Genomic DNA, 144,179 nt, shown 5'->3' with positions numbered 1-144,179 from the left:
TAGGCAACGATGGTGTAAGTGGATTGCCGATTTATTTTTCACTGCCAAATCATCAGTGATCATCAATGGAGAAATGAGAAATACATTCAAACTCAGAAAGGGGCTAAGGCAAGGTGACCCACTCTCACCCCATCTGTTCCTTCTGGTAGTCGACACCTTAGAGCGAGCACTTAGGATAGCAACTTAGAAGAAAATCTTCACTGGAATAGGACCTCAAAACACCATCAATCAGTTTTAGAGCCTGCAGTTCACTGATGACATGTTAATCTTCTGCAGTGTAGGCATTCTTCACATCAAAACTCTGAAATTCCTTTTATATTCATTTGAGCTGATGACGGATCTCAAGATCAAGTTTGAGAAATCTCAAGTGATTGGGCTGCAACTTAATGATCAGCAAATGGGCCAAGTTGCTGGCATACTGAGCAGTAAAATGGCTACTTTCCCCATCATCTATCTGGGACTATCACTGCACTACAAGAGACAACAAAGAAGTGATGGGAACCCATTGGTAGAAAAAGTTCAGAAAAAGTTAGCAGGATGGAAAGAAAAACTACTATCTATTGTGGGAAGATTGGCCCTTGTAAACTCAGTGCTCACTGCAATACCTCTCTACTGGATGCAAACATTCCTTCTGCCTCAATTTGTTATTAAGAAAATAGATAAAATCCGGAGATCATTTCTTTGGAGAGGAGAAGAAACATGCACTTCTGGCCACTATAAGATGAAGTGGTCAAGTATTTGCAGATCGAGAAAATTTGGAGGTTTGGGAATACTCAACCTTCGCACCTTCAACACTAGTATACTTTGTAAATGGTGGTGGAAAATTTACTTAGAATCAGAAAGGCTGTGGTGCAAATTGGCACGAACAATCCATTTCAAACACACACCCCCCTACAACTCAAGCAAACAAGCAAAGCAATTTCACCATTTTGGTGAGGCTTACTTGTAGTACATCAGCTTTTCCAGCAACTATCCAAGTTTCAGGTTGGTAATGTTGAGAAATACGTTCCAAAGCCAATCGTCAACTTGTTGATGATTGTACTCATTTTTGTAATTGTATATAAATTTTTATTAATAAAAATTATTTGACTTTTTCATTATAAATTATTCATCTTTGAACTTCTGTGTTCTAATGAAGTCCTTAGGACTATAATTTATCGATAAAAGAAGATTTAAAAATATTCGCGATCAAATAATATGCTATTAAAAGGACGATAGCAATATCAAGTATAGATCGTTGTATACCATATGAGTTAGTTTTTCTCTTAATCAAAGAGTGTGGAGATACTGTTATGGCATGCAGATGAACTGTAGAAGTACATTCGCATCGAACGTGACTATTTACTGAAAACTCTACTGTCAAGAGTAGCTCATGAAGGGTATGGGTATAAGTATCCCTCAGATCTGAGACCATCATGGTGATTTGTAAGCAACTCACTATACTTTAGTATCAGACTATCTGAGTTTCTAACTCAGTGACGGAAGGACACTGGATGCAGTCAAGTACTCATCAAGTCAGTGTGTGAGTCAAGATAGAATTGATCTCTCTAAATTCGTAAGAGATATGCATCAATATATTTCAATTCAATAAAATTTTGATCCGAGTAATCCATATGATGGATTTGAAAGATTGAATATAGTGTGGTCGACTAAATTAGAGTTGACAATTAAATCCTAGGTTACCTTCAGTATTTGGGTCAAAGGGATGACTTATACAATAACCATATGCAGGTAGGTTCTAGAATATTACTTTGTAATACTTCGACCAATTCGAACGTTGGGTCACCATTGCTAGATGGTTACATCGATTGGTATAGAAAGTTATTTCTATACTACCGACTTAGGTTCGAACCTATGAGGTCACACGCATTAGAAGATTTGATTAAATTTGATGGCCAAAGAGTCCAATTGGACTGTGACTCTGGAGGAGAGTTTCACTGAAACTGGGACTCTATTATTTATGAAAAATTAATTAGTATTTAGATTATTAATTGACTAAATTTGATTGAGTAAAGATCTTTGAATTAAGTCTAATTGAATTAGATTCAGATCAACTCAGATTGGGTTTGATATGATCAAGCAGATTACAAGAAAAATTTGATCCTGCTTCGATTAGGATTTGAACTCAGCTAATTCTCAATTGGGTTAAAAATTTATTGAGATAATTAGCTTTTTAATTAGATTAGATCCATTTCTATTATTAGGTTCAATCCAAATTTAATTTAGATTAGAATCAGATTAGAAATGAAGAGTCCCAGTCGAGTAGAATTTTATCCTTATCTCTTGTGCCACACCTGAACCCATGCCAATTTCTCGATGCCAAATTGAATTTGGCTTGATCCATTTGGCATCAAAGAGTGGATCCAATAAGGGTGGGCAGCAATAGTTGATAAGTCATAAATTTATCTCTTGCCTAATTCGATTACGATCTGAATTAGAGATAAGATGAAAACAAGGAAAAAGATTTTTCATATAAGGAAGGTTGTTGGCACTATATTTCTTTTTTCTTTATTTTTCTTGGAGAATTCATAGACATGTGAGACACTAGTATCCTTCTTCACACCAAGGAGCTTTTTCTAAAATTTTTTAGGATGCCAAAAGTGTTTTGGCATGGAGATTATGGCACCCTCCCTTGGATGGAAACCCTAATTCTAAGTTTATAAAAGGATGGCTCCTCTCTTTGGCATCACATATCCTTTTCCCTTACTTGTGTTTTTGTTTCTAGAGCCTCTCCTCCTCTTCCTCTCTTCCTCCTCTAGATACCTCATTGCTTTGGAGTGTCCAAGATGTTTGAGAAGAAGGAAAAGATCAACCGTCGAAGTTGCTTGCAGGCTAGCACCTCCAAGATCCTGATCTGCGCCAGTCTTCGCATGGATTTTCTATAGAGGCTAGATGACTTTGTGTGTCTACGAGCGATCTGAGGAACATCCTCTCAAGCATTGGATCAGAAGAAATCAAGATCTAATCGTTTGATAAATATTTCTAACCTGTCTTGATCATATTGTTAGATCTAATAGTTAGATCTAGGATTTCAGCATCGATGAGATCGATGTGATTTTTTGCTTTTAGATCTGAAATATATATTTTTGATATCATAGATCATGACATGGTAGTTTAGATTAGATCTTATGCATATGATTAAGATTAAATTATTTAACCTTTCTTTTTATTGTACAAAAATTTTAAAATTGCATGCATAGCACTACCGTATATTTTCTTCAATTGATATCAAAGCATGGTTATTTTGATATGATTAATTATCCTTAAATCTAATTTTATAATATTAGATCTAATTATTTATGATTTATATTAAATCTAAATAAATTTATTTTTAAATTTGATTATTATCATGTTAGATTAGATGTTCTGAGTAGTAAAGTACTCGGATTGGGTAATTACTAGCCATCTGATCATAGGAGCAAGTAGGGTTACATGACTCTCTCTTTCCATTCAATGGATGCTCTTCATGGCGTGTAAGGGTACCACTATGAGCTCCCATGAAGAAGAAAGTGAAAGAAAAAAAAAATTATTTCTTGTAAAATCCTAGATCTTGAAACCTAGGTATTATTGTATGTGATGCAAATTACGAAAAAATTAATTACATCTAATCTTGATTAATCAAAATTATTTTAAAATCATAAAAAATTTTAGATTTGATCTAAAAAAAATTTATGATTTAATGTAAAAAATTTACATGAAGATTGTTTCAAAACCCTAATCATATTGATGCAAAAATTTAATTAAGAATTAAATGTTAAATTGGTTAGATCTAGAATTATGATTTGAGATCTAATGACATTACATAAAATATGGAGTATGGGTTAGCTCAAATCAGATCTTTTTTTTTAATTAGATTAGACTTAAAGTTAGAATCAAAAAATTAATTGACCATGTAGAGAAATTGATTAATTCTAACCAAATATGGAATTAGATTAATCAAATTTTTCTAATACAATAGTTGTAGATGGTCAAGTCCATATCTTTGATTAGACCAAATGGATCTTGATTGTGGCTCAGTGGTTGAACTCGAATCATTAGGTTGATCCAATCGAAACTAATTAACCAATTGATGTCTAAGATAAGTTTGATATTTCGATCAGTGATTTTTAATTAAAGTGGCTTATCTGACTATTTTGATGGTATCTAAGACAAGCTTGGTAGACCCTTCTGCCGATCTCACTTACTGACTAATTTGGTTAATTATGTTTTGATTAGATCGCTAAGTAATTCGAATTAGCCCATGCCATTAAGATTGATCAGTGTGACTGATCTAGATGCAGTTCAATCAGCATGATCCTAATCCGATTCATGACTTAATGAAGTCAGTGAGAAGATTGTAATCTACTGATTGATCTCCTCTTCTCTCTTCTCAAAATTGATTAAATCTTCTAAATATTAGGTCCGTAAAATGAGCTGGTTATGGTGATAACTAGATCATTGCCTCTCATTAAATGAATGATAAGGGTTCATTATTTATGATTGATATTGCAGGCGCCATCCATCTGGTGTTCTCTCTGAATGATAAAATTATCATTCATCATATGATGACTCTGTTGTACTATCTGATGAATGATTGAATTGATCGAGCTATCCTCAGGTATATCATTCTTTGGCTAGAATAACTGAGTAGATTCATGTTAATGGTTTGACTTAATCGAAACTTTCAATGGAGGCCCATCACCTACTGAAATAAAATCTGAGACTAAATTAATTACTAGAAGTTATTTGGAGAAATAATTGATTAGAACCTATCCATAGGTACATATGGATTGACCGAGCTATCCTCAAGCTTATATGCAGTCTATGTGGATTCTAGTACCGCTAAAAAATTAAGGTAATTTTCGAATTGGAGGTAGAGCTATCAATTCGTATAAAATAGTGGGAGGACCTCTAGACGAAAGTCTATGTCTTTAGGATTAATAAATTCATATACTGATTAGATTTTGATTTTTTTTTGTGTGCAGATATGGCCTCAAACTTATCACTTCGATCACTGTTGGACAGTGAGAAATTGATCGGATCAAATTTCGATAACTGATATCGAAAGCTCCAGATTGTCCTAGAGCATGAACAAATCCTATATGTGATTACGGATCTGGCACCTGAGGAGCCTGCTCCCAACATCTGAAGTGCGGTCCGAGACACTTATTTGAAGTGGCTCAATGATCACACCACGGTTCGTTGCATTATACGGACCTCCATGAACAATGAGTTCAGTCAAAAATTCGAAGAGGCTCAGTTAGAGAAAATGCTTCAAGTATTGAGAGAATCCTTTGGCACTCCCGATGATGTTAGTGGCACAAGACTAGTTGCATAATTTTCAACATTCGAATGAGAGAGGATGCATCTGTCACTGATCATGTATTGTACATGATCGAGCAGATCGAAAAACTGAGCAAACTTGGCTTTTCTTTGCACGAACAGCTGGAAAAGGATACGATCCTGAACTCCTATCCAAATCCTACCTACCATTTTTCAGTCATTTTAGAATGACGAAGCCTGAAGTCAACTACCACGATCTGTTGGGATTGTTACAGATTTTTAAGAAGCATCACCAGCTCCATAAGGAGATGGTGAATATAGACGATGAATATGGTGCGGTCCATGAGTATGCTGCTATAGCAAGTAAAATTCGGACGACTTGAGCATAGCCACTAGTGAGAAAGTTTCATTATAGTCAATTCCTTGCCTTTGACTGAAATCCTTCGCCACTAACCTAGCTTTGTAGGTTTCTACTTGGCCATCTACTCTGATCTTCCTTTTGAACACCCACTTACACCCTATATTGGGGTCACACCCTCAGGTGCATCAACCAAGGTTTATACTTGGTTAGTATTCATCAAGTCCATCTCAGATTTCATAGCTTCCAGCTATCTATCTGAGTTCCTACTCATGACAGCTTTCGAATAGGTCAGTGGATCAACATTCTGAATGATGTTGATAAAATTATTATTCTCAATGACAAAATTATATCTCAGAGATACTTGACGTACTCTATCTAACCTTCGGAAGGAGGTGAGTATAGTGGATGTACCTCATCCTTGGATACTTTTGATTGAGGATCTTCTTATGGTCCAACCACTGGTATTTCTGGATCGATTTGTAGATCATGAACTTTCATAAGTTCAATATTTCTCTCACTGCCTCCTTCTTGGATAAATTCATATTTCAAGAAAGTAGCGTGCCTACTAACAAATACCTTTTGTTTAGTAGGATGGTACAAATAATATTCATTAATTTTCTTAAGATACTCTACAAATCTACACTTGTCTGATCTAGCACTAAGCTTATGTCCAAAAAATATTTTTGACATAAGTAGGACAGCCCTAAGTCTTAAGATATTTAAGATTAGACTTCCTTCCATTCCATATCTCATATGGAGTGCTTGCAACAGACTTTGAAGGCATTCTGTTTAATATATATGTGGCAATCTCTAAAACATTATCCCTAAAAAGATATTGGGAGATCGATGAAGCATATCATAAACCGCACCATATCCATTAAAGTGCGATTCCTCCTTTCTGCTACACTATTAAACTGAGATGTATAAGGAAGGGTCCATTCAGAGAGAATACCTTTACTTTTAAGATGATCAAAAAATTTAACGGATAAGTATTCTCCTCCTCGATTAGATCAAAGAAGCTTGATACTTTTTTCAGTTTATTTTTCGATCATACCTTAGTACTCCTTAAACTTATCAAAGGTTTCAAATTTATATTTCATAAGATACACATATCTAAACCTTAATAAATCATCTGTAAAGATAGGAGTATCTTCTTCTGGCCTGAGTTGTTATCGGTCCATATATATCTATATGTACTAGAACTAACAACTCACTTGTCCTCTTTTCATATCCAGAAAATGGAGTCTTGGTCATGTTACCTACGAGACAAGATTTATAAGTTTCTAATGATTCATAATTATTTAGATCAAAAAATTCTTCTTTGTATAACTTATTTATTCTTGACTCACTAATATGACCAAAACGACAATGTCAGAGATATGTGACATTCACATTTTCTCTCTTTCTTTTAATATGAAAAATATTTTTATTGAGTGCAAAAATTAAAAGATTGTTATTAATATAACCACTGTCATAAAATTTATTAGAAAAAATGGAGCATCCATTTTCTATTAGCCTTATTTCGTAACCATGTTTTAACAATAAAGGTATAGAAATAATATTTCTAATGACCTTTGACATATAATAACAGTTTTTTAATTCTAAAATTTTATTCGAAGGCAAATCAAGCATATAGATTTTTATAGTCTTTGCACTAATAGACTCTCCACTTGCGCCATAAAGCTCGAGGTTATCTCTTTTCAGATATTTGATATTCTGTAGTTGCTGTAATGAATTATAAAAATACGATCCACAGGTGGTATCCAATAACCAAATATCAGAGTCTGAATCACTCAATAAAAAATAGGTCTGTATCATATACACACTTTTTGGTGCTACACTTGCACCCTGCTTCAATTTTGCAAAATAATTCTTGCAATTATACTCCTAATGTCTAAATTTGCCACAAATAATATCCAAATGGACATCATTACCTTCTCATTATTACTGACCAAATTAGGGCCAAAAATATCCAGAATATCGGAGTTCTTTTCTGATATAAACTTAATTTGTAAGTTTCTCAACCAATCCACGTAGTTGTATTGGTCAACATAGTTTTATTTATGGTATCATGGGGTGAAAATAAAGAAGTCATAATGTAGACTTAAATCTACATAAAATAATAGTATAAGCAGACCACTCATGTTTGACATGCATAACTAGATAAGGACTTTTAAAACTAGTTATGTCTCTCACTATTTTATCAGATACCATAGCCCTCTCCTATAGTAAACGAGATATATTTTATATTTATCTTAGTGGGATTGAGACCCTAATTTCTCATAACAATCTTGTGTTAACACAACAAATCCTTATGAGTTGATAGATAGGAAACTCTTTCCAATTACATCTCATGCAATTCTCAATATTTTATCTTAGCCTCTAAAATATTATTAGCCTTGCATTCACACAACAAGCTATAATATTTTAGTTAAGTAAGATCCTTCATTTCAATACAATCAAAATCAAATAAAACTGTCCTTGTGTTAGTACAACAAAGCAGCATATCCAAAATTATCGTAAGCATCTTTCATGCACCAGGATTATGTTATATCAATCCTTATGACAAGCTTTATGGTAACACAACAAACTAGCCATAGTTCATGATGTAACATTAACCTAGCATGAAGGAAGGTCTTTAGTAGTGTTTAAAAATACTAAGCTACCTTCATTCAAGATTCGAACTCATCCAATTGACCAGGAAAGTATTAAGATTGGTGGGGATCCCCCCATTACTTTTCTTAAACACCAATAAAATTAGTCAGACCAGTAATAGAATCAATTAAATAACCACCACACTTGAAACACTCTTTAAACACCAATTGATTAATCGATTCAAAAAAATAGATCAGCTTTTGGTTCACAACACTATGACTTAATATAATTTTTATGAGGACTTTTATGATCTCAAACACATTCTAATACAATCTATCACAAGAATGCACTATAATAGTTGTATCTTAATAATCATAACAACTAATTATGGCATCTTATCATATCTCTAAGATATGGAAGCAGAATCATACAATATGATTATAACTAAACATCTCAAGCATATCATATATGCATGAAGTTCTAATAACATGCATGAATATAAAATACTCTTTTCATAGTTCTTCTTCTTGGAACATCACAGTGGCACCCCGACACGCCATAAGAGTACCCTATTGAATAGGAAGAGAGGGTCTCTGAACCCTACTTGCTCTTATGATCGGACGGCCTGGTGATGAACTTCAATTAGAGTACTAAGTGAAGGAAAAATCGCCTTTTTCCTGTGTAGGATCTTCTAGATTTCATCAAATCTGGGATGGAATAAATTAAAAATTTTTATCCTACGCTATTTCAGATCTAATGTCTATTAGATCTAATTTTATTATCTGATATTTAAAATCTAAAATTAAATCTAATAGTATGAGAAATATAGACATAACTTAAGGGTAATCTAATTACCCTGTAGATGATCGCAGCACTGCCTAAGGTTCTGATGTAGCCACGCAAGCGCCTGACCTCTACCAGTATCCACTCAGGTAGAATCTGGAACATCTTCTCATTGCGATTCTACGTTTCAAAAATTAGATCAATATCTGATTTGAAAGTACTTCAGAACTCCTTCTGAAGTTGGAGCAGCAACCTGTCGAAGATGTCCTGCAGCCTTCTGTTTCAGGCATCACCACGCCTTGTACCTTTGCCAGATGAACGTCCAACTTCTTGGACATGAAGAGGGGAGAAAGGAGAGCAGGGAGGATATAGAGAAGAGGGGAGGGGGTGGCAGCTAATAGGTTTTTTGCATAAAACAAGTTCTTTTTTAGAAACCCTAGGTGCAGTAGGGTTTATATAGATCCTGTATGCAGCGCAGTGCCACATCATTCGACCAATCAAAAAAATTTAATAAATTTTAAAAAAATTTTGATTGGTGGAGTGATGTTATCTGATCACATTAGATAAGAATCTCCATGCTCTCTCCAATGTTGGCACCAACATTGGATAAGCACAAATAAGGTGGCGCCAAAGGGTCCAAGTTTATCAGGACTCTTTGGTTCTTATCCATTTGGGGTGCCCACTTAAATCCAATTGAGCTCACACCATAATCTGATTATGGCACCCAATTTGAAGTGGTTTGGACATGTGGACACTCCATAAAAATCCTCCAATGAATCCTCTTCAGTTTAAGACCCATATGTCAACTTTTGACAGATGTCCTAAAATGAAATTGTCAGGTGCTAGAAATTAGCAGGTGTTGTCTTAAATTCATCTCATGAATTAAGACAATCCTTTTCTGAGCTGGACAAGCCTCAATTAGACTGAGAAAAATCTTCCCAAGGTTCTCTGAATGAGCCAAATCATATTTGGCTCAGTAGAGACAGAAAAGATTACACGAGGAGAAAGTTAGGCTCAATCGAGTGCTAGCACGATTTTCTTGAACCTAATTGGATCTTATCCAAATCAATTGGGGTAGCCCAATTGATAACATCCAAACCCTAACCCTTGTTTGTGTGATCCAGTTAGGTTCAATTCTGTATGGTAATGAGACATGTCGTGATCTCATCATCGACGGACCAGAACTCTTCTGATTCAGACAGTTAGAATGATCGATCATCAAAATTATTCTAATTGTTTCCAAAATCCACCAGTGACACCTAACAGTATATGATGGCAACCCATCAGAACTGAAGATGAACCTCTTGGTGTAGCTACCTGTGTGATTGAATTCCTCTATCATGAGTCCCGACTGAATTAGGGTTAAGGTGAACTCGTCAAACCCAACATCAATCATATGAATCAATCGATCGATCCGAGTCCGATGTGAAATCCAATGAAAAATTTTTTTCCATTATTTCACTCTGCCATGGCCATGGGCTTAAGGGCTCGATCTTTCGATCATCATAGGACTACTCCTCTCATCTACCGAGGTTGATAGATCCCATCTTGGTGCGATCTGGTTCCTACAATGGATATGCTACAGCCAACATACACCTCAGGGTTTCGAATGGCTAGGAGACCGAGTTATGGTGTAGTCAAACTATAACATACTCAAGGTGAACCATCGATGCACCTCAGGTCAAAGAACTAGACACACAACTGCAGCATCGAGCTAATCATCGATGAGAAGGTAGACTTCCTTATGACTGCTCGAGGTGGTCACGCTCAGTACTCTCGTTCTCAACGAATATCTGTACTCTCGCTCTAGTGTCTCCACACCGTAGACTCAAGACTCATCTACCCTAAGAAAGTGATCATACACCAACCTTCCAGATTGATCATCATCCTTGTGATGATCCTATGGTCAGGAGCAGTTTATGAGTTAGTTATGTAAATTCATGCCTTAAATTTTCAACTCTTGAAAATATGAATTTACATTCCCACTAACTCAAAGGATGTATCACAGACACAATGTACACAATGTGATAGAAGAATAATCTTTTATTCATTTATAGTCAAAATTATAAATTTGTCCTTAGTTCTATATAGGAATGTGTCAGTCGATCTGGTATTTAGGACACACATCTAACAAACTCCCACTTGACCTAATGCCAATTGGCTACATATCTAAGTCCCATCTTCTCAAGGTGAGCTTCGATCTTCTGTTGGCCCAATGGCTTAGTCAGCGGGTCTGTCACATTATCTGTGGAGTCGACTCTCTTGACCTTGACATAACCTTTTTCGAGGTCATCACGAATCAGATGGAATCGCCGCTCGATGTGCTTGAACTTTTGGTGAGACCTTGGCTCCTTAGCTAGGGCTATGGAGCCATTATTGTCACAGTAAAGAGGTATGGCATCCGATGACATCACTCCAAGCTCTGCGGTAAATTTTTTGTACCAGAATACCTCCTTCACAGTTTTTGATGTGGCAATATACTCTGCCTCCATGGTGGAATCTGCAATTACCGTTTGCTTGGAACTCTTTCAGCTGACTGCACCACCATTGCAAATGAACAGACTCCCAGATGTCGACTTTCGATCATCTATATTAGACATAAAGTCTGAGTCTGTAAATCCTTAAATCTGGAGTTCTCCATTCCCAAAGACCAGAAACATATCCTTAGTCCTTCTCAAGTACTTAAGGATATATTTCACAGAAGTTCAGTGCTCTTCGTCTGGATTCGACTGATATCTGCTTGTGACACTCACAACATGGACTATATCAGGTCGTGTACATAGCATGGCATACATGAGGCTCCCTATTACCGAAGCATAAGGGATCTTGCTCATGCGTTCAATCTCCTCAGGTGTGCTAGGGCACATCTTCTTGGAGAGATAAATGCCATGTCTAAAAGGCAATAAACCTCTTTTGGAGTTATCCATGCTAAACCTTTTTAGCACCTCCTCTATGTATATCTTCTGTGAAAATCCCAGCATCCTATTTGGTCTATCTCTATAGACCTTAATACCCAGTATAAAGGATGCCTCTCCTAGATTTTTCATAGAGAACTCCTTAGACAACCATACTTTGATTGAGGTCAACATGGGAATGTCATTCTCAATTAGGAGGATGTCATCCACGTACAATACGAGGAAGATAACTACGCTCCCACTGACCTTTTTGAACACACATGGTTCCTCCTCGTTCTTGATGAAACCAAACATTTTGATCACATCATTGAAACGAGTATTCCAACTCCGAGATGCTTGCTTAAGTCCATAAATGGACCTTTGTAGTTTGCAGACCTTGTAATCATCATCACTGGATGTGAAACCAAGCGGCTGTTCCATATAAATATCTTTCTCAAGATATCCATTTAAGAACGTTATTTTCACATCCATCTGTCATATTTCATAATCGAAATAGGCTGCAATAGCAAGCAATATGCGGATGGATTTTAGCATGACTACGGACGAGAAGGTATCCTGATAGTCAATGCCTTCGCGCTGACTATAACCTTTCGCTACAAGCCTAGCCTTGAATGTCTCCACATTCTCATCTGCACCTATCTTTCTCTTGAAGATCCATTTACACCCAATAGGTACAATACCTTTAGATGGATCTACCAAGGTCCAGACTTGGTTTGAGTGCATCGAGTCAATTTCTGATCTCATTGCCTCTAACCATTTTTCGGAGTCAATATCTGATATCGCCTCGTCATAGGTCTTGGGATCATCACCATGAACCCCATTTCCTGTGAGGAATATTTTTCTACATCCTCTTGTATGGTATCTAAGTACCTTTCAGGAGGACGAGAAACCCTAGTCAATCTATGAGGTGGAAGAGGTTGTGTTAGGATTGATTCTGATTGATTAGGTTCCTCAGGTTCTTTAGCTCGTTGCTCTTGGGAGACATTCTCCTTGAGCTTAATTATTATTCCGATGCCACCATCTTGAATAAACTATTTTTCAAGAAAAATAGTTTTTCGACTCACAATCACATTGTGATCTTTCAGAATATAAAAATAATATCCTAATGACTCTTTAGGATATCCTAGGAATCGAGCTCTAAAAGACCTGAACTCTAACTTGTCCGTCTGCTGTCTCTTGACATGAGCCGGACAACCCCAAATTCTGAGATGATTCAGACTTGGCTTCTTACCATGCCATATCTCATATGGTGTGGTAAGAACGATTTTAGAGGAAATCCTATTCAATACATAAATTGCTGTCATGAGACAATGTCCCCAAAAAAATTTTGGGAGATCTGTGAAGCTCATCATGAAACGAACCATATCTAATAAGGTCCGATTTCTCCATTCTGAAACCCCGTTGAGTTGAGGCATTCCAGGTGGAGTCCATTGAGAGACTATACCATTGTCCTTAAGATAGTCTAAAAATCCTTGATTAAGGTATTCACCTCCTCGATCGGATCGAAGAACCTTAATGGGCTTTCCTATTTATTTTTCTACCTCATATCTGAATTCTTTGAACCTTTCAAAGGCTTCAGACTTGTGTTTCATTAGAAACACATATCCGTACCTAGACATATCATCGGTAAAAGTAATGAAGTAGACAAAGTTGCCTCTAGCCAGCACATCAAATGGGCCGCACACATCTGTATGCACTAGGGCAAGTAGGTCTGTGGCTCTTTCCCCATGTCCCACAAAAGGGAGCTTGGTCATTTTGCCTTGAAAGCATGATTCACAAACTGGATATAACTCAAAAGTCAACGGACTCAGTAGCTCGAATTTCTCCAATTTGTTAACCTTATCTTCTGCTATATGACCTAGCCTTAGGTGCCACAGATACTTATCATTTAGACTATCTCTAGGCCTTTTAATTCCTATGGCATTCACATTTTGCTCAATATTAAAAATAGATACATCAACATGTAACTGATAGAGACTATTAATAACAAAATCATTTGCAACTTTATTATTTTCATAAAATATGTTACAATGATCTTTATGAAAGCTAATCACATAGCCTTCTTATGCTAAACATGAAACAGAAATCAAATTTCTGCTTACTGTAGGCACATAATAACAGTCTCTTAAAACTAAATCTAATCCTAACGATAATCGCAGAGGGTAGGTTCCTATGGCCACAGCGGCAACTCTTGCTCCATTTTCGATACGTAGGATCATCTCCCCATCCCTCAGCCTCCTGTTCTCCTCAAGACCCTGCATAGAAGTGCACAAATGAGCACTAGAACCAGAGTCAAGCACCCAACTGGATGCAGAAGAAATCGTAAGATTAGATTTGATAATGAGCATACCTCCAGAAGGACCATCCTTCTTGTTCTTCAGGGTGGCCAAGTACTGAGGACAGTTCCGCTTCCAATGGCCTTCTGACTGACAGTGGAAACACTTTCCCTTTTCAGAAGCCTTCTTCTTCGGTTCTGTCTTCTTGTTCTTGCCATCCACCTTCTGCTTCTTCACGGACTTCTTTTTCTTTCCAAAAGATTTTCTTTTGGAAGAAGTTCGCTCCACAGTAAGAACTGAGCCTTTTGAACCTTTCATTGAAAGTTTAACCGTAACCAGCATATTCATTAACTCGGCCAAGGTACATTGCATCTTATGCATATAGAAGTTCATGATGAACTGACCATATGCATCGGACAAGGACTGAAGGATCACATCAATCTGAAAATCCTTGTCTAAGATGATATCGAGCTTCTCAAGCTCCTCAAGATCCTTGATCATTGACAAACAATGATCTTGGACTGACTGCCCATCACGCATTTTGGCCTTAAAAAGTCTTTGACTGACTTGATACTTGGCCGCGTGACTCTGTTCACCAAACAACTCTTGTAGGTGAGCCAACATTTAGTGGGTAGTCAAAATATTTTCATATTGGCGCTGCAAATCATTAGACATTGCACCCAACATGTAGTACCTGGCTTTGTTATCATCATCCGTCCATCTTTCCAGAGATGCTCTCTGTTCAGCAGTCGGACGTGCTGGCATGGCAAGTGGATCCTGGTCCAAGATATGAGTCAATTTTTTAAAATTCAGAATAATTCTGTAGTTCCTCAATCAGTCCTTAAAATTTGGTCCAGTCAGTCTATGAGTGTCTAGAATTTTGGTCAGGGGGTTTGAGGCAGACATATTTTCTGTAGAGAGTCAAAAGTTTCTAGTTAGATTTTATAATCAGACTCAATCAATTTGTTTAAGATTTTTATTTTTAAACAAATTAGGCTCCCACTATTTTCTCAGATCCCTACACTCCCTTGGTAGAGATACTCGCAGGATCTAGAGGACTCAAGCCGATGTTGAACAAAAACTGCTCCTTCAGAAGGTTGGGAAGGGAAGGAGCCGAATAACCAAGAAGCCTCCGGGTGGCCTGAAGGTCGTCCTCCCCCAGGCTAGGAGCCCTGCGGACAGAGTCCCTTAGGGAGCCCCAAGGGGGTAATCCCAGCCTCAAGGTTGGGCAATGGACGAAGAGGTACTTCCTCTTCCAATTATGGATTGAAGAGGGAGCACCTTTCAGCAACCCCTTCTTGCCAAACTGAGGAGAGAAATACCACCAGTCCTTCGCTGAGGGGTGGCGTTTGAAGGTGTAAAAATGCCTAAACAAAGAAAGAGATGGCTGAACTTCGACTACGTGGCAAAGGGAGAGGAACCCTATCAAAGACCTAAAGAAATTTGGTGCTACTGAAGCTAAAGAAATGTCTAAAAAGCAAAAAAGGGCGACGACGAAGGACGGAAGCAGAAGCCGGAGTCCAGCACGGAAGGCCTCCTGATACAGACAGAAACGGTCAGGTGGAGGGGTGCTAGCCCGGTCGGTGGGACCAGGAAGCTTCAGATCGTACTCCGGAGGAACTCCATACTGAACCCTTATCAGTAAAAGTTCCTCTGGAGTCAGAGAATAAGGAATGGCATCCGGTGCAAAAACCAAGCGGGGCCCAGCCCTAGATGTGGGTTCGTCTACAGTGTGGGGGTCCTGGGGGGTTGAGGCGGATGAGCTTCTGGAACCACTAGAGGGGAGGTGCCGGAAGACATTTCAAACAAAAGCCCTTAAAATCCTGGAGAAATCGGGCGGGACAAGAGGCGAAAGGTTTGTGGGGGACCAAACCAAAGGAATGCGGCAGAAGAAAAATGGAGGAGAAAGGGCACCTAAATGGCAAGAAGAGAAACGAAAGTTTCGGGACTAACCTAGATCGCTCCGAAGGATGCAGAGGGGCGAGGACAGGGATGACTCGAAGAACGCCTAGAGCCAAAGTGGACACCAAAGAGGGTCAGAGCTCTCGGAGAGAAGGCAGACACCGACAGAACTCTCAGGCGGAATGAGACTCCTGGAGGCAGAAAGACGGGTTTAAATAGACCCTGGGATCCGACGCCATAATGATCGCGGATCTCCCCAGGCCGACCCCCGCTCGCCACGTGTCCCACTCGCCACCGCAGGCGGCTAAAAGCGGCTGACAGCTGACAGAGCTATTACTACACCGTACCTAGGCCAACACTCCAGCGAAAATTCTGAAAGGTCCCTTTGGATCGCCCCGATTCGAAAAGACTCCAGCACACGCGCATTAAATGCCAGAATATCTTAGGGTGATCGTGCACAGGATTCAAGGGGACAACTTCGGCTGTAAAATTTCTCTGTACTTCCTTCATTCTAAACTCAAACTCGAAAGTAGGGGGACTGGTGTTAGGTATAAAATACCCACCAGCTGAAGTTCGTGATAGGAGTGACCCTCTGGGGATTCTACCGACTTCCGACCTCCGACGACATCTTGCTGAACCTCTCTGGCGGTCGAGCCTCCGCAACACTCCCAAGTTCTGCCGATAGATAAACCTCCACCAGCGTCGATCAGATTCCACCGAAATTTCCACGGTGATCGACCACCTTCTAGACTTCATCCGGACTCCTACGGGAGCCGGACTTCGCCCCCGACGTCAATTGCAGGAAGACTTCATCCGGACTCCTACGGGAGCCAGACTCCATCCCCGACTCCGGCTGCAGGAGGACTTCGTCCGGACTCCTACGGGAGCCGGACTTCACCCCCGACTTCAATTGCAGGTAGACTTCGTCTGGACTCCTACGGGAGCCGGACTTCGCCCCCGACTTCAATTGCAGGTGGACTTCGTCCGAACTCCTACGGGAGCCGAACTTCGCCCCCGACTTCAATTGCAGGTAGACTTCGTCCGGACTCCTACAGGAGCCGGACTTCGCCCCCGACTTCAATTGCAGGTAGACTTCGTCCGGACTCCTACAGGAGCCGGACTTTGCCCCCGACTTTAATTGCAGGTAGACTTCGTCCGGACTCCTATGGGAGTCAGACTTCGCCCCCGACTTCAATTGCAGGTAGACTTCGCCCGGACTCCTACGGGAGCCGAACTTCACCCCCGACGTCAATTGCAGGCAGACTTCGCCCGGACTCCTATGAGAGTCGGACTCCATCCTCGATTTCGACTGCAGGAAGACTTCGTCTGGACTCCTACGGGAGCCGGACGCCGAGCTCCTACTGCAAGCGATCCACTCCAAGTTTTCGCTGCAAACGATCTACTTCAAATTTCTACTATGAGCGGTCCGTGCCGAATTTCCACTGTAAGCCTTCGCTCAAGCTTCCATTATGGACGAATTCCTTTCGGATTTCTGTTGCAGACAGGCCTTGGCCGGGACTCCTCGACAAATGATCCCCATCCGGGCTTCTACGGAGATCGGACTCCAACTGAGATCTGGACCCCCTAGCAGGCCGCAGTAACGGCCACGACTCTGCTCCACTTCCTGCAACAGATTTCGCGCGGCTCCATCACTCCCTGGCTGGCCGCAGTAACGGCCACGACTCTGCTCCACTTCCTGCGATGGATTCCGCGCGGCTCCATCACTCCCTGGCTGGTCGCAATAATGGCCATGATTTTGCTCCACTTTCTGCGACGGATATCGCGCGGTTCCTCCACCCTCTGGCAAGTCGCGACAACGGACGCCGCTCCACTCTCCGCAACAGACTCCACGTGGCATGTCCCGGTGATGGCCACGATTCCACTCCACTACTTTTCGCAACAAACTCCTCCTGACCCTGGGCAGCCCACTGCCAGATGGTTACAAACATCGCTATCAGTCTGTTGCCCCCTCCGCCTATAAAAGAGGGACCCCATATACGTTATTCTCTAAGCTCTAATTTCTATCCCAAAAATTTTGCTAAAATTTTCGTTCGAGCACTCCATTCTTATTGAGGCAGAGAACTGACTTGAGCGTCGGAGGGTCTTGTCGGAGCAACCCCAACTCCGGTTTAGACTTCTTTTGCAGGTCCCGGCAGCGACCGTGACTCCCTCGACTCCAGCTTCTCCGATGCAGGTGAATTTTTGCACCAACAGGTCCGAACCTAAATCGGTAATACAGAAATAAATTCTTGTACCAATCGAAGTGACCATCTAGCAATGATACCCGACGGTCGGATAGGTCGGATGTGTAGAACAACATCCTTAGAACCCATGCGGATATAGTTTCCATATAATTCATCTCCTTGATCAAAATGATCATAGGACACCTCATAGTTCAATTGTCAACTCTGATCAGGTTGTCCACATTGTATTTCAAAATATCAAATCCATCTGATGGATTACTCTGATCAAGATTTTGCTAAATTAAAATACAGCGACTCATTCTTCTCCAACTCTTGGAGCGGTCAATCCTATCTCGATCACACTCTGACTTTTCAAGTACTTGACTGTGCCCAGAAGCCTTCCGTCACTAAATTAGAAATTTAGTTAGTCCAGTACCAAAGCACAGTGAGTTACTTGCAAGTCACTGAGGCGATCTCAAATCTAAGGGACACTTATACCTATATCCCATCAGAGATATTCTCGATCGTAAAATACTCTGGAGTTGGTCACGTTCAATGATGATGTACCCTTACATCTCACCTATATGCCATACCAGTGTCTCCACACTCCTTGGTTAAGAGGACAACCAACCCATATGGTCTACAGCGATCTATGCTCGATAGAAGCTGTCGTCCTTATTAACAGCCTATCATTTGATCGTGAACAATTTTAAGGACTAATCGATAAATTCTCTCTTTATCGAACTTAAATAGTCCTAAGGACTTCATCATAACAATGGAGTTCGTTAGAAGATGAAAACTTATGATGAAAATGTCAAAAATATATTTTATTTATTAACAAATCAATTACAATACTTGGTTGCTCAACCGTCAACAGCTTGACGATTAAATTTTGGGACATATTTTTCAACATCTATATATATTATAATATATCTAAGATCATTAAGTATTTTTAAATTTTTCAATATTACGTACCTATATCTAACCTTAGAACCCTAATCCTTAATCCCTCGTTTCCTTATCTCCGATACAGGAAAGGAGGTGGCTACATCTAGGGTTAGCACCACCTCCTCGTCTCCCAACTGTCCACTAACACCATATGCCATGATGTCAGCATTCTCGACATCATCTGTACTATCATCAATTGTGACCTTGCCAAGCAGAAGCTCTTCATCACCATCATGATATAAGATAATGACATCAATCAGACCATCATGATATCTTACTCTCATCTCTCGCTAGGGTTGCATCATTTGCTCCGCCTCTTATCATTACCATGTCATCAAGTCTCTCTCATCACTATTGCATTACCTGCTCTTACTTTCATCGCCACTAGATTGTCCCCTTCCCCTCTTACTATCACTTGCATTGCCTCTATTGCTACTAACTTTCAAATTAAAGTTGAAGCTGGTAACTCTGAGATGAACTGAGGTCGTCACTACTATGAACGCTCTCCAAGAGAAAGCCGAACCTATAATAAGAAGTTCTTCACCAAAGGTATTTTCGATGGAGATTCTTCGAAGCTCAAGTTAATCAAGAACTAATGAATAATAGAAACGAGAGAGTAAGAGAGGCTTGAGAGCTTGCCAGGGGTACCCTACTTCCCCTTATAGAGGGAGGCCGGTGGCTGATTCTTTGATGAACAACAATCAATTCCTGGAGATTGTGCTCCATCTGCCATATGTAGCCTGGGTAAGCTATCGTCGGATGATTTTAGGCATCTTAGCTGCATCATTGTGATTTGATATTGATTCTATGTATAACCATTGTTGAAAATCTTGATTTGATGAGATCATGGCTTCATCTCGTCTATAGTCGAGGTCAAATATCCTGAAATTATCCCGCCACGCTACAATGCTTGGTCTAACGTCCAAAGCTCTTAGACCCAGGTGCAGAAAGCAAGCTCAAAGCTTGGGCCGAATCAAGTTCAAACTTGACTAATTTGGATTATGGGATCGATCCTGGTAAAATCCTATCCGTCCCGCTTCCAACGATGGTAAGAAGCAACACAAACAGACGCTCCGTGCTCGCTGACCACTCATCCGCATGTCCGTCACATCGTGTTATTGGCTGTCCACCCTACGGTCGGTCACTCGCATCTGTCGGTCACCGACGCTGCCGTGAGAACTACCACCTCGCCTCCCTCGGCGGCCCCTCATTAATTACTAAAATAATTATTATGATTGATCCCACTTCATTACTTTCACCTCTTTGTATTTAATTATGGATCCTGTTCTTTTCTTCTTTTTCAGAGAGAGAGAGAAAACAGAAGAGTGGCAGAATAATGTGAAATAATCATGTATCGCCGTGATTGACCTAAATAATCTGAGCCGTCCAGTTCATCTCTCGCTGCAGGTCGGTATTCTAAATCCAGCTCAGTGGCGCGTCTCCATCACCGGTCTCCAATCACGTCCAAGGCTTTTGAGTTAACACCTAATCCCACTGTAAGGGTACACCTAACACTCTCTCCTTTTTTTTAAAAAAAAAAATCTATTTAAAAATGTAGAATAGATCGCGCCTGTAAGGATTGAAACGGTAGAGACATGTGGGAACGGGATTTTTTTTATTATTTTTTATTTTTTATTTCTAAAAATATCCCGTTCCCATCTTATTTTCCAAACTACCATCCATGCTGAAATCGCCGGTTTAACTTACCATTTCACAGCCACATTGGCGTCGATATGATTTTTTTTTTTTTTTTTTTTTTTTTTGACGAACGGAGGGGAGGAGAGCATGGCGAAGGGTCAAAGGCGGTGCCACAGGCACGATGAACGGAGCCATGAGAGTAGGGAAGCACAAAACAGTGGTGGGCGACAGTGGCACTGCACGAGAGGGGAAGGGGAGGCACTAAAAGACGACGGTGGTGCTGCACCGAGGGGAGAGGGGAGGGGCGGCGATGGCGCCATGCGGGTCGGCCGAGGGGGTGAAAGGAAAAGAAAGAAAAAACAAAGAAATATATATATATATATATATATATATATATATATATATATATATATATATATATATATATATATATATATTATAAATATTTTTGAAAAAAATTTAAAAATTATTTTAAATAATATTTTTAAAAAATTATTTTTTAAAATTAATAATCTATTATTAATTGAAATCGCCATTGGACGTGCGATTTCACTGAAATCACTAGTTGGGCTTGCGATTTCAGTGAAATCGCTAATTAGCTGACGAATTCAATAATAATATTTTTAAAATAAAATATTATTCTTAAAAATAATTTTAAAAAAATTATTTAAAAAATATTTTTAAAAAATATATTTTAAAAAAAAAATTATTAAAATTAATAATTTATTATTATTTTAAAAATCTATTTTAAACTCTTGTGGCTACGTGGTGAACACCCACAACCCCCCTCCAATGCCACCCATGGCTCCTCCACACCCATCCATACATTTTTCAAAATTATTTTATTTAAAATAAATTTTATTATTATTTTAAAAATAATAATTTTTTCAAAATAATTTATTATTTTTTAAAAAAATAATAAATAATAATAAATAAATTATTATTTTTAAATAATAATTTTTAAAATAATAATAAAATATTTTATTACTGCATCAAGGTACAATGGCAATCACGATTTCAAGTCAACTTTCTGATCTGTGTTGCAGTTCCAGCAGACTCAAACTCATCATGAACTGAGATGCCTGATATATTTTTTTAATTATTTTTTAAAAAAATCAGCCACCCACATCGTCGCCCTCACCCACCCTCCAGTCTCTCGCACCCCACCCCCTGTGACCCTTTGTACTGCCTCCTAGCCATCCGCACTGCCATCCTCATCTATCCACACCACCAGTCCAAGTAGTGATTTCACTAAAATTGCCAGCTCATAACGAGTCTGAATCTACTGCAACACAAATCAAAAAGTTGATTGAGAACTGTGGTTGCCATTGTAACTTGGCACAGTAATAAAATATTTTATTTTTTTTTATTTTTTATTTTTTATTTTTATTTTTAAATATTTTTTAAAATTATTTTTAAGTATTTTTCAAAACTATTTTTTAGCATTTTTATTTTTCAAAAAAATAAAAATATAAAATATAAATTAATTAATTAATTAATTATTTTAAAAAATATTTAAAAATAAATTTTTAGTTGTAATAAAAAATAGATTTTTAAAATATTTATCGAGTAGAAAAAAGAAAGTCGTCCTATAACAGGACGACTATACGAGTCACCCTATGATAGAGCGACTCTACTTGAGAGTAGATTTTTTTTCTAAATGACGGAAAGAAGGAATGGGGGCCGGGCATGAAATCGCAAGCCCAAGTGATGATTTTTCTAAAATCGCTGACCCAAGTAGCGATTTTCAAGAATTTAAAATAATATTTTATTATTATTTTAAAAAACTATGTTTTTCTTTCTTCTCTTTTATTTCAAAATAGATTTTTAAAATAATAATAAATTATTAATTTTAAAAAATAATTTTTAATTTTTTAAATTATTTATATTTTTTTTTTCTTCGTTTCTCTCTTACCTTCCTCCCACCCCTCTGACTGACCTTCTTCTACCGACAGCCGATCCGCATGGCACCACCGTCGCCCCTTCGTGCCTCCCCACCTGCGATCATACTGCCTACCGCTGCCCTATACTCTCATCCCCCTATGGCCCTCTATCCGTTGTGCCTCTGGCACCACCCCTGATCACATTCTCTTTTCGACACTGTCCTCAGGCTGCGCTCTCTTCTCCTCCATTTGCTTACCGACTGGACTCTCTTCTGCTCTGTTTGCTCCAAAAAAAAAAATTTACGTTGGTGCCAATGTAGCTGTGAATTTCAACGTGGACGGTAATTTTAAAAATAAAATAAGAAAAGAGGTACTTTTGAAAATAAAAATAATAAAATAATTAAAAAAATTTGTGGAATGTCTGGGAAAGCCATCCAACGACGGGAGTGACTTTTACCTTCAAGTAATGATATGCAGATTTTGAGAAGTGAGAGTAAATTTTCGTTACAACGATGATGTTACATCATCATTGTAATAAATCAATTAACGGTCAAAAATAAATAAAATATAGGAGAGATAGTATGAGATATTATCTATAAAAATTAATGGAATATATGATAACGGATAAAATATAAAAATTTTTATTGATTTGTCGTAGATTTGGCCTAGTATTGCGATAAATATTTTTTTCGGAAAGTAGAGACTTTCAGACATACGATGACAGTGGTTAGTTTGCCGTGAACGGCCGCCAGCTGTCGAACAAATGCAGGGGATGCGGCCCTCCTGCTTTAGTCAAAGGTTCATACTTTTACTGATATTTGTTTTGATTTTTCTTTTGAAAATTCTATTTTTCCCGTGGGGCTGGCAACGAAGAAGAGGTGGATAAGACGGCGTCATCTCCTGATGGGTAGATAGATTACCCCTGGCCCTGGCGGGGAGCTCAACTGGTTGGGAGAGAGAAAAACGAGGAGGGCGAACGTGGGATGATCGGATCGGAGCGCGATCACGTGGCTCGACCGCGTTGCGTCCCGGCCGACGCTACTGGAACGTGCATGCACGTTGTATCCCAGCCCCAGGTCTTTCGCGATGGATTCCTTCCATATGCCCCGCGCCTCATCTCCACCGTCCATCATTTTCTCTTCGTGTCGGATTTGATCTGGGCCATTGATTCGGGTGGACCCCGCGGGCGCACATGGAGGATGCGGTGTGGTCGCCCTCCGCTCGAGCACGACCACCCTCTCCGGCGCAAGGGATGATAATTTTGTAGCTGGCTTTATTCCCTTGACCGCAATTCTGGCCCCACCGTGTTAAACAAAGACTACATATGCAAGCGGATGGGAGGAGAGAGAGAGAGAGGGTAACAACTTCCCATCAGCCATCTACCCGAGAAGGAGAACATGAGGCCATCAATCAATGGCCGACCAACAAGCGAAAATGAGGTTACAACCACATGGTGCTGATGAGCGACGGGCATAATTAATTTCAAACAAATTTGGCTTCTGGGTGGACTTAATAGGAACACTTACAACTCCATAATTAAGGAGATCCACGTAAAAAAGATGTTTTTGTCGGATTATGGATCATATAAAAGATGGTCATCGCACATCCATTGTGACTTTATTTCTCATCCATCCAGAACGTGGAGCAATCAAATATGAAATCACTAAGATATTATTGGTCATCCATCCGGCAATTCCATTATATATATATATATATATATATATATATATATATATATATATATATATATATATGCACCCTGTCGGTGCTCCATCGCGTTCCTACATGTTAGCGGTATATTCAATAGCTGGACTCTCTTCTTCCAGCACACTGTGATGGCAAAAGAAAGTCGGGAGCTTTTGGGATTACGCAGGCCAATCTTTCTCGCACTTTATCCTCCGTGGCTTATTCATGATGGGAGGTGCAGAAACTAGGCCTTGTCTGACCTCATTCCAGGATATTTACAAATATTTTCCTTGGACAGAGGAGGAGAGAGAGAGAGAGAAGAAAAGGGAGTAAAATGGAAGGGACTGGCACAAGAAAGATCCATCATTTCGACAGGCACAGACAACCATCGGTTGCGTGGTCGCTTTGCCTTCTAGTTTTTCTTTCCTTTTTTTTCCCTCACCCGTTCCAATTCATTCCCCATTTTATATTTTTATACTGTATCTCTCAAAGTTTCCGGATTTAATTCATAATAGAAGCGCGGGGGATGGGGTCCCAGAAAAGGGGAAGACGTTTGGTATTGTGCAATGGGCGTGGAAAGGATTTAGAAACTACCCAATGTAACTAGTCATGGAAGCGGCCACACAATGCTGGAAATCTTAGCACATGCGACTGCCTCATTAATGCTTTGTCCTTCTGTCTCTCGTAAATGCATCACAATTCACACATGATGATTCAACGGCGAAATATACGATAGATCTAGGTCAAGATCATAGATCTATTTGAGGTTTTGCCCTCTAACAATAATATTTGATTTAATAAATAATTATTGATCTGCATGCATTATGGATTGCATTAACATATAGCTTGTTTGGCTTGTAGGAAGAGAATTAATATTTTTCTGGAAAAGCTGATTCTTTGAATATGATATCAGAAAAAAATTATTTGACAGGTTAACAATGAAAAAATGACATATTCTAGAATGTCTTATATTTATTGAGACTTAAGCATCTATATTTTTGAAAAAATCATATAAAATACTTATTATATCATTAATAAAAAAAATATCTTATTCTATTCTATCCATAACTTTGAGAGCATTTTTAGAAAAATAAGATTTCAATTCCCTTCTCATAAGAAAAGCAAAAATCAATGTCTCACATAAATTTTTCTTCCTTATAAATTATGGAATATTTGTTCTCATGAAAATATCATTTTTTAATTTTTTTCTTTGAAAACTTCAATCGAAGAAGAGGATTTTCTTGTTAACCATATTTTACCTCCCTTGCTCGTATCAACTAAACGAGTCATGGAGCATGTGTTAACATACTTCCTTTATCATATAGCTCGTTTAGAAGCTAGAATATGATGATCTATACCCCATTTGGGTTTGGCACCTTTCTAGTTCGAAGCCAGATGGTTAGTTTAGATTTAATTTTATTTTCTGACGTCATATAGTTTAAAAGCAAGGTCGACTCAAAGTTCTTGAATGACTGTTACCATGGTCCAATTTTCAGTAATATGTCATGTAACCGATCATCTGTATCTGAGGCAAATTTGAACCTCAAACAGGAGCTTCGTACATACTTGATTTGGATTACTCTGGTTGATGCGATACCGTTGTTTTTCCTTTATATATAAAAAGGTGTGGTGCAAGCTGTTTTGGGCACTTTCTCCAAGTACCTGTTTCCTCATCCAATTAAATTTGAGTGGTGTTAAGAAACTACCATATTCTCAACAAAAACAGGTAAGTTCATTACCAGCATTTTTTTTTTTCCAGTCAACTACTCTCCACCATTTTGTTCTTGTGAAATAATCCTGGGTCTCAGAATAGACTTCCTTATGGGTTGCTCAAATACAAAGACCATTTCATTGTCCATATTTTTTTTTTCTTTTCTTTTTATAAGAATACCGAGATTTAGTGCCGCCACAAAGGCACATGCCACTTCGAATATTGTAAAGTTAGTAGTTTGGGTGAACATGATGGCAAATTAAGCATTAATTTTGTGGAGTAGGATAGATAATCAATAAATGTGAGGAAAAATAACCTTGGGTTTAAATAAACAATTTTTAACAAATTAAAATTCTTTTATTGGAGTTATTCCCCTTTATTCCACCAAAAGAAAAAAATATACAATTCTTTGAATTCGTTTTTCTAAACTTTTTCTTGAGCTTCTCTGCATTCTCCCAAAATCTTTAAAGCAAATATCAGTTTCTACCTTTTCACTAATTATATCTGCTACTCAATTGGTTACACTATACATCTATTAAAAATCTCACACATTGATTTTACTTTAAATAATAACAGCTCAACAACTATCTCATAACTATTTAAAAAATTTAATTATTTTAATGTATATTTGTAGACCATTTGCATGGCCTAAAATTTATAGAGCAGCATTGTCAAAGATCTTTGCACCCACTCATCCATGTATTTATTATTTTCTGATATAATATCATATATTTTTATTTTATTTTCCTTTTCTTATTGTAATAAAAATAATTATTTATTTAATTTTTGAATATAAAATATCAATTATGCAATCATTGGTCAATTTGCAATGCCGCTGAGTTGAATCTCCGATCAATATTGTGAGATCTTTGGAGAGATATAATTAAGATGACATGCTATGTGTGTCAATAAAAATCCTGTAGTGCATGAGTGCAGCATGCTGTATAGTCCTTAAATGACTGCCATCAGAAAATGAATTGTCATCATGTAATATGCGTGTGTATGATGTAGTATGTGTTCATGGATAATCTTATTTGATAGCCGTCCATTTTCTAATGTTGCTCATTAAAAACTGCACAGTATTCAATGGTATGGCCGGTGTACTGGGGATTCATGCTCTATATGTTTAGGAGACAATAGTTTAGCAAAAGGTTACAAAGAATGTAAAGGAGTCTTGACTGGCTCGTGAGTTCAAATCGGACACGAAGGACCTGTTCCACCCAGCGTTGGCGTGAAGATTGTCACGCCACAGGTGACAGGGTGATGGGGAAGCCAATGCGCCGTTTCACCCTTCACTTGTTGAGATTTGGAACAATGGGGTGCCCAAACCAATTCTCCATGACACATGCGGCGAGAGGCGACACGGGCAGTTTACGGGTCGGTGCTGAGACATGGCGGGCGGGGGGCGATTTGGGCCAAATAAAAAGAGATAAAAATCAAATCAAAATCCGGGGAAAGCGGTGGAGTCCGCGGTTTGTGTGGGTCCTACAACCCATAGCCTTCCTTTTTTGAGAGAGACTTCAACGTCACGACAGTGTGGATTCGCGAGGACAGCTGGCAATGAGAGAAGCTGGCTCACCAACCGTGGCAGCGGTAATAGCTGGGAATCTGAGAGGAGAGGAGGAGCAGTGATAATAATAGTAGGAGTGGTGGTGGGAACCATATTCAACTTCACCTCCCTCACGTCGTCTCCTCAACCTCTCTTTTTTAAAGGCCTTTTCGCATTTTGCTCCCCCGCCCCCTCCTCCTTTTCTCCCCAACCCATTTCTCCCTTCACCGACTCTTATCCCCACCCTCTCTTTTTATTTACTTTCTCCCTCCCTCTCTAACTCACTCGAGGGGTGAGGTCTGCTAGCTTCAGTTTCTCTGCCAATGGTTTGCCGCCTCCAGTTGGGGCTTTTTTTTCTCACTTGTCTGGGTGCCGTTACTGCTGCTGCTTATCAATTATGAACCATCCTGCATCACTGCCAAGGAACTGAGAGAGTGAGAAAGCAGCCTTCCATCTTCTAGGCTTTCCCGTTTGCGTCGCTCCTTTGTATCCGCTTCTTCCGCTCGGCGAGGTGAGAGGCCTCCCTGTTCCTCCTCTACCTCACTCCTTGGTGGTGGTATTGGGTTTTCTATTTTACTCGCGATAATCGAAGTTGTCTCCGGTCTCCCGTCCCGCATTGAATTGACGCTGCTACTCTCCAATCGAGGTCGCGGGCTTCCAGAACCAAAAGGTACCGGCATTGCCTCTTCGTTTCTTCCCCATCTCGACAAAACCGCCCACAATTCTTTTGAATTCTTGCCTGGAAATCTTAGATCTTTTTGGCAAGACAGAGTTCTTGCTTTTAAATCAAACACGCTCTCCAAAATCGTACAATTGGAAAACCTTTTCCAAAATCTCTCTGCCAATTTTTGTTCATTTTGATTTTTCTTCTTTTTCTTTTCAACACGAAAGAAAGGAAGAAATGGGAACTCGTGTACCAGCCGATGGTTTTATGGACCGCTCAGCACTGTCTGGCAGGGCAGCAGGCCGGCCGAGTAGGGGAGAGACATCCTCCTCCGTACCCTATCGCCGGCCCTAGACGACAGCCGTCCACGTCGCTGCGCTCACCGCTCACAAGACGGTGATCACCGCAAGCCAGACGCTGCCTTCTCCGCTTAATCTCTCCTCAAATAAGTGGAGAAGGGAATAAAGCGAAGCTAGGGGAAAACTTTGTTTTACATCCCAAAAAAAAAAAAAAAAATCTCGGCGTGGAAGCAATTAGGGACGCAGTAGACCCAAGCTTTTATCAATGCATGAAAGCGAAAACTGATCGCCACCGCCGTAATTACGACCGCAGTGGGCGGGTAATTGATGGCTTGTTCGAGCCAAAAGTAATCATCCACGTGCCCCCAGTGAGAGGTTAATTTATATTTAAGCCGAGCATATCTCCAGCTGTAAAAACCGAGAATTAGACAAAAATAAAATCCTTCGCCGCTGCGGCTCCGCGGTTTGCCGTGCAAGACCTGATTCGTGCGTGCATAAATGCATCAAGCATGTCGAAATGGCAAGAAATATACGGATACGATTTTCGATCCTATGTATATGTTTATGACGCACACAATGGATTTCTTGATCGATCTGTTCTTCTTCTGGATTTTCAAGGTTGGTGCGTGGAATGGCGATGGCGGCGAAGAAGTATGTGGACGATGCGACCATGGCGCAGCCAGTGGACGTGATGTGCGGCGATCTCTTCGATCACATCGACGACTTGCTGGACTTCCCCAACGAAGACGACGTTCCAGGGATGGACGACTACCAATGTGGGCCCGCCCCTCCAGCCCCCGCTCCGGGTTTCACCCCGCTGCTCCCTTCCCTTCAGGCCGATGGCTTGTTGGGCGGCGGCGGCCGAGGAGGAGGAGGAGACTCCACCGATGGCTCTGGCGACGGTGCCGGCGGCGCTGCTTCCGCCTTCCACCGGGAGGAGGGAAAACTCGTTCCGGTACGTTACATGGATCGTTTTTTTTTTTTCCTCCCTTTTCGCTTGGTTACTAGTTTTTTATGTCATCGTCGTCATCGTGGTACAAAATTTAAAATTGTAAAAGAAATACGGATATAGGACTTGATTAAGATTAACAGGCAGACCCATGGGACCCGACGGTCGCACCCATCGACATTTCATCCACCATCTACTGTGCAGGCGCGGGGGCTCGCGGGTCTGATATGACCACCTCGCTCAAAACAAAGATACGTTCAAAAATATATATATATATGTTAAATCTCAGTTTGATGCAAGCATCCAAAACGACGTCTCTCGGGATCTCACCTGCGTGTTTATGTGGTTCGGGTGCTCGATCGAGGTGAGTGCCAGAGGAAGGAGAAATTATTAGGTGGACCTAATAATTTCACCAGAGGAAGTGGGTTTGTTGGACGTCTATGCTTTCGTGATCCGGAAGTGACCTCACAACAGCACCTTCCGGAGAAAGGTGGGTCCTATCTCCTAATGCAGAAGCAGAGCTCTTTCGTACTGGGACCCGCACGTCGCCAGGCATGCCCATGTGTTTGTGGCCTCTTCACGCCCACCGACGCCCCAACTCGACTCGTTGTATGATGCTCTTCGTTGAGTGGAGCGGTCAGCAATTTTTGTGGTGGATGATAGGGAACTGGATCGCTCCGTCTCATAATGAAATCCATGCATCCATAAATTTGAATTTTAAAATTTTCATTTATTCTATCATATCATAATATTTTCATAAAAAACTGTTTTTTTTCTTTATTCCTCTAATTCTTATCATAACCATCACAAATGATAATATGCTCTTTTCCACTTTTGTTTAGATCTGGATCTTTAATGAGCTGATCTCTCTTCCCAAAAAAAAAATAAGCTGATCTCAACACACAAAATCTGTCTCATCACATAGGGATTGCCGTTCCCAAAGTACTCGCCTTTATTCTTACCCAAAAAAAAAAATACTCGCCTTTATATTCATATGTTAAATATTTAAATATACTTATTTAATATATGTATATGCACACTTAAGGTTAGTGTTCTTCTTACAGTTTCGAGAACGGTCACCTTGGCTTACACGTTAAAGACAAACCAAAAAAAATCATATTTCAAAGAAAAATTAGGAACGGACAAGAACCAGCTGTCATTGAGTAGGATGCTGATGTACGTTGCTTATGGAACCGGGTTGTATCTTTCGCGCGAAAGAACGATCGACCTGCCTTCTCCATTGGATCCCTCACCGAACGCATCTCGCATCCGTCGGCACATATCTCAAAGAGCGGTTCTTCCGCACGAAAGATGCGCCCCCCGTCCCGTTGCTTGTAGAGCGGCGATAATCGTCGTCCATGAGTTTTTAGTAGACGACAAACCTTTTCCTCTTTTGTCCACCCTGTTGGGCTTGTTGCTGTCTTTCCCTGGTTACAATCATCTCTTTGTTGAAATGCAGTGGGACGACCTTGACATCGCCGAGGCCGAGCTGGGGTGGCTATCCAATTTCTTCGATGACAACGATTCCTTCACCGCCGACTTCCCCAAATGTGGCACCACCATCGGCGCCAACTACAGCAATAGTAACAGCGGCAAGAGCGAGGAGGACTCCCTCTTCCGCACCTCCAGCCCTGTATCCGTGCTCGAGCCTAACAGCCTCAGCATCGGCGGCAGTGGCGGAGGTGCCTCCTCCTCTTCCTCCTCCTGCTCCGGCACCGGTGGAGGAAACAGCGGCGCAAGGGCCCAGGATGCTCTTCCCATAAGCCATCCGGAGCCCATTCTGGTGGTCCCGGCCCGTGCTCGCAGCAAACGCCCCCGACCTGCCACATTCTCCCGCCCTCACGTCACCATTCCCTTCCTCCCCCCCTCCTCCGACAGCATACCTGTCGCCTCCTCCTCTTCCCAATCCGAGAGCTTCGGCGAGTCCAATCCCGGACCGGCTACGATGACACAAAAGAAGAACAAGACGAAGAAGAGCTCTGCTGGCACTGCTGCTGGAGGAGACGAGGCACCCCCGGTGAGGAAGTGCATGCATTGCGAGATCCAGAAGACCCCCCAATGGAGGGCGGGGCCGATGGGGCCCAAGACCCTCTGCAATGCCTGCGGGGTCCGCTACAAGTCGGGAAGGCTCTTCCCTGAGTATCGCCCTGCCGCCAGCCCCACCTTCGTCCCCGACCTCCACTCCAATTCTCACAAGAAGGTGGTCGAGATGCGGATCAAAGCCAGCCAGGCTTCCAAGGACAGCTGCGATCTCCTTGCTTACATCCGGAGGAGGGAGTGATGATGAACCACATGGCTGTGGTTTTCTTTCTTTTCCTTTTAGTTTCAGAGTTATCTCGATTCATCGTCTTCTTCTTGTTGTTCTTTTTTTTCTTTTCCCCTTTGATTTCTTTTAATATTCTTCTTATTTTTGTACAGAGAAGGGAGGGGAGGGAGGGAGAAATAGAGGAGTGATAGGCGACCCACTAGCTGAGACATGAAACAGAGGGAAGAGATAATTAGATTGAGCTGTAGTAATTAGAAGCAGGGAGGGAAAAAAATGAGAGTCTTAGAACGGGGCTATCGAAGTGGAGGGATCTAGTTTGATAATGCAGCTTGGTGTGTTGTATTCTTTTTGCAGTCGATTGATTATCTAGAAACACTATAAATTGTTTGATTCTGCATCCATTTAATTATTATTATTATTATTATTTAATTTTTGTTTTCTCATTCATCTTCAATGCTGCCATATGCCCTTGATCTAAATTATAAACTTTCACCAGCAATCATATGGCTGTCTTTTTTTTGAAAGGTGGTCCTGGCATCATCGTCGTCCATCACTGCACGCATGATGGGAGTTCATAAATCGATCGGTTGCTATGAAAGTTTTTATGGATGGAGTTGCTGCGCAATGTCATGGTGAGCAAATAGCATGATGTTGCTTTTCTTCGGGCCTATGGGCAAAGTCTTCGTCCCAGCTTTTAATATCTTGCTATTGTGATGGGGAAAGCAACGAACACTCAATGATCAGATTATCTGATAAAGCTCTAAGAAAAAAAGCTTGATGCACCATAATAGATTAATGTCTTATTTTGTGTTGCTATTTGAATCGGTCAAATTCGAAGACAGACATCTGGATACCTCGTGCAGCGATGTTGGTGCTGGAGTCACCTGCAAACTAAGTTTTAAATCGGAAGTTGTAGTTCCGACAAGAATCTTCCGATGCTCAAGTCAGAAAAGCAAAAAACAAAAAAGCAGCAACGGATTCTTTGAGAGGGATTTGATTGGATTTATCTGGGTCCTCGAGGTTCTGATTGTTTATACAGAAAGATGTCGGACAGTTGGATTGTTAGCTGTAAAATTGCACGATCTCAAGATTGTTGGATCGTTAGACATGCCAAATTGGGTGAGATAACTTGGCCCTTAATCGCTTCCGTGTGATCAGGGGAGATGGTTACGTCAAATCCTATCTATTCGGGATAGACAGCTGTCGTGCATATTGAAAAAATAAGTCGGCTGAACAGCTCATACACAGGTCAGACATTGGGGGCGTCTCAGCTCAATATGGAGATAAATTCTTCAGCTCATACGACGGTCAGCGATCGTGTTGATGATCCAAGAACTTGAAATGTCTTGTGATATAGTGTTGATTCGAGATGCTCACAATAATCACCGTAACACTACCCCCTACTCCTAAGTCTAAAGATCAAGCGAAAGGAGTACTCCAAATATGTCTCAAATCTAATGCCATGCGCTTCTGTCTTTACGCCTACCTTCTGCATTTAAGACATCAGCCTAATACGACTGACGCGGACGGGCATAACTAATGGGATCACTCAGACAATGATCCCTTTAAGGTTTTAATTACTTTGTGGTGGCTTTTCATTTTCTTCCTCCTTTAAATTTATGCTTTGAAGGCACAGAAAGCCACAGATCTTTTTTGTGCTGATTATTCATCATGATTTTTCGGAGCAAGATGGATTCACAGCGCGTGAAGAGAGTAAATTTTAGCTCACAGGAGGCAGATTGTAATTTTGATTGCTGAAACGAGATCCACGATCGGAGAAGAACATGTCGCTCCTACCGTTGAACCCACGGCCCTACCATTAGAAGCTGTGGCGCAGGATTTTTCAAGAGAAGTTTCAGTCGATAGGGCACTGACGGGGATGGCAATGGAAATGAGCATCGAGGGACGCTCTGAAAAAGATCCGATTGAGATAGCACAGATAGAAGAGGCGGTTAACAATCCGGAGAAGGATCTGACGACGATGATGGAGACTGGGGGATCTCTAGAGATGACGACTCTTGTTGGGCAATTTCTTACATCCACTACTCATGCGGGACTCTCAGATTCGACCCCTCGTGCTTCATCCATAGAAGAGAGCCTCCAATCTATGATAGAATACTTGAGGAACCTCCTATCGCCAGCCAATATGTTGTTTCTCAATGAACAAAGAGGGGAAAAGCGATCTGCCAATGTCTATGATGCTGGAAGGTAGTCTATCCGAATCCGAGTTGCCACCAAATATCCGGATCTTGACTTGAATTTCTTAGATGAAATCTAGGATCCTACCACGGTGGATCTTTCAACGACCGGCACCTCAGATCCAGGTCCCGCCTTGTAATTTCTGTATTTTTTTTCATATTTTAAGATCATTGTAAGAAAATTTTGAAAGGAATAAAATGAGTAGAATTCTTTTTATCATACATTTGCTACGTGAACTTACTCATACCAATCTGAAGTAATTTAAGTGAATGATAACCTCATTCTGCTTCCTTAAATGTGAACGATTATGAGGAATGATGGTCGATGACTCACCTGATAAGGCCACACCTGAGAGAGCACGGGGTTTATGAAGATGTGCCATGTGGGCACATTTTGTTTTGCGAAGCATCGCAGGAATTTATTCTCACTTCAGAGAAGGCGCATCATTAACTGCTTGGCCATTAACTCTTGAGAAGTATCGATTGGCGGTTGATGCAGCTGCTAGTGCTTATAAATAGGAAACCAAAGCAAAGGGATCACTACCTCTTCTTCTGTAGCAAGAAGTCTCCTTCTTCATCTGCTACCATGTCGTTACCTTCGAATCTGCCACCCTTGGAGTTAATTAAATAACAAGTGAGAGAATGAAATGCCTTTGCAAGGGATGCCCGCCGGAGGTATTTAGCCCGTGAAAGGAAGAGAGTTAGATGGACCAGTGCATCCTCTTCTCATGGGACCCCCCCTTCTTTGCCTCCTGCGACCAGGCTCCCCCATCAGCTTGAGCATATCCCACCTGCAATTCGAAAGCACTGCATCGTAGAGTTTTGAGATTCTGTGGCATTCAGGAGAAAAATGCTTGATGTCACCGTCGTGCCTTCATCCAGGGCTTCGATGATTATAAGATCCATTTACTGAGGATAATATCGTATCTAGAACTTCACAGCATATAGATTGACGGTACCGATGAAAAAGTAGAGACCTCAATGGATGAAGATTGAATCAGCTCACCCGAATGGTGAGGAGGTGAAGTTCTCAATAGACAAAGATCGAACCAGCTCATCTGACCGATCCGATGCTCCGTCGATTGCAGCGGGACATCCCTCCTCATCTCCTTCTCCTATTTTTCTCTTCATCTTCTGCTATCATCCTTTTCTTCTTCTACTATCCTCCTCTTCTTCTTCTGCTATCCTCTTCTTCCTCTTTCCTTGTTTCTTCTCTTGTTTTCAAGATGGTGCCTGGAGCAACCATCCTCTAAAGTATTTGAAACACCAATTTTTTCTTTGTAAAGTGCTTGAAGCATTGACTTTTTCTTTGTAAAGATTTTAATGAATAAAAAAAAAAATTATTCTGTAAGTCGTTGCTTCATTTTTAACTTTAAATTTGCATCTGTGGACTTTGTGAATTTTGCTCGGCTCATAGAGAACAGCACAAATAGATGCTCAGATTAGCATGACGAAATGCTCAGTGCTCAGCTTAGTACGAGTAAAATTCTAGGTAGCTCAGCTTCAGGATAGATATATTTAGGACAACTTCGATTGAAGTGAATATATTTAGAGTAGTTTAGAGCAACTTGAATATAATCCGATCGTCCATAGATCTAAGGCATCATAATAATTACCTCAACACTATCTCCTACTCTTGAGTCTGAGATAATGCCTCAGACAGAAGGAGTACTATTGAGGTAATATCTCTGACTATACGTTGTTCGTCTTTTTATTCTTCTTTTGAAGAGACAGTGTGTGCCGACGGTGATCTTGTGCTTATAGCATCTAGGACTCTTCAATTAGATTTCGAGAGTCTGATTAATTATCCCTCACGAGTGACGTTGTATGCCTGCGATGATCTTGTGCCTACAGCATCTAGTACTTATTATCTTTGCACGAGAAGCAGTGTTCACCAGTGGTGAGCTTGTGCCTACGACATCTTGCACTCTTGACGGTATTCTGAGGATCTGATTAGTTATCCCTCTGGAGGTTCTCTCAAGGATCTTCCTCCGCTTCTCATACGACTCGGACTCTATAGGGGTCTGGTAAGTTAGTCCCGTCTCGGAGTCGCTAAGGTCTTCTCAAGGATCTGGTAAGTTAGCTCTCACGAGTGACGTTGTGTGCCTACGGCGATCTCATGTCCACAGCATCTAATACTTCTCATCTTCTTACGACAGACAGTATGTGCCAATGGCAAGCTTGTGCCTACGGCATCTTGCTCTTTCGATGGCATCCTGAGGGTTTGATTAGTTATCCCTCCAGAGTTTTCTCAAGGATCTTTCTCCACTTCTTGCACAACTTGGGCTCTACATGAGTCTGATAAGTTAGCCCCACCTCGGAGTCGCTGAGATCTTCTTAAGGGTCTGATAAGTTAGCCCTCACGAGTGACATTGTGTACCTACGGTGATCTTGTACCCACGGTATCTAGTACTTTTTATCTTCATGCGAGAGGTAGTATGTGCCAGTGGCGAGCTTGTGCCTATGGCATCTTGCACTCTCGACGGTATCCTGAGGGTCTGATTAATTATCCCTCCGGAGATTTTCTCAGGGGTCTCCCTCCGCTTCTCGCATGACTCAAGCTCTGCAGGAGTCGGTAAGTTAGCCCCACCTCGAGTCGTCGAGGTTTTCTCGAGGGTCTTGTAAGTAAGCCCTTTGGAGGTTTTCTCAAGGATCATCCTCCACTTCTTGTGCGATTCGGACTCTGCAGGGGTTTGATAAGTTAGCCCCACCTCAGAGTCATCGAGGTCTTCTCGAGGGTCTGGTAAGTTAGCCCTCACGAATGACGTTATATGCCTTCGACGATCTTATGCCTACAACATCTAGTACTTCTCATCTTCTTGTGAGAGGCAGTGTGTGCCAGCGGTGAGCTTATGCCTACGGCATCTTGCACTCTCGACGGCATTATGACGGTCTGATTAGTTATACCTCTGAAGGTTCTCTCAATGGTCTCCCTCTGCTTCTCGTGTGATTCGGGTTCTGCAAGGGTCTGGTAAGTTAGCCTCACCTCGGAGTCACCAAAAACTTCTTAAAGATCTGGTAAGTTAGCCCTCCGAAGATTCTCTCAAGGGTCTCCCTCCACTTCTCACATAACTCGGGCTCTGTAGGGGTCTGGTAAGTTAGCTTCACCTCGGAGTCGCCAAGGTCTTCTCGAGTGTCTGGTAAGTTAGCCCTCCGGAGGTTTCCTCAAGGGTCTCCCTCCATTTCTCGCACGACTCGGGCTCTACAAGGGTCTGATAAGTAAGCCCCACCTCGAAGTCGCCAAGATCTTTTCGAGGATCTGGTAAGTTAGCCCTCCAAAGGTTTTCTCAAGGATCTCCCTCCGCTTCTCGCATGACTCGAGCTCTGTAGGAGTTTGATAAGTTAGCCCCATCTCGAAGTCATCGAGGTCTTTTTGAGGATTTGGTAAGTCCCTCGTGTTAATTAACCATAGTTACAGTTTGGGATCTTAAGTAGATGGAGGCAATTTTTGGAGGACTCGAACACCCATCATAAGTTGATGGCCCTGTAAATTTTATTTTCATGAAAAATATTGTTACATCATTAATAATATACACTGAGGATTATCGAGTTTCATGGCTTGGAGATTGGAGTCTCGTCGAACTGCTTTAGCCTATAGGCTCCTGGGTGTACCACTTTATCCATCTGATAAGGACCTTCAGTTGGACGATAGCCCTCCTTCTAGTACCTGCTCGGTAGGTTGTGAGACTTCAGATTGCTGCAACACCAGATCATCAGTTTTGAACTCTTTTGGCTTAATCGAGATAAAACTCTGCTTCTTTTACTTTATCGATCGACAGATTGGGTCTACTCTTGGGTAATGAGATATCACCTCAGAATCGATGCCGGGCACGTCTGTAGCAGACCAAACGAAAAGATCCATATTTTTCTGTAAAAGATTAATTAGTCGGTATTGGTTACCTCATCTAGTCACGAGCCGATTTCACCATCCGGCTCGGATTCTCCTTCATCAGCGGGACATCTATAAGGTCCTCCCTAGCATCCAAGCCTATGGGAGCTCGAGTTGGATCTCTGTCAGGGTCGGTTGATTCTCTGCTTCTTAGCTTGGCGGCAAAGCGTTCACCAGTCATGGCTTGGTTGCCTTGGATCTATCCCACTTCGTGCTTGATCAAAAACTTCATCACTAGATGGTAGCTTGAGACATTGTTGCTCCTTGAATTGATTTTGATGATTACAAAGCATTTGAGGGGGTTACTAATGATTTTGACTTGAAAAAAGATTTATTGTTTTCAGGGACAAAATCATAATTTTATCAAATCCTAATTCGAAAGCCTCAAGAGCAAGAACAGAAGATTTGTGATCTATTAAAGAAAATTTTATAATTTTTGGATGTATATTTTGAAAAAAAATAATGTTTATAAAATTGAGTCGACCCCATGAGTCGACTCATGTCAAATGGGGCTGAATGGCATGCTGTTTTTTGGCTGGCACACCCAATTGAGTCAGCCCCATGAGTCGATCTCTGTGCATAAGTCGATCCTATGAGTCGATCTCTGTTGCTGTGCATGCTAAAATTACAGAACAATCATTTTCTGTTCTGTGCCATAGTAGTCGATCCCATGAGTCGACCCCTGCGATGGAAAAATTCTATAACGACTAGTTTTTCAGTTCGTTTTGATGCATTTAATGTTCATTTAATGATCTCCAGCGGCTCTAAAACTATCCAGATCACTCTCCACCATCATTTGAAGCTATAAAAGGTACTTAAAGAAGGGAATAAAGAAGGTTTTTCAAGCATTCATTTCAGCCCTAAGCAAAGAGCCTTCTTGAAGTTAAAGAAGCTTTCATTTCAAGTTTACCAACCCCTCAAGAGCTCATTCAAGTCTTCAACAACCTTTAGGAGAATCAGAAAAGCTTCTTCATTGTTATGTAAAGTGTATTTAAAGCTTTATTTGCTCATTAAAGGAGCTACATTTGTATTTATGTGTGATTAACTGTTATACTCTATTTTTGAGTTGATCTGTTCCAAAACGTGAAAAGATTGATCCGAACCTTAAATCGAATTGTATTGGATTGGTTTGTATCCGAAAAATAAGTATTCTAGCTTGGGATAGCTAGAGTCGGAGGTACCGACATTATATTCTTATTGAATATGGTTTAGTAGATTTGAATTTTCAAGTAGGAGCTTGGAGAGTGGATATAGGTGCAAAGTTGGCACCGAACCACTATAAATCTTGATTATTTGTGATGTACTTACTTGTTCTCTATCTTATTTTCTTTTCCTTCTTGCACTCTTGCATCTAATATCTTCACTTTGCTTAAATCACTCACTTCAACTAACTTGCCTTTTATTACTTAATCCTTGTGGTTCTAGATTAATTTTAAATTTTTAAAAATTCAATTCACCCCTTCTTAGGTTGCATAACTGGACAACAAGTGGTATTAGAGTCCGGTGCTCGAGCCCTACTTTGATTTAACCATCAAAAAGCTAAAGACCTATGGCAACTCAAGTTGGTGCTTCATTAGCCGAGGGGTAGTCCACAAACTGACCTCCACATTTTAATGGGTCAATTTATACCTATTGAAAAGTTCGGATGAAAATCTTTATTCAAGCACTTGACTATGATATGTGGAGTATCATAGTAAATGGACCACACACACTCACTAAAATAATTGATAGTGTGGAATCAACTAAATTCGAAAAAAAATGAGATGAGATTGACAAGAAAATGACTCAACTTAATGCAAAAGTCATGAATATTTTATATTATGCTCTAGATGCTAATAAATTCAATCATATTTCAACATGCATGTCAGCTAAAAAAATATGGGATAAACTAGAAGTAACTCATGAAGAAACTAATCAAGTGAAGGAATCAAAAATTAACATCCTTGTGCATAAATATGAACTCTTTAAAATGGAGCATGATGAATCAATAACTAAAATGTTTACTCATTTTACTGATATTATTAATGATCTAAAAAGTCTTGATAAGTCTTATTCTAACAGTGATCTCGTGAGAAAGATTCTTAGGTCTTTATCAAGGACTTGGGAGGCCAAAGTGACCACAATTTAAGAAGCCAAAGATCTGAATATCTTATCCTTGGAGGAGTTTCTAGGATCGCTAATGACACACGAGCTAAGCATGAAATAACATCAAGAAGAAGATGTCAAAAAGAAGTGGACAATCACTCTCAAATCTACTGCTCAACTTGATGAGAAATTCGATGATATGGAAAATGAAAAGCAGGATGAAGAAATGACCCTCATTAGTAGAAATTTTAAGAAGTTTTTGAAGAAAAAAAATAAGAAATGAGGAAGAGGCCACCTACAAAAGGGAAACATAGCAAAGAGAAGGATAATGAGCAACCACTTATTTGTTATGAATGTAAGAAATTGGAACACTTTATGTCTGAATGTCCACAACTTAAGAAGGATCCCAAGAAGTACAAAAAAAAGGCTATGATGGCTACATGGAGTGAAAGTGATGAGTCAAGCTCCGAAGAAGAAGATTCAAATGAACAAGCCAACTTATGCCTTATGGCACATGAAAATGAGGTAAACACTGAAACTCCTAATGACTTTACCTTTGAAGAACTTCATGAAGCGTTTTATGATTTAATTGATGAACTAAAGAAGTTAGGGGTAAAGAATAAAGAATTGAAATCAAAGAATCAATCTTTACTAAAAGAAAATGAGATTATTTCAAATGAAAAATCAATATTATCTCAAAAAAATTTGAACATAAAAAATGAGATTGCCAAGTTAAAATCAATAGTTGAAAAGTTTACTTTAAGTTCAAATAAACTTCAAATGATACTTGACAATCAAAAGGCCATTTATGATAAAGTCGGTCTTGAATATAACCCTTTAAAGAAACAAAAACTTTTGAAAAATATCTTTGTAAACTCATCATGCAATAAGTTTTTAAATATTACTTACTTTAAATGTGGTAAAGTAGGACACAAATCCTATATATATTTTTCTAACAAATCTGAAAATTCTAATGTAAAAAAAATATGGGTTCCAAAAGGAACCATTGTGACTAACCAAAGAGGATCCAAGAAAATCTGGATACCTAAAGTCAAAACTTGATTTTTGTATGTAGGTGTGTCTTGCATCCCAAGGAACAAATCGCAAATAGTATCTTGATAGCGGATGCTCAAGATATATGACTGGTGACCAATTCATCACACTTGATGCTAAAGATGGAGGGATGGTCACTTTTGAAGACAATGGTAAAGGAAAGATCATCGGTATAGGTAACATTGGTATCACTCCCTCCAAGTATATTGAAAATATTTTATTAGTAGATGGTTTAAAACATAATCTATTAAGCATCTGTCAATTTTGTGATAAAGGATACAAAATCATTTTTGAATCTTCATGTGCATAGTAACTAGTCCTATTGATAGAGGTATTAAATTTGTTGGGCATAGACATGATAATGTCTATGTAGTAGATTTGAATGATCTTTTCAAAATAAATATGCAATACCTAGTAGCCTTGAATACCAAGATTAATGAGACTAGTTGGCTTTGGCATCGTAGGCTTGCACATATTAGCATGCATTCACTTTCAAAATTTATTAAAAAAAAATTGATTACCAACTTACCCAAATTGAATTTTGAAAAGGATAGAATTTGTGATGCATGCCAACTGGGTAAACAAACAAGAGTCTCATTCAAATTTAAAAATATTGTTTCAACTTCTAGGTCATTAGAACTATTGCACATGAATTTATTTGGACCCACTAGAACTACTAGTCTAGGTGAAAAATGATATGACTTTATGATTATTAATGATTTCTCTCATTTTACATGAATTTTTTTTTTGCACATAAGGATGAAACTTTTCTTGTGTTCTCAAAATTTTATTGAAAAATCACTAATGAAAAAGGTTTTTCAATTCAAAATATTCAAAGTGATCATGAAATCGAATTTAAAAATCAAAATTTTAAAAAATTTTATGATGAAAAAGGTATTGACCATAACTTTTCAGCACCTAGGACACCCCAACAAAATAGGATAGTAGAAAAAAAAATAGAATCCTTGAAGAAATAGCCTGTACCATGCTATGTGAAAGCAACCTCCCAAGATATTTTTGGACGGAAGCAATTAACACGGCATATTACATATTAAACCGTGCTTTAATTAGATCAATTTTAAAGAAAACTTCCTATGAGCTTTAGAAAGGAAGAAAACCAAACATTGCATATTTTTATATTTTTGGTTGCCGATGTTTTGTTTTGAACAATGGTGAAGAAAGACTAGAAAAATTTGATGCAAAATCTGATGAAGCTATTTTTCTTGGTTACTCCTCTTCTAGCAAAGTTTTTAGAATTTTCAACAAAAGAACTTTAGTAGTAGAGGAGTCAATACATGTTGTTTTTGATGAAACTAACGATCTTCCTTCAAAAAAGAATGAAGGTATTGATGATGCAGATCCTCTTATAGAAGGGATGAAGGAGATCACCCTAAAAGACTCAATAATTCAAAATAAAAAAGAACATGAAAACAAACAAGAGGATGAAGGTGAAGAACAACAAGAACAACCTTAAAGCTCAAATGATCTACTTAAAGAATGGAGGTATGATCACAATCACCCCAAAGAATTGATTATTGATGATCCTACACATGGAGTAAGAACTCGTTCCTCTCTTAGAAATGCATACAATCATTTTATATTTGTTTCTCATTTTGAACTTAAAACTATAGATGAAGCTGAAAAAGATTATAATTGGATAAATACAATGCAAGAAGAACTTAATCAATTCGAAAAAATAATGTATGGATTTTAGTATCAAGACCTAAAAATTATCCAGTAATTGGCACAAAATGGGTATATAGAAATAAACTGGACGAACATGAAAATATAATTAGAAATAAAGCAAGATTAGTTGCAAAGAGTTATAATCAAGAAGAGAAAATTGATTTTGATGAGACCTTTGCACCTGTTGCTAGATTAGAAGCAATTCGACTTTTACTTGTATATGCTTGTTTTATGAATTTTAAGTTATTCCAAATGGATGTCAAAAGTACTTTTCTAAATGGATATATTGCTGAAGAAGTTTATGTAGAACAACCTTTCGATTTTGAAAATCATACTTTTTCTAATCATATTTTTAAATTAAACAAAGCATTATATGGTTTGAAACAAGCACCTAGGGCTTGGTATGAAAGGCTAAGTAAATTTCTGCTTAATAATATTTTTCAAGAAGAAATATAGACACAACCCTTTTCATTAAAAGAAATCAAGATGATATCTTAGTTATACAAATATATGTTGATGACATTATTTTTGGATCTACTAATGAAACTCTTTGTCAAGATTTTGCTAAGCTCATGCAGGGGGAGTTCGAGATGAGCATGATGGGAGAACTTACATTCTTCTTCGGACTTCAAATCAAACAAACAAAGGAAGAAATCTCTATCACTCAAAGTAAATATACAAGAGAACTACTCAAAAGATTTGGAATGGAGGGTTTCAAAGCAATTGGTACACCCATGACCCCATCATGTAAGCTTGACAAGGATGAAGGAGGTAAAAATATAGACTTAAAATTTTATAGAAGCATAATTGGTTCTCTATTATATTTAACTGCTAGTAGACCAGATATTATGTTTAGTGTATGTCTTTGTGCTCACTTTCAATCAAATCCAAAAGAATCACACTTGAATGCAGTTAAAAGAATCCTTAGATATTTAAATAGTACACAAACTCTAGGACTATGGTATTCTAAGAACTCATCAATTGACTTAATAGGATATTCAGATGTCGATTTTGCTGGATGTAGATTAGATAGAAAAAGTACTAGTGGGACTTGCCAATTTCTTGAAGTTAACTTAATCTCTTGGTTTAGCAAGAAGCAAATTTCGGTGGCACTGTCCACAGCTGAGGCCAAATATATTACAGTCGAAAGTTATTGTGCTCAAATCTTGTGGATTAAGCAACAACTTGAGGACTTTGGTATCAAACTCAATAAAACTCCCATAAGATGTGATAACACTAGTGCTATCAATCTAACTAAAAATTCAATTCAGCACTCTAGATCAAAATATATTGAAATTAGACATCATTTCATAAGAGAACATGTTCAAAATAAAATATAATTCTTGACTATGTATGTACTGAGAAATAATTGGCTGATATTTTTACCAAGGTCTTAAATGAAGATAGATTTTGTGAAATTAGAAGAGAACTAGAAATCTTTGATCCATCAACTTAAGTATCTCTCTAATTTCAAATTCTTAATGCTAAACATTCATTGAACTAAATTTGTTGAGCTCAATTCTCATCTCTTCTTTTTTCTTAAAAGCTCAAAACTATACTTCATATGATCAATCTCTAGGTAGACACTTTTCTCTCAAAGTTTCAGATTTTTTTAAATTTTTCATCATTCTTATAAATTTTTCTGTGCCATGAGTCGACCCCCAGGGTCGACCCTAGGGTAAACTTATAATTCTGTCAAAATCTTTCGGACGCTCTCTTTTTATTGAAAATTTTTTTTTGAGCTGACTCAGTCCTTCTTCTTCTTCCTCCCACCGAACCAAAAGCTCTCCCTCTCTTCTCCCTTAAACCGAAGATTTCTCTCAAATCTCTCTTCCCACCGACTTTCACCCTTCAAATCGCCCATTTAGGATCCAACTTCCTCTTCTCTTTCTTTCTCATTTGGGCGATTCGAGCTTGCCCTAGATTCTACCTCTCTTCTCCAAATCGATGCTTCATCTCTCCAAAATTTTGATTTTTCCACTAGAATCCTTTCCTCTCTACCTCATTTAGTCTTTTAAACTCCTTACAAGTCCTTCTTGTCCAAATGGCTTCCAAAATGAAGCTCCCACAGAGAAGAAAATCTATTCACGGGTTGGAAGAGACTGAGCGTAGAAAAAGAATAGTAGTCAAGCCATCTCCTACTCCAATCCCAGCTCCAGATCCTACTTCAGCTTCTACACAGTTTTCAATCAGTCCAAGCAAGGTACCTCTCTCTGATCGAAAAGTGAAACCCGAGAAGAATATAGATTTTAAATTTTTTAAAAAAGAAAGGTTCTCTATTGGATCAAAGATTAAAAATCAAGGATGAGAGTTTTACTGTTTATTAAAAAAAATACTTATGTTGATTTGATCAGAAAATTTTACTTAAATTTGAGTTATTGCAATGGAACAGTAAAGTCTACAGTGAAAGGTATTGATATTATTCTTGATCCAGTGTATTTGGGATAAATCCTGCGCTTGCCTTGTGAAGGCTATACTAATATGGAGCTCCCAATCAAAAAAGAAGAAATTAATGTTATCTTAGGGAGAACTTTTACTAGAAGTTTGAATAAATTATAAGCAAAAATTTTTTCTGTTGAGATGAGGCTGTTACATCACATGGTAACCAAACTGTTTGTCCCTAAGAGTGGCAGACATGACCTCTTATCTAGTAGAAATATTTGCATCATATATCATGTGATCACCCAAACTCCCTTGAACCTTCCCGCTTTGATGTTTGAGGCCATGAGAGAGACCCTGAACAGGTCTAAGGCTCACTTGCCTTATGGTATGGTACTCACCCTGATCTTTAGGAGGTTCGGAGTCAGTTTTGAGGGAGAGATAGTTACTAGGTTATCTCATTCTGACACCATCAACTGCCACACACTGCACCGTATAGGTTTTTCAAAGACTGATGGCAGTTGGTCAAAGGGTATCGAGGAAAGAGTAGAGGAGCCAGCTGAGGAGAGAGCAGTGGAGGAGAGACTGTCTTCACCTCTTCGTGATCACAGAGCATCTCCAGATATTCAGTTCGTGTTTGATCACGAGGCTGGTCCCCCAAAGTTAGTGAGGAGGCATGCTTCAATTCCACAGTCAAGAGCAGGGTACATCCTTCAGAGTTCAGACTTGCAGATGATCAGATTGAGCTGATGTCCCAACGTGTTGCCTCTATTTTATCTTAGCAATTTACCATTCAGTCTTTGCTCAGAGGTCGACATCTCAGGATGACTCAAACCAGACTTTGATCCCTTATAACTCTACTATTTTTTAGATGCTCACAGCTCAGTCCGTACGACTTGAGAAGCTTGAGGGATGTGTTCTGAGACTGACGGATAGAGTTTTAGACTTGCAGGGATAAGTTTTAGTCTTAACCCATCTCCAGCCGCAAGAGAACATCATGGAGGTCTTAGACCTATCTGCAGAGGTGGCTAGACTTCGAGGAGTTTTAGAGAGTGGATTTGACTTTTTGAGGAGAGAGATCAGGGACTCCAGTGAGACTGCCTCTACTCAGTTTAGTATCCTGATGCAGTCTGTGTTGAGAGCCTTGGATCTTTTGGACACCATCAGACTTTCTCTTCTAGCACAGTCCGTAGCTTCCCAGGCTCTAGGATCCTCTCGCCCCTCTACTCATGCCGGTACTTCTACCCATGGCCGAGGCAACATGGTCGAGGTCGTGCCCGTGGATTTGATCCTACATCTCCTCATCATATCTCTGACTCTTCAGATTCTGATCCCTCTAGCCATGATATCTATTAGATCTAGAATAGTTAATCTTTTTTTTATTTTTGTCTGGGATCTATCTTATGACCTTTGTATTTTGTTGGCTGATTGACTCTTGGATAGCTGTTATCCATGATTTTTGTATGATCTATGTATTTTGACTTATGTATTCAGTCACATTTTGATATATATATATATTTTTTTATGCTTTGAATTTCAATGAATGTCTTTGGATTAATGTTTATGAATGGGATCAATTAAAATATTTTAATTATAAGATATGAAAAATGATCCATATATGTGTGATGAAATATCATGAATAGCAATATCTTCTAAATGAGCAAATTGACATATCTTTTATAATTGCTATAGTGAGGGGGAGTAGAGAAATAAATAATGAAAGAGGGAGAGTAAAGAAATAAAATATGGTATCAAAAAGGGAGAGTAGAGAAAATATATCCTTTATGTTATCCTTTTTTTTCTCTCTTCAAAATCTCTTAAGATCTTAATTGATGCTGTCAAAAAGAGATAGTAGAGAATCAAAAATCGAGATTGAGCAATAAGCAATAGAGAAATAGAATCGAGAGCAATAAGCAAAATTATCAAAGCAAATGAGCAAAATTATCAAAGCAAATGTATCAAAGAACCAAAATTATCAGTAATTTTTCAAGCAAATGATCTAATAAGCAAATTTCAAATTGATCTTCAAACTACTCATGATGTATTTCATTCAAATAACTAGCTATGATATTTAAGTGATGTATCTTCATAAATTTGAAATTCATATTCAATGCTTTATATATGTTATACTCTATTTTTGCTCAAGTATTTTGTCATCATAAAAAAGAGGGAGATTGTTGCTCCTTGAATTGATTTTGATGATTACAAAATATTTGAGGGGGTTACTAATGATTTTGGCTTGAAGAAAGATTTATTATTTTTTAGAGGCAAAATCGTAATTTTATCAAGTCCTAATTCAAAAGTCTCAAGAGCAAAAACAAAAGATTTATGATCTATTGGAAGAAATTTCATAATTTTTGGATGTATATTTTGAAAGAAAATAATGTTTATAAAATTGAGTCGACCTCATGAGTCGACTCATGTCAAATGGGCTTGAATGGCATGCTGTTTTTTGGCTGGCACACCCAATTGAGTCGACTCCTGTGCATGAGTCGACCCTATGAGTCAACCTCTGTTACTGTGCACGTCAAAATTACAGAACAATCATTTTCTATTCTGTGCCACAGTAATCGACCTCATGAGTCGACTCATGTATATGAGTCGACCTCTGCGATGAAAAAACTCCATAACGGTTAGTTTTTCAGTTCGTTTTGATGCATTTAATGCTCATTTAATGATCTCCAACGGCTCTAAAACTATCCAGATCACTCTCTACCATCATTTGAAGCTATAAAAAGCACTTAAAGGAGGAATAAAGAAGATTTTTCAAGTATTCATTTTAGTCCTAAGTAAAGAGCCTTCTTGAAGTTAAAGAAGCTTTTATTTTAAGTTCACCAACCCCTCAAGAGCTCATTCAAATCTTCAACAACCTTGAGGAAAATCAGAAAAGCTTCTTCATTATTGTGTAAAGTATATTTAAAACTTTATTTGCTCATTAAAGGAGCTACATTTGTATTTTCATGTGATTAACTATTATACTCTATTTTTGAGTTGATCTTTAGTTTTGGAAGGATTCCAAAATGTGGAAAGATTGATCCGAACCTTGAATCGGATTGAATTGAGTTGGTTTGTATCCGAAAAATAAATATTCTAGCTTGGGATAGCTAGAGTCAGATGTATCGATATTGTATTCTTGTTGAATACGGTTTAGTAGATTTAAATTCTCAAGTAGGAGCTTGGGGAGTGGATGTAGGTGCAAGGTTGGCACCGAACCACTATAAATCTTGATTATTTGTGATGTGCTTACTTGTTCTCTATCTTATTTTCTTTTTCTTCTTGTACTCTTGCATCTAATATATTCACTTTGCTTAAATCACTCACTTCAACTAACTTGCCTTTTATTACTTAATCCTTGTGGTTCTAGATTAATTTTAAATTTTTAAAAATCTAATTCACCCCCCCTCTTGGGTTGCATAGTTGGGCAACAGACGTCAGCTTTCAAAGTCCACAGGCTAGGATGATCGAAGATGGCATTGTAAGTCAAGGGATTTTTCTGACCCAGACAACCCCCCAATAATCATGTAGATTTTTTCTCGGATGGATCGCTCTTCTTTCACCACTCACCCTCCGACCTGCTGCAGCACCTGTTGTGCTGATGCTTGCTGCGGTTGAGGTAGAGAGAGAGGCTGCTGAACTCTCAGAGCTCGACGTTGAGGGGCCGCTCTTCGAATAAAATATTTTAGCCACCCCTGCTTGACAAGCCTCTCGATCTCATCATGAAGCTAGTGACAGTCTTCAGTATCGTGACCATGGTCACAATGGTAAAAGCAGTATTTATTTGGATCTCAGTGGCGTTTCAGCTTTGTTTTCATCAACCAAGGCTCAGATAACTCAGGCCCTACTTATAACAACACCTCTCTTCGAGGAACATTCAGGGACATGTATTATTGTACTACCCAGGAAGTGATGGTTACTGAACCCTTCTCGGAGGACTACGGGATCGATGATTTCGACCCCCATAATTCCACCTCGGGAGCAGAGATTGGGAGCACTGACATTTTTTCTCCCCTCATTTTGGATAGCGCTCTTTACTGGGTCCCATCGTGGCTGAACTGGCAGGAGTATTATCGATAAAGGTCTCTTCCATGCGGGCATACTTCTCCGTACGGACAAGCATATCTAGAAGATCCCGAGGATAAGTCTTAACTAATGACTTTTTTAAGTCATTCTTCAGTAGATCACTCATCATTACGGTAATTACGTCGACTGATCCAAATTTTGGATCTCCAGGGTCACCATGTTGAATTTGTTCATAAAAAAATGGATTGACTCACCCTTCTTTTACTTGATGGTATAGAGGTAGTCGGACAGCTTCTGCTGTTGCTGGCTGCTGATAAAATAATTGATGAAAGATCAAAATAAGTCCTCAAAGGAATGGATAGATGCCAGCCTCAAACTCGAGTACCACTGCCGAACGGCCTCCTTAAGAGTTGGAGAGAATGCTCGACAGAAGATTACATTTGATGCTCCCTAAAGAAACATGGCTGTCTTGAAGGTCTCCACATGATCGATGGGGTCAGTGGTCCCATAGTAGATCTCCAGTTGAGGCAGTTTGAAGTGCAGGGAGAGTAGTTCCTGCACAATCCTCGAGGTGAAAGGTGGCTAGCTGTTATATCCTTCGTAGGATAGCATCGAGGAGCAATTATTGTTAAGGGTTTTTTCTATTTTCTGACCCAACTGCTAGCCGAGCTCCTGAAATCATCTTTCAAAATCAACTTCACGGATAGTACCAACCTTGGAGTGCAGAGGAGATCGACGATTGGGGGTTGAGTCATGGCCCAACTCTGAGCTTGGAGATCACCATCTGGCTGGCTGCTGGGCCCTAAGACAACTTTGATGAGTCAACCTCCTCTTCGGACTTCGAAAAAGTGCCTGCGGCTCTGGTTGAGGTGATAGCTGTGGAGCCGCATTCAAAGTAGGATTCTGCGAAGGCACCACTACAGAAGGCACAGATGGCACCATCAAGAAAATTGCATGATGCATCGCTGTTAGAGGTGCAGGGATAGTCTAGAGAGGCTGTGGCACCGCCTGAAAGGGTGCGAAAAATGTCTAGACTACTTGGATTGCGATCCTCAGATATTGAACTTGCTGGAAAAGCAGACCGAATTGGTCGATCGTGACTGGCGCCAGCTGGGCCAGTTGAATCAGTGGAGGGATGATCGATTGAATAGATGGAGGAATTTTTTATGCTAGCAATTGAATTTGATTGTCGGCTTGGCTAGCCTTCTGTCGAAAAGTGACGGCATTGAAAAGTTGAAAAAATATCCATCTTGGAGCCATGAATGTGAATGTAGGCCCTTCCTCTATCTATTGCTGCTTAAATCAATCAAGATCGAAAGATGGATACCTCGTACGATGATGCTGATGCTGGAGTCACCTGCAAAATAAGTTTCAAACCAGAGGTTGTGACTCCGGCGAGGACCCTTCGATGCTCCAGTCAGAAAAATAGAGAACAAAAAAGCAGCAACGGATTCTCTGAGAGAAATTTGATTGGACTTATCTGATTCCTCGGGGCTCTAGTTGTTTATATAGAAGGATGTTGGATAGCTGGATTGTTAGCTATAAGATTGCATGATCCTGATATTGTCGGACCATTAAACATGCCAAACTGGATAAGAATTATTCAGCCCTTAATCGCTCTCGCAAGATCAGGAGAGATGGTTATGCCAAATTCTATCTATTCAGAATAAACAGGTACTGTACATATTGAAGAGATAAGTTGGCTAAGCAGCTCATACATAGGTCAGACCTCAGAGTTGCCTCAGCTCAGCATAGAGATGGACTCCTAAGCTCATACGGTAGTCAACGATCATGTTGATAATCTGAGAACTTGAAATGTCTTGTGATATAGCGTTGATCCGAGACGCTCACGATAATCACCATAACATTCGTAAACAATGATTATTTTACCACCATGGAGATAAGTATTGATGGAAGTGAGCTATCATAGGGTTCGGAAGGAGCTAAACCTCCGAGCCTTGGAAGCATAAAACACTGGCATGTGCCATGTACTGCCACACCTTTTATATGTGGTGCCACCTATTGACATGTTTAACCTACCTAAATGAAAGATGTTCTTGATAGATGATATGAGAGAGGGAGTTGTTCTCCTAATATTCTATTCTCCTTATTCATAGCCCATGTTTGGTTGGAAATGATTACATTTGATCTAGGTCCCATATTCATACCAGTGCATTTGATTGGACTATTTTATATTGTGAAATTATATTTACTTGAAGTCAAATAGCTTTTATAAAACTTCTTCTCTATACAAATAAAATGTCATGTTATTGATCGTAATTCTTATATATTACACTTAGCGGTGCAAGTGGGTCAAGTTGGATCAGATCATGAGTAATCCTGATCTGATTTAATTTCTTGTTCAAGTTCTAACATTGGATCTAGATCCAACCCAATAGAAGATTTGGTTAGGTTCGATCGTATAAGCCTTCCCCCTATGGCAGCTCCCTCTACCTCTGCTTATTTCTCACCAGCAATATCCCTCCTTTTCTCTTCTCTCCTTTCTCCTCATCCACTCCTCCTCCTCCTCCTCTATGAGCCCTCCTCCTCCACGGTAATTCCCTCTACCTCCATTTATTTATTTTTTGCTGACAACTCCTCCCCCCTCCTTTTCCTCACCCACTTCTCCTTTTTCTTCTCTTTCTCCAAGCCTACTTCTCATCCTTCTCTTCCTCCAAGCCTACCTATGAGCCCTCCTCCATAGTGGCTCCCTCCATTTCCACCCCTTCTTGACCAGCAACATCTTCTCCTCCTCTTCTTTCTTACCTATTTCTCCTTCTCATCCTCCCCCTCATCCAAATCTGCCCATGAGCCCTCCCACTCCTTATCGGCCCATTCCTTATCAATGACCTCATCTTCCCTTTCTCTTCATCTCCTTCTCTCCTCATCATCGTCCCCCTCCAAGCATGCCCATGAGTCCTCTCCCTCCATCTTCGTCCCTTCCTTGCTAGAGATCCTTTCTCCCCCCTCCTCCCCTTTCTTCTTATCCACTTCTTTTTCTCATCGTCTTCTTCTTCGAAGCCAACCCATGAGCCCTCCTCCTCCATGGCGGCTCCATCCACCTCTGCCTCTCCTTGTAAGTGACTAGTCCTTCCTCCTCACCGCTCCTCCTCCAATCCCACCCATGAATTCTTCAATGCCGCCCTCCCTCTCTACACTGACCTCCACGATCTTGCCCTCCCCCTCCACAACTCTTTCCACCTTGATCTCTTTCTCATCGACAATCCCTCCTATATGAGTAAGGGCATTTTTATTCATTGAAATAAAAAACTAACACTGTTTGTTGATAAGTGAATGGTAAGACTGTTTTGAAACATCTCAAAAATTTAAAGGGCTAGTTTGACATTTTTAAAAGTCAAAAGGAGATAAGTGATATTGGGCTAAAATTAAAGAGATATTTTCATAATTTATCCTAAGTTTATATATATATTCCTCTACTTCTTCAGTATAAACAAGTGTTATAAATTGATAAAAATAATATATTTTTAGCAAAAGGTGTTTTAGCAAAAATGTTATATAAATATCTTTTTAAATGTTAAAATATCATGTAAATATCATCCATCCTTCCTTTGTTCCTTCTATACTAAAGAGAGGAGAAAATTATTTTCATTCATCCTTTTATATTTTATCAAGCATACGAGAAGATGAATGAAAAATCTATTATCCTCTCCCTCATCTATTCTTGCTCCCCTATTTATCTTTTTTTTATTCCATTCTTCGTACCAAACATAGAACAAAGAAAAATTGAGAAGCAGAGCAATTGATTTTTCTGATACATGTATTTCTCGCTTTACGAATTGAGCTACTTTGCCAGGTCCTGAAGCTGATAGATCCAATTAGGTTCAAATAAACCTAGATGATTTACGTGTAATAACAGGATCATGCCTTGGAATCATTCTCAATAATTGTTTCTCACACCCTTCTCTTTTTAATGATAGCATGGCACCAACAACAAACAAGCAGATGAGATTCCTTCTCCAATGAAGATTGAACTTGTGAAACCAGGTCCGTCTGGGCTGTTTTTGTTCTGAAGTCAACAAACCCACTGTCGACTTCAACTGTCAAAAAAAATTTGGGATCAGAACATGAGAAATCTCGTCCCCAGTCTGACCCCGATAACCAAAGGACAACACCACCAAATGACAACTGGTGCAAGACCTCCGAGCCAGTGCGAACGATCGATGGCCATCGAAGGCCGGTGCAACCGATGAAGGGCCAACATTGAGCGGGCCATATCTTTCCCACAGACTTCTCTATCTAAAACCTCTCAACCCCTACACATGGCTTCACCAAGCTCTTCCTTCCTCCTGTTCTCTGGCAACCGACAAACCCCTTAGCCAAGCCCAACCACCCAAAGACCCTCCCTCCTCTCTCTAAATCCCATCCTTCCTCTATTTTAATCTGAATTTATGCCTTTTTAGCCACCGTCAAAGCCATTGTTGTCGATCGAGTTCCACCATCCCCGATGATCGTCGGTGAGCTTCCTTCACTTCTCTTCTATTTTTTTTGGATCCAAGCCATATCTTTCCAAATTATTTAAGACCCTTTTAAACCCCTAATTTTCTGCCCCTTTAGCCTTGCTCTTAAGCCACCACTGTTAACACCGCCACTACTATCGAACCTCAATCATGCTCGCCATGCCGCCACCATCCTAGCCCAGCCAGCAACCACACCCTTCTCCTTCTTCTTTTTCCTTCCCTCTCTTTCTCTTCCTTCCCTTCTTTCCTCTCTATTTTTTCATTTCCTACATTATTTAATTATTAAATTAATTTATATATAGCCATTTTTCTATGTTTATCTCCCTTATTTGATCTTTGCTCCAGATATTATGATCGCTGATAAATCAAACTCGTTCACTGATCTAGCTCAGAGTGATTTTCTCTCTATATTTTTTGTCTTTATTGATTCACCCAGATTAAGCCTAATCACTTTAATTAGATTAACTTTTTTTTAATTAATTATTAGATCTGACTTAGAGATTTTAAATTGATCAGGAGGAATCACTGATCTGGATAACGAGGGGACTTGATCACAACCAAATCTGTCACATATAGGTAACCATAATTTTTCACCTAAAAGACCTACATTTGATAGATACTTTTAGATCCTAGGATTGGTCGAGACCCCTAGATGTTATATAGGATTCGATGGTATAAATTAATATATTTTCTACTTAAAAGTCTAATAGGATATTTAATTATTTTAGATTTTGATTGATATTCTTGGTTGGTGAAGTTTCACAAAAATCTAAGATAGGAATTGTAAGTTATCTTTACCCCTGATTATTTTATTATTTTAATGCTATAAATCTTTGTTGAAACAAAGTATAGTATATGTTCTACATGAAAAGGCTTTCGATCTATTAGATTGAATTTGTTTGATATATGAATTATATTTTTCATGTTACTTGTCGATTCTATTACTCTCTAGTCCAACTATAATCATATGGATTCAAGATCTGATCTTCTTCTAGGCCTCCAGTCGATAATCATTGGCACATACTAGTTGATAATGTATTATTGCTAGGTGCTAATTTTCTTTCGGACCTAGTCAGATGGGACTGATCACTGGCACATACTATTGAGAGTATGTAAGTCCATATGATATTAGAGCTAGTTTTTCTTTTGGACCTCCAGTAGATGATTAATGGCCCATAACCGATAGACTGTATGTTATAGTCATGATCTAGTCTCTTTCGGGACTAGCCATGGACTAATCGTAGCCATAGCTAGAGAGATTAGGAGAGTGAGAGTGGAAGGTCGATCCTTGAATATTTAAAAAATTTATTTTGAGTAACTACATATTTTAATTCTATATTGATTGATATGGCATGCTTCTATATTCATTAAATTTTTTTATGAAAAAAAATCAGACCACTTAAAATTTTATTTTTATATAAAATACTTAATAAGAGATTTGATAACTTATTGAGCTCGTAAAGCTCACTCCTTTATTCTTTTTTTCATATCCAGAAGAATATATGGGGCTTGAAAAGTAGTGAGGACCGTAGGGCCCTAGTTGCATTTTATTTATTTTATTTCTAAAATAAATGTTACTTTATTCTCATTAAACCTTATAAACCATTTTTATTGAATAAATGAAATAGAAGTTTGCTTTCATACCACTACCTGAGATTGATATGAATATATATGAATATGGAGATAGGCCTTGCATGTCTTATGAACTTAAATCCTAAGGATGTACGATCATTTGTCGTGCCCCTAGCTTGGGCCTTTGGGGTCAGGGTGTGACAGATTAAGTGGTATCAAAACTTAGGTTAAAAGATCCTATATTTTAAGTAGTTAATGAGAGTGGGGTAGAATTAGGATTATCATTGAATGATTCTAATCATTAATAATGAAATACTTAATGATTATATTAGAGAACTAATTTCTTCTTGTGATATAGGTCAAAATAGTTCAAATCAGATCTAGGAGATTGTCTGACACTGTGGAGGAATCCCGTATAGTCAATACATGTCGGACCTATCAGAACGGTTACATCTTCCAAACCCCTAGGGGTTCACGAACTCATGGTGCCTCATGGACAACTGGCACTTCCCAAGTGGAGCATACCCCTCGAGCTACTAATAATACATCACGAGGTGCTGATGCCTTTCAAGCTGTCAGTGCCTTTAAGATAATTTGTAGTCCATCACTAAAGCAGGGTGAAAGCCGAACAGCAAACCCTCCTCGCCAAAGGGATGTTCCCGATGCCACCATTGTTAATTAGAAGGCTGCTAATCCTTCAGAAACTGAAGGACAATTGGACTTGTTCAAAATATGGAGTAGTAGGGGAACAAAGATGGCCAATCCTTAAGATCAGAATGAAGGATAGGAGAATTTAAAAGGTTGGCACTACCTACTTTTGAAGGCTCCCCTGATCCCACCGAGACACTAAAGTGGCTCAAAGAAATGAAAAAGGCTTTTACCAGCATGGAATGCAAAGACGAAGAAAAGGTCTGCTTTGCTGCTTATCAGTTGCAAAGAGAAGCATTCGAATAGTGGGAAGCTATCAAATGACAGCAAGAGAATAATAGGCTTATCATTTGAGACATTTTCCATCAAGAGTTTATGGATATGTATTTTCATAAGTGTCATAGATTTGAGAAGGAAAATGAATTTACAAAGCTAATTTAAGGAAACATAATAGTGGCTTAGTATGAAGCCAAATTTGCTAAGCTCTGTCATTTTACTCTAGCCTTGGTTGCCATTGACATCATTAAAGCTAGAAGGTTTGAGAATGGACTAAGGCCCAGGATCCATGCTAGGGTGAGACCAATGCAATTGGTCTCCCATTGGGATGTGGTCAACATAGCTAAAATTAAAGAATAGGAGGTCAACCACATGTAGTAGGAGAGGGAGCAATAGCAAAAAAAGGGATCCAGACATGGTGGGTCTCAAGATGGTCGATTCTCTAGCAATCAGTCCAAGCGGCATGAAACCCCTGAGAAGGGTAATGGACCCCAACAAAAGAATGGACCTCAATGCAATAGGTGCAGAAGGTTTCACTCATAACAGGATTGCCACTGGTTATTCATAGCTTATTTCAATTCTGGTTAGCAGGGCCACAAGGTTTCAAATTGCCCTTATCACTAGAACTCCAGATAATAGCGGCTGTCCCAAAATGCACCCAAACCACTGTTTGCTCAGACTACTCCAAGTGCACCAACTTCTTATCAGAGACATCTCTCAGAGCTAAGACAAAGAGGACATCCAAGACAAAAGATCTAGGCCCATGTTTATGCTATGACACAGCAAGATGCAAAAGCATCAAACACTATAGTGATAAGTAAGCCAAAAATTCTTTCAAGTTAGATAGATTTAAAGACACAACCATTTTATATAGTTGATAGAACTTTAGTTTATGATAGGTAATATCAAAGTAGCATCTATAAATGCTTATGTTTTGATGGATCCCGAGGCTATCCACTCTTTTATTTCATCTAGATTTGTTAGAAAGGCTAATATTGTGCTTATGCCTTGTTGGGTATAAAATACCCACACCCGAAACCCTCGGCGGGATCGACAGCAGCACAGCTCCGCCCGGACTCCTATGGGAGCCGGGCTCCACCGCCGACAGCAGAACAGTTCTGCCCGGACTCCTACGGGAGCCGGGCTCCACCTCCGGCAGTAGCACAGCTCCGCCCGGACTCCTACGGGAGCCGGGCTCCACCGCCGACAGCAGAACAGTTCCGCCCGGACTCCTACGGGAGCTGGGCTCCGCCTCCGGCAGCAGCACAGCTCCGCCCGGACTCCTACGGGAGCCGGGCTCCACCGCCGACAGCAGAACAGCTCCGCCCGGACTCCTACGGGAGCCGGGCTCCGCCTCCGGCAGCAGCACAGCTCCGCCCGGACTCCTACAGGAGCCGGGCTCCACCGCCGACAGCAGAACAGCTCCACCCGGACTCCTACGGGAGCCGGGCTCCACCTCCGGCAGCAGCACAGCTCCGCCCGGACCCCTACGGGAGCCGGGCTCCACCGCCGACAGCAGAACAGCTCCGCTCGGACTCCTACGGGAGCTGGGCTCCGCCTCCGGCAGCAGCACAGCTCCGCCCGGACTCCTATGGGAGCCAGACTCCGCCTCCGACATCAACTGCTGCGCAGCTCCGCCCGGACTCCTACGGGAGCCGGGCTCCGCCTCCGACATCAACTGCTGCACAGCTCCGCCCGGACTCCTACGGGAGCCGGGCTCCGCTCTCAGTATCAACTGCTGGTAAGCTCCATTCGGACTCCTATGGGAGCCGGGCTCCGCCGACACCAACCACAGCACAGCTCCGACCGGACTCCTACGGGAGCCGGATTCCGCCGTCGAGGAAGACTTCACCCGGATCCTACGGGAGCCGGGTTCCGCCGTCGAGGAAGACTTCACCCGGACTCCTACGGGAGCCAGGTTCCGCCGCCGAGGAAGACTTCACTCGGACTCCTACGGGAGCCGGGTTCCGCCGCCAAGGAAGACTTCATCCGGACTCCTACGGGAGCCGGGTTCCACCGCCAAGAAGACTTCACCCGGACTCCCACGGTAGCCGGGTTCCGCCGCCAAGGAAGACTTCACCCGGACTCCCACGGTAGCCGGGTTCCGCCGCCAAGGAAGACTTCACCCGGCCTCCTACGGGAGCCGGGCTCCATCCGCCACTTCTGCAGCAAGGGTTAATAATGGTGGCGAAACTCGGCCGCGTAACAAGATCGGATGAAAGGAAAGAGCCCCCCCCCACGACGACATCTATGTCAAACAAGCCAAACGACCAGAAAGGTTCAACCGACGACAATATCAGTGCTACACGTGGACAAGGTAACACAAAATGCTCTTTTTTCATTTCTGATATACGTATTACAGGGCCGGGACGGCTAGAGAAAGAAGGACAAAACGACAGAAAAAAAAAAAAAGAAGAAAAAAGGGGGTGACTACAAAAGAGCTCTAAGGAGGCCCCGCTCCCTCCGACCTAGGGTTATCACCTCCATCCTTCAACCAGGACTGCCTCAGGTTCTCCACTGCTTCTTCTAGTTCTTCCTTCTTCCGCAGCGTATCCTGGAGCGCCTGACGAAGTTGCCGGCTCTCAGCCTCCGCTTCTCGATGCCGCTTCTGCAGAACTTCGGACTCCACCTCTGCGTCCGCGACGGCCTTCCGCTCAAGCGCCAGTTGGATTTTTACTTGTTGAAGCTCGGCTGTCTTCTCCCCAAGGGAGACAGAAATCCCTCGACAGTGCCTCTCAGGGCTTGGAGCTCTTCGGTATCTTGGGCGGTAGTAAGCTGCGTCCTAGTAACCAGCTGCCTCTGGAGATGAACAACCTCGTCCGCCGCCTGCCGGAATCTCCCTTTGTACTCTTTCACTTGCCGGCGCCAGCTGGCCCGCTGCACGTCGTGGCTCATCTCAGCGTCTTGAAGCTGCTTCAGGAGGTCGGAGACCTTCTGCAACCACTTCTGTTCATCATCAACCCGTGCAGGAGCCGGGATGAGTTTCCTTCCAGCTGGCCGATCTTCCTCTTCGCAGCTGATAGCTCCACCTTAAGGACGCTGATCCTGGCTTCTTGAGCCCAAGTTCGGTCGCTGGCGCTCTTCTTACATTCCTCGAGCTCCTTTGTGAAGTTCGCCTTCCTCCGGCTGTAATCCATGATTGCCTTCACTTGGAGACTCCTGAAGTGGGCGGCCTCAGCGGCGGCTTCGGAATGGCATTTTCTCGACTTGCGGAGCTTGCCCTCCGACTTCTTCAACTTCTTCATCAGGTGGAGGACCTCCTTTTTCAACCGCTGGATAGTTGACTTCAGCGGGACCCCCAGGGGCAAGGGAAGTGCTTCAGCAGGGCACTGCCATCGGGAGGTGCAAACATTAAAGACTGGCTCATTTCAAGAAGAAAGGCAGAAAGGAGGAGGAGGGGGAAGGAGAGGCCATCCACAACAAGAAATTCGACTTTATTGATTGAATAATTTTGAAGATAAACAGAAAGAAATATGGCGACAAAATAAGGGCACAAGATCGGAGGTCTCAGACCTCAGGAGCAGGAGGTGGAGAGCTCGACGCGAGGGGTGCGACTGCGGTAGCGGCGGACGAAGGGCCGGCCTCGTCTTCAGACTCCTCAAGAAAGCCGAGATCGAGGTCGGGGTATCTGCTGCCACCTTCTCTTGGCAGAGCTCGAACCCCTTAGTGAACGCCTCCTGGCCGAACTGGACGTTCAGTTCCCTCATCTCCGCGGAGACCTTGAACTCCTCCACCGCAAGGGCCCTGGCCTCCGAGACCAGAACCGGAGTTTGCTCGGCCAAATGGGCGACCTCGGCCTCCGCCTTCCTCGCCGACTCCTCCAAGATTCGTCTCTCCTCCTCCCGGGCTTGTCTCTCCTCTTCCCGGGCTTGCCTCTCTCTCTCCAGGGCCTCCTGGAGGGCGGCTACTTCGGCCGTCTTCGGTTGGAGGCGAGCAACCTCGGCCTGGTAGTGCTCCTCCGCCTGAAGGAGGTCCCTTCTCATGCGGCTCGTCGCCTCGACATAGGCGAAGAGCTGGTGCCCAATTTGCAAGGATGGATAGAGAATTACAACAAAGGCCGAGTGACCATGCAAATAAACATCCGCTTACCTCAAGGAAGGACCCCAAAGAGTCCCAAGCCCGCTGCTCGGAATCGGCGCGGTCGATCCTCTCCACAACATCGGACAGGATGCAGCCATCGAGCAGCCGCCTGATCAGGTCCTTGTCGTTAAAGGGGTTCTCCGATCCCCCCTCAGAGCAGACGGACTCGTCTGCAGCAGCTCGGTGGCTGCTCGCCCTGCGAGCCATCGATTTCCTCCTCCTCCCCGGCGGGTGCCTCCGTGGGGCAAACCCCCGGAGCGGGAGCCCCAGTCGGTGGGCTCCTCGAGGAAGCCCGGGGGACCGCTGGCTCGGCATCTGAAGGAATGTCGATGGCCGGGGTCGCCTGGACGGGCGCAGCCAAGCTCGTCTCCTCCGCCCTGGCCCTCTTCGCCGATCCGGAGGCCATCGCGCCCTTCCTCTTCTGAGCTCTCATGCCCTTGGCGAGCATCCGCATGGCTTCGACGTCCATTGCTAAAAAAAAAAAAAAAAAGAAGAGAAGAGAGAAAAAGAAAAAAAAAAGAAAGAAGAAGCGACACCGATCAGTCCAGAGTAAAAAAAAAAAAAAAAAAGAAAAAGAAAAGAAGAAAGAAAGAAAAGAAGAGAGAAGAGAAAAGAAGAGAGAAAGAAAGAGGAAGAAAAGAGCGGGAAGGAAAAAATAAAGAGAAGAAGAAGAAGGCAAGAAAAGAAAAGATAAATACTTGCTGGATCCTGAGGGCTCAGGCCGATGTTGAAAAGAAGCTGCTCCCTCAGAAGATTAGGAAGGGAAGGAGCGGGATAACTTAGAAGCTTCTGGGCGGCCTGGAGGTCGTCCTCTCCCAGGCTGGGAGCCCGACGGACGGAATCCCTCAGAGACCCCCAAGGGGGCAGGCCCAGTTCCAGGGTCGGGCAGTAGACGAAGAGAAATTTCCCCTTTCAATTGTGAATCGAGGAAGGGACGCCCTTCAGCAACCCCTTCTTACCAAACTGGGGGGAGAAGTACCACCAGTCCTTCGCCGAAGGATGGCGTTTGAAAGTATAAAAATGCCTGAACAAAGAGAGGGACGGCTGGACCTCGGCTATGTGGCAGAGAGAGAGAAACTCTATCAAGAACCTAAAGGAATTCGGGCCACGGAGGCGAGGAAAATGTCCAAAAAGCGGAAGAAGGCAGCAACAAAGACAGGAAGCGGAAGCCGGAGTCCGGCACGGAATGCCTCCTGATACAAACAGAAGCGACCGGGTGGGGGAGCGCTGGCCCGGTCAGAGGGGCCAGGTAGCTCCAGGACGTACTCCGGAGGAACCCCATACCGAACCCTTATCAGAAGGAGTTCATCCGGAGTCGACGAGCATGGAATTGCGCCCGGTGCGAAAACCGGGCGAGACCCAGCCCCGGACGCGGGCTCGTCGCAGAGACAGGGACCTGGGGGTTTGAAGCAGAGGAACTCTCGGAACTGTCGGGAGCAGAAGAGTCAGAGGACATTTTGAGCAGTTTCGGAGGGAGAGCCTAAGGACCCTAAAAAGACAGACCGAAAGGGGAACGAGACGCCGAAGGCTAACTCGGAGGGAGGCACAAAAGTAATGAAGAGAGGAGAAGCCCCTAGGCGGAGAGAAGAAGGTTGGCACTAACCTATGTTGCTCTGAGGGACCTGGGGACGAGAAACGGGAGGCGCCTACGGCTCGAGAAGACGTTCACTAGAGCAAGGCTCTCGAAGAGAAGACAGACACCAGCGAAAACTCAGAAATGGAGTAGGACGCCTGAAGGGGGGAGGACGGGTTTAAATAGACCCTGGGATCTGGCGCCATAATGATCGCGAATCTCCCTGGCCAGTCCACATCCGACACGTGTCCCACTCCCCCTGGCAGACGGCTAAAAGGGCTGGCGGTTGGCAGGATCATAATTATGCCGTACCTAGGCCAATGTACCTGCGGGATTTTCGAAGCGTCCCATCGTACCGCTCCAATTCGAAAAGACTCCGGCACGCGCTCATTTAATGCCAAAATATCTGGAGGCGGCAGTGCGCAGGATTCGAAGGGATGGGTCCGGCTGTGTCTCTCTCTCTCTCTGTACTTTCTTCATTTGAAATTCAAACTCGAAAGTAGGGGACTGGTGTTGGGTATAAAATACCCACAGTCGAAACCCTCGGCGGGATCGACAGCAGCACAGCTCCGCCCGAACTCCTACGGGAGCCGGGCTCCACCGCCGACAGCAGAACAGTTCTGCCCGGACTCCTACGGGAGCCGGGCTCCGCCTCCGACAGCAGCACAGCTTCGCCCGGACTCCTACGGGAGCCGGGCTCCACCGCCGACAGCAGAACAGTTCCGCCCGGACTCCTACGGGAGTCGGGCTCCACCTCCGGCAGCAGCACAGCTCCGCCCGGACTCCTACGGGAGCCGGGCTCCACCACCGACAGCAGAACAGCTCCACCCGGACTCCTACGGGAGCCGGGCTCCACCTCCGGCAGCAGCACAGCTCCGCTCGGACTCCACCGCCGACAGCAGAACAGCTCCGCCCGGACTCCTACGGGAGCCGGGCTCCGCCTCCGGCAGCAGCACAGCTCCGCCGGACCCCTACGGGAGCCGGGCTCCACCGCCGACAGCAGAACAGCTCCGCCCGGACTCCTACGGGAGCCGGGCTCCGCCTCCGGCAGCAGCACAGCTCCGCCCGGACTCCTACGGGAGCCGGACTCCGCCTCCGACATCAACTGCTGCGCAGCTCCGCCCGGACTCCTATGGGAGCCGGGCTCCGCCTCCGACATCAACTGCTGCACAGCTCCGCCCAGACTCCTACGGGAGCTGGGCTCCGCTCTCAGTATCAACTGCTGGTAAGCTCCATTCGGACTCCTATGGGAGCCGGGCTCCGCCGACACCAACCACAGCACAGCTCCGACCGGGCTCCTACGGGAGCCGGGCTTCGTCCTCAGCACCAACCGCTGGTAAGCCCCGTCCGGACTCCTACGAGAGCCGGACTTCGCCTTTAATTTTAATTACAGGAGGACTTCGCCCGTACTCTTAAGGGAGCCGGGCTTCATCCTCGACGCCAACGACTGCAGCCACAAGCAGACTCCGCCCGGACTCCTATGGGAGCCGGGCTCCGTCCTCAACAACGGCTGCTGAGGACTCCGCCGGACTCCTACGGGAGCCGGGCTCCGCCCGCAACTTCAGCTCCGAGAGGGTTCCGCCCGGACTCCCCCGAAAGTCGGGCTCCACCCACGACCCCAACCGCCAGGAGGACCTCTCCCGGACCTCTACAGAAACCGGGCTCCGGCCGCTGTCGAGCTTCAATCAACAGATCCGTGCCCCCTGGCAGGCCACCAAAACGGCCACGACCCTGCTCCACTTCCTGTGGCAGACTCCGCGCAGTTCCATCATTCCCTGACAGGCCGCAGTAACCATCGCCATCCTGCTCCACTTCCTGTGGCAGATTCCGCACAGCTCCACTACCCCCTGGCAGGCCACAATAACGGCCACGAACCTGCTCCACCTCCTGCGATGGATTCCATGCGATTCTCCCATCCGCTGGCGAGTCACGACAACGGACGCTGCTCCACCCCTCGTAACAGATTCCACGTGGCGAGCCACGGTGATGGCCACGCGTCTACTCTACTATCCTTTGCAATCAATTCCCCTGACCATGGGCGGCCCACTACCAGACGGTTACAAACGTCGCCATCAATCCGTTGCCTCCTCCGCCTATAAAAGGGGGACCCAGATACGTTATTCTTTAAGCTCATTTTCTTATCCCAAACTCTGCTAAATTCTCCGTTCGAGCACTCCATTCTTGTTGAGGCAGAGAACTGACTTGAGCATCGGAGGGTCTTGCCGGAGCAACCCCACCTCCGTTTAGACTTCCCTTGCAGGTCCCGGCGGCGACCGCGGCTTCTCCGACTCCAGCTTCTCCAGCGCAAGTAGATTTTTGCACCAACATGCCTATAAACTATGAGTTGTGTGTTTCTACCCCAAATGGGAATGTCATTATGGTTGGCTTGGTGTGCCCATCTTGCACTTGGTACATTGGAGATCATGATCTGGTATCTGATCTAATGGTTCTAGAAATGAAAAACTTTGATATCATCCTAAAGATAAAATTAGCTTGCCTCATATGATACCATGGTAGACTGCTTCGTAAAGCGGGTGGTCTTTTAGATTCCAAGACAAAAACCATTTAGCTTCTCTGAAAGTGGAAAGAATGTCTCTATCAAAATCATATCATCCATACAAGCTTATAAAATATTAAGGAAAGGTTGTATACAGTACTTAGCCAGTATTCTAAATACTCATCAGGAAGAGTTGAAGTTAGAAAATATTCTAATAGTAAAGAAGTTTCCTGATATATTTTCAAAGAAATTGTCAGGACTGCCCTAAATAGAAAGATAGAGTTCTCTATTGATCTGGTACTAGATGCTGATCCTATCTCTAAAGCTCCCTATCGAATGGCCCCAACTAAATTGAAAGAGCTTAAAGAGCAACTCCAAGAACTACTCAATAAGAAATTTATTAGGCCCAGTGTATCTTCATAGGGTGTTTCATTACTATTTGTCAACAAGAAGAATGGAAATCTAAGCTTATGTTTGACTATAGAGAACTGAATAAGCTAACAATTAGGAAAAATATCCTCTCTGAAAGATTGATGATCTTTTTTATTAGCTTTAAGGTATCCATATATTTTTCAAAATTGATTTATAGTTTGGATATCATCAATTAAAAATTAAGACTAATGATATACCTAAAATAGCCTTCCAGACCAGATATGGGCATTACGAATTTTTTGTCATGCCTTTTAGGTTAACAAATACTCCCACCATCTTTATGGATATGATGGATAGAATATTCAAATCTTATTTGGATCGATGTGTAGTGGTATTCATAGATGATATTCTAGTATATTTCAAGAGTCAGGAGGATCATAAAAGACATCTGAGAATAGTATTGAAAATACTAAGGGAGCAGAGATTATATGCAAAGCTGAAGAAATGTCAATTCTGATTTTAGAGCATCTCCCTCCTCGAGTATATAATCTCTAAAGAAGGCATCTCTGAGGACTCAGCAAAGGTTGAAATAATTATAGGCTGACCGAATAATGTTTGAGGTCCGTAGCTTCCTCAGACTAGCTGAATATTATAGGAGAGTTATGGAAGGGATCTCTTGCATAGCAATATCTCTGACTCAGTTGACCCATAAAGAAACCAAATTTGTTTGGATAGAGAAATATGAGAAGAGCTTTCTGAAATTGAAAAGATGTTTATTGTTAGCTCCCATCCTCACCCTACCATCTGAAAGTGAAGATTTTACTATTTATAGTGATGTCTCTAAAAAGAGTTTAGGATGTGTTCTTATCCAAAATGAAAAAGTGGTAGCATATGTCTTCATACAGCTCAAACCATATGACAAGAATTACCCTACCCATGATTTGGAGCTAGCTATAGTAGTTTTTGCTTTGAAGATTTGAAAATATTATTTATATCGAGTATCATATGAAATTTTTATAGATTATAAGAGTCTCAAGTATATATTTATACAGAAGGAACTGAATTTGAGGTAGAAAAAATGGTTAGAATTGGTCAAGGATTATGATTTGACCATAAATTACCATCCTAGAAAAGTAAATATGATGGCAAATGCTTTAAGCAAAAAGTCCATAGGTGGTATAGCAGCTATGATCACTTCTTAGGAGTATATTCTTCAGGATCTAGAGAAGCTAGATATCGATGTATAGTAGCACAAATCCAAAGCCCTGCTCATTGCCCTTAGTGTACAACCTATCTTGATTGATAGGATCAAAGCATCTGAGATAAGTGATTTGGAGTTAAAAGAGATCAAGAAGAAAAACAATCTGGTATGGTATCTGAATTTAGGATTCATAAAGATGGATCCTTGAGGTTTGACAATCGATTATGTGTTCCAAATGATGCTAAATTGAAGAAAGAAATTATATTGGAAGCTCACCACTCTACCTACACCATACACCCTAAGAGTACAAAAATGTACAGGGATCTTAAAAAAAATTTGGTGGAATGGTATAAAAAGAAAAGTAGCTCAGTATATAGCACTGTGTTTGACCTGCCAATGGGTGAAAGTTGAGCATCAGAAGCCGGTAGGACCACTGCAACCCCTAACTATTCTGGTGTGAAAAACGGAGCATATAACAATGGATTTTGTTTCGGAGCTACCAAAAACTCTTCAAGGATATGATGCTATCAAAGTGATTGTTGATTGATTGACCAAATCAACTCATTCTTGCCTATTAAAGTCAGATTTTCTTTAGAAAAGCTAACCAAGTTATATATAGATGAAATTATGAGGCTTTATGATACTCTAGTATCTATTATATCTGACACAGACATGAGATTTATCTCTCAATTTTGAAGGAGTTTGCATTAAGCCATGAAGGCTAAGTTAGAGTTTAGTGTATCCTTTCACCCTCAGATAGATGGACAATTGGAAAGAACTATTCAAAACTTGAAAAATATGTTGAGGGCATGTGTACTAAATTTGAAGAGATCTTGGGATAAACATTTACTACTAGTAGATTTTGCATATAATAATAGTTAGCAGACTAGTATTCAAATGGCTCTCTTTGATGCTCTATATGGAAAAAGTTGCAGGACCCCTGTATGTTGAGATGATGTCCGTGAAAGGAGGCTATAGGGTCCAAACATTGTTCAATAGATAATTCATGAGATCCAGCTTATTAAAAAATGGCTTCATTTGACTCAAAGTCGATAGAAGAGCTATGCTAATAATAGGCAAAGAGATTTGAAATTTCAAGTGGGAGATCATGTGTTCCTTAAGGCATCTTTTACTAAGGACATGATGAGATTTGGGGTATGTGGTAAGTTAAGGCCTAAACATGTGAGTCTCTTTGAGATCTTGGAGATAATCAGAATAGTAACTCATCATCTTGCCTTACCACCTTCTCTTGCCAGAATCTATAATGTTTTTGATGTGTCTGTATTGAGGAAATATATAGTTCTTGCCATGTAGTGGAGTTTGGACCACTTCAGCCCAGGGAAGATTTATCTTATGTAAAGCAGTCAATAAGAATTACGGATAAAAAGGATCAAATATTGAGATGATACATCATTCCTTATGTCATAGTGTAGTGAAACAACCATACAAAATAAAAAACAACCTAGGAACTTGAGGAAAAAATACGAGCCAAATATCCTTAGCTGTTTCGCGATATAGGTATGTCAATTTTTAAGACGAAATTTTTTTATAGCAGGGGAGAATGTGAAACCTAAGCCTGTTTGAGCCTTTTTTTTCTGAAGTCGACAAACCCACTACCGACTTTAACCATAATTTTCAAAAAAAATTGAGATCGGAATAGAAAAAATCTCAATCCCCTACCTGACCCTTGTTACCAAAGGATAAGGCCACCAAATGACGGCCGGTGCAAAACCCTCGGGCCAATGCGAATGGTCGACGGCCATTGGAGATCGATGCAACTAACGAATAGTTAATGTTAAGCCGGTCTTATCTCGTCCATGGCCATCTCTATTTAAAACCTCTCCACCCTTGTTCTTGGCGTCACTGAGCTCTTGCTCTCTTTCTCCTCTTCTTTGGAAACCGACGAACCCCTTAGTTGAGCCCAGCCACCCAAAGACCCTCCCTCCTCTCTCTAAATCCCATCCTTTCTCTTTTTAATCCAAATTTGTGCCTTTTGAGCCACTATCAAAGCCATTCTTATCGACTGAGTTCCACCATCCCTGACGATTGCCAGTGAGTGCCCTTTACTCCTCTTCTATTTTTTTTGAATCCAAACCTTGTATTTCTAAACTATTTAAGATCCTTTTAAATCCCATTTCTCTGCCCCTTTGGCCTTCCGTCTATCACTACTGTCAGACTTCAGCTATGCTCGTCATGCCACCACCATCCTAGCCCAACTAGTGACCCCACCCTTCTCCCTTTTTTTTCCTTCTCTCTTTCTCTTCCTTCTCTTCTTTCCCATCTATTTTCCCATTTCCTATATTATTTAATTATTAAATTAATTTCTATAAAGCCATGTTTCTATGTTTATCTCCCTTCTTTGATCTTTGCTCCAGGTATTATGATCACTGATAGATCAAACCTCTACACTGATCTAGTCAACAATGATTTTCTCTCTCTATTGATTCACTCAGACTAAGCCTAATCAGTTTAATTAGTTCAATTTTTTTTTAGTTGATGATTACATCTGACTTAGGGATTTTAAATTGATTGAGAGGAATCACTAATTTGGATAATGAGAAGACTTGATCATAACCAAATCCGTTACATATAGATAACTATGATTTTTCACCTAAAAGACCTATATTTGATAGATATTTTTAGATCCTAGGGTTGGTCGAGACCCTGTATGTTATATAGGATTCGATGGTGTAAATTAGCATATTTTCTGCTTAAAGCCTTATACGATATTTAATTATTTTAGATTTTGATTGATATTCCTAGTTGGTGAAGTTTTATGGAAATTTAGGGCAAGAATTGTAAGTTATGTCTACCGCTGGTTGTTTAGTTGTTTTAATGCTATGAATCTTTAGTTAGATTAAGTATAGTATATGTTCCATGTGAAAATGTTTTCGACCTGTCAGATTAAATTTACTTAATATCTGAATTATATTTTGCGTATTACTTATCGATTCCATTGCTCTCTAGTATGGTTATGATCACATGGATTCATGATCTACTCTTCTTTCGAATCTCCAATGGGACAATCACTGGCACACACCGACTGATGGAGTTTATAGTTAGGAGCTAGTTTCCTTTCAGGCTTAGTCAGATGAGACTGATCACTGGTACATATTATTGAGAGTATATAACTCCCTGTGATGGTAGAGCTAGTTTCTTTTCGGATCTCTAGTGAGGCGGTTACTGGCATATGACCAATGGATGGCATGTTACAGTCAAGATCTAATCTTTTTTGAGGCTAGCCACGAGCCGATCTTGGCTATAGCCAGAGAGACCAAGAGAGTGAAAGGTCGACCTTTAATTATTTGAAAAATTTACTTCGAGTAATTACATATTTTAATTCTATATTGATTGATATGGCATACTTTTATATTCATTGAAATTTTTTTATGAAAAAAAATCATACAACTTGAAAATTTATTTTTTGTATAAAATACTTAATTAGAGATTCTGGTAACTTATTGAGCCTGTAAAACTTACTCTTATATTCTATTTTTTTCAGATCCTGAAAAATATATGTGGCTTGGAGAGCAATGAGAAGTGTAAGACCCTAATTGCATTTTGTTTATTTTATTTCTGAAATAAATGTTACTTTATTCTCATGAAACCTTGTAAACCATCTTTGTTGAATAAATAAAATAAAAGTTTGCTTTTATACCACTACCTAAGATTGATATGCATACATATCAACATGAAGGCAAGCCTTGCATATCCTATGGGCTTAAACCCTGAGGTTGCATTTGGTGCATCGCCAAGCAATCTTAGAAGATCATGTAGATTGCCTCCAGATAGATTACCACCATTAACTTGTCAATAATATTGATTACTGTGTTTGGTACACACAGATAATATTGCAATAAAATTACTAAAAATTTTAATTGACATGTTTGGTATGACAATCAGATTCTCGATAATATGAAATCAATTTTTCAAAATATCTCCAATAATTTTGTCCTAATACTCTTCTTTTTTCCTAGTGAGAAGTGATGTGGATGTGGTGGTAGCATGGAGAAGTGGTGGGTTGAGGGTGTAGGGAACAGTGGACACTAGTGGGGTGGAGAGGGGGCAGGCGCATGTGGAGCCGAGGGGTGGTGGAAACGGACATAGAGGAGTCATAGGGGGGTGGTGGGGGACAACGACGGAGGAGCTACGAACAAGCAAAAAGAGATGGAGGAGCCGTGGGCCGAGGGTGCATGCGGAGGAGGTGGGGGGGAAGAGGGAGGGTTGAGCAATGAATTTTATATGATTTTTTTGAGGAATAATTTTATTCAGAATTTTTATTGCAACATTGCCAAAGAAATGGTAATCTGACTAGCTACCCTCTTTAAGGCAATCCAAATTACCTTCTATGAAGCAATCTGAATTACCATCTAAAAAACATACCAAATGCAGTAATTCAGATTATCATATTAAATTACCAATAATATAAATAAATTATCAGTTACTAAACGTAACCTAAAAATGTGTGGCTGTCTGTCATGCCCCCGCCCAAGGCCTTTGAGGTCAAAGCATGATAAAACCCAAAAAAGAAAATAGAGCACCACTGCATAATTTAAATTTATAAGAAGTTTCGGTACTCATTTTGTACGATTATAATATGGACTTGATATCTATTGCTTATTCCTTCGTTAGAGGAGCAAACTTATTGTTCATCTTTGTTCCTGTTTAGTCTCTTTCCTATTTAGCTGCTATTTTATTTTCACCTATATCGGATGACGGTTCGAAAACTGATGGAAGCTTATGAAACCTGCATTTCGATTTTCCGAAAATCCCACGCAAATCAGCGAACCGTCTCTTGAAGGAAGTGCTCCTGCAAAATTTTGAAAGGTGGCAGATGCAAAATGCGGTCCTTAAAAGATCAGAGTCAGAATTATAGCCACACAAATGTTCCTTTTGTTGTTCTAGCAAAGTTGTGCTCTTGCCTCAAAAATGTAGGGATAAGATAAATCTTGTTTTCAATCGATCGCATTATCCGAGACTACCAGGGCTGGACCAGTCTGCTTTCTTTTTCTTTTTTTCTTTTTTTTTTTTTTTGAAAAAAAGATCGCTTTTGTGCCCAGCTTCTTAGACAAATAACTAACCTGGATACCCAAACACTCAAGGATACCATTTTGACCCCCTTTTTAGCAGTAGCCATATATGGGAAAATTCCCTTGATGTATCATACCTCCATCCAAACACAACCCAATCATGGCCGCAATAATTTTAACACAAATGTCAAACTGCGTAAAAATTGCAAGGGCTAAAGATAACCTTTTATCATAATTCCACATCAATTAATTAAAAAAAATGCCATATGAATTTATTAGCCTAGGCTAGTCCTCTTCTCAACAGCCTAAGCATTTGAAGTATAAGTCCATGACAAATGACATCAGAGCCTGTTATGTGCCACAACATTTTATAATTCATGTTGATCTCTCATTAAATGATATCAGGATCGAAAAGGACACGGCAAGGTCAAGACCCAAACTGTGGGCAACACTCCGAGCAGGAATCAACCGTAACAAGAATGTTAGGAGATTGGATGGAACAGATTGTCACAATCCATATTAACTTATAAAAGAGGCGCCAGTCCTCATAAGATTCTAAACTTTTGAACCGAGTCCGTGACACTTACCACCCCGGAATCCTGCACTAAATCCCTGGTTTAACATGACTGCTGTGCATGGCCATAACAGCCCTCATTAGCGCACTGGCTGATGTTGGCTGGCGTCAACTGTTTCATGAGTTCAGCACACGCCCACTTTATCTCCCAATTACCCTAGGAGTCCGACCTGCAAATCATTTTGCATCTCTGGCAGGCCAATGTGAGCCTGCTATCATTTGCTGCTTGGCAATTGCTTGTTTGACGATCGGCATGGTACTACTCAGGAGATGGCCTACTGACTGTGCCAATAGATTAAAGATAATCCAATCCACTCAGAAGGTAGTATATTTACAATAACAGTGCTGCACTTTCTGTGTAGTGCTGGGACTTAAGAAGATGATTTGTATTGTTTCCCATTTGGAATTTTGCTAAAATGCCATTTGGAAATTTGACAAAATGAAAGAATTGGTGGATAATCTGCAGCAAAAGAATAGGTCAAACGTGCATCCCAGGCATTTAAAAGCCCACACCGGGAAACTATGGCAAGCAACTCACCTTATTCTACCATTGTGATATTGAGACTGCCCTAGAGGCATCAAGATGGTTCAATCGACAGGTTCCAAGAAGGAATTCTGGAAGCTCTTCTTCTGTATTTCCCTGGATGGAGTTCAGCTCTATTAAACAGGTTTTGATTTGTATTCAGCATACAAATTGAGCACAATCATGTCATTTAAGTGAAAGCTAACCCTGCAAATAAAGTATCACCTGTCGGCTTACCTGTATTAGAAAAGCCATTTCTATCACCAGATTATTCAGGTAACCAAGGACAAGGCTGACAACACCCCTAGCAACAGTTGATGATCCAATATCTATGCCAAGCTGAAAATTCAAAGTTATAACAGTCAAGAGGTATATATCAGTTAAATTTTTGTTGTTAATGATATATGAAAAGGTCAGCAAACATATCGTGCAAGGGGGTAAATAATTCTTATTGCTAATGATGCATGAAAAGGTCCATCAAACAAATCATGCATGAGGGTCATCATCCAGAACATCTGACTCATCAGGTGGATCATCCTTATTTTGTTAACAAGATATGCTTTCTTGTCCAACATGGGTGCAGGAAATACTATTTGAAGTACAAATTTATCTTTTCATATGGGAAGTAGGGATTAGAATAATATTGTAATAATTGGGTAAATTAGAATAAATATAGTTTAATATAAAAAGTCATGTATCTGAAATTGAGGTCCACAAACTTAGAAGAGTTAAAAAATGACAGCAAGAAATGGAAGTAAAGAGAAACTGCAAGGATTGTGGAAAGTGAAGAAAGTGAAAAGGCGCAGGAATAGCCCACTGCTACTGCTGCTTTATTTTTTCCAACCCACAAAGTGCCTCAGAAAGAAAGAATGCACCGAAAGAAGAGGGCTGCTGTTAGATATCAAAACACAAACAGGTGGTCTTGAGCTGGCAAGCTATATGCGCACAATGTAGCAATATGGAAGCTGCCATTACTTGGTGCAATGGTAAATGCTGGGCTGACAGGTGCAATGGCATGGATTCGAGTCCCGTGGAAGCCATCTTGTGCAAAAAAGTGCCAAAGGCTAGGTCTATGCGTAGTTTGCCCCTCGAAAGACCCTGGATTGCCGGGACTATAACCAGGTAATGATCTTTTTTGTAGCAGCATGGGGATTTCCTGAGCTTGTATGAGTTCAAAATAACCAAATTCCATTCTGAAAATTGCTGCTCTATTCCAGGTTTGCAGCCAATATTTGTACTTATCAGGCCTCATCGATATCATTTTAGAAAAGAAAGCTTTAACCTACTATCAAACGCAACCATGTCCCATCATACAGACCACAAGTATGTAACCCTAATTGTGCATTTATCTCATGCAGAATTGCCAGAGCTATTATTTTAACCACATTTCTATCATTCCAACAGCAAAGACAAGCCAGATGTGGACAAATTCCATTCACTTTCTTCAATGAATAGATGTTATTGTCAAGAATATCTGGTTTACCTCCAAATAGTTTCCACCATGAAAATAATTTATTTCTAATGCTTGACCCACCAAGCATGCTTTCTTGCCCACACTTTGCTTCACTATCCATGATCCCTACAAGAGTACCAAATAAGAAACACCAAACGCAAGAAAAGTACAGTAAAAGTAATGTGTATATTGAGACCTGTGCAAGCGACTGGTCTAGCAATTAATGAAAATGCATGCAACATGTGCTTACCTTAGAAATATATGGGATGAGCTTAAACCTTGAATTCCTATAAGCATCATCTTCTCTGATAAAGCTTTCTAGTAGAGGAACATCTTCCACTGGGGTATCCATCATATAATATAAAGCAAGACTATATGTGGTTGAACCTGGTACCTAATTCCAGAATAGGGATAAGAAACTGTGAATTGATGTTTATTAGAGAAACTAGGTGTATCTCTGAGTTATAGCAATGATTGATTGGATACTCATTCACCTGTATGTTCACAATGAAGAAGAACTCCCTGCCACCTTGTGCAGCATATTTCTGTAACATAAGAAATTCCTCTTGTTATAAAAATAAGAGGAAGCAACAATTTTCTTTCAGGGTATCTGTAGTTGCTTCATACATATACCTGAACAATGCCTCCAGCACGACCACCAAGATCATCTTCACGCTTACTGGATTTTAGCCAATCGGCAGCTACCATTTGCATCAAAGTACCATTGGCTTTAATCTGTGCAAAGAAGGAATCACATAACCAAAAAAGACAAAAAGGAAGGGCTTTTGCATAAGAAAGATTAAACAAGTTCATGCAAACACATGCAGACACACGTATATGCATACATAGTAATTGTAAAGAAGAATTTACATCAGCTAATAGTAATTAGCTTTTACAGTCATCAGAGAGGGACAAGAGCTGTCCTCAGTTATAAGATAACAACAACTAAATCCATTAAATCCCTATACTGCTGCACTTCAATTTTCATCGAGAACATACATAAAGTCATAGACATACAAACAATTGAATGCGTGTTCATAAGTCCAAATATACTATCACAGTGCGCGTTGATGCATGGATGCCCACTTTCTGATGGAGATCATAGAGCCTTCAAGACTTGCCAAAGGCGCTGGCAAGGAATCACAAGCCTCTGGATGGGAGACAGGTAGCTTCTGGTTGTCATTTAAGTCTTTACTTATCATGGTTAGCATCTTGTGTGGGCATTTGTGAGGGTCTACACTTGTTTTAAATTTTATAGGGGCTTTTATGTAAAAAATTTTGTAAGGAGGGGATTTCTAGCAATGTTGCCACTTAAATCTATATATAGTGGCTACCTCCTAGAGTTTGTTTTAATGATGATATGTATGCTAAAATAAAAGTTATGTTTCTTTCTCTTTTTCTTCCCAAGTTTCAATGTAGCCAGGGTGTGAGACTTCTGCCAAAAGAGGCCAGTAGCTATTTTTCCCCCCTCTTCTTTTTGTTGTCATCTACTTCTGCTAAAGCAACACAGGTAGCTGCTCCCCTTCCACTGTTCATCCACCAGCCATCTTTTCAAGGCTATAAGCAGCCTGTCAGAGCCTAGTTATAGATTAGATCAAGTCTGCTGTTACAGCAAATCCTGTTCTGCTACTGCAGCAACCACTAACAAACCTCCATCATGACTGTTTTTTGAACCCTGCAAACTCTGATCCCTACAGGCTTGAACAGCCCCTGCTGCTCAGATCCCTAGAGTTGCAGAAACAAATCTGCTATTACCCATCTTAGTTTATTTTCTTCATTGAATCTAGACCTGCAAACTGTTAGCAAGACCCATTTTTACGATGCCCTACAAAAGCTGGCTGTTCAGCTGGGATTCAAAACCTAAACCCACCTCCCGTCATCATTCCATCAAGCCTATTGGTGCTCCTACAGCTTGAAGGACATTAAGGCTGATCATTGAGAATTTTGCATAAGCTTTTTGGACCTGCTGGATTGGTGTGCAGATGCAAAAATTGCAGCCAAAGAATCTTGAGGGAATTGAATGCACCCGGGCATGGTAATCATCTTGAACCCTTGAAAACTGGTTGAATGATGTATAGCTTGTAGCTTGATTTGCAAGAGATGGGATCTGATTTGATCTCAGCAGATTGCCATATCATTGTTCCTTAATTTTGCATTACTCTAGGATTAGCTTAGTAGATTACTATTTTCAACTTTATTCTTATTTTTGTTTTGTTTAAGTTGCTTCCATCTCATATTAAATTAAGCTGGTTGTCTAGGTTCAGCTTTTTTTTTTTAGTTCAGCATTCAAATTTAATTCCATTGATTGCTTGTCCACATTGTCCTTATATTAGTAAGCATATAGAGTTCCATCTAAGGCTGTCCTGCATCACTTTCATTGGCACAAGCAAGAGATTACAAAGATATCTAACTGTTGCTGAACCCAATTACACAGTAATGGAATATGTGGCTGATAAGCTGAAATATGGACAAAAAGACCTTCATGGACTTCCTGCATAAGAAGATACTTATCATGGTAATATTAGAACAAAGCTCAATATATAGACAAACTTTCAAAGAAACCTATCCCATGGTTGACATGGATTATGATTGGTAAGCATGACAACTTCTGGAAATCCAAACAGGATGACATGGGTGTAGTAACATCCACAACTGTATTAAGTGAAGTCAACATCCTCAATTAAGAAAGGGGTTAACACCAATATTATAATCACCTGGGACATCAGTTACCTGGCTTAAATGAATAATTTCGCAGGAAACTTAAAATAATCCTTTCCGACAACAATAAGCTTGCATTTGGATGGTTTATCTATAACACCGTCTTTCCTTAACAACATATATTGATATGAACACTCAGTAATGGGACTCAGATGCCATAGCAAACTGAAATTTGCATGTATGGTCATTCTTGTCACTTATTGTCATTATTTCCTAAAGGATGGCAGAAAATTGCATGCACAAAGCACCCAGAAAATAAATCTCTATTACCACTCACAAAAGTGGGTTTTTGGGGGATGTTTTAAGGGTTTTGCCGGTGGGAAAAAAAAAAAGTAACAACATTTCACCAGAGATAAAGCTGCCAATGCCCTTCGAGTGTCATTTTTATTAGCAACAACAACCTACTTACACCTAACTTCTTGGTATTTATGGTACTACAGCTACAGCCTCATTACTTTCACAAAACAATAACAAGGATATTCCCTTCTTCTAAGATAGGACGTTGACTAAGGTAGCGGTATATAAATTAGAAAATAATACCTTTTGACGGTCTTGTAAGTAAGTTTTGCTACGAATCAAAAATGTTGAAGGATCTGCAGAAGCCCAACTACAAGCAATAGTAAAGCTCGAGTCCTTTTGAAGTGTGGCTCCATAGCAACATGGCATTGAATCTTCCATTGAGGCTTCCTGTAGATCCACGTAACCTTTCTTCTGAACTGCATAAAACAGTAGCAACACACAATCAGACAAATATGGCGGCATCCAAGAATGCTATCATTGGGACTGAATACATTTTGCACCATTTTATTTTTTTTTAAAAAAAATCAAAAAGAAACTTTCTCATACCAACCTGCAAGATCATGCAATCTTCTCACGAATACTGCAGCGGTTGACAGCTTAGGCTGTCGCTGGTCCTGCCCAATCAATGCAACAAAGAGATAGGAAAGTGGCCTAAATTCGACTTTCAATGAAGGAAAACTATATGTATGAGTACCATTTAACGCTAGCACAAGCATATGCTTGAAAGAGAGTTTAATGAAAACTTAATCATCTGCTTGTTTCACTGTAAGTCTTAATCTTTTTAAAGCTACTCTTGGAAACATTGTACTGTTGACAGGAGAAATGAAATGAACAGCAGAGTAAGTTGGATACCGATACGGTATCATAACAATCTTTTATGCCAGCCTGTTTACACAGACAACAAAAGCCAGGAACCATCTAATTCAAGGTATAAACCAATTTACCCAAATGCAACATATGACTGGGAGAGTTGGATGCAATCTATTCATCGATTGATACGGATGGGCGTATAAAGACATCCTATGTACAATCTCACCATTTACAACATTTGACTTTTGCAACCGAAGTAGATTGCTGATTCCATGAAAACTTTGGAAAAGATATATTTCCAAACAGAAGAGCTGAAGAGAAGTGAAACGATAGTTAATAGAGGACAAAGTGAAAGCTTGAACCTCTGTTTTAGTGAGATGACTATGGTAATAACAATAGTCTACCAACTGCAGTCCTTCTGCCCCTTGGGTATCTTTTTTAAGTATGTAACACTTTTGTTAATATATATTCTAAGCCACCAGGCCTTTCTTCCCATTTCCTTTCATCCATGTGTTTGTCTTGCTAGCTTCTACATCTCCTCTGGATCATATATGAAGCTAATTAAGTCCATTTAGTAATTAATTGATTTTGACATTCACTTCCTTTGCTCTTTATTCCACCGAGTTTGAAAGTTTTGAGGCTGAATTTCTTTTTGAAGGGTCTTTTGGTTCTACTACTTACACTACATTAATTGGATCCCTTAGACATGTTCAATCTTAAATCAATAAGAAGATCCTTACTTTTAAAAGGTTAAATTCTACCAAGTTTTTTGTTTTCAATACTCATCATTGTAACCATAAGATTTGGACTACCAAATTAACCATTTTCTTTCAATAAAAATTTATCAGGTCATCCTTTAACAACTATATCAGAAGCAGGAAGCTCTCCTCCTCAACATTCCAAAGTATGTGACTGTAATACCCTGGACCCAACTGGCTTGAACCCAAACCCGAGCCAACTCAAACCCTCTTCCTCTTGAGCAAACCACCACCATCCGCCTCCCACTAAGCTCTCTTCTTCACCCGAGCATCACCACCACCATCTGCCTCCCACTCTACCACCATCTTCCAGCCATTCCACCACCCTCCTCCCTTTCTATCTCTCCCACTCTCTTCTCTCTCTCTCTATCTGTCTCTCTCTCTCTCTCTTCCTCACCCCATCTCCTCTTCTCTTTCCCCTCCAAATCTGCCCCCCTCTTTCCCCTTTATCCCATTTTCTACCATTTCTCACCTATTTGGCAAGACCTCTATCCTCTTTCTCGCCCTCTCTATTGTAGTTTTTATTTCCCTCAATCCAACCCTAATGTATGCTTCCTTGTGTCGATAGAGGTGATAGACCTATTGAACGAGAGATCGAACTCCAGGCCCAAGGCATGATTAAGGAAAACCCTAACCCAATTGCCATTAGTTTGATCATGCCCTCAGCTACCTCTGACAAGTTTTTGGTGACACAACCCATACATCTGAAATCCTCATGTTCCAGGAATTCCAAAAAGACCCATATTGTAATCTTTGGGTATATATTTTGATAATTTTGAACGATGCTATAGGAAAAACCTAGGCCTAAAGTCGATGGTGTCTGTCAGACTTGCTTGATTTGACAAAGGTAAATATAATTTATTTCTAAAATATTTTAATTAAGTTTCACGATTTTTGAAATTTTACCTTGTAAATTATCAATTTTGTATCTTGCATGAAATCTTGGGGTTTATTTTTACTGAATTATGTGGGTTATCACAAGGTGCTTATGGCTATTCTAGGGCTCTACTTTGATGTCTAGGTTGTTAGTGATTTCTAGTGTTAGAGAGGATTTGTGGTTGAGCGGAGAGACTCTTTGTTGGACTAAATGTGTTTTGCAAGCAACCTTCTACCCAACTAGAGTTGCAACTCCATATTTTGTAAAACATGTTTATGCTAATCATTATAAAAAATATTTGAAATAGAATCATTGTTGAATGTTTGTGGCTCTTTATCCTCTAAAAAGTTCTACCATGTTTTCTCATAAAATACCCATGTTAGATAATTGGTAATGTGTTTCATGAATTCCAGAACTATTGGTATATCCTTTTTTTTTTTTTTTGAGAATTAGTTGCATTAGTTTTCATTGAAATATATTTATGTCAATTATTTTGCAAAAATACCATAAGGATTGTGGATTATAAATTAAGAAACAACTTCTTCGGATAAATGCACGTAATTCTACGTAATACTAGAGTTTCGGAACATGCCGATCTGTATCACACCAGGCCTATATGAAGTCGATACAAAGAACTAGTTGGCATAGGACATGTGCCACAGCTAGCAAATATCCATGCCGATGTTCTCTTCTTAGCACATATCATGTTCAATAAAATAGGGTAGTATAATAGCTAGCTATTAGCATGGAAACTGAAAATCAAATTTCAATTTTTGGCTCTTGATGTTGTGCTATGTGAATGTAATTTGGATCAAGCAAGCAAAGATTCGTGACATTGGAACTCTTGGGCTTCTTTGAAAAGTAATTTTTTTTCTAAATAATAGATTGCTGAGTGTTCTAAGAAAACACTTGAAATGTTAAGTGTCTTTTCTTGGAACATTTGAAACCATGTACTTTTGGATGTGGTTGTAATTCCTCTTAAAACCATGCAGGTTGCGTGAAGTTCTAGATTTGGTAAATCCCTTAGCCATGTTTGTGAATTGAAAAATGAAATGAAACTAAATTTGCAAATATTTGAAATTTTATATTTACTTTGGTATCTCAGCCTACCTATTTTTTGGATCTTACCAATGCAGGTCATATACATAAGCACTTTGATTGTTCTGGAACTTGCATCATTTTGGACCTACTCTGCGGCTAAATGGGTTCACTAAGCTTAATTTGCAAGGGTTACATGTGATATACCAGACCTACTATGAAGAACCATACGGACGCATGTTTAGTTCCACATCGGCTATGCACTGATTAAATTTTGGGTACTTATATAGGACTAAGGAATCTAAATAATACCTTTCGATAGTCTTTTTGGATAAGATCCTAGATTATTACAAATAGTATCAAAATAGACCCGGCTAATGACCTATGTGGACCAGGAGATACTGCAGTACGAATCCATTGGGGCTGACCATAAGCTAATTGTGGTGCTTGTAATTAGATTTGAATGGATTTGGATGGATTTGGATCCTTAGTTTGACGAGGATGCCAAGACCTAAATAGAAAAAGTATGTAAGGATCCATACAGGCATATTTAATCCTTCATCGACTATGCACCAAGTAAATCTTGGATGCTAATATAGGACCAAGGAATCCAAATAATACCTTACAGCTACTCATTTTAGGTGAGATTCTGGGTTGTTACACCTACACTGCAGGGGTTAAATACAATTCATTGGACCTATTCTACAGGGTTAAATTTAGTACTTTGCATCCTATCACAGGGATAATGTGGCCTTAGCCATGTTGACTGATGAGTTGAAATTGTTGTTGAATGACTTATAAATTGTTCACTAGAATTATATGTGAAATTATTATAAACTGCTCATTGGAATCATATGTGGAATATTGATTTTAGAATTATATAAAATACTAATTGTAAAAAATTATATCATTGCCAACAGAATTATTTTGTTTTCCACACCCATAATTTGTTGAAAGCTTTCTTTTGTTGTACTTGATCCCTCCGATCATGGTTTTTTGTTACTAGATTTAACCTCACCATCTCTCTCTTTTTTGAGCCCAAGGCTTAGGAGGTGGTAGTTAGAGCTTGGGATGTGAACTTAAAGAAAGGCCCTGTACCTAATGTGGACCCTGTTGGTGCACCTAACCAACCTCTACCCACATGGCAATACCAAAAAAGATTTGCATTGAACCAATCTACATGTAAAATGTCATCCAGGTCAGGTCGGGTGAATACTAACCTAACATCAATATTTAGCGGACCGGCTTACATCTACATTCAGTTGGCATCAGATTTTTACCGACCTCCCACAAGCCATAATAAAATTTCTGAAGCTTATTATTCTCTACAAGAGTCGGCCCACAATCTCTTTACAACTGGCCAATCTATTATAACCAATGGCTAACAAACTAAGGTAGTTATTCAAAACCGCCTAACAAACAAAATCCTCCAAATCAAGTGGTTATCAATAGTCTAACAAACTCCTCTACATAAAGAGGTGAAGGAGACTCTCCAGAGGTAAGTCAGAATTAGACTTTGAGAGCGGAGACTCTGCCAAAACTCCACTTCTCTAATTCCTCCACTGAAAGAAATTTGAGCTTTTCCATTCTTTTTATCCCACTCAAGTCTTCTTGCTCTCTACTTCTTCTTTCTTTCACTATTTGTTCTCGATCTCTAACTAACTTAATCATCGAAGGATCCTAAATCGGAGGATCACCTCTTCGGTTCGTGGACTTCTTTGCGAGTTACCGGCGAAACTCATCATATTCGATCCATCACCAAACTCCAACTCAGTACTGAACCGACCTATTCAATTCAGCTCAGAGCGTCGCAGCAACAAACCCAACTTTGTTGTTCTAGATTTTGATTGTAGAAACCTTCTATTATATGCATCATATCATAAGACTCATCAAACCTTGGAGTATTTTGTGGATTTGTTAATTGTGGTTGTTTTAGATGGCATATGGCCATATCGAGTTTTTAGAGATAGAATTAGTTTATGACTATTGTTTGACAGATTGCCACCTTGCATGCTTGTGGGACCAAGCCCTACATGTGCGGCAGGTTGCCACATCGTTTGGCTCATGCTGCCAGGTCGGGGGATGGATTATGTGCCTATGGAATTTTGACCGGGAGAAAGACTTATCCCTCTGAAAATTACTGAACATATTCTGAAGCTAATGGCAGAAAAGTTACCTGAGGTTGCATGCCTGCATCTGAAGGCCACATGGCCTCTGTTTGTTCATATTCTGATTCATCCAAAACATCAAAAAATTCATCAGCTGCATCGTTCAATTGGAGGAATGAACCACCTGTTTTTGCAGGTTTGGCAGAAGAATTTTCTGATCCTTCTATAAATTCCTCACTCTTACTATTTTCACCAGGCAATTGCACTTCCGGTTCCATGTCACCTGATGAAAAATCAGTGTGTGAATAGTTCCCCAGTTTTACTCGAAACAATTCTCTTAGCGCTGCAAAAAGTCAAGTTGAAGTGCATACATCAGCTGTATGGTCAAGAAATTGTTTGTCAAATGATAGAACAAGCAATGAAAAAACAGGAGGTCATATTCTCAAGGGTATGTGTTACCTGCAACCCTTCCCAGCATCCGGATTGTTATGTATATTGCAGAAGAGGCAAATAAATAAGATTTCCAGAATTTCCAATCAATGGCAAGCATGTGCTTAACAACTGAAACATTTCCTTGGTTTGCAGGAGATATTACATATCCTCCACCTACAACAAACAGTGCATGAATTGAATTATTATGCAGTTATCTTACATCTGTGAGATGAGTTAGCAAGCATACTGCAGCATGATCTAGGCAATTCCATTCCGAATACTAAGCATACATTACTTTTAAGGCAGGCACGAATATAGCCTCTCTCAGGTCGACAATTTTGATGGAACACAGAGTGGTACAGTATTACTGCAATGAGTGAGTACATTAGCTCATGATAAAGCCAAATAACCCAACAGAAAGGACAAAATTTACAGGCATTACCATACGTTCCATCATCTTCCCTTCTCCAATAACGCCTCAACAATAAATCTCTCCGTTTCATTCCCCTACAAGCAAAATTTAATGCCATTAAGATCTAGTAAGAAGTTAGACAAATTAACAGACATGTTTTATTGAAGATGTTAGTAAATTAAAAAGCTTTATAAGTCTGGAGTCTGACCAAGGCAACCAATCACTATGCAATTTCTTGTGAATAATATCAGTATGACCATCCAGATGTTCAATCACACTGCCATGAGCAAAACAGAAGTCCCATCTGCAAGAAAGTTTATCTTAACCAATAACCAAAGCGACCAGGGTACTCCTTTTTTCTTCCTTTTTTTTTTTTGAGTAGAAGGATACTCCAATTTAATAGTAAGAGCAACATATCTTACTAAATTCTACATGTACATTATGATTGAGATAGTATAGGCATGTACAATGAAGATTTAGGAGGCCACAGTAAGGTGGGGCATGCTAATCTGTGATAAAGGGAAAAAGGGGGTAAGACCTAAGATAACATAGAAGGAAGTTGTGCAATAGAATATAGAAAAACTTTAGAACACTGAATAGGAACCATTGGAGAATAAGGATCCATAAAGCCAATCCCAAGAGGTCAGGGCATTGCTGGATGGTTATGGTCAAAGTTTTCGTTTGATAGTTGCTACTATAAAATTCATTTCTTGTATTATTTCACTGTCATCCTATTTCTACTGAGATGTCTTTTAGATGTATTTCTGATGATAAAAATTGATGTCACGGAATTCCATTTAGAAGTTTAGATTGTGGCAATGAAGCATTGATAGATGGGTCCCTTTTTTTTAATGTACGAAGCACATGTAAATCTAAATGCCATGTGGCTTTTAAACAAGATGACATCAGTTGAAAGCTTTAAACAAAACACCAGAAATAGTCTTACTCTGATCTCGATGGGCCAAGAGACATAACTGTCCGGAAAATGGCCTCAGGAGTTGCATCAACCACACCTACTGCCATTATAGCTGGATGGTCATCCCAGCACTGAGGAAAGGAGCATATTCAATATAGCAATTCAGAAAAATGATGAACTGACTGTCTATTGATCAAATTTATGGATACCTTCCGATGTAAATCACCATCCTTTGCTTCTTTAAATAGCCGTAAGCCTACATGAAGTGGAACAATTAATTGTGGAAGGCTAGGTGGAGTAAAATATGAGAAACAAGAAATAATTACCATTTTTGCAGCCAAATATCGTCCATGGAGAAGGTGCGATAACATCAGATGTCATTGGATCTGTGTGTAAGGATGAAAAAACAGTCCAATCTAGCAAAAGATAACATGTAAATGTTTCATTCGACCGGCAACATCACTCAGAATGATGAGAATTATCAGGATATCAAATAACCAAATAGAGGGCTAAAATGTCGATGTCTTGTATTTGACATTTTTGCAAAGATGGATATACATTATTAACAACAAGAAATAGGAATTTAAAACAGAAGGATTAAGATACTACTATTTCTATATGAACAATCATGTGCAAAACTTTGAAAAAAAAAAATAAAAGCAGAAACCACTCTGAATAGAATGCAAAATACATCATGCTTACCTACAGAGTGCATACGACTCGTTCTCTTGCTCTGGCTCAACCTATCGAATCAATACACAGAAAAATGAGAAGCACAACAAGTCATATGCTGTAGCAGAATTTTTTTAAAATATTGATATAAAGGATCAAATACAGTAACAACCAACTTGTGATCAACACCAATGAACTATGTCTTCAGAAGTCATAATGCTCCTCAAGTAGTAGCACAACATTGATAAAAATACTGCAGATAGGTGGTGATGCCAAGCTAAGATCATGTTCTTTGCAAATTGAGAATCTCATCTTGGCTGAGATATTTGTTCTTATTGGTACTAGGCACTCACCAATACAATATTATTAAACTATGGGCCCTTATTAACCAGACAGTTGTAAACCAACAAATTGCGAGATATTAGTTATTATGATATCAAATACTGGCTGACGTATCTTATTTTTCTTGCTGCAGCAGGTTGGAAGAGCAGCAGCAGCAAGGCAGAGGGACAATGGTGGCAGGGCGGGTGGACAGGGAGGAAGGGTTGTTACAGCAGATCGGGAGGAAGAGAAGGAGGTGATAGGTTATTTCATTCATTATTTCCAGAATCTTAGTATCTACGCTGAGATTTTCTAAACAATTAGGCTAGACATATTAAATATTTTCCAACTTCACATCTTTACCAACATCAAATAATATCTTGGTTCATTTTAGTACCAATCGCTCATTGATATAGCTGAGATATTGGCATTTAAAAATCTTGCTGAAAATCTACCCATGCCAAAATCAGGAGATGGTGTGGAAGTGGATGTGGGTGCAGGTGCAGGAAAGTGGATATTTTAGAGATACTTTTAGTAAAGAAGTGCTTAGGAAGTGGGTGCGGGTTTTTGATTCTAAGAAGACTCTGAACCCAGTGCATTACCCTCCATAATGGTAAGTTAATTGAGGCCATATTGCTATTACCCTTAGCATAAGTTACAGCCTAAGAGAATTATATAAAAGCATTGTTTTCTATCATAACCTACAAATAATTGTATAACCATGTTAAGAACAAAAAAGAGGGAGTATGTATAGAAGAGAGGGAGCATATACAGAAATGCTCCATCATGAACATGAGAAAATTGCATAGACAAACAAGATAGACATGCATTTCACAAATACATCAAAAAGCTGTGATGGTTCTTGGGACAATTATATGTGTCCTGAAGAAGTTTCAGTTTCTGAACTTTTTAATCTATGGATAAATCATCGAATAAAATACAATTTTGATTAAAACAAATCCAACATTTCACCAGGCCGCCATTTCCAACATATTTAATTAATTTTTGGTTTATTGCATTTACGGATAAGTGATTAACATACAAGTCAATTTGGATTAAACTGAAATCAAGATTGGGCATTTCCATATGTGGCTGCATGCATGTGTATTCCTACTTGCGTGTATGCATAGTGTATGTGCACACATCTGTGGGTTTGCGCATAAGTGCATGCACTTGTGCATCATTCAAGCAGTTCTACAGCATATTTAGTAATATTATCTAATTTATTGTTGTAACTGTGAGAAGCAGATGAAATGATTGCCCTGCAAAGCTTATTCATAGTTATCTTTAAGGTTTACTTCAATCAGAATAGCCATCTAAACCTAAATAATTCTAGATATGATCTTATAGATTTTTTTTGTTTGTAATGTGAGATAACGATCTAATAGAATTTAGATAAGTACATGTGCAGAATATCTTAACTCATCAAAGTCTCCTCTTAGATCTTAAAGGCTTTATGTGACCTATGGCTCCTACAAGAACTATAATTATGCACACTGATACAGACCACTTAATAATATACATAAGTATATTACTGTTTCCAAATTATAATACATGAAACCATCTCAAAGAAAATGCTGCCTATCTTGTGTTTGTAAGGAATAACAGAAACAAAATTAATGAATGACTGGTGAATAAGTCCTTGTAATAGAAAGGCAGGCTTATGCTTTACCTTAAAGATGGCCATCTTCTTCTGGAACAAGCCACCACATTCTCTCTTTTGATCGGGCACTCCTGTAATTGAGAAGACAATGATAATTAAATGGTTCAAATAAAACAAATGAACTTCAATGAGAGCAAGAAAACCTTTAACGCTGCTTCCATTAAGGACCGTATCCACCTAGCTGCTTCCTCTGGACTTCTAGCTCCCAACTGCAGAGTCAAAGTGTGATACTTGACCATCATATGTTACTGATATAGGGTGAGAATGAAGAAAACAGGAACAATTGCTGGAGTGGTCATTGTGACATTAAGATTGTATGTTCTGTGCACCTTGAGTTGGTCATTGTGGTTAGAAGCATTGTATAGCGTAAAAATAAATAAAACCTGCAGGATGGCACCAAAATTGAAAATTTAGTGGCACAAATAATAGTAGAAGTTAATGTCTACTAATAAATATTTCGTTATATAGTCAGGGTATTCTTACATTCCTGTGGATGCTCTCTCTCCCATTATCGGTGACGCGTATGCAGGAATCAATTAGCGCACTTCGTATAGGATCCTGACAAAAACAATGTATACATGGAAATTTTGAAGTCAGTAATTCAATTTCACCCAGATAATAGATTAGTCAGTTTCAGGCATGCAAAAAAAGCGAAGAAATCCTATTCAACGGTCGCATTAAATGCCTGTATAAAGAGGACAATAAGAAGTCACATAACCATAATATGCTCTTTCCTTGTAAAAGTAATAATGGAGGTGAGCTCCGCCCGTAAAGGAAAATCCGTGTTGTTGTAATTAAAATCACAAATCGAATCGGATATATATGAACTCATTCTTATGCGGTATCCTGATAATATATATATATATATATATATAGAAAACTTCTTGAAAGTGCCTTCCTTCCTCTCCGATCAATCAAAGAAATCATGAAGTTAATGGTTCTGCAGTGTTTAAATCAACACCATGAGTTCATTAATCCCTTATTCAACTGCCGAAGGACAAACATGAAAGAAGAAATACCATCACACAAGAATAAGGTAAGTAGATAAAAGATCGTCCAAATCTGGGGAAGTCGCCCCTTGGAACCATGTCATTTCAACTAGAATTCAGATAAAATCAAAAGTAACATGCAGATTGCGGAAAATCCATATAAGCACGTCACTTCGATCATTAAGACATGAAGGCTACTGGAAAAGAAAAAGGAGGAAAAAGGCGAACATCTTCTTGATCGCGTCAGCCCCAAACCAAGAACCCTCAATTCCCGATCGAGAGAAATCCGGAATACCTGACTCTCCTTTTTTTTTTTTTTTCCTCTTGGAACACAGAAAAACTAGCACGCCCTTGAGAACCCACCAAGAAAGATAATAAAAGAAACAGAATCAGGAGAATCGCAGGGGCAAGGAGACCTCTCTTGTCGATGTCGGGATGGTCTTGTAGCAATGGAGGGAGTTGTCTTGGAGAACGAAGTAGCGGCGTCTGGAGGACTGCAGCCCGAGGCGATTGGACCGGATGAGGTAAAGCCACCCTTCCATCCTTCCCCCTTCTACCTCCGACTGCGACTGCGAGGAACCGCCCATCTTCCTCCAAAGCCTCCTCCTCTTCCCCTCTCTCTCTCTGTCTATCTATCTCTATACCACTCCGGGAAGGGAGAAGGCGTTTCTTTCGCTCTCTCTTTCTGTAAACAAACATAGACACTAGCGTTGTTGTTATTCATTGTAGCTAGCCGGCGCTTCCAACCGGGGAAGGGTTTTCTTCATGAAGGAACGAACGGCCAAAACGGAGAGGAGCCAGCTGATGTGATGGAATGATCGACCTCAAAATAAATTATTATTATCATTCAAGGATCCACCTTCCTCCGCACGATTTCACGTGGTGGCTTAGCGAGTTGTGCAGGTGGATGATGGAATTTGGAGTGCTTTACGAGCTGTGCGGTGGGTAATCCAATGGTCGATGGGCGTGAAGGAAGGTGAATCCTTCTTTCGCCCAAAGGACACGATCACTAACCTATCATTAACTATTAATTAAGAAATGTATACGCGAAGAGCTCGGGTCAAATCTGTCGAGCAAAAAGTCAAGCGGGGCGGACAGCAGAGATGTATGGGACGGACTTCCAACTTTATCGTATTTTCAATAGTTCTCGTCTTAAAAATAAATATTAAATATTAAATATTTTTTATTAACAAAATTATTAATTATATAATTAAAAATTTAATTTTTTTTTATTCATGTTCCTTATCGATACATACTACAACATCATATGCCGCATATCAAAAAAATTAACTATCTAACAATCCAATATATATTTTTATATATATTGATATATAATTTTTAAAATATAATATTTATCGATATATAATATACGATCATATAATATATATTTAATAAATTAATTATTTATTAATTTAATATATATATTCAAAATATTAATATATAGTTTCTAAAACATCATATTCATCAATATACTATATGATCATATTATATATACTAATTAATTTTTAAATATATATTATAAGTCTTTTTAATACATATCTAACGGTGATCAAATATATACATTAAGATAAATCGATACATAGTTTCATAAATATAATTTTTATCGAAACGTAAACTCATCTATATACACTTTCACCTACTTATATAATGGGTACCAATTAATATGATGGTTTCAAATTTATATATCAATTTATTTAAAAATATACATCAGCTTACTTAATGATTAATTATATATTATGTACTTGTGAATATTATATTCTGAAAATAACATATTAATTTACCTAAATGTGTACGTTGACTTGCTAGATAATTAATTTGCTTAGTATATATTATCTAGTCATGTAGTATTTACACTAATAAAAAATATATTTTAAAAATGAGGAGAAAAAAATATCATATATTTTTTATAAAAATAATTTATTAAATTAATCTAGAATAAAAGTATCTATGAAAATCTATAAATAAAATATTAGAAAAGTCAGTAGAGTAGGTTCTATGCTTTGGACTTCTTTTTTTAGATGTTATGCTTTTTTTAATCACGACATTGACGGCTCTATTAGTAAGAAGATTTTTTTATTTTTAGATTTTTTTTAAGATGGATATTAGAGAAAACATGATAAAATTAAAAATATCCCATATTTCTTTCTCTAATATCTATCCTATATGATTTTTGTTCAAATTCTCCAATGCATACCTTGCGAACCTATTATCCAATCTAAGCACGATAGCATATATATGTGTGGAGACCCACTTGAGTGTAGCCTGGTCTAGCTTTATAAATTCTCAAGGCTACACTTGCTTTTATGTATTCTGCTATGTAGATATTAAAGTAATTTATTGGATGTCTAGTAAATTAAAGAACATCAAATTTAGACCTAACCCAAATCCATTGGTCAAAGGAGGAATCAAATATGTACTTGTTGGGAGGTATTCCTGCACCTTGCTATCTCACCATGAGATGCAAAAATTTCTTTTTTATAAAAAAAATGAAATGAACTGAAAAATTCTCTCCCTTTGTTCCCTTTAAAATTGTGATCTATGTTTACATCATGTCCATTCTATAGTCTGCCGGAAAATTTGAAAGTTTAATGATTTTAAAGACAGAAGTGCGAACGAGACAAATGACCGTTCAAATCAATTACTACGGTAAACATGTCTTCTTAATCCTCCCTTTCCTCTTATCATAAAAATCCCACTTTTCTTTATTTAGCAATAAAGAACTTATTTCCTTCTGGAGAATGACAGTGAAAATGACTTGAAAATGTTGGTTAATTTACCATGATTTAAGATCAAGTATTTTGCCAAATTGAAATGATACTGTTGAACTATGGAGATATATTAGCACAACAACTAGGTTAAAGAGCCTTTAAAAGTCACCTTGAGATGAGTCAACTAAGTAAAACAATATTTTCACCTTTTACGTTAAATTAGACTTTTTAACAAGTTAATTGGATTTCTAAGGCTGCAGATTTTGTGGCTCATATTGAACATTCAATTAGCCAGATCTTTAAACATTCAGATTCATGAATCGGCCTTTTTCACTGATTTTTTTTTTATCATTTTGAATAGACTTCCTATTAACGTACCTTTCATCTTAGGTGCTGTTTGGTAGGAGATGATATTTTACATCATTCCAATTCAAAATTGAAGAAGGATCCAATGATAAATTCAATGATAGCATTATTGCAGTGATACTATCACTGCACATATCTCAGATGACAGTACATCACCGGGTACTGGTGATGTGCTGAAATTATTTTGAGATAAAAATATTTTTAATTAATAAATTAAAAATAAAAAATAAAAATCCTCCTCATCTTTTTCTATAAATGCCTATCTACTAGATGTATTTTTTATTTCTATTGACAGATTTAGTTAAATAATATGGATACTTTTTATTTATTTATTAAACACTTATTTTATTTTTATAGGTAGATATGGTTAATTCACATAAATAGATCATGTTAAATCCTTCATACTTTTTTTTTCTCAATTTATTTTGATGTGCTAAATCATTCCTAATGGACAGCCCAAATATTGATGGTCAAAATTGGCTAAGCCTAGTCAAACCTGATTATATATAATATTATCGTAATATCATTTTAATAAGTTCATCAAAATAAATATCTATAATAATAAATAAATAAATAAATATTATTATTATTACTACTGCTATATATTTTTGTGAGGAGTTATAAATAAAGAATGTTTAATCAAATTATAAAGTAATTATTATATACTAATGTATAAGGCTATTTATGATATTTTATATATTATCACTATCACTATTTGGTGATATACCAAATATAGTGAAGTTTTATTTTCAGTGATATTCTAATGATATACCAAGTACGGTGATTACATATCACCTGAATATTTGCACATCACTTCAGTGTTCATATCATCCCAGTGATCACATCACTCCAGTAATTACATCACCGATGATATACCAAATAGCACCTTAGGGTTTTTAAGTGATTTAAGTTTAAACAAGTTAGGGAGGGTTTCATTTGAGTATATCATACGCTGGCAACCAAACTTTAGCATACCTTTCACCTTATAAGAGTTTTAAAATGATTTAAGTTTAAACATGTCGGGGAGGGTTTCATTTGAGTAGTATAATGTGACAACCATACTCTTTTGTGGTTTTCTTAATTAAATATATATTGGAGAGGTTTTAATTTGAGTAGGATACTAAGTTGCCATGATTTTCTTCTCACCTTGTCAAGAGGAAGCTAATATTATAAGCAACATAAAACATAATCTTCATCATTCTATGGATCATGCGTCATTCTCGCATTACTCTAGCACGCAAGCCAAATGGATGAAGGTAAACCCTCTAACCTGCTGTGACAAATAAACAAAGAAAAATATTGATTATAAAATTATTTTTGAGGTGAGAAAAGTTGATGGTGATTTATACCTAGAATAAAGCAATTTTGGTATCAAACAAGGGACAACTCTTTGGTGGTGTTGGTGGAATGGTCGAAAGATTTGGTTGGCATGGAATAAAAAAAAAAAATTATGGGAGATTGAAGAGTAGGTATTTATTGCTATTGTCTTTTGAGAGGCAGTTCATCGATATAGTCTTTCTTTCTATCTCGAGAAAAGCCAAATGGGCAATTTTCTTTTAAATGCTTCTCCCTCTGGAATTTTAGCCGTTCAAAATCCTCTCCTCGTGTACCTAGTAAATGCGAAGCCTTCAAAGTAGGCTAGCATGCTAATCTTGCCTCTTGCTGGTATTGAATGGACATAAAAAAAAAATGGTCGTTACAATTAATTTTGACCGGAAATATAAAATGAAAAGAGAGATATTTAGAGGCTTGGATTGAGCTCCAATCTAAAGGGAAACTTGCCAAGCTTCCGTTAAGAATGTGCGTCACGCTGTTAAGGGGTAAGAAAGAAGAGAAACACACTAAAGAAAAGAAAATTTACCAAAAAATAAAGAAAGGAAAGGAAGAGAAGATCTTGAATTTTACTCTTTCTATATTTATTTGGAAGCAACGAGGACAGAAAAGAAGAAGAAGAAACTTGATATTTGAGACTAAACAAGAAAATAACAAATCAGATATGAGGTCTTCCTTTCTTTTCTTTCTGAAATTCCATACTCTCAAGTTTTTGGAGAGTAACCCAGGGAGGAGAGGCAACCCATTTGGTTTTGTACGACATAATCACTATCTTGTTGGACTTTTTCTAATTTTTTTGATACGAAAAAAAATAGGAGAACTATACTCCCATCAAAGTACATTTAATTGCAGAATTTTAATGGAATCTAATGCATTAGTGCTGATACGATCGCACCTTATACTGAATCTTTTCAATCTACTAACAAAGATGGATTGTTTTGTCCGGTGGGTGAAAGGTTTGATTCCCTGGCAATTGGAGCATCTTGTTGGCATCGAGACATGACCAGTTGCATTTATATAATTATATGGGTATATGGGTCAAACTCGTAACCTTCGGTCCTCGTCTACACTCCTGGCATTTCTTGCTTGCTTCTTTCTCCATGTTTTTTTTTTGTTGGTTTCTTTGATGGCCAGGTCATCACCTAACCGATCATTCCAGAGCCGATAATTTCTCAACTTGGTTTAGAGAATTAAAGGAAAACGTGCCATCCGGTTATATATGTCTTGTAATTAACCGTAGAAGATACACCATGCCAACAACCAAGGTTTTGTTGCGGAGTCTATCCTTCTGCGAGATGGGTCCAAGCTTGTCTGAGACGGAGTGTGGCTGTACATGGCCTATCAGTTCTTGATAAAGGAAAAAGAAGCCTTCCCATGACCTCACCGAACTTGGTTTTTCCCCCGCGCGCCAAATATAAAGCAGCATAGGAGATAATCGAGTTACGCACCTGGACCCCGGAGCTCCTTGCTAAGCACGCTGCAGTATTGCAGGCAAGAGGTATTTTTGCTTTTTTAATTCTAAATAAAATCCAAATGAGAAATTTTTTTTTTTTTTCCCAAATATGCTCCTTTTTTCATCAAAAAAACAGAAAAAACAAACAAACATGCTCATTTACCTGGCTTCCTCAAAACCTCTCACAAGAGGTAAATAAGGGGAAAAAAAAAAAGGAAGAGAAATGCCGTCAACATAAATAAAGCTGGTTCGTGGTTTAATTTGCAGCTATCAGCTGCACTTCTTTTATATAATTTTGCTTTAGGCAGTAAGAGTTTCTTATATTCGTTCCAAAATTCAGCCGCACATCTTTGTTCATGAACAAGAAGTGAAGATGTTACGGCTAAACTAACAATGTGATGATGACGTAAACTTGCTTGGTGCTTTAAAAAGAATAGCAACACAGCGCTGACCGGTGACAGCACAAGCACCATGAGAACACAAATACCGTATGATGCGGTGCTGAGGCAGCGAATAACAAGATACCCCACCCCGTGGATCACACACACTTTTAGACATTCATGGAACGGACAGGAACTAATTAAACCTAATTAAACTGAGTATTCTTGTAGTTGCCCTACCTGCAGTCTATCAGGCTACAGGAATCGACAAACCGAGGCGGGGCATTTTATTATAATAATAATTTTATAAAAATATTTTGTTACGAATGATAAGTGTTGGGATATACCGATCGGTTCCCTCACACCGACTCACCGTCGGGCCCACCTGATCAGCATCCGACTCTGCCAACCGACGACTGCTGACACTGACCGACCGAGTATACGTCGGTCGGACAGACCTTCTCCACTCTCGACTGATCGAACTGTGGAGCCCGATATTCGACTCTCGCAACACGCCCGACTGACCATCGGAGGGTCCCTGGGTTTTCACTTGACATTCCTCAATCAGGCACCGACATACAGTCGGTCGACTCCTTCAAACACCGTACGATTGCTGGAGACTGTCCGTCCTGACAGCGGCGTGCGGCATAGCCGCCCTGGGGCATTATCCCACCTAAGGCATGGGTCAACCCTAGTGATTTGATGGCCCCACGGTGATTTGACAGTCCCACGACGATTCTGATAGTCTTCGGCGATTTGATAATTCTCCCATTGTTTGCACCATTAATGACGGCGCCATACCGCGCCCAACTATAAAACGGAGAAGGCAATAGTGCTGGTAGAGGTCCCTTCGAAACTCTTGAGCTTATTCTCTCTCTCTCGCTGAGCTCCTTGATTCTTTTCTACTGTTGCCTAGTCTCCTCTCTGACTTGACCGTCGGAGGGTCCCCGTCGGAGACACCTCCGGTCAGTGCGGACTTCTTTTGTAGGCGCTCGCTCCCGGCGACCAGACGACGAGGGGATTGGCCGCAACAGGTTTTGGCGCGCCAAGTAGAGGGGAGAACAGGGATTACGACCTCCACAGAACTTGAAACATCCTTTCGAGATGACAAGAACCAGAGCTCAGCGGTCGAGGGCCACTGGATCGGCGAGGCACTCTTTCCATCGGGAAGAGGCCTCTCCTCCACCCTCCATGGCGGAACCTAGCTCTCCGCATCCTGTGGTGACCACGAAGACGCAGATCGCGGTGATTGTGCGGCAGATGACCGTGCTGACGGACGCGGTCAAGAGCCTTTAACAACAACCAACACAGTTGCCGCACTCGCCGGTGTACACCCGATGCCCTCCAGGAGCAGCCGCCGGCGCCCGCATCGGTCTCCATCTCCTCCTCGGGAGCAGCTATTACAGCACTCCCACCGAGAGGAGGAGAGGCGGCCGCGGCTTGATACCCATCGGTCTCGACGGCCGTCTCCCTCCCAGCTGGAACGAGCAAGGAAGGAGAAGCGGCCGCGAACACCGTCCGCCTCCCTCTCAGATTCATCGGGAGACACTACCCCTGGGGTCTCTCAGCACCGACGAACCGACGACTACGAACGCAGGTTCGAGGAAATCGACCGTCGGCTTGTCCAGCTGCAGATGGACGGACAGAAGTCCTCGAACGACGTCGACTTCCAGACCGTCCAACCTCTCTCCCGACTCATCCTCGACGAGCCGATTCCTAGTCGGTTCAAGATGTCCCATGTGGAGCCCTATGACGGCTCCACCGATCCAGTTGACCACCTGGAGAGCTACAAGGCTCTCATGACGATCCAAGGGATGACCGATACCCTTCTTTGCATCGGCTTCCCCGCCACACTTCGCAAAGCTTCCAGAGCTTGGTACTCCGGCCTTTGCCCAGGAAGTATCCACTCCTTTGGACAGCTTGAGCATTCTTTTGTGGCCCACTTCAGCACCAGTCGGAAGCCGTCACGAACTTCGGACAGCCTTTTTTTCCTCAAACAGGGAGAAAATGAGACGCTCCGGCATTTCGTGATGTGATTCAACGCGGCCACGCTCGAGGTCCGGGACCTCAACGAAGACATGACCATCTCAGCCATGAAGAGGGGGCTAAAGGGGTCCCGATTTACTTACTCTTTGGACAAGACCCTCCCCCGGACATATGCCGAATTGCTAGAGCGCGCGTACAAGTACATGCGCGCGGACGAAGGAGCTTCCGATCGGTGCCTGATCGAGGCCAAGGGCCCGAAGGAGAAGCGAAGGAAGGGTCGGGCCCCTGCCGAGCCTAGCAGGCCCCCGACCGACAAATCGGTCTCACCCCAGCAACGGAGCCAGAGGTCGCCTCGACGGCGGAGTCCAAGCCGACGCGTCCCAAGTATGACTCCTATACTCCTCTTTCTACTTTTCGTGCGCAGATTTTGATGGAGATCGAAGGGGAGGAATATCTGCGATGGCCTCCGCCTTTGAAGGCAAAGGGCCTCGACCGACGAAAGTACTGTCGATTCCATCGGGGCCATGGCCACAACACCGAACAGTGCATCCAACTCAAGGATGAGATCGAGGCCCTCATACGTCGAGGGTATCTCAGTAAATTTTGGAGAAACCCACCGACTCGACCCGTCACCGACCGACGACCCCAACCGACTGAGGAAGCAACGAATAACCAGCCTACGATCGGGGTCATCAACATGATCTCCAAACGACTGGGCCCGAGGATGACTGCTGGAGGGGAGCCGATGATGAAGCTGCGCAAAGACGATGTAATTACTTTTACAGATGAAGATGTTCAGGGTATCCAAACTCCCCATGACGACGCTGTTGTTGTCTCGGCAACAATAGCAAATTATGATGTAAGAAGGATCTTTATAGATAATGAAAGTTCGACGAATGTTTTATTTTACTCGACCTTCTCCCGGATACGACTGTCGGCTGACCGGCTCAAGAGAGTCTCTACACCCCTGGTAGGTTTTGCTGGAGATGCTGTCCCGGTGGAAGGGGAAGTTACTTTACCCGTGACAGCTGGAACCGAACCACGACAAAGTACAGTCCACTTGACCTTTGCGATCGTCCAAGTGCCTTCGGCCTACAACGCCATACTTGGAAGGCCCGGACTAAATGCTCTCAGGGCAATAGTCTCGACGTATCATCTGCTGGTTCGGTTCTCGACCAAAAATGGAGTCGGAGAGATGCACGGAGATCAACAGCTCGCTCGACGATGCTTTTAGATCTCTGCTCAAAGCAATGAACTGAGGGGCTCCCTGACGGTCGACAAGTTGGACCAACGAAAAAAGGAAGAACGGGGTGAGCCGGCCGAACAGCTTGTTCCCATCCCGATAACGGAGAATCCCGAACGAGTGGTCTGGGTCGGGTCTCAATTACCCGACCCCGAGCAATGGCAGCTAGTGGAGCTGCTGAAAGCCAATGCCGACGTATTCGCTTGGTCGGCAGCGGATATGTCGGGCATCCCTCCAGAGATGATGACTCACCGACTCAACATCGATCCAGCAACGAGGTCGGTGAGGCAGAAGAAGCGGTCTTTTGCTCCCGAAAGGCAGAAGGCCATCGACGAAAAAGTGGACAAGCTACTCGAGGCGGGCTTCATCAGAGAAACTGCATACCCCGATTGGCTCGCCAATGTTGTCATGGTGAAAAAAGCCAATGGGAGCTGGAGGATCTGCATCGACTATACCGACCTGAACCGTGCCTGTCCGAAGGACAGCTTCTCACTCCCAAAAATCGACCAGCTAGTAGATACGACGTCCGGCCATCAGCTGCTCAGCTTCATGGATGCTTTGGATGGATACAATCAGATCCGGATGGTACTCAAAGACGAGGAGCACACAACCTTCGTGACCGCCAAGGGCCTTTACTGCTACAGGGTAATGCCCTTCGGACTGAAGAACGTCAGAGCCACTTACCAGCAACTCATCAATAAGGTCTTCAAAGATCAAATCGGGTGCAACATGGAGGTGTATGTGAATGACATGCTAGTAAAGAGCGCGCAGACTGCGAATCATATTCGAGATCTCGAAGAAACTTTTCGCACTCTGCGACGACATCGGATGAGGCTGAATCCAACTAAGTGCACCTTCGAGGTGACTTCGGAGAAGTTCCTCGGGTTCCTCATTTTTCAACGAGAAATCGAGGCTAACCCTGAGAAAATAAAGACAATCATCGACATGCGGCATCCGGACACCAAGAAGGAGGTCCAGCAGTTGAACGAAAGAATCATCGCACTCAGCCGATTCATCTCTCGATCGACTGAAAGATGCCTCCCGTTCTTCAAAACCCTGAGACAGGTGAAGGACTTCTATTGGTCGGATGAGTGCCGGCGGGCCTTTGAGGACCTGAAAAGGTACTTGGCATCCCCGCCACTGCTTGCGAAGCCGGAAATTGGAGAGATGCTGTACCTCTATTTGGCCACTTCTCCTGAAGCGGTTAGCTCGGTGCTCGTCTGAGAAAATGAGAGCCGAATCCATCAACCTATATACTACACCAGCAAAGTGCTCCACGATGCTGAAGCTCGGTACTCAAAGACGGAGAAGATGATATTCGCCCTGATCGTGTCCGCACAACGACTCCGTCCGTATTTCCAAGCATATGCCATTGTGGTCCTCACCGACCAGCCCCTGAGGGCGATACTGCGCCGGCCCGACACATCGGGATGACTGGCGAAATGGGCAATGAGGCTCCGTGAGTTCGACATACAGTACCGACCGTGACCTGCCTTGAAGGCTCAGGTCCTGGCCGACTTTATTGCGGAGTGCCCGACAACCGACCAAGGGTCGGAAGGCGGGAGTCCCGGAAGAGCTGCAATCTCCGAGCCTGACCCCGGGTCTACCTGGGTGCTGCACATCGACAGAGCTTCCAATGCTTGAGGGAGCGGAGCCGGATTCCTGCTCACCAACTCGGAAGGATGGTCACTGAGTACGCCCTCCGATTCGACTTTAAAGCCTCCAACAATCAAGCCGAGTATGAGGCACTCCTCGCTGGCTTGAGGATGGCGAAGGAACTTAGGATCGATAGCCTCAGAGTCTTCTCTGACTCCCAACTGATCGTGGGGCAAGTCAAGAGCGAATTCGAGGCGCGAGATCCGACTATGGCAAAATATCTCCAGAAGGTGAAAGATCTCGTGGTATGCCTCGAATATTTTGAGATCTCCCACATCCCTAGGTTGGAGAACGCTCGGGCTGATGCACTCTCCAGGCTTGCGACTTCAGCTTACGACGCCTTGGGTTGGGCATTCGTAGAGAATCTCGAGCAGTCAAGCATCGACAGGATCGAGGAGGTGCTACAACTAGCGACCGAACCAAGCTGGATGGATCCGATTGTTCGGTACCTGACCGACGAAATTAGCCCTGAGGACCCCGCGGAGGCCAAACGGCTCCGATGGTCGGCCTCCCAATACGTGATAATGGATGGCCGACTCTACAAAAGGTCATTCTCCCTCTCCTTGCTCAGATGCTTGGACCGACCGACGCGGACCACGCACTCAGAGAAGTACACGAAGGGATCTACGAAAATCACTTGGGGGGCAAATCCTTGACCTACAAAGTCCTACGGCAGGGTTACTACTGGCCTACCATGAGGAAGGATGCAGCTAAGTTGGTTCGAAAGTGCGAGCCGTGCCAAGGTACGCCAACATACAACACCAACCAGCCAGCCAAATCACCCCTATTGTCGCCCCGTGGCCTTTCGCCCAGTGGAGGATCGACATACTCGATCCTTTCCCTCTGGCATCTGACTAGAGGAAGTTTATAGTCGTCGCCATCGACTACTTCACTAAGTGGGTGGAAGCCGAGCCTCTGGCGCAAATCACCGAGCGGAAGATGTAAGACTTCGTCCAGAAGTCCATCATCTTCAGGTTCGGATTGCCGCACACCATTATCACCGACAATGGATGATAATTCGATAACCAGGACTTCAGAGACTTCTGTGCGAGATTTCATATCACGCACCGACTGACCTCGGTCGGACACCCACAGTCCAACGGTGAAGTCGAGGTGACCAACCGGACCATTCTGCATGGACTTAAAATCCGACTGAATGAAGCCAAAGGCCTCTGGGTCGAAGAGTTGAATTCCGTCCTATGGGCGTACCGAACGACACTCCGTGTTTCAACCGGAGAATCACCTTTCAGCTTGGCCTATGGGACAGAGGCGATGATACCGCTCGAGATCGAGCTACCATCGACTAGAGTCGAGCAGTACCAAGAGCCGGACAACTCCGAGTGTCGGAGGGCCGACCTGGACCTCCTACCCGAACTTCGGTGCGAGGCTCAACTTCGTATGGCTTCTTATCGACAGAGAGTAGCCCGATACTACAACGCCAAGGTCAAACCGAAGCTTTTCAAGCCTGGGGACCTAGTCCTAAGAAAGGCAGAAGTCACGAAGCCTCTAGATCAGGGAAAGTTAGCTCCGAACTGGGAAGGACCCTACAAGGTAGCGGACACCTACGGGCCGAGAGCTTACCGACTGGAGACTCTAGAAGGAACATCATTCTCCGAACCTGAAATGCCGATAATCTAAAATTGTACTATCGGTGAACTTTGTATCTCCTTACCCGAAATACAAATTCAGTTTCAAAACTTCAGAGTCTGAAATCTCGACTCTTAGACTGTGGGTCGGCGCTCGCCAGAAGTACGAGCCCCGATGCCCCGACTTGAGTCCAACATTCCATTGGAAACCAACGGCCCGATCGCCAACGACACATCGGACGCTTACGACGACGATACATCCACGACGACGGGAGTTACACTCCTTCTACAGTCAAACCTTCGGGCAAAACGATCGGCTGACTCGCCGACTCGGCCCCGGCCAAGAAAGGCCAAGCGCCAACGCGACTGATGTCGCATTCGCAACTTACCGACCAAGTTACTATCGGTCGAAGGATATTCGGCTTACCACCGTTTATCACACGATGCGATGTATGTACCCGATCTAGATCTGGGTAATGGGAACTCGACTTATCATCGCTTTCCCGATTAAACGCATCAGACGCCATTCAACTGAACGCGTCGGACGCCATTCGACTAACGCATCGGATGCCATTCGACTGAACACATCGGACGACATTTGACTATCAGATCCTACGAAATGACCCGGCCATCGAGCTATGTACGGAGGTCGGTCGACCTTCGACTCGATGTACGCACCCGACTCATGTCTAGGCGACAGGTGTACGACTTAAGCTCTCGACCGTCGGGTCACACGACAGTCGGGAGGCTGATCCAAAGTCGGAATTCGCTCTGCCTTTGCCACGGCACGCACTACCGACTATCTCGGATCGTTATCTGGGATTCTACCGAACGTCCTAACTAGTACGTTGCGCTTACAACACATCTCAAGATACATAGAGACAGAGGAAAAGGTCAAAGTTAAAAAGACTTTGATTTCATTAAAGTTCGAGCTAAGTTTACAAAATTAGGCCGAAGCCTGATTACAAGTATGCTGAACAAAAGAAAAAATAAAAGACCGACTAATCTTCGGAGTCGGCTTCCTCCACCGGGCGAAGATTGGGGGCGGTCGGCGCATCCACTCGGGCTTCAGGGGTCGGGGCCGCTTCGGTAGTCGGAGCAGCCTGACCTTCGGTGGCCTGGTCTGCATCGGCTTTGGCTTCCACTATGGTGGTGCGATCTCCTGACGACGGTCAGCCATCTCCTCCACAACTTGGGCCTCCGACTCTGGTAGGACGATGCTACTAAGGTCGAGCTCCGGACGGCTTCCCGAGCATCCTCGTACCCCACTCGGTACGAAAGGAAGCCGCTCTCCAGAAGTTCTTCCCGGTACTCCTCAGAGTCGCAGAAGTCCTCCACAGCCCGACCCATGGCTTCCTTCGCCAACTTCGCCTCCGCCCTAGCGATGTCCGCGTCGGCCTGAGCGGTGGACAGGTTCTCTTTAGCCTTAGTGAGGTTCCCTAGGCTTATTCGGAGCTGCTCGCGTTCGGCCTTGAGCTCCTTGGCGAAGCCGTCCCGCTCGTGACGCAACCGACGAACGGTGCGGGACTTTCGCTTGGCATCGTCCCAGGCCGACTGCAGCTCGTCCCCGAAGCGGCCAGAGCGTCTGTGAGTCGGGAGACCTCCTCAGTGAGACGGGAGATCTCTCCCTCAAGTCGGGCCTCTCGGTCGAACGACTGCTGCAACTGATCGACCAGTATGACCTTATCGGCCTCGACGGCCATGGCCTTATCCTTCCAGGCCGTGCGCAGATCGCTGAATCTTCGATATCCGGCCTCCAGCTCGGATATGTTATAAATCAGCTGCAAAAAATGAAGCCGATCGTCAGAAGACCGAACTTATGACAAACGATAATGAAAACGAAAAGGAGGAAGACTTACCCGGATCATAATCGGGTAGAACGAGGACAGCATGTTGGAGACACGCTGATTCTTCATGGCCTCAACGTCGGCCGGGACGATGAGCGCCTGGCATAGCCTCCTGGCCAAGTCATGGTTGGCCAGGGCCGATGCTCCTTCGGGAAGTGGGGAGTCAGTCGACGCACCACCACCGGCTGACCTCCTGTCGTCGCCAGATGCCATCGAGGCCTTCCCTCGTGCAGATATCCAGGCCCTGACATCGGAAAGGGAGGGCATGCCTGAGCCCGACTGGGTCCCTCCCGAAGGTGCGGCAGCCGCCGACGCAGGTTGTTCGGGCTCGCGAGCCTCTTCCCGAACCTCTTCTGCTGGCTGAGCAGCTAGCACACCCTCGACCGATTCCTCGACCGCCCGTCCCTCGGGCGAGGCTGCTCCCTCGACCGACGGTCTCTCGGACGGGACTTCAATGGGCACTGTCGGCACGGACAGTGCAATGACCGGCTCCCGATCTGATGCCCGTCCGAGCTCTGCCTCCGCCCCAGCCGGCTCGCTCGGTGGAGCTACCTGAGGCCTCTTGGGAGGCCGCGATGGTTCGGCCCCTTGCGCCGACCTCTTCCGCGCCGCGTGCTGTCGGATGTCGGCTGCCGTCAACCTCATCCTCGACGGCATATCTGCAACAACGACGGAGGATCAGCATCGAAAAAAAAACAAAACAAAAACAAAACACAAACAGAACAGACCTAGGCGGGGCACCAAGCTGAGACCGGCATCGTACAAGGCCTGCTCGATGACGAGCTCCCTTTGCTTCGGCACTGAGATGTCCTTCAGATGGTGGAAGTCTTCCCGATCCCCGGCCTCCACCCGACTGTTCTCGTTTGGTTGGGTTCGGGGGTCCCCCCAACGGGTAGGGAACCCCCAAGGAACGGAAGAAGAGACAAAGAAGAACTAGTTCTTCCATCCATGAATCGACGATGAAAGACCGGTAATGAAGGAGAGACCCTTCCGAGGATTGAAATACCACCACCCTCGGGCTTTAGGGTGGGGTCAGAGAACAAAAAAAGCTCGAAAGAGTGAAATCCGAGGGATGGTCGGCAAAAGCCGACACAACAGGGCGAAGCTGACTATTAGCCGGACCGAGTTCGGCATAAGTTGCGCCAGACATAGTCCGTAATAGTCCAGCACATTCCGGACGAACTCCGAGACCGAGAAGCGAAGATCGGCCCAGAGGTCCTCGACGTAGAAGACCACCTAGCCCTCAGACGGGCTGTTAACCCGACTATTGGCCCCAGGGGCGAACAGCTGGAACTGCTCCGGGATGCAGTACTGCTTCCGGAGCCGATCAACGTTCGGCCCCGAAAGTGAAGAGACCTCCACCTCCGGAGTCGATCGAGAATCGTCAGTCGGGTTCCCCGACCGACTTCATCGAGGAGATGTTCTAGCCATTACGTCGGAACAGGGGTCAAAGAATGGAAGAGGAAGAAAGAGGACTACGAGGAAGCGAGGACAAAGACCAAGGACAATGGGGACGGTTACCTGAGGCAAGGGACCGCTCAACCAGAGTCTCGACAGTAAATTTGGAAAGTGAAAATCCAGATGCAGGTGACCCTGTATATATAGTGCCCCCCGACGGTCGAGATGAAGGCACGACCGACGAGGATCTCTCAGATCGTGACACATGGCGACATCTGGGCCCTCCTTCGGGCCGACGGTTCGACGCACCCGCCCTCAGATCAGGCCACGTTGACACTATCCGCCTGAACGGGTTCGGCCCAATGGCTCCTCGCCATGCGGCGAAAAAGTCGCGACGGTTCGCGTTCCCGAAGAGACGGCGGGAACGACGGTTTCCATTCCCGATGAGACGCCTGACACCGATGGAATGAGACGTCCGACACCGACGGGATGAGATGCCTGACACCGATGGGATGGGACGTCCGACACCGACGAGACGGGATGTCTGACACCGACGAGTCGCCTGGCACTCGTAAGATGCCTGACACCGGACCAACCAGCGGTACGATCGTCAGAGTCAGGACTTAATGCGATGGATATCCACTCCTTTCGCTTGACGCTGCCGCCACGCCAAGACGCTGGCCAGCACACCATCCGACTCAGGAGTGGGGGGGCAACTATTGGGATATACCGACCGGTTTCCTCACGCCGACTCACCGTCGGGCCCACCTGACCAACGTCCGACTCTGCCGACACCGACCGACTGAGTATATATCGGTCGGGCAGACCCTCCCCGCTCTCGACTGGCTGAACTGTGGAGCCCGATATCCGACTCTCGCAACACGCCCGACTGACCATCGAAGAGTCCCTGGGTTTTCGTCCGACATTTCTCAACCAGGCACCGATATACAGTCGGTCGACTCCTTCAAACGTCGTACGATTGCTGGAGACTGTCCGTCCTGACAGCGGCATGCGGCATAGCGCCCTGGGACATTATCCCACCTAAGGCATGGGTCAACCCACGGTGATTTGACGGCCCCACGGCGATTTGACAACCCCACGGCGATTCTGACAGTCTTCGGCGATTTGACAATTCTTCCATTGTCTGCGCCATTAATGATGGCGCCATGCCACGTCCAACTATAAAACGGGGAAGGCAACAGTGCTGGTAGAGATCCCTTTGAAACTCTTGAACTTATTCTCTCTCTCGCTGAGCTCCTTGATTCTTTTCTATTGTTGCCTAGTCTCCTCTCTGACTTAACCGTCGGAGGATCCCGTCAGAGATACCTCCGGTTAGTACGGACTTCTTTTGCAGATGCTCGCTCCCGACGATCAGGCGACGAGAGGATTGACCGCAACAATAAACAAAATCTCCAGAGCCGGCACGTCATCCAAATAATTTGAAAGCAAAGCTTCTATACCCAAAGCTCTGCCACTGAACATCATCCATATTTCCGAGGCTTGAACCACAACATTCATCCAAATACGGTGTTATGAGCTACCGCCGTCCGTATCAACTCCGATTACCAGAGAGAAAGCCATCCCTCTTGGCCATCGTAGCTTTTCAGACACGAACACTCCAAAACACTTTTGTTCGCCTTCGCTTCACCCATGTCCATGTGATGCGAGTCCAAGGGCAGCGTCGAGTATGCTGTTGGTTCCTCGGAGGATACGAACAACCTCACCCTGCTAGCTAGCAGCACATTGTGGGCTGGATTTGCAGTGATGGTCCCACCGTACATGGGACCGCTTCGCGTAACAGCCCTTCAAGTAGATAGAAAATTGGATGGGGAAGCCGCTCTCCCTCTCTCATCAAGACACCCCACGTTCTACCAGACGGCCCTTCCTGAGACTAAATACAGCCTCTATTTATAATAGAAAGATCCAATTTTATATTATTCGGATCAAATTCATCTTTCCATATTTTAGAAAGACTGTATAATAGGGTTGGATTCCTCTTCCTGGTGCCTATAAGATTCTTTGATCTAAAATAAATATACTTAATAAAAATAATCAAAAAAATTTTTTTGAAAGAGATAGATCTCAATTTCTACATCAACTCCACTTTTTATCATCCTATCAGATTCTTTTCTGATTAGAAGCTATATACATCTGATTAAAATCTCATTTCAAATTAAAATTTTCAATTCGACATTCTATTTTGAATCCAAAACAAAGAGATTTGGACTCAATTATTAGGAGTGTCATCTCCTAGATGATGTGGCATCATGGCATAGACTTTAAAAAATTATCCTATTTAAAAAAAAAAATTCATCAAAATCAAATGTTGTATGGCCAAATTATATCTTCTGAAAATTTGGCTCATAATTTTTCCCAATATGTTAGATTTTGACCGATTCTTTCCAATCCTATTTATAATGGTCAATATGATTTATATCGAGTCTGTCTGATGATTCTCTGATCAATTTGGCACCTCAACCAACCCTTTATTCCCTATGTGGAGGGCAAATTGACTCCAGCTAGCCTTTAATGCCAGAGGTAACCATCGTGAAGCTTTCTTGACTGAAATTCTTCATAACTAAATCTGATCCAAAATTTTTTTTTTTTTTTCCTTGTCTATCACTGCCCACTGGTTTGATAGATGCTCAACTAATTTTGGATCTTTACTGAAGCCCATGGACCTAGTGATCTGGACTTGAATGATGAGACTACGCGCTGCTTGCACATATGTTTGCTTTCATGGTAGTTCAAAGCAAACCAGAATTGAATAACAGTGCCCTAAACCAGCCTGACTAGAGAACAACCATTTATTTGGCAAAAAAAATGACAAATCTGGCAGATCCTGATGACTATCCATTCCATCCAAAATCTAAGTCTGTTCTCCAGGCCTCCGTATTGCATGCACCAGGTGCAAGTGACCGCGTCAAATCCCACGGTGGATAACACGCCACGCGACCCTGGTATTTCACCAATTCTCGATCGCGCGCTTTCCACCGTGCATATGCTCCGGGATTTCCCCTGGTTGCGTTATCCACCGTGCATGCTCCGAGATTTGCCCTTGTTCACTTGCACCTGGTGGTGCATGCAATAATTTTCTCGTTCTCCCGTGGGATCAGACCTAGGTCCAGCAAGTAAATTATACAATCTGATATATTTGCGTCTTTTTGCAGGTGCAGCTCCTGGCACGCCAGAATGTGGTGCAGGGCAGCAGCCAAAAGGGCCAACTCAGGTACCTTTTTCTACAAGGTCCAACAGCAAAGACCAGTAAAGGAAATCTAAAGCAGGAAATGATGGGTTAAAATGATCTACACTTTTGTGATAATAATGTAGTCGATGGAGGCTGAAAGCAAGGAATGAGACTTTTTTATTTTTTTTTTGGATTGAAAGGAGGCATCAGCCACCCAATTTATTAAAAGAAGAAATCAAGGAATGGTGAATAACTAATAAGAGAATGAGATATTTTCCAAAAAAAAAGGGAGAATGAGATGGAGGCCAATAAATATAAGCCACTTTTGGCTGCATTGATTAAGAAATACCCTTCATTCCAGGGTCTTCAGAAACCAGGAGCAATAATTAGAAGATGAGTTATCCCATTTCGACCAAACAATATTCCAGTAGTACACAGTATTGAAGACGACAACACGTCCTGCCATTCTTTTTCCTGACAAGCTTTTGCCATCTAAATACAATTAGATTTTCCCCATCCTAAAAACAGAAACAAGAAATAAGAGTTATAGTAAAAAATACATCATGTACCTTTTTATAGTTGAAAAAAAGGGGAGAAAAAAAATTCATAACTCAGAATTTTGTGCAGTTCCTTGGCAATCCAGTGCTATGATCAACGACGACAATCTCTGCTTCATCGCAGCCGATCACATCCTGCCCAAGCTTCGCCCCTGCTGCCTTGAGGCCTTTCAAAGAGACTGCTTGGTTGAACAAGTTTAGTATCGGCAACTTGGAAGCTGGAGGCAACTTCCCTGCTGGCAAGAGCCTCGTGAAATCATCCTTCATCAACGGTACCTCAAAATCCACCTTGTCATGCTTCAGCGCATTGTCCTTCGCGCTGATGTGCGCACCGGGCTCCATGTGGTTCGTCGAAAAGCTTGTTTGGTTGGGGAAGTTTGGAAACAAACTAACGTAACCTCGTAGGTACATCATGTCAATAAGAAACTTCTTCCATGAAGCTTGCCACCCGTTAGTCCTGGACTTTGGAATTTGAACTGGATTCTGCTTAGCATCTTGGGTGAACCTTGAGCTCATGTAAGCGTAGAATTCTCTCCAGTGCTTTGGGAAGAACACCGCCCCCCAACTGCAAGGGAGCTGGTGGAGATATGGTGTGTTCGGATGGATACTCTTGAAGAACTCGGTCGCGTTCCATTTGGGCCTTTCTTTTACTACCTCGATGAGGCGCGGGGTGTATAGAGAGATGGAAGAGAGCTCTGGGAGAGAGACTTGGGGGTCGTAGTGGTAGGCCAAGAGTGCATACTTGATCCAAAGGTAGTAGTAAGGAGACACCTCGATGTCATCTTCTAGCAGGAGTCCGAAGTCATCGTCAGAGGAAGGATAGAAGCTCTCACTCACAGCTCGAATCAGCCCACCTTGGATGATACGCCTCCGTACGAATTTGGGTCCCTGGGCCCATTCTAAGGATTCAACAATTTTAAGAGTCGCCTCATCAACCTTGCTGTCCATGTTGAAACTCAGAGGGACCTCATCACCAAGATAGTGGGCATTCTGGAGAGATCGAAGAAGTCTCTGGAGAGAAGATGCACGGTTTTGGGTGATGATGTTCACAGAGATTCGCATCCGGTTCCAATCTGCGGGAGATTCCAACTTAATTGCTTGATTCCACATATCTTTCTCGGCCTTTTGGCTAAGATCAAGTGTAATTGCTTGATTCCACCAAAAGTAAATAAAATAATAATAATAATAATAATAATAATAATAATAATAAAAGAGATGCGAGGCAATTCCTGACTGTGGTAGTGTGGCGTATCTATCGGTCTACTGTGATAAGTGCTTCTACAGAGCTGCTATAAAACCAAAAATCACCAGCAGAAGAAGAAGGCTGAGCATCTTTCAGTCATCTTAAGCAATCATAGAAGTGACATAAGATAGTAATGAATAGTAGTTATACAACTACAAATAGTATGCATTAATAACTGTGAAAGAATTTCAAATTAGAAAGGAAGAAGAAAAAGAAAAGAAATAAAGTGTCTTGCCAAACTTCTAGGACTGTCTGGTGTTTCTAAAAAATCAAGTCTGCAGGCGCTTGAGCAGGCAAACAATCAGGTTTGAATACCTCAACGCTTAGAACTCAAGAACATCTATTCTGTCCCTATTCCGCATGTAGAATAGTTTAAAAGAAGTCCTAATGTAAATATGTAACCGGCAGAGCATAGATTCCTTACTTGGCAGTGCTGTTGGTCGTAAATTTGCCATCCAGAGGACCTTGGGAATAACAGGCCTAGGCAAAAGAACCAGCGCAGTGCGATTTGTACTGCTCTCTGCCGCCATCTTCAGTGCGTTCTTTATATTTATATCTATATCAGCAACTGTGATCAGCAAACTGGGGTTGTGAATTTTGACGAGTCCTTTTATGCTGGAGTAGACAGCTTGCAACACTGGGACCTCTGAGTTTGATCCTCCTGAAATTGCTCCAATTCCTAGGTCAAAGATCTTGAATCGCCTTTCCTTGCAGACAACCTTTGGCCACTCGAGAACAGTCGTAGCTTCTTCACAGGGACAAAAACTACCACCAGAAACAGCAATGTAAGCCTTCCTCCCTACAGTCGAACGGAATTTTTCGAGAAGAGGAGCGAGGGCCCTCACTTCATCAGGAGAATGAGCATAGAAAAGAGCATCTATTTTCTGAGGGTGCATTGCCGCCCACTGAGTAACATAACCGCTAGAGAGGGCCCGCCACCATTGATCATCTCGGACCCGGACGACGTCCTTGAAAATTACTGTGGTCTCAGAGACATAAGCAAGCCTGTGCTCGCTGTCTCCCCATGTTTCCTTGTCATTTGGATCAACGGGCAACACATATGAGCCGGCATTTCTGTACTTCTGAAGCTGATAGCTGCAACATTAATTTTACATGTAATATCAAAATAAGATCTGTACGCGTATGTCACAAATCTTTGCGATGATCAGCAAAATAAACCTAGCAGATCTATAAGCGTCCACAGTATGCACTTTACAAATGGTTACGTATATTTAATGTTCCTTTGAACAGCCGACATGCACCAAGCATACTTCTTATAGAGCAGCAGAAATTCAAGTGTATCTTCAGTACTCCTAATCCGTACTAATGTCTTGTAGATGAAACTATAAGAGAAGTACTACAGGAAAGCAAACAAGGTGAAATTGCTATTTTGGTTGCTGAAGTTTGTTGGTTCCTCTAATTACCATGATATGGTACCTACATACTTTGAAGTTGAAATGGAAATCACAAGATACCTAAGAAATTAAGCAATTTTCTGGGCCCCACAAATGTCTTGATGAAAAGAAATGGAGACCCGAATAAGTTTTTAACCGATCGATCGCTTACCTGAGATGCAGATCTTCACCAGTCATAAAGGTAACGGGGGTCTCTATAAACAATGCCTTGACAAGTTCTGCAGATAGGAACCATGAACTTGACAAGAAGTCCACCTGCACAATTCTCTCAATGGTGATGTCATAGGCAGGATCAGGCAAATACAACCCCGCCTCCTTCGACCGGAACTTTCTGTAACTTGGAAAAGTGAAGTCCTTCTGCCTGAAAGGTAAAATTCTTCCAATACTCCCCAAAACAGAATTCTTGTACTTCTCCGTCCCTCCTACATGAGCCAAGATCTCTAGCATCTTCTTCCCAGGGATCATATCATCATCGAGAATGTAAACGAAATCAGCTTCTGTCTGTAGGGCCATCTGAAACCTTCCATAATACTTGAAATCATAGCTTGAACTGATGAAGCTGATCCTTGGATTGTTGTAACCCTCGACAATTCTTTTCAGTGATAGCTCATTGGGACTCCCAAAAGAAAGGACCCAGACATGGTGGAAAGGCAACGTCTGATTCAGCAGCGAATCAAGCTGAGCACAAAGTGTCTTCCTCTTGAAATGGTTCAAAATTACAGTGATCTTTGGGATGTTAGGACCGCGTGGACTCCATTTGGATTCCATCCTCATGAGCTCAGCAAGTGTTTCCGTCCCTGAATTTTTCTTCTGAAACTCCAATACTTCATCGTAAAGCTCCTTCTTGAGCCTTCTCATTAGTGCATCATCTGATTTCTTCTGTAAGAAATCGATTTGCTCGTGCTCACACACCACAGAGGGGGAGATGGCGACAGGGTTCTCTTGCATGCTTGAGAGCGTGTGGGGCTGTGCGATGAATTGTTTCCAGTGTTGGGCAATGCGGGTGGCCCATGAGAAGTCTGGTTTGGTGCGTAGATCCACAGAAGGGCTCATGTAGTAGAGAAGAAAGGTAGCATACAGTGCAAAGGCAAATTGAAGACAGGTGAGAGCAGCAACCAGGCGAGAAGGACTCTTAGGAGCCCTCATCTTATTAGCTTTTCCGGCAACATAATCGTCGATCATCCCTTCCAAGTAGTCCCCACTTCTCATACTCGTACTCCGAAATAAACCCATCCGAGGAGTTCGGGTGCAAAAGCAGGACTGAAGAAAAGATTAAATTTAATGAAACCAACACCTTGCAAACATCAAGATGCAAATATGAAAGTCGCTACAAATTTATACATAACGCTATCCAAACTGAATATAGGGATAGGAGAATGAGAACTGATGAACAACAAAATGATTTGTTAAAATTTTTTTTTTTTTTCTTTTGATATAATGATTTGTTAAATTTGGGTGCACAAGAAAAGTACAAAAGGAGATAAACTAGCTGACTGACCTGTCTTGATTTTCTAGGTAATGATAAGAAAAGGATCAAAAATTTAGAACTTCCTAATCTGTATAAGCGACGGCAATGTCTTTGCTTGTTCCCTTGTTAAGATAACCTCAGAGCAGTGAGCACCATTAAGGAAGAGAGACGAACTTAATTCTCCAAATAAACTCCGATATTTGGGAGGCAATGAGAATCTTTGAAACAAGAAAGTCTGTAATGCAAATTGAAAAGTTGCAAAAGGGGCATATACTTTATTAATGTGTTCAAGACAACATTAGCCAAAACAACACCGTTCGAACAAAGACTCCATGGGAAGGGCAGAGAGATTAGGAGATGAAAAGAACAAAGCTCAAAGCAGGCAGCTGATAAATAAACAAGAAGCTGATGAATATGAGAAACAATTAAAGAAATGCAACAAGTAACGAACTAATAAAAGTAAATGCACATCAAATCACAAAGAAAGAAGAAGAAGAAGTATTCACCTCAACAAGTCAAAACCAGAAATCCGCCTAAAGATTGCAGAGATAACTCCCAAAGCTGGCGTTCATTCAGGTATCGCTTGCACCAAATTGAAATGAGAGTTCGGTAACCTTTGGTGGTGACTATCTGAAAATGCAATGGAGATTAAGCCTCTTGGTATTTATGTCCCAACTATTAGAATTAAGCAGAAACAGTTACACGAGGCATAAAATGAAGGTGAAAAGGAAGTCCAGAGGAGATGCAACTGAGAGAGGAATCCGACGAAATAATCGACAGTTTATGCAAAGACCCTAAAGATGGATTTGAAGCAAATGCTCTTTAGAAGCACAACCAGATTATAAGCCAAAAGGAACCCAGCAGGGGAGAGCTAAAAACCGCAAGAGAATCGAATTGATCGAGCTCACAGCTCAATGTGGGTAATAAAACCCTTGCCACCTCAAGTGATTGGAAGCAGCTGAATGAAGCAACGAGGACTTGAGAGCAAGATGAAAGCTTTTGTCTCGAAAACTGAAATAAATACAAGACAGGGCTCGAAAGCCAAGAGACCCACACCGAGGAGAGGGTGCAGGAGATTTGAGGAGCAACGGGTCATGTGAGGAAGGTTATATATAGCTATGCAAATATTCATACCCCACATTAAAGTTTTTTGTTAAAAAAAAAAAAAAAAAAAAAAAAAAAACCTGAAAGCAAGGATCCGACGGCACTAAGTGGCAGGATTTCTTTCCCTTCAATTTCGGTTAAAAGAAAAATAATAAAGATGTGAGAAACACCGTGAGAAGTGCAATCAGAGGTGGGTCACATGGGATGAACCCTGAAAAAGGAGAACTGAGGTGTTACCTTCGCAACTTCTCATACGTTTGCCCACCTCCGACACCATTAAAAGCCGGTTTTGGAGGCGAGGAATCGGGGGGAAGAAACGACTCGCAAAATGCCTTCCCGCCTTGTGCTCTCGCTTCAAATCCAACTTTACTTTTATCCTTATTCTAAGAAAGAACAAAAGATCTCTCTCTCTCTTTTTCCTGCTTTCTCTCGGTTCAGTTCTAAAAATGTATCTAGAGAAATCCTAACTTTCTTGCTTCCTTGAAATTGGATGGACGCACTGCAGAATAAAGATTGAACAGCTTGCAGAATATTACGTTAGAACCCGGGGGGGGGGGGGGGAGGGGGTGGACGCCAACCAGCTAATAAAAACAAAGAAAACAGAGATCTTTAACTTCAGATATGTGAAGAGAACCGAACAAAAAGCGCAAAAAAAAAAAAATAAATAATAAAAAATAAACGACCGGGTGAAATATTAAATAATTGAATGGAAATAAGTTTTAAAAAAGAGTCAAAACCCTAATAAGAATAAGACACTTAACAAAACCCTGATTGCTCGAATTGGAAAACGCCTTAACTTCGTCACCCCGATCCCAAGAACCCTCCCTCGTGGATTCCCGGGAGAATCGGCAATGTCAAATCTTCTCACACCACCACTAAGAAAGGCTAAACCGAAGGCTGTCCTCTGATGTTTCAAAACTTGAAAATAAAGAAACCTTTTTTTTTTTTTTTTTTTCTGCTTTTGTCTTCAAGCGGAGGGAGGGGGAAAGAGAGCAAGCAGAGGAGGAAAGCTAAGAGGCCACCACCATTGATGGATCTGAGGGCTTGTGCGGTGGTGCAGAGGTGGAAAATATTTCCGTAATGGTGAAGTCTTTAGGGCCATTTAAATAGAGTTCCGGAGGAAGATGCTGCCTTTGACTTGCAATCTCTGTTATACACCGTAAACTATTAACAAATCTCAATCTCTCTCTCTCACCGAGGTAACTTGGTAATGGCTTGTACCGAACTTAGGCGAGTTGGGCGAGGGAGATTTGAATTGGGTTTGCTTTCTTGTTTTGGAGGAAGACTGGGAAGGAAGGTTTGTTCTTCTCCTCCTCAAATATTTTCTTTTTAGGTGAGCTTCCATTGGAGCTGCATAGGCTAGCCGCACGCAGAAGCGAGAAAAGGATGGAGAGAGCGAGACGGAAAGAGATGGCAGTCAACGCTACACGTCCATAGACTCTCAGCAAAACCCGCTTACCTTTGGTGAAGAAAGAAGGACCACCAACCGGCCCGAAACATACCATTGCGAGCGATCAAACTTATATCATCTCTTGCACCTGAAAACCGCATGCAAAGAGTTTAGGCTACCAAAGTTATTCGGATTCAACCTTCGTTCCAAATTCTTTTCCTACACTTTTTCCAAATCATGGACAGATTAAATGCCATCCTTTCGAACCTCAAATATTTGGTTTGTTTTGTCCGCCTCCACTCAAATATAATATCCGAATCAAATTATAAAGGTTATTATTTGGATTGAACCTTCGTTCCATTTGCGTTTCCTACACTTTTGATATATCGTGCATAGATCATATGCCATCCGTTCAAAATTCAGATATTTGGTTAGTTTTAGCTTGGACCCTGCTGAGATAGATAATGAAAATTAAATTAGCATGCATGCACCCAGACCAAAATGATCTATTAGGCAAATATGTTTGGTTCTCCGGCAGATTCATCGGTTGGATCTCAAACGGCATTAATCTTTTGTCAAGAAGATTGAGAATTCCCTTGTGGCTCGAATCGGCCTAATTCTTTAGGCAAATACCCATGAAGTGTGTCTATTTCACCACGTGGGGCCAAAATTTGATGTTTCCAAGATACCACCATCTAACAGGGAGATGGCGCAACTCTTTTCGGTCAAATGGTTGACGAGAGTGTAAATTTTCTTCGGGCTTGTGGCACTAAATCTTGGAGACGTGTTTAGTATTATCCAAGTTGAATCTAGTTATATTCGCACTACAATTGCTAGACGTCCTTGATCTGTTACAGTCATCCTGATTAGATTCTATATTATAATTCTAGTTTCAGTCGTGACAGCTATATAGTAGTCCCTTTCCTATTTCGATGGCCAGCATGGTATATAAAACATAAGGAAGACGCGTTAGAACAAGCTTCAAGTAACACCATCATTTGAGTCAAGCCGTGGAACAACTAATGATTCATTAATCATCACTTCCTCGTTCCTGTTGCTCCCGAGTATCGACAATGCTGAGGATCAATGATGTGAGTGGGCCAGGGTGGTGCAATGGTGAATACGTCCCGGGCCTGGTCCGCCTCATGACAAAGGACCGTGCACATATGGCATTGTCAGACCACAGAACAATATCTTGAAAGCATTTCGATAGCTTGACAGTGATCAACATCATCCTCAGTCCCATAACTTTCTTTTTTGTGTTGTCGAAGAAACAAATGAAGAGAGTGAAAAAATCCTAGATCTTCACTTGTCGTCTGCTAATGGCTATGACAAAGAACTTGCTTGATTTGCATGAAGAGAGAGAAAAAAAATATGATCGATAATGTTGATGCAAAAATTCATCCGCATCGGAGAAGCTGGAGTCGAGAAAGTCGCGGTCGCCGTCGGGACCTGCAAAGAAAGTCTAAACCGGAGTTGGAGGTGCTCCGACAAGACCCTCCGATGCTCAAATCAGTTCTCTGCCTCAACAAGAATGGAGTGCTCGAACGAAAATTTTAGCAGAGTTTTAAGATAGAAAATGAGAGCTTAGAGAATAACGTATCTGAAGTCTCTTTTTTATAGGCGGAGGGTGCAATAGACCGATAGCGATGTTTGTAACCGTCTGGCAGTGGGCCGTTCGGGGTCAGGAGGAGCTTGTTATGAAGAGTAGTGGAGTGAAATCGTGGTCATCACCGTGACCTGCCACGTGGAGTCTATTGCGGGGAGTGGAGCGGCGTCCGTTGTCGTGACTTGCCAGAGAGTGGAGGAGCCGCGCAGTATCCGTCGCAGGAAGTGGAGCAGAGTCGTGGCCATTACTGTGGTCTGCCAGAGAGTGATGGAGTCACGCGGAATCCGTCAGGAAGTGGAGCAGAGTCATGGCCGTTACTGTAGCCTGTCAGAGAGTGATGGAGCCGCGCGGAATCCGTCAGGAAGTGGAGCAAAGTCGTGGCCGTTACTGTGGCCTGTCAGGGAGTGATGGAGCCGCGCGGAATCCGTCAGGAAGTGGAGCAAAGTCGTGGCCGTTACTGTGGCCTGTCAGGGAGTGATGGAGCCGTGCGAAATCCGTCGCAGGAAGTGGAGCAGAGTCGTGGCCATTACAGTGGCCTGCCAGGGGGCCCAGGCCTGTCGGTCGAAGTTCAGTTGAGGTGCCTGGCGGAGAGAAGTAGCTATCCATCTGAGAGGAGCTCGGACGTTGCTGGCGAGCCTTCTACCGTTGGGTGCCTCGAGCGTTAACACTACAGGCGAGGGTCATTTGCTGTAGGAGCTCGGAGCCCGGCCCTTGTAGGAGTTCGGGGTGAGGTCTACCTGCAAGGAGTTCAGGGTGGAAGTCCAACTCCCGCAGGGGCTCGGACGAAGTCTACCTGTTCGGGGAAGGAGTCCGGCTCCCATAGGAGTCCGGACAAAATCTACCTGCAGTCGAAGCTCAGGGAAGAGGTCCGGCTCCCGTAGGAGCCCGGACGAAGGCTACCTGCAGTTGGAGTCGGGGATGAGGTCCGGCTCCCGTAGGAGTCCGGATGAAGCCTTCCCGCAGTCGGAGTCGGGGACGAAGTCCGGCTCCCGTAGGAGTTCGGATGAAGTCTTCCTGCAGCCGGAGTCGGAGACGAAGTCCGGCTCCCGCAGGAGTCCGGATGAAGTCTTCCTGCAGCCGGAGTCGGGGACGAAGTCCGGCTCCCGCAGGAGTCCGGATGAAGTCTTCCTGCAGTTGGAGTCGGGGATGAGGTCCAGCTCCCGTAGGAGTCCGGATGAAATCTTCCTGCATTCGGAGTCGGGGATGAGGTCCGGCTTCCGTAGGAGTCCGGATGAAGTCTTCCTGCAGTCGGAGTTGGGGACGAAGTCCGGCTCCCGCAGGAGTCCGGATGAAGCCTTCCGGAAGCCGGAGTCGGGGACGAAGTCCGGCTCCCGTAGGAGTCCGGATGAAGTCTTCTAGGTAGAAACTTGGGTGGGGTCCGTCCGTCGTGCAGAATCCGATCGACGCTGGTGGTGGTTTATCCGTCGGCAGAACTTGAGAACGTTGCGGAGGCTCGACCGCCGGAGAGGTTCGGAAAGATGTCGCCGAAGGTTGGGCGTCGGTAGAACTCCTGGGGGGTCACTCCTGACACGAACTTCGGCTGGGGGTATTTTATACCCAACAGATAAAAAAAAATCATTTTATTTGATTGGAGTTTTCAAAAGAAAAATTAAAAAGTGGCATTCTATGATATATTTAATATTAAAAAAAATCTACATGAATTTTTTTTTTTTTTGCTTTCCCATATATTGAGGATTAGGATTTTTTTTTTTCCTAAAAGTATCCTTAAGAAACCCATCAAAAAATGAATAGAATTGCTTAGATCTTTCTTTTTTATTAAAGATATAATAGATATTTTATAAAATTTTTCTACAAAAATAAATGCTGAATCAAATATAGGTCATTCTAGAATATGTCATTTTTTTTATGATCAACTAAATGCACCGATATCATATTTTCAAAAATCAACTTCTTAGAAAAAATATTCTAGCAAGAAAAAAATCTTCCTCCAAACCAAACAAATCCTAAGAGATAAGAGCATTGGCTAGAATCTCGAGTAGCTCCACTAGAGCTACTTGATAAGTTTGGCGAAATCCAATTCAAAATGAGTTGGGTTAGATGAAATTTATGTGGCAAACCTTTTTCTTTTGGATTGTTTTTTTTGTCTATTTGGCTCAAATATTAATGTCAAAACAGTATCTGATTGAGTTTGAGAATGGAGGCTAGGTTTTCGCACAAAAATTAGGCTCTAGCTTTGAGACCATTCTCAGCTAATTGGTTCATATTTTCAATGCTAGTTGTTTTTCAAAAGTGGATTAGGTCCAGATTGTTTTAAAAGAATAAAAAAAGGTATCACGTACTTCTAGCCTATGTTATAATGTCAATCACCGGAAACATGGTCGGTTGAACTATCAAAATACCCACATTGGAAAAGGATGGTAGAATTTCTGGACTCTGTAGTTGGAAGATGGTAATGGTATATGCACATATATGAAACCCAAAGTGTGGACTGTCACATTAATAACTCGGAAACCTTCAAGTAGAGTATTATCTATACAGATCTACCGTTTCATGATGCACCATCACCCTTTTCCATTTCGCAACTGCTGCACTAAATTGACAACATAACAAAAACCACTATATTTTTACCAAGCAAATGGTTTTTGACCGCAACTAATTGTGATTGCCACGCTTCGTCTTACCGCATATGAGAGTGTTGGATTGGATTGGTTTGTCCATTAACCTCACCGTCTCTTAGATACAATTCAAGAGCTCAGTGCCCTGCACCAAGGCTACAAAAAATTATTGATTAGAACGAATGATATTTTGGATCATTCAATAAAAAATTGTAACATCATCTATTGTTGGGAAAAGATTTATTATCATTCACACTTGGTTGAAAATTTTGAATGAAAAAAAAATAAAATGTCTAAGTTTTTCTTCTTTTTTTTTTTAAAGAAGAAACTGATCAGTTCTATAACTGATCCTTTTTTTTTCCTCTTAAAAGGAAAACAAACTTATCGGTTCTATAACTGAAATTAGAGTGCCAGATTTTGATTTTTGATTTTTTTTATTTTTTAAAAAGTCAACCCTTGAGCTCTTCCAAGTCCAATCCATCTCCATTGACCTTCCGATCGATACGGGTTGAAGTCTCTGTCCATGTGCATCCGTGTACGTAAATGTATCCTCTCATCAAGTAAGGTGGGTGGCTTTGCGCTAACCGAGCCACGTCTGCTGCAAAGGATGCGTTTTTCTTTCTTTTTCTTTTCCCCCCCCCCTGTGGGGTGGGGAAGCGGTCTTCCTTTTGGATGCTGTGGAGTGGATTGGTACCTAAAAAAAAGCAAGAAAGAAGATTAGTAAACCAGGAGGCTCGGCGGAGAGGTAGACGCATTTGGACTCCCCATGTTTCACACCGCAAGCAATGCTTTGTCCCAGAGATGTGAGGCACCAATGGATCGCTGAGTCACAGACGGGTGCGCAGGCCCATGAGATGCGGCGCGCGTGACTCTTTAGCTTAATATCGCCAGATCATTCACTTCGCTTGGCACACAAGATTCCACCAAAATACCATCTTTGATGAGAATGATTTCTAATTCAATCACATATCTTGCGAGTCTCTGAATTCGGAGACTTTTTCTGTTTTTCGAACCTGATCCTACTCTCCGTCTTCATGCATCCGTCAAATTGCTTCCATGAGTTGATTATTTACAAGCTAAGAAATCCTGCCAAAAAAAAAAAAAAAATAGAAAATCCCTTTTTATATTTATTTTAATGGCCCGGGGAAGTATTTCAATCCCCTCATTTACTGGATCACCTTCTCCTACAATTTATCCCGAAGGCTGTGCGCCGTATCTGGGAGGCAGCTGAAGGATTGTGAAATGTGAGGTGAATTAATCGGGAGCTGCCGTTGCTTTGAATGGAAGTCAGACATCGTCGTCGACAAATTGCGCGAGCGGCAATGTTTAACCCTGACCAACCTCCGCCTATGGTGGACATTTACAATGAAATCCAGGCTCGGTTCGGGGGTCATGGGAACACAAATTTGAGACCGATTGATTTTTTTGCAGCTTTTGTACCCGAACTTTGATAGGTTATCAGGGCCAATACAACTCGTACATGTATCACGGATTCAGCGGGGTCAAGCAGTTCACCAGACAACATGGTTCGAGACATCGGAGATCCGAGACGATTCTTTTGAATGGGGGAGGGGAGTTTTCTTACGCAGGGAAAGTCTTTTTGCCGCTTCTCCATGCATCAATTCCACAGCGCCTAGTGATTTCATAAACACGAAAAAAAAAATTTTCTTCGTAGGTTAATAAAAGAAGGGTTAAGAAAGTATTTGATGCTGGCATTGGCTTGAGCATGTCTCACTACAACCACAAATAGGTTGTTTAAGCACCACAAAGTTAAGATAGAATATAAATCATATATTACGCCTTGATTGATTGGGAGAGAAGATTAGGAGAGTAGAGAAAATAATAGAAGAGAAAGTTAATACTTTCTTTTGATTGAGAGTATTTTCGTGAAAGAAAAGAAAAGAAAATGAGAGAAACAAAGAGAATATAAACTCCCTCAAACGTATAATTTTTTCTTCCTCCATATTGAGTGAATTTCGAAAGAAAAGAATTGAAACTTTAATAAATCTTTTATAATTCTTATATTATCCTTGGGGCTTATTTCCTTCCATCCGATTAATGCGAGACTCCTGCGGATAGAAAAATAGAAAGACCTCCCACGTGATTGAAGTGCCCTCTCCCACGTGATTAAGGCTCCTGTGAATGGAAAAAGCAACGAAAATATAAGAAAAGTCAAAAAAAATTAAAAGATAAGACCTTTTCCCACTTATATTATCTGTTTTTTAAATTTTACTCCTCTTTTTTGGAGATCTGTGGGGAAGGAGAGTTTCTCATTTGTAAGAAAAAAAGTTAACGTTACTACAGTATACATATTTTTACAACATACTTACTTTATTTAAATTTAAATTAAAATGGATATTAGATGGAAAGATAAGAAAATAAAGAAATATATGAGTTTCTCTCATGGGAAAGAAGTCGACGACTAGCTGCTGCTGAAGTTACTTATCATGTTGTAAACTTTATAGTGTGACATAGGTTTCATCATCATTGGAACTACATTGATCGGCCTATTAGTCAATTTTTCATAAAAAGATAGCTAGTACGAGATGAAATAATATAATATTTAAGTACAAATGAAAAGTATTGTGATGTTATTCGAATGTGGATTATAAATTTTTATAAATTTATATGAGATCTTACAAAAAGATAACGATCTCCAACCCACTCAACAAACAATAGTTGAAGAGTAAGTTGCTAAGTTTCTTTCATACATTATCATACAATATAAGGAATCGTATGATTTCATTCTTCTTTTGTCGCTCTAACGAAATCATTAGTCATCATTTTCGCAGAGTCCCAAAAGTAATAATATTTTTAGAAGATCGACTTTTGGTTCAACCTATAGGACAGCAAATTCCCTCACAAATACTGGACAATAGTAAGTTTTATTCATATTTTAAGGTAAATCAAATTTTATTTAATTTATTTTTTATTGTATAAATATATATTTAAATAAATATTTATATCAAATTTATATATTAGGATTGTGTATGAGCTATTGATGGAATATATGTTCATATAAAAGTGTCTCATTTATCATAATAGGAAGAATTATCTAACACAAAATGTATTGGTTGCATGCTCATGCAATTTAAAATTTACATATATCTTGTCTGGCTGGGAAGGAATGGCATCTGACTCAAGCATAATTAAAAATATACTTAGGAGAGAGAAGATAAGCTGAAGATTCTTAAAGATATTTTTTAGTAATTAATAAATTTTATATTTTTTATAATTTAATAAAATAATTATTTATTTTTATTAATTTTTATTAGATAAATATTATCTTATTGATGTGGGATATATGCTAAGAAGTGGACTTATTACACTTTATCAATGAGTGCACTATCATTTGAAAGAATACTCTACTCGAGCATCAGAAAATCTTCAAAAATTATTTAACCTTCAATATGCATCATTACGCAATATAATAGAAAGAGTATTTGATATATTAAATAAATAATTTTCTATCATTGGAAGCACAACAAAGCCTAATTACTCAGTTGACACATAAATAGAGATTATTTTGGCATGTTGCATCTTGCATAATTATTTAATGGAGGTAGATCCTAATGAAAAACTCATTGATGAAGTAGATCGACAGATTTTAAACCAATCTTCACCTTAAGAAGAGATTTTTATTCCAATGGATAATGATGAAGATGCTACGCAAGGAGAATTTTTAATAAATTATATCGCACTTAACATGTAGAATGATTATTGTTGGGTACAAAATACCCCAACAGTCGAAGTTCGCGCCAGGAGTGACCCTCCGGGGATTCCGCCAACTTCCGACCTTCGGCGGCATCTCTCCGAACCTCTCTGGCGGCCGAGCCTTCGCAACATTCCCAAGTTTTGCCAACGGATCAACCTCCGCCAGCGTCGACCAGATTCTTCACGACAGACGGGCTCCTACGGGAGCCGGACTCCGCCCACGACTTCAATTGCAGGAAGATTTCGCCCGGACTCCTACGGGAGCCGGACCTCGTCCCCGACTTCGGCTGCAGGGAGACTTCGCCCGGACTCCTACGGGAGCCGGACCTCGTCCCTGACTCCGGCTGCAGACGGGCTTCGTCCGGACTCCTACGGGAGCCGGACTCCGCCCACGACTTCAATTGCAGGAAGACTTCGCCCGGACTCCTACGGGAGCTGGACCTCGTCGCCGACTCCGACTATAGCCAGGCTTCGTCCGGACTCCTACGGGAGCCAGATTCCACCCACGACTTCAATTGCAGGAAGACTTCGCTCGGACTCCTACGGGAGCCGGACCTCGTCCCCGACTCCGGCTGCAGAAAGACTCCGTCCGGATTCCTACGGGAGCCGGACTCCGCCCACGACTTCAATCACAGGTAGACCTCGTCTGGACTCCTACGGGAGCCGGACTTCGCCCCCAACTTCACTTGCAGGAAGACTTCGCCCGGACTCCTACGGGAGCCGGACCTCGTCTCCAACTCCGACTGCAGGCAGGCTTCGTCCGGACTCCTACGGGAGCCGGACTCCGCCCACGACTTCAATTGCAGGAAGACTTCACCCGGACTCCTACGGGAGCCGGACCTCGTCCCCAACTCCGGCTGCAGGCAGGCTTCGTCCGGACTCCTACAAGAGCCGGACTCCGCCCACGACTTCAATCACAGGTAGACCTCGTCCAGACTCCTACGGGAGCCAGACTTCGCTCCCAACTTCACTTGCAGAAAGACTTCGCCCGGACTCCTACGGGAGCCGGACCTCGTCCCCGACTCCGACTGCAGACAGGCTTCGTTCGGACTCCTACGGGAGCCGGACTCCGCCCACGACTTCAATTGCAGGTAGACTTCATCCGAACTCCCGCGAGAGAGCCGGACTTCATCCCTGACTTCGACTGTAGGAAGACTTCGTCCGGACTCCTACGGGAGTCGGACTTCGAGCTCCTGTTGCAAGCGACCCACTCCGAGTTACCGCTGCAAACGAACTACTTCAAGTTCCTACCACGAGCGGCCTTGGCCGAGACTCCTCGACAAATGATTCCTGTCCGGGCTTCTACGGAGACCGGGCTCCAACCGAACTTCGGCCGACAGGCCTAGGCCCCCTGGCAGGCCATAGTAACGGCCACGACTCTGCTCCACTTCCTGCAACGGATTCCGCGCGGCTCCATCACTCCTTGGCAGGCCGCAGTAACGGCCACGACTCTGCTCCACCTCCTGTGACGGATTCTGCACGGCTCCACCACTCCCCACAACAGGCTCCATGCGGCAGGCCGCAGTAATGGCCGCGAATCTGCTCTACTCCCTACGGCGGATGCTGCGCGGCTCTACTACTCCCTGGCAAGTCGCGACAACGAACGCCGCTCCACTCCCCCGGCTGATTCCACGTGGCGAGCCATGGTGACAGCCACGACTCCACCCCATTACTCTTCATGATAAATTTCTTCTGGCCCCGTGTGGCCCACGACGAGGCGGTTACAAACAATCGCTATCAATCTGTTACTCCCCCTGTCTATAAAAAGGAGACCCCAGATACGTTATTCTCGAAGCTCTCATTTCTTACCTAGAAACTCTGCTAAAATTTTCGTTCGAGCACTCTATTCTTGTTGAGGCAGAGAACTGACTTGAGCGTCGGAGGGTCTTGCCGGAGCAACCCCACCTCTGGTTTAGATTTTTTTTGCAGGTCCCGGCGGCGACCGCGACTCCCTCGACTCCAGCTTCTCCGACGCAAGCAGATTTTTGCACCAACAATTATATAGTGAATGGCATTCTGTAGCGATTACTATATTATTTATTTATTTATTTCATTATATATTAGATTTATTACAATTGATTGTACTTGAACTTCTTTATAATATTTATAGTTAAAATTTTTATGCCAGTATTCAATATGTATTTTATATATATTTTATATATTTTTATGACATAGATATTATCAATAAGTGATGCAAAAGAAAATCATGTGAAGAAAAAAGAATATTGGAAATAGACAGCTCATATGGATGACGTGTTCATTGAAACAATGGTTCACCAATAATAAGTAGAAAATAGAAGAATTTTCATATTTACTACTTATGCTTAATTGGTTGAAGAAGTGAGTAAAAAAATTGGCATAGATTTGAACAAAACTCATTTGAAGAACCGTTTGAAGTCTCTTAAGATAGAATTCAATAAGTGGTTTGAGTTGTTTAGAAATAGATTAAGTTGTTTTCTTTGGAATCTAATTATAAAACTGCAGACAGCAGAATTAACCTGAGGTTTGAAAGGAACTAATAGAGGTATATTTTCGAATTTGATTATTTATTTTTTTTGTTCTTAATTTGATTATTGTTAAAGCAATATTTATATACTTATATATATTTTTATATTTAGACACATCTTGATGCAAAAAAATAGTGGATAAATTTTTTTTCTAACTATGAGAGTTTAATGAAAGCATTTGCTAAAGGTAAGGTAATAGTGAAGGTGCTGAAACTGTAAAAGAGAAATCACGAAGATGGACTAGCTCAAGTGAGAGTTATACATATGCTATTCATGATATTGATCAACTGATATCTCAAAATGAAGTTCTGTTGAAGAGCTTTGATGTTGTGAATGATGAAATTGATATGCCATCCTCAAAACCATAAGTTCAAGTTCAGACTAAAAGTATAACAAGTTCAAAAGAGAAAAAATGAAAGCCTTGAACTGATATTGATCAAGAGATTGAAATTTTAAAGTCAGCAATTGACAATAATGCTGATGCAATTAGAGAGAAAAATTTTATTATCTAAAAAATCGGCCACGTGTTTAAATTGAAAAAAAATATTTAATAAATTGATGGTCATTGGAATGGAGTCCTACTTACTTGAAGATGCCTATCTTTTTCTCATCTAAAATTCAAAAAAAATAAAGGCCATTTTTGGTTATTCAGGTGAGAGGCATAAGAATATAGAAAAAATGATGCATGGTATCTAAATAGATTTTTGATGGAATATAGTAACGATTGTTTTTGATTGTCCAGTTTGTTTTGAAACTCTTACTAAATTATTAGAATATGAAAGTCTTATTAGACTGTTTTTGAAATGTATGATTGGTATATTTTAATTATTTTTTATGAAACTCTTACTAAATTGGTTTTGAAACTCTTACTAGTTAGTTTATATTATATTAATTGAATGAATCTAAGCTTTGGTTGTCAAATGCAATGACTTGGATTTTTCAAAAATTAGTACTATATATATGTTATGTTCAAGAGTATAACAGTAAAAGGAGGTTGTAATTTTTTCTTTCTTTCTTCTTTACTTCAAACAAAAAAAATAAATTATTTTCTTCTTTCTTTAAACTCCTAACTAAAAAGAAAAATATATATTTTTATTTTTTTTTCTTTTTTTACTAATATTTTTTTTGCTTTCCCAAACTTCCAACCAAGTTGTTAATGTCAGATAAGGAACAAGCCCAATTGCGAGAGACTTTGGGGGGGAAAAAAAAAGAAAAAACTAATTGCAAAATAGTAGTTGTTGCCGTCAAACTCCAAAGAATTATTTAGTTGGATAACAAGTAAATGCACCTTGCTCATGATAAAGAGGGTACCTGCAATAAATTTTTTTGCCAAAATATATTCGATAAAAATTCTCTGATGCTTAAATTAATCAGAGTTCATGAAACAAATAGAAAACCATACGAATGAGAGTTTAATAAGTCAAAAAAAGCTTATCCTGAGCCCTCTTTTATCTCTCTTTATATAAAGATGAAATATGTGGTTGCTTTGTAACTTCGATCCCTTGAAGTGTGGGAATGTGAGAGTTACCGTATTCACTGTGAATTTAGTAGACGATTAACCTAATCCATAATTTTATAATTATGAGCAATTAATACTCTGATCATATATGGTAATCGCTTCACCAACTCCTAACCTTCTGGATCGTGTATGGCACCCAAAAAGGCATCATAATCTGCAACAAGCAAGGAATCATGGGTGGACTTACTTCTAAAAATGCCCGGCAAACCCAAACCATATCAAAGGGTTGAACTTGGACCTTGAGCAATAGTGGCTTCAAGTACCCACAATGCTCTAAATTGAGAAAATGATGAAAAAGGCAAATTAATGGACTAGACTCCTGCCACCAAGGGATAATCTTATCTTCACCCGTGGAGCCATGGTTTCCGTAGTTTGTACCCCTAATTATTATAATAAAGTAAACTTATCATTGCTATTAGTTGGCTGATGCGCAGTAGTTCAAAAGATAATAGCCATTGTTAGTTTTGAGCATTACATTTTGCAGATTTTTTTTTTAATTGCTTTAAAAATGCATAACATGACAAATTATAAATGTGATAAACATTGGTCATCTACAGAGGAACACGATGCCTTTGCTACAGGATTCAAAGTGCTCGGAGCTTCAACGGCCAATCATAAAACCAGAGGGGAACAGCGCCCGGAGATGAAAGATATGTCCGGCCTCCTATAAACCTTGCAGGTAAATCCATACAAAAGATAATATGCAGAATGAATCATGGAACAGAATAAATATATTCAAAATGAGAAGATAGAAAACAATTAAAACGTGGGCATGCATAATTCATTTCCAATCAGAACATGACTAAGATACATACCGGAACGAACATCTATTCCCAATACTAAATCAAATAATAATCTTTATTTTTCTATTCAGCAAACATGCTGTAATAAATCTGGTCATACTTCACAGCTGAAGTAACAAGTCTGACTTGATACAACAAAGACAGTTGCAACATTGCCAAAACCAAACTGATTGATTAGTCATATATAAAAATATATCTCCCATCTCCCAACTAGATAAAAAGATGACCCAAAACCAACTCACGGATACAGCAATGGACGTGCAGGCAATCCTAGAATTCGGTTTCTTTTTTCGCTCTGTATCAATTTTTCTATGTATGAACATTGTGCCTCACCTATATCCACCTCCATATGGCCGTTGTGAACCATAGTTGCCCATACCCATCATGGGATTGTAGACAACACCAGGCATGCCAGGTCCGGAAGGAACCATTCCGGTGGGTGGCCGCATTGGCATTCCCATGCCCATTCCCATACCCATATTCATCCCCATGCCCATGCCCATGCCCATCGGTTGATTCATGCCCCCACCATAACCACCAATGCCCATTCCCATTCCCATTCCTGTTCCAACACCACCACCCATGCCCATGCCAGAGCCCATCATGGGGTTTGGAGGGGGTGCCAGGCCACTCACACCTGCCCGGCCATATCCAGAACCAGCTCCCATAGCTTTGCCCATGCTAACAGTAGATGTCGCTGGAGCTGCAGAGCTTTTCTTTTCCTCTTTTAGTTTCTCCTTCCGATTGATGGAATCAAAATCAATTCCAATATCTGCATGTGGATTGATTTTAGCTGCACAACATTGATGTCTAATAGTCAGCAATGACAGACAAAATAACAGGTGCACAAAGTTGACAGATTGGCTAAAATCTTCTCCGAAAATAAACACAGCATTAAGCAGAAACAAGAAGAACTTACGTCCAGAAATGTTTAGATTGACAAGACCTCGACTCAATGTGTCAGCCCAAACTGTTGATTTGGTCTCAAACTTTTCTTTGGATGGCTGAGCTTTTGCCGGAGGTAAAGCTGAAGTAGAAGCAGAACCTAAAGGAAAAGAAGGCCCTGATAGCCCGGACTGCGAAAGAAGATTCATATGAGGGCCTGCCTGTATATTTGTTGTGGTAGGCTGAGCCGCCTGTGCAGTAACTGGAGCTGCTTGTGAAGCTAGTGGAGCCGGTGGCCCTGATTGAGGGAGAAGGTTTGAATGGGTTGTTTGTATATTTGTTGGTGCAGCAGGTGGAGTTACCTGTGAAGGAACAAAGGCCGCAGTTCCTGCTTCTGGAGGAAGCATACCTGGAATGTTACCAGGCGCCAAATTTGCTGGGCTTGCAAAAGGAGGTTGTTGACCATTAGGGACGGTAGGACTATAAGTAATATCACCAAATGTGCCGCCAAAGTCAAAGCTTGCAGCTGTTTCCATCGTGGGGGCCGCAGGTAGAGAAGGTTCAGCACGTCTAGTTGAGCTGGAAGGAAGCTGGGCAGAAGTGACAGGTGCAAAATTCTGTTGCTGAGCAGGAGAACTTTCTTGAGTAGCCTTAAAAGGAGGCTCCCCGAAAGGATTTTCACTAGGCTGTGAAGAATGTATCAAAGAAACAAAAAAAAAAAAAGAGTCACGCTGTGTCCAGAACAGAAAACTGTCGGGAACAGAAAGTTAATCTCAAAGAGACTAATTATATGAATTATGAAATGTCACAAAAGAAACAGAGAAATCCTTGTATGATGTTCAATAAATAAATAAAAAAAAAAACAAAAGATCAACAATAAAATTTCCTACAAGGAATTCAAGTACTATCTGTTCAGCTCAGGCAGAGTCTTGATAAACATTATGAGATGCACAAACCAACAATGATCATCTCACTTTATGAAGATGCCCTTTAGTCATCAAGCATTCATTGTTTGCTTTGAATGTTGTTTTGAGAGAACGGTCACTCATATGAAGGTACTGGATTAATTACAATACAGCCTAGCAACTAGATGATCAACCATACCTGGCTCAGTACAGTGGATGCTGATGACAAAGCTACAAAATTTGTCTCAAAACCCAAATTTGCTGAAACATCAGCCTCAGGAGCAGCGGTGGTAGAAGTTACTGACATCAGAGCCAGAGAATTTATAGGATCTGATGCTGGTAGGGATCCAAATAAGTCCATCTCCAAGCTACTTGCTGCAGGTGGGGCGGCAGGCGGGGCGGCTGATCAAGGAAGAAAAGAAAAACATTGTTATTTCTGACTAACAAATATTGTTGACATTGTAGAAACAGGATGTAGTTCTTCCAACAACATGACAGTTGAAAAAATTGAAGTTAAAAAACGCATGCATGTCTTGGATGTTTTATTCATTCACTGGTACACATAACTACCAAGCCTTGTCTCCACAATCTGGGGCAGGCTTCATGAATGCTCATTCACTAAACTTTGCCATTAATGGAAACTCTGGCATTATTTCAAGGTTTTCAGTATCCATTCTCCCAACTCCATTTTCGCAGCTTCAGTCCACCTAGTTTCATTGTTTCCCTCCATTTTCCAGACCATTCAACATATTTGGTACACCTCCCCTTGTCCAAGCCTCCTCAGACATTTGTCGCGCATGCGATACCAGCTCAATTGGTTCTGTCACCCTATCAACTGATGCAATTCCTATGCCTTGTGTATGCTAGTTCAACATTCACCAACTTCACCTGATTTGCTTAGGCCTTCTCCATCACCCAACAGTTTTAATCATGAAAGAATTTCAATCTTTTTGCCATTTTACAAAATGTTATCTTATGCTACCAAATTATGTGTAGCCAACCAACACACTGAAACTACCTCTTCATTTCATCCACTAAGCTCCAGTACCATTGTACATATCCATGTACACATACAAGAAATTTAAAGATAAAGAAGCAAACAATTTGCTAGCTCAATCTATTTTTCCATTATACTCATGATGGCTGTTATTTAACAAACAAATAAATTGCTAGAAATTAAAGAATCTGATGATATTACTACTTACTCAAAAACATGCTTACTTCATTATCCGTAATCACTAACCCAGTAAATAGGAGGGTTGCTAGTATAAAAAATAAACCAAGCTTTCTAACCATATGTTTTCTGGGACTCAAGTTGGGTCAAGGAATCAATCTGAAACTAAATATGACTAAGCAAAACCTACCCACTAACTTATCAGGTTAGGTTCAAGCAGAGCTTGTGCTTAATGGCCATAGGTGGCTGACCTCATTGGACCCATTGCCGCCTCTAACAATTAAACGAATCACAAAGCTAAGTGAATGAAATGATCTTGATAGAAAAATTTTATCAAAGACAATCTACAATACCTGACACAGAACCCCGTGGATCAAACTCATCAAAACCATCAATAGCCTTGGGTTCAGCAGGTGCAGGCACACCACGTACAGCATTGTCTGGGCTTTGACTTGCACTTTCCCTAGGAGAGCTTGCTTGAGGTGCAGAGGGTGGTGATGCTTTTGGTCCAGCTGCTGCCACAATGCCTCCATTTCTGAAATTAAAGTTGATGTCAGCGAGGGAAAAAGCATATTAAAAGAAGGGAGGCCCAGTGCCTGCCATTGCAGGATCTCGTGAACAGAAATTTTCATAAAGAGTTAAAATTTATACTTTTCTTCCTGCAAATGGGGTTGGGTATCTCTTGTGACTTCTTCATAGCTGGGTGGTGCACTGACATTTTGCTCAGAAAGCTTGTGCTCGAATCGCCTGGTAACGCAATTTGTTTAGGAAAAAAAAAGTTTGTGGCTTGGAATTTGGGCTAGAACTTGAGAAAAATTCTTTCAGAAATAAAACAATTTATGATGCTTATAAAGCCCACAAAATTCAAAATTCACCTTTCATCTCGAGAAGGGTCATCTGCTCTGCCACCACCACTTCTGCATCAAAAGACCAGATTAAGCATTCCTTCAAGATATATTGATAGAACCATTGTTTTCAAAACCATATGCTAGCTACTACAAGGGGCATATACTTGAATGAAGAAAAAAATCCATTAAATGCTTAAAATTTAGAAGCACAAGACCCCTGAAAAATTACAAATTATAGCATGGTTATCTCTTGAAACTTATAAGGTTATAGAGTCACGAGGATTAATTACAACAAACAGCGTCTTCTTGGCAAACAAACAAGTATATGATAAGAGCAGCAATGAGGCCATACCGAGATGAATAATGGTCATCGTCATCAAACGAACGATCTCTGTCTCTATCGAAGCTCCTATTCCTTGACCCATACTGATAATCATCATTGCTGCGGCTTCCTCTATAATCATCATCTCTATAACTCTCTCTTCCATAACGGTCATCAAAATCTCTACCATACCGATCCCCTTCTCGACTATATGGATCACCACCTCTGCCATATCTATCATCATCCCTATACCCCCATTCTCTTTCCCTTCCATACCCATTGCGGTCTTCATCTCTACTACCATAACGACCATCATAACGATCATCATCATAACGGTCACCATAGCCTCCTGTACTCGAATATGAACCGGGCCTGTATGTTCCACCAGTTGAGAATGCACTGCGATACCTAGACAATAAGAGCAGAGACATTAAATATTCAAATCAATCATGTCCAAGTTGTTCTAAGTTTTTGGGAAGTGTACTCACTTGTCCCTGTTAGCAAGGGCTTTCTGCCTAACTTCTTGTATTCTTTCTTTATCATTCACCAGAGCAACAAGACTCTGAGATTTCCTTCTAACATTGTTTCCCTGGTCCCTTCCACTAGAGTCAATATACTGGAAGTTGGATAGTGTCTGCAAATTCAACACAGTTGCCAGTCATGAAATGTGCATACCCTCCGTGTAGTAAATTATGCTGGAGACAAAATGAAGCAGATATGGTTTCATGGTATGCAGTAGAAAGGTAAAGGATAACTTAATACCAATATTTGGTAACTGTGATCTTTAATTTCATTGATGACGCGTTCAGATCCATTTGCAACTAGATAATCCAGAACAATCAGTGCCTAAACCTCAATAAAACAAACAATCAGTTGCCAACAAATATTAGTAAAGAGAAAGCTATAGATAAAATATAACAGAGCAGCTACAGAGTTCATTCACAAACACAGCATAACTCATTAAGATACAGGTAGAGGCTGTATTGTGCATGTTTATGAAGAGAAAGGAAAACTGTATGCAGCACCTTGTAAACATGACGCCAGTTCTTTCCAGTATCATTGATCCTCTTCCATATGACATGCATAATCATCTGGTATTCATGACTGTACAGGTACTGAATATTAAATGTCTGAAAAGGTGACAAAAGAAAAAGGAATTAGGACAGGTAGAAATATCATCTTACATGTTTCGAGTCGCTTGTGCAATATCAGCCAAGTGTGATCCATGTGGCCCCCAAGGCTCATTGCTTGTTGCATCAAGAATCTGAAATTAAGACAAAAAATACATTTCAGTTATATGACATTAGTGAATAGAATATCACCATGTTGCCGGAAAGGTATATATTTTTTGACAAAAAACAATCGAATTGTGGCTGGTATAAGCTAAAATGAATAAATCATTTTTCAACAACATAAACATAAAGAAATACAACATCAACAAAAAGAAATTTGAAAAGATATCATAAATCCAATAATCTACCTTCTGCTCTATTCCTGGGATCTTCAAAACTTTCTTATTCACCTCCCTCTTGCTGCAAAACAATAGAAAAAGTTTACATCAGGTGATAAGTTATATAACTCAGTATCCAAGACCATCTCAAACACTCCATAAACCTGCTGAATCACAGCTTAATGTTAATACCCATAACAAGCATGTACTCTGGTGAAAATACTAAAATGACAATTTCAGCAGTGTCATAAACAATGACAGATAGTGCACTGGAAGAAGAAATTAATCACATCAGGTTAATCATCAGAATAATGAAGAAAATTCTTACAGGTCCCGAACAGTTTGATCAAAAGCTTTCTTCATGGTTTCTTTAGATTACACTCAATTTTCTGTTGAGCTGCCAACTCCTATGAACCTTCCCACGTGATCCAGCAAAGATCTCACAGAACAGTCCTAAAACTGGCAATACATAAACAGCAAATAGTAAGGGCAAATAGTGTAAGATGCCACTGGTGCCATCTTATAAAGCATGCCTGAACATAAGCATTTGAATATTAAATCACTTTCTGGAGGGAAGGTTAAAGTATAGATCCAAGTGCCTCATTGTAGAAAATTGATGGCTAAGGACCGTCCTAGTGCATTTAAAAATAATAATAATAATAATAACAGACTGGAAAAAAAAAGGAGCAGATGATAAGCACTTACCACAGAGATCAAGGATTGATCCAAATGTTACATTCCTCTAAATGGATGCGCTTATAAAAGCATGGGAGGGAAGGTAAGAAATCTTTATTGTTATAATGAATAGGGCATTAAAAGCATCCTACTTTAACAGACTGAATGAATCCAAGAACAGATGCAGCAACCACATAAAGAGAAATGCCAGGGCATTTTCCATGATAGAATCTCATTCCTTCCAATGCAAGAAAACTTTGGGAAAAGAAAAATAATGGATATGTAGGATTAAGATACACGAATACTTGCAAAGAAATGATATCCCTGAACAGAAATCTGATTGAATTGAAACACAGATATACCAGAAAGCGAACTACAGTATGAACAATCTGGACCCTCAAACCAACCGAATGTAAATTCGAAGAATTATTTCAAATATGAAAAAATTTGATTCAGTTGTAGGTTGTCTTGGGCCTCTTGGCCAAGCACCTAACTGGAAGATGTGAGAAGAAAACAAAATATGGCCCAACCAAAAGGTAAGTGTTACCTAACAAGAAAAAAGAAGAGCGAATTCCATAATTCCAAGCAATTCTTGAAAAAGAATTCAACTAGAATGCTTTCTGAAGCAATGCTAATCACAACAACCAGATGAAATGACAGGAAACTGAAGAGGCTAAAACTCTTGACAAAAATCCGGAAGTAATGGCTTGATTGGGAAGGGAGGCCACCACAAAATCCAAGTTATCTCAACGAAATTCAATTAATGCCTACAGACCCTTAAATTGACAAGGTTCGACCCAAAAATTCTTCCATGGTCGACCGATTTCAGCTCGGTACCAGCTTCTTCCGACCAAATACCTAATCGGGATATCCAAAAAGAACCGGAAGATCAGCAAATCATGTCAATCAAGACCGATCCAGAACAAAATACAGCTAGATCGACAAAATAAAACGAACCCCTAGCCAACATATATCAGGAAATAAGCACCCAAGAATAAGAAAAGTCATTTTTCCATTTAAATACGTAATTCGCCAATACACGAACGAAAACAAGGAAAAAGACACAGAAATAAACAGGATAGATCAATAATTCAAAAGAAAGAAAAAAAAAAAATCAAACGCAAATCTTTTTGTGATTTCCCACAAACAAGTCGTGATGGGATCTGGAGCGAACCTGGTGGATTGGATATATCGGGATCCGATCTGCGAATGCCGGAAGAGAGATCGGAGAAGAGAGAGAATCGAGAGCGGAGGCCGGAAATCTTACGAAGGATCGGAGGAAAGATCTCCGCCGACGAAGGGTAGGGTTTGGCGACGGATGTGGGGAGGGGTGGGGGAAGGCGGAGATTTATCTCTCTCTCTCTCTCCCCCTTGTGTGGAATAAAGAAGGAATAATTATAATAATTGAAGGAAAAGAAAGGTGGGAATAGAGAGAGAGAGAGTTAAGATTCTTAGGCATTATTTTACGGGCGCTGTAATAAAATACGGCGTGGCCGCAAGGGAAAGCCTGCCGGGCTCCCTAATTACCAAAATATCCTTCGTGTGGCTTACTCGTTAAAAAAATTAAACAATAAATAGGAATCCTCCGTTGAAAATTACGGACCTGTGGCGGATGAACATGTTTTAAAGCATACGTGTGGGACCAGTCTCCGACTCTCCGCTCTCAAATGGAATCTATAATCATTGCAAGCGCTAATTGTCCCATCAAATTTCCCCCTCCCTGTCATTTTTCTTGGATTTCATTGACAATATATATATTGAACATTATTTTTGAGAGCTAAGCATCGCAATAATCTAATTTTATTGTAAAAGATTTCAAAAATATTTTTTTATAAAATATCTTTCCGTGGTACTCTTGCTCTCAAAGTACATTCCGAAATTGGGAGTTCTGTGTTCTTGAATTTTTTTTTTTTTTGGGGTGGGGGGGGGGGGAGAGATATGTCTTTTTCTTTTTCGGCTTCAACACCTTGAAAATAAGACTGAGTGCATGAGATAAGAGCCTATGTTGTTGGACTTTCTCAGAGCAAGCATGTTAAAGTTAATATGTACAATCACTGGTGCCAACGAAAAAAAAGAAACAACACAGATTTCAAACTAATAGAGAATGGTAAGTGATGAGTCATCTTTTCAAACAAAGAGAGATTTATAAGTTTGTACTTAATTCTATAAAAATGGGAACAAAGACCATGATCTTAGAAAAAGACTATTACATCCAGGAACACATGTGACTCAAAAAAAAAAAAAGAGCACTATATTTATTAGAGGAAAATTTTTCATATACAGTAAAATAAATTCCATTTTGTGAATTAAAGGAGCACAGAAGATAAGATATAGGTATTGTTATAAAAAGATATTCTCTTTCATATGAATTGTTTCTCGAAATATTAAATTAGATATAAAAAAATTGAAACCTTGAATTCCACTATGCTTCTACATATTAAAATCAAGCTCATTTAAAGGCACATCAATTTGTGGTGCATTTCAATAAATTTTAGAGCAAACGAATTATGTATTATTAATGTTGGACATGACATAACATGATAGGTTAGAGAATATCATAAAACATGATAGAAAAACAATCATTTGATTACAATTAACAAAATATTGCAAATATGCCAAGCAACAAAAGAACTCAAAATCAATAATTGAAAAACCAAATCATTTGTATCAATAGATCTAGGGCCCTTCATCACCCTTCCAAATTACAATTCTTGATTTGATTGATAGGATCTTGAAATTTGTATGGTATATCCTTATCCGTGGATCTGGATCTACTATCAATTTTATACAAGTAAAAAATACTCATTATAATTGCTAACTAGATTCACGTTCAGTGCATGAATTGAAACCATAATGGCTATTTTCTAATGAGCCAAAATCTTTATCATCAAACCCATCCACCAAATTAGATAGACATAAGTTATAAGTAAGCAAATGTCATAAGCTTTACGAATAGATATGGCCATAGCATCTTACAAATTTATAGACATGTGAATTTGCAGTCTAACAAAATATTAATATTTTCTACATAAAAATAAAGATAATTTTTTTGTAGTGACTTGTTTGAAATTTAGTATGAACAAAGATTTGATTTGTCACATGAGGTATTATCTACTCTAACCCATAGGCCTAACAGTTTTTGTTCCTTAAAAGACGTCTCACATGAGAAAATTTTTCTTCTTTATAAGCACGAGTTCCATGGTCAGCTGGACTAGCGCGTCATTATTGCAGACAAAAGCTTGATCCATCATGTGAGATATTGTTCATTCTGACTTATGTGCTTCATAATTTTGCTCCTTAAAAAATACCTTACGTAGAAAGAATTTCTTTCTTCTTATAAGCGCGAATCCCGTTGACTCACAATCAATATAGGACTAATAGTGTTCTCCACATTATTAGAACCATAATAGGATTCTAAAATATGAGACATGATTTTATAGGTGACTTTACAATCTTCTGTAAAAATAGTTTAATAATTCGCTAAGTATATATAATATTCATCGTATATATATATATAAAATAATATTTTATGAAAGAATATTGGTGTGTTGCCAACTCAGCTTCTTAAATAAATTTTGTTATACAATCTGAAAAAAATAATTTTTTATATTAAATTATATTATTAATATATAATATTATTATATTTTTATAATTAAAATTTATTTATATAAATAGTTGAGAATATAAAATAATTTTAAAAATTTATATAAATATTATTTTATTATTTATATATAAATTTTTTAATTTAATTAAATTAAAAAAATATTTTTATACATCTGATCCAATGCATCATGCGGGTCTTCAATTAATTTAAATTATATTGCAGCAGTCGGTCCATGAAATCATAAGCTTTTTAGCTCTCTACTGGTATCTATACGCTCAAAAAGGCCCGCCCCTCCTTACTCGCCACGAATGATGGCCTTTTCCACCCATCACTTTCTCCTAAACCATTTAAATATAACCACAAACAAATAAAGGTGTGAATCTGGTGAAAGATGAAGGGCATATCCGTCATCGGGCTATGGGGCGGAGATGATCGCATGGGCTTGCCTTCAAGAGCGCGCGGACCGTCAAGGGAGGTATCGGGTCGCACGGAAAAAAAAAAAAAAAAAAAAAGAGATTGGTCTTTTTTTGCGACCTTAATCATTTCATCGTGGAATTTTTCCTTCCAACGTAACATAGATGTCGAAATTGACGGTGAAATTGAAATGCGGCGCACATAAAGGATCTAACGTTTAAGATCATGAAAGAAAAGATCAATCATTCTTTCACGGAGATGATCGCATGGGTTTGTCTTCTAGAGTGCACGGACCATCAAGAGAGGGGTACGGAAAGAAAAAAAAAAAAAAAAAAAAAAAAGAGAGATTGATCTTTTTTGCGATCTTAGCCATCTCATCGTATTTTGGAGTTTTTCTTTCCAACCGTAACATAGATGTCGAAATTGACAGTGAGATTGAAATATGGCGCACATGGAGGATCCAACATCTAAGATCATGAAAGAAGAGATCAATCATTCTTTCGGGGAGATGATTGCATGGGCTTGTCTTTTAGAGCGCACGGACCATCAAGGGAGGGATCCGGATCGCGCGGAAAGAAGAAAAAAGAGAGATTGGTCTTTTTTGTGATCTTAACCATTTCATCGTGTTTTGGAACTTTTCCTTCCAACCATAACATAGATGTCGAAATTGACAGTGAGGTTGAAATGCGGCGCACATGGAGGATCCAACGTCTAAGATCATGAAAGAAGAGATCAATCATTCTTTCGCAGAGATGATCGCATGGCCTTATCTTCTAGAGCGCGCGGACTGTCAAGGGAAGGACCCGGATCACGCAGAAAGAAAGAAAAAAAAGAGAGATCGATTTTTTTTGCGATCTTAATCATCTTATCATGTTTTGGAGTTTTTCCTTTCAACCGTAATATAGATGTCGAAATTGACAGTGAAATTGTAATGTGGCGCATATGGAGGATCCAACATCTTAGATCATGATAGAGAAAGAAGAGATCAATCATTTTTTTTCCGTGCGAAACATACAATCTGAACCTTCGAAGGAGACACATGGGGTGGTTCCGTACCTAATCTCTCATCCAGCTCAAATATTATAGCACGAAAAAATAAAATAATAATTATTATAATTATAATTGGTGTGGTGTATTCTTTTTGATAATATTAAGAAGGTACATTGTGATCGGATAAGTGACGCCATTGGTGACGCTGTTCAATGCCATGTTCCCAACAAATCATTCGTCCCTTCTTTCTTTCTTTCTTTCTTTGCACCTTCATGCTACCGAGAGAGAGAGAGAGGGGGGGTCAAAATGATGCGCGTAGACTAAGACATAGAAGGGGGTGGTGATATCATAATTACGCACTCCAGGGCAGCGAAGCACGGTGAGGCGATTTATAATTTGGTGAGTTTTATAATTTGGTGAGCGAGGGCGATGTCTGGACAGCGCCGTGATGGGCCCGTCCTCTCTCACTCACTCACTCTCTCTCTGAGCTGGTTGAAGAAACCCCTGCCACCAGAACCCGTCACCATCGCAGGTAGCTCACCGTCCATTTTCTAAGCGAAGTTGCCGATCCAATGCTTTCACCGACCGCCGGCTCAACTCGGCCGTACAAATAGCCGATCCGAACGGGCGACGAACCAGCTTTGTTCCTTCCAGGCGAGGAGTTCCCTTCTCCGGTCCGGCGTCTTTAAGGTCAAGTGGTGATGGATGAGTAGATCCATCCATCCCCAAACGACGGACGGCTGGACAGCCTTTCACCAGACAGTGCCGGGCGTCTTCTTACCGCCAGGCTGGCCAGATCCAAAATCGTTAATTATGTCAGATTATCGATTAATTAATGGGTTACTTGGTATAATTAAGTAATAAAATTCCTCCAGTCTTGAAAAAAAGCCTTGCAGTTTCGCTCCACCGTGTTTCTTGGATGCTTCAAGCTGGCGAGCGCGTGTGCGTCCAGCTGCACCTCATCTTTTACCACGTCTCTTCGAGCATCTCGTCTCTGCATCCCTTCCATCTCTTCTGGGACTATACATTTATTTTTCTCAATATCGCAAATGATAAATATCTTTTTTTAGTGTCTGAAAGTTTGTATTCCCGTCTTACTTTATCCTTGATGTCTAGAGATTAATTGCCGTGAATGATAATGAACAGAACATAGAGAATTTTAGTTTGAGGACAATTAATATTTATTAGCATTTTTTTACTTATAAAAAAATAAAAAAAATTAACTGACTTTCCCGTAACTTTTCACGTGTTGTTGAAAGCTAGGAGGGCAGCGAACGTGATGCCTATACATCATGTACAACCTTTAGCAGTATCTACTTCCAGGATAGCACGTAAGGATCACAGCTTATCTCCCATCCGATGTTGTAAGCTTTCTACAACATGTGCTAACATTTTGGCACGCCTGAGCGCGAGGAGCACACGCACACAAAAGGAAAAAAAAAAAAAAAAGAAAAGCAGCAATGTTAAATCTTCCGAATCGTGACGTCCTGTACTTTCTTACTCTGGTTTCCCTCTTACATCTGTCTCAATAACGGCCAACCAAAATTTGCTTGCTAATAAGTATTCATATGCTTCGCTTGCCACTGGCTCGAATGGTTTCTATAAAAATTTTGATAATATTTTTAAATTTTTAATTTTGATTCTTGAAAATTTGAAAATATTAAATATTTAATGTTTTTTAATAATCATGTGGATGATTTAATGCCAGGAGACGTGCTTTTAGTGAAATTCCGTAACTCTGAGCCGCCTAAATTTTATGAGTTTCTCACTAAAAATCATGCCCAACGTTGCTATCAAAAAAAAAAATTATAAAAATAATTTTTTAATTTTAATTTGATTTAATTTATATTTTTATATTTTTAAAAAAATCAAACTGATCTTTTTAGTTAGCGATTTATCTCAATATAATCTAATCATTTATTTTATCAATAAATGATATTAAATTTCTTTCTCAATCGATGAAAATATTCGGATGGACTTCGAGAAAGAAAAAATGAGAAGAAAAAGTAGATGATGAGAAAAAAAAAAAAAGGAAGGAAGAATGGTTACGGTTAAGGAATGAATTAAAGGAGGAGAAGGAAGATGAGAAGAAGAGGGTGGGGAGGAAGAAAAGAAGAAAGAATGAGTTACCGATAGAAAGGAATGGAGATAGAAGGAGCCGTCGTAAAGGGGATAGCTTATAAACGGTTTGCAGGAAATGGAGGATAAAGAAGTGAAATGGATAAAGAGGAAGGAAAGAAAGTGGAGAGAGCTACCATGAAGAAGGAAAAATAAGTGAAAAAGGGAGAGAAGAATTTTTTACTGGTGAGAAGAGATGGTTGTAGAAGGAGCCATCTAAAGAGATAGAGCTCATGGGTTGGTTTGGCGGAAAAAGAAGATGAGGAGAAAAAAAATAAGGAGGAAAAAAAGGAGATGAGAGGGGCCACCGGCAAGGAATAGGATAGAGGAGGAGAAGGAAGAGGTGGAGAAGAGGATGGAAAGGAAAAAGATGGAGAAGGCAAGAAGGGATGAAGATGGAGAAGGCTGTCTATAGGGAGATGGTTTATGAATGGTTTGAAGGAGAAGGATGAGGAGGAGAAGTGGATGGAAATGAAGGAGAGGAGAAATGAGAGGAGGAGAATGGATGGAGAAAGGAGAGAAGGAGAAAGGAGAAAGAACAAAGAGGAGGAAGGGGAGGAGGAGAAATGGATGAGAAGGGGAGAAAGAGAAAGGAGAGGAGGAGGAAGGAAGAGAGAGAAAGAGAGACACTAGCCATGAAGGAGGAGGAGATCAATCGAAAAGGAGGAAGGAGGGAGAAGATGGGTATTTTTTATCATTTTAAAAAAATTTATTAATGGAGATAGATCACTGGACCACATCGGAACATATTGATAAGTAGAAGGATTAGTTTGATACTTTTTAAAGTACATGAGGTATAAGTAAAATTGAGCTAAAATAAAAGAGATATTTCTATAATTTTTTTTAAAAAAAAATTCATGTCCACTACATGGAGCCTACAACTAAACTGTGTACCGTATTAGTTAATTTAAAATTAGTGATGTGAACTGGACTATCAGCTACTTATATCTAAAATCAACGAACAGATGTTTATTCTTTCTTTGGGAATGCTATCATTCCAAGGGGACCATCCAAGCAAATTATTATCTCTTGGGGGTTGAGTTGATTGTCCTGCATACCATTTTTATCGAGATAAAGTGGATCAAAAATTTTATTCTAAATCTTTCCTTGATACCTAAGCAAATATCAACTGTGCCATCCATTCTGATAATAATTCTATAGTTGAAGTGAGAAACTAACTTTAAAAGAATAACAATAAAAAGATGAACAAATAGATATGTCATAACTAAGATAGTATAAAAATATTATGAAATTTTTTGGAATATGTCAAATCATATAAAAGATTTGTGGATTGATTAACCATGATTTATTTAGGAGCAGAGTTATTGAAGGGAATAAGACTTAAATCCACTATATGAGATTATTAATAATAGGTATCCAACAGCGTGATTAAAGATTCCTCCAAGGAGACTGAATCGGGTAGAAGCAAAGTTAATTGAGTGCTTGTATTAGCGATAAGAATTTATGAAAAATTATCACTATATTTTTAATATCCCTAAAAGAATTATCTATATAAGAGTTGCCATGAAAGCTAGGGTTTGGACATAATTTTAATAAACTCTCATAAAAATAAGATAGTGAATACAAGGCCATTAATATGCACTGAGATTGTTAAGATCTATATTAATTCATACTGTCGGGGTAAATAATTGAAATCATAGTTTTGAAAGATGTCCGAGGTCTTACTTAGAGAAAAGTCAAAATTTATTTACTATGCCAGGGGTTGCTCGGATGGTGATGCTCGACACCTTATCCAGTAATATGACTATTTACGATCGATGATGATATCGGTATTTAATCGGTTAAGTTGTTCAGTTAAGAGCTAAGGATCTATGGAAGAACCATTACATATGATCCAGAAGATCAGAGATCAGAAAACGGTTATCACGCATGACAAGGGCATCAATTGCTCCTAACCAAAAAGAGTGTGGGCTGCAATAACTATCTACTATATCTACTTAAATTTGATAACTTCTACATTCCCACGACTAGAGAGGTGGAAGTTACATGACAACGATAGACTCCACCCTTTATAAGGAGAGGTAAGAGGAGGATCAAGATAGGCTTTTTCATGATATATCAAGCTCTCATCTAGATGATTTTTTTTCACTGTTCCGTTAACTTCAGCTGACTTAAGCATCATCGAAGGATCTTTCGTCGGACAAATTCTGACAATAGAATTTCTTCGGCGTGTTCATCTTTCAATTGGGAGCAAATGCATTTACTCGATATCCCTCCAAATATCTCACCGGAGTTCAGCGGCAACACATACCATGCATATGATATGTAAAAATGTAAGACATGAGAACAGTTTTAAGGATGCACCGCTTCAGATGGATACAATTAAAAAAGTTCAAGTTTATTGAATACCTCACTCATTGTACATTGTTATTAAGAATTTTTTTTTGTAATTTCTACCAGCTTAAAGCTTGAAACTTTTATAAAAGACTGTTGAAATATATTGAAAAATTTATAAATTTATTACTATATTTTTCTGGAAAGTTTCGACTCTTAAAGCTTTAATCATTTTGAATAATCTCACATTGGATAGTTAATGTAGTTACATGAAGTCTCGTTATTGAGGGACCAATCGGACTTTATGGGCTTTGGGTTGAAGAGAACAAGCGTCCTCGGCGCCTAGTTAAGTTGTTAGCCTACCCTCATGTGATAAATCAGATTTTTATGATGGTTAAATCTCCGGTTAATAATTTTGCTACTACAAGGCTTCAATGGGGCACTCGCCGGTTACTAACCTGTCGGCAGGCTTTTAATGGCTAGAAAAAAACAAGCCGTTAATGGGCTCATGTTTAGGCCTTTATGGCCTTGTTGGATTTAGGCTCTCAATAAATTCTTTCTCCACCGGTCCCGGTGAAAAAAAATGCGCTACTTCATCGGATTGGGCTATATAGTACAATTAATAGGAGGTCAGATATTTAATGCAGCTTAAATTTTTTTTTTTAAATTTTTCTTATTCAAAATATTCTTTTCCTCCAAGACACGGAAAGTCATAACTTGTGAATCCTGTGACATCCCAGATAATGTTACGACATCATATGCTTAATATAATATCTTACGTCAATAATATTATTTTTCGATAATTGTTCATAAGATGCAAAAGGATGTCATACGATTATTATGATACTCTATTATTTTCTATGATATACTATTGATTGCTATGATGTTCTATTGTTATCTATGTCATCCCGGTAAATCATGAGCCAAAATAGAGTAAAAGATGATGTTTTTTTAGAGAAAAAAAATATTTTAATCAAAAAAAATTTGAGAAAAAAAAATTGAACTTCATTAAATGCCCACCTCCTTAAAAATTGCACCATGTGGCTCAATTCGATGAAGCAGTGCATTTTTTCTCCATCAAAAATAGTGGACAAAGAATTACTTCTACTAGTAAGGAGGAGGAAAAAAAAAAATTCTCCCTGTTACCACTCTCTATTCTTTTCCTTCTACGTGTTTATTTTGTTGTTTGGTGACTAAATGAATCTTCCAGATCACACCTGCATCTGATCATGCTGACCAGACTTCTGACTAAGCAAGGTTCATTATAACTTGCGGAAAATGATGCCGAATATCTGCATGAAAGGGCAAAGTTCATGCTTATGAGTATTCTACATGTCCGTTTCTAATGCCAATGTTTATATAATGAATTCATTAAGGTTATTCAACAATCAATATTTTGAATCTTATTTTGCAAATGTTGGCAATAACCTCTAACAACATCACCCCTTATGACTTGGATAAGGGAGCAAGGATTTGATTCTAGTTGGAGTCAGCCCTAATGAGATTGTGTGGGTATCAGGTAGCAGGCTGGTTAGCACCTCCAAATCTTAAAATCAAAGGGAAAAAAAAAATCTTCATGTAACTCAAACAGAAACACTTTAAAAATTTAAATCTTCAACATGCTATCTTTATAAGACGAAGTACATTCGAAAATAACCCCTCATAGATAGATTTATGTGTGGCAAATTTTGACCCGGCTTCATGTGGACTATGTTTGAGCTATGTAAGTTTCAATTTGCTCAGAAATGATCAGTAATTTGAGCTGGATGTTATCTCTCGAGCATCTTAGCTATAATATTGGATGACTTATATTTGGGTCAAAATTTTGAGAAATTACCGAACATAAATAGCTGGGTCAAGCAAGGCTGGATTTAGCTGGTCAGGTACCGGATATTCGACATCATCCTATCAGATTGCAGACCATTTTTTCGGCGCCGACGGAGTCTTGCTTCATTACTCATGACGTCAACTATTTTAGCAA

The 144,179-nt window shown here is 40.9% G+C and overlaps 4 protein-coding genes across 13 annotated transcripts; 1 reads left to right on the top strand and 3 right to left on the bottom strand.

Annotated features, from left to right (window-relative positions):
• The first annotated feature begins 27,681 nt into the window (after window positions 1-27,681).
• LOC105033413 (uncharacterized) lies at window positions 27,682-32,294 on the top strand. 4 transcript variants are annotated; one of them, XM_073250145.1, is made up of 4 exons: window positions 28,384-29,175; window positions 29,274-29,610; window positions 30,669-30,973; window positions 31,064-32,294. In XM_073250145.1, exons 1-4 carry the CDS (start codon window positions 29,173-29,175, stop codon window positions 31,883-31,885), a joined length of 1,467 nt encoding a protein of 488 aa, XP_073106246.1. In that variant the 5' UTR covers window positions 28,384-29,172; the 3' UTR covers window positions 31,886-32,294. The 4 variants fall into 4 exon arrangements, with proteins under 4 accessions (XP_010906504.1, XP_010906505.1, XP_073106246.1 ...); XM_010908202.4 differs by lacking the exons at window positions 28,384-29,175; window positions 30,669-30,973 and adding an exon at window positions 27,682-28,362 and having other exon boundaries at window positions 31,064-32,269; XM_010908203.4 differs by lacking the exons at window positions 28,384-29,175; window positions 30,669-30,973 and adding an exon at window positions 27,841-28,203 and having other exon boundaries at window positions 31,064-32,269.
• A 39,073-nt stretch (window positions 32,295-71,367) lies between these two features.
• LOC105033415 (protein ENHANCED DISEASE RESISTANCE 2) lies at window positions 71,368-88,261 on the bottom strand. 4 transcript variants are annotated; one of them, XM_010908204.4, is made up of 23 exons: window positions 87,888-88,261; window positions 86,966-87,040; window positions 86,812-86,865; window positions 86,626-86,691; window positions 86,492-86,553; window positions 84,529-84,569; window positions 84,153-84,242; window positions 84,036-84,082; window positions 83,857-83,957; window positions 83,119-83,214; window positions 82,941-83,005; window positions 82,794-82,865; window positions 82,526-82,672; window positions 82,135-82,409; window positions 77,026-77,089; window positions 76,716-76,891; window positions 74,091-74,192; window positions 73,952-74,002; window positions 73,708-73,851; window positions 73,488-73,583; window positions 72,242-72,343; window positions 72,020-72,121; window positions 71,368-71,941 (listed from the first exon to the last, which is right to left on the bottom strand). In XM_010908204.4, exons 1-22 carry the CDS (start codon window positions 88,056-88,058, stop codon window positions 72,026-72,028), a joined length of 2,193 nt encoding a protein of 730 aa, XP_010906506.1. In that variant the 5' UTR covers window positions 88,059-88,261; the 3' UTR covers window positions 71,368-71,941; window positions 72,020-72,025. The 4 variants fall into 4 exon arrangements, with proteins under 4 accessions (XP_010906506.1, XP_073105890.1, XP_073105892.1 ...); XM_073249789.1 differs by having other exon boundaries at window positions 71,753-71,941; window positions 82,746-82,865; window positions 87,888-88,205; XM_073249791.1 differs by lacking the exon at window positions 83,119-83,214 and having other exon boundaries at window positions 71,753-71,941; window positions 82,746-82,865; window positions 87,888-88,205.
• Window positions 88,262-106,996: 18,735 nt separating this feature from the next.
• Window positions 106,997-113,608, bottom strand: LOC105033416 (uncharacterized). Of its 4 annotated transcripts, XM_029261312.2 has the most exons (6): window positions 112,638-113,608; window positions 111,803-111,926; window positions 111,327-111,531; window positions 109,980-111,088; window positions 108,838-109,508; window positions 106,997-108,243 (listed from the first exon to the last, which is right to left on the bottom strand). In XM_029261312.2, exons 4-6 carry the CDS (start codon window positions 111,059-111,061, stop codon window positions 107,225-107,227), a joined length of 2,772 nt encoding a protein of 923 aa, XP_029117145.1. In that variant the 5' UTR covers window positions 111,062-111,088; window positions 111,327-111,531; window positions 111,803-111,926; window positions 112,638-113,608; the 3' UTR covers window positions 106,997-107,224. The 4 variants fall into 4 exon arrangements, with proteins under 4 accessions (XP_029117145.1, XP_010906511.1, XP_029117146.1 ...); XM_010908209.4 differs by lacking the exon at window positions 111,327-111,531 and having other exon boundaries at window positions 112,638-113,605; XM_029261313.2 differs by lacking the exon at window positions 111,327-111,531 and having other exon boundaries at window positions 113,198-113,605.
• Window positions 113,609-126,555: 12,947 nt separating this feature from the next.
• On the bottom strand, window positions 126,556-134,148 carry LOC105033417 (clathrin interactor EPSIN 2). The gene is made up of 14 exons (XM_010908210.4): window positions 133,952-134,148; window positions 132,431-132,561; window positions 132,133-132,184; window positions 131,837-131,916; window positions 131,678-131,756; window positions 131,415-131,498; window positions 131,141-131,286; window positions 130,683-131,060; window positions 130,358-130,399; window positions 130,134-130,229; window positions 129,836-130,017; window positions 128,508-128,710; window positions 127,438-128,089; window positions 126,556-127,311 (listed from the first exon to the last, which is right to left on the bottom strand). Exons 2-14 carry the CDS (start codon window positions 132,463-132,465, stop codon window positions 126,848-126,850), a joined length of 2,493 nt encoding a protein of 830 aa, XP_010906512.2. The 5' UTR covers window positions 132,466-132,561; window positions 133,952-134,148; the 3' UTR covers window positions 126,556-126,847.
• Between the last annotated feature and the right edge of the window lie 10,031 nt (window positions 134,149-144,179).

This window comes from Elaeis guineensis, chromosome 16 (genome assembly GCF_000442705.2).
Source record: "Elaeis guineensis isolate ETL-2024a chromosome 16, EG11, whole genome shotgun sequence".
In the NCBI taxonomy this organism is placed as follows: domain Eukaryota; kingdom Viridiplantae; phylum Streptophyta; class Magnoliopsida; order Arecales; family Arecaceae; genus Elaeis; species Elaeis guineensis.
The sequence above is the reverse complement of the archived record's forward strand: the minus strand, read 5'-3'. Positions and strand labels throughout refer to the sequence as shown.

Excerpts from the sequence above, each read along its gene's own strand:
- LOC105033413 (XM_073250145.1), top strand. Across the intron at positions 29,611-30,668 it reads AGGAGGGAAAACTCGTTCCG|TTTCGAGAACGGTCACCTTG; the intron begins GTACGTTACATG and ends TTCTTCTTACAG. Across the intron at positions 30,974-31,063 it reads TCGTCGTCCATGAGTTTTTA|TGGGACGACCTTGACATCGC; the intron begins GTAGACGACAAA and ends GTTGAAATGCAG.
- LOC105033415 (XM_073249789.1), bottom strand. The coding sequence starts at position 88,058 with ATGGGCGGTTCCTCGCAGTCGCAGTCGGAGGTAGAAGGGGGAAGGATG. Across the intron at positions 82,673-82,745 it reads ATTGCCTAGATCATGCTGCA|GTGGAGGATATGTAATATCT; the intron begins GTATGCTTGCTA and ends TGTTTGTTGTAG. Across the intron at positions 73,584-73,707 it reads TCATCCCATATATTTCTAAG|GGATCATGGATAGTGAAGCA; the intron begins GTAAGCACATGT and ends GTACTCTTGTAG.
- LOC105033417 (XM_010908210.4), bottom strand. The coding sequence starts at position 132,465 with ATGAAGAAAGCTTTTGATCAAACTGTTCGGGACCT. Across the intron at positions 130,230-130,357 it reads GACCCTTCTCGAGATGAAAG|GCGATTCGAGCACAAGCTTT; the intron begins GTGAATTTTGAA and ends TTGCGTTACCAG. Across the intron at positions 127,312-127,437 it reads CAATCTAAACATTTCTGGAC|CTAAAATCAATCCACATGCA; the intron begins GTAAGTTCTTCT and ends AATGTTGTGCAG.
- LOC105033416 (XM_029261312.2), bottom strand. The coding sequence starts at position 111,061 with ATGGGTTTATTTCGGAGTACGAGTATGAGAAGTGGGGACTACTTGGAA. Across the intron at positions 109,509-109,979 it reads GGTGAAGATCTGCATCTCAG|CTATCAGCTTCAGAAGTACA; the intron begins GTAAGCGATCGA and ends TTAATGTTGCAG. Across the intron at positions 108,244-108,837 it reads ACGACCAACAGCACTGCCAA|ATTGGAACCGGATGCGAATC; the intron begins GTAAGGAATCTA and ends AATCTCCCGCAG.